Source organism: Muntiacus reevesi, chromosome 2 (genome assembly GCF_963930625.1).
Source record: "Muntiacus reevesi chromosome 2, mMunRee1.1, whole genome shotgun sequence".
NCBI lineage: Eukaryota > Metazoa > Chordata > Mammalia > Artiodactyla > Cervidae > Muntiacus > Muntiacus reevesi.
Genome location: NC_089250.1, coordinates 135,980,138 through 136,108,485, shown reverse-complemented (window position 1 = coordinate 136,108,485; position 128,348 = coordinate 135,980,138). Strand labels below are relative to the sequence as shown.

At 38.7% G+C, this 128,348-nt stretch overlaps 2 protein-coding genes and 1 non-coding gene across 3 annotated transcripts; 1 reads left to right on the top strand and 2 right to left on the bottom strand.

The window, feature by feature from the left end:
- Positions 1–12,860: 12,860 nt before the first annotated feature.
- Positions 12,861–13,634, top strand: FGFBP3 (fibroblast growth factor binding protein 3). Its single transcript, XM_065920006.1, has one exon. The coding sequence runs from the start codon at positions 12,861–12,863 to the stop codon at positions 13,632–13,634; it is 774 nt and encodes a 257-aa protein (XP_065776078.1).
- A 24,052-nt stretch (positions 13,635–37,686) lies between these two features.
- On the bottom strand, positions 37,687–101,193 carry TNKS2 (tankyrase 2). The gene is made up of 27 exons (XM_065922907.1): positions 100,711–101,193; positions 83,808–84,032; positions 81,276–81,371; positions 79,592–79,628; positions 79,350–79,425; positions 78,887–78,981; positions 77,339–77,405; positions 75,872–76,058; positions 74,668–74,789; positions 72,228–72,319; positions 72,061–72,139; positions 68,956–69,127; positions 66,796–66,875; positions 63,473–63,618; positions 62,564–62,729; positions 61,809–62,028; positions 59,024–59,133; positions 58,150–58,338; positions 56,232–56,484; positions 55,286–55,368; positions 54,061–54,181; positions 50,483–50,580; positions 49,566–49,640; positions 47,340–47,445; positions 43,492–43,678; positions 40,836–40,992; positions 37,687–39,990 (listed from the first exon to the last, which is right to left on the bottom strand). The coding sequence occupies exons 1-27, from the start codon at positions 100,907–100,909 to the stop codon at positions 39,928–39,930; spliced, it is 3,501 nt and encodes a 1,166-aa protein (XP_065778979.1). The 5' UTR covers positions 100,910–101,193; the 3' UTR covers positions 37,687–39,927.
- LOC136162325 (small nucleolar RNA SNORA79) lies at positions 43,768–43,910 on the bottom strand. The gene has a single exon (XR_010662126.1). It is a non-coding gene; the product is annotated as a small nucleolar RNA SNORA79 (small nucleolar RNA).
- Positions 101,194–128,348: the final 27,155 nt, after the last annotated feature.

Genomic DNA, 128,348 nt, shown 5'->3' with positions numbered 1-128,348 from the left:
AGTCCAGATGGCGATCCCAGTGGGAGGATGAAATCCACAAGAAGACACGGCTCAAATGTTTGCCGTGTAACCGTCGTATGTTCTGCATAGGTATTAGAGGGAAGAACTGCCAACCGTTTTGCCAAGTTTGGTATCTTAATTGTTTACCTGTTGGTACCATCATTTTCTCAACCGTATTTGAAAACTGTCAGCCGTTTATTTGTGTCTTTTTTTGCTGTGTAGCTATTCAGTCTCTTAATTTGTTAGGTTTTCAAGCATTCTCTGTCACCTAGTGCATGCCCTTATCACCTTAAACTTGATTTTTATGATAGTAGTCAAAGTAATATTTCTCCAGCTTCTTCAGTTGAGCCCATCTTAAAGGCTGCCAACAGATGAATCTTCAAGAAACACTGCTTTCATCGAGTCACTCCTCTGCTTATAAAACTTGTCCATTGGCTTGTCATTACCTGGAGAAGCTTTGCCTCAGCCCCTGAGTCTTTTTCATACATTAAATAAGACTAATGAGAAGTACTAGAGAAATAAAATGAGGTCATGCGGCTAGAAGAGCTTACAAGAGTTTATAAAGTGTAAAGGGAAAGAAATTTAAAAACCTATGTACTAGACATTTGGCATGTATTATCTCATATAATTTGTAGGTTAATCCTGTAAAATAAGTTTTAATCTTCACTTTATAGGTTAGAAAACTAAGCTCAGGAAGGTTAAGAAATTTGCCCAAGAGCCAAGCTACTAATAATATATACTGTTCATTCTTAAACAAATACTAATTTGGCCCCTGTTCTATGCCAAACACTCTGTTAGGCACTATTTATACTATTAGACAAAAGCTGATGTTTAAATGCCTTCATATTTCACCAGCTTCTCCCACCTGCCTTCTCAGTTCATCTACCACCACTGGAACTAACAGGCAGGTGCATTTACTGATCTTACACTACATTAATTTATTCAGCCAAAATTAAGTACCTACCACATGCTAAACTCTATACTAGAGGTTAGGGCTTCAGAAGAAACCAAAACAGATAAGATGCCCACTGTAGCTGAACTTACACTCTATTGGAAGGAAAAAGAGTGAACAAGTAAATGAGAAAATATCATGTTTATATGCTATGTAAAAGAGAATGATAGGATAGAGAGCATGATTAGAGACTCCAAACTGGGTAATTAGGGGAAAACCAAGGAGGAGCTTAATCTGAGGCCTGACTAACAGGAGGGAGTCAGCTATGTGAAAACCTGGGAGTCTTCCAGGTAGGGGATACACCTCAGGTAAAAACTTAAAAGAAGCTGGCTATCTTGGGGGACAAGATGGGAGAGGTAGAAAGGCGCCATTGTAAGGAATTTGGATTTTCGTCTAGCAGTAGTGAGGTAGGAGATAGATAGGCTCTAGGTTAGACATTTAGAACTGGCCTCCTGTTTGCATTTCATGGGGTACAAATAAGTGGGTTTCAGACTGGATACTTAAAACTAGCCTCTTGTTTACATTTCCTGAGACAAGATAGAGGGACTCTAGTTGAGGAATTTACAATCAGCCTCTTCTTTGACCTCCAAAATGGAAGTAACAACAGAAACAGGGTAAATAGCCAGTCTTTCTCTCTTGTAAATACCTTAAGGTAATAGTCATGGCAATAGTCAAGGTAATAATCATGGCAAGAACAGTTAAGTCGCTCAGTTGTGTCCAACTCTGAGACCCCATGGACTGTAGCATGCCAGGCTTCCCTGTCCATCATCACCTCCCGGAGCTTGCTCAAACTCATGTCCATCAAGTTGGTGATGCCATCCAACCATCTCATCTTCTGTCATCCCTTTCTCCTCCTGCCTTCAATCTTTCCCAGCATCAGGGTCTTTTCCAAGGAGTCAGTTCTTCATAGCAAGTGGCCAAAATATTGGAACTTTAGCTTCAGCAACAGTTCTTCCAATGAATATTCAGAACTGATTTCCTTTAGGATTGACTGGTTTGATCTTACAGTCCAAGGGACTTTTGAGAGTCCAACACCAAAGTTCAAAAGCCTCAATTCTTTGGTGCTCGGCTTTCTTTATAGTCCAACTCTCACATCCATGCATGACTACTGGAAAAACCATAGCTTTGACTCTATGGACCTTTGTCAGCAGAGTAATGTCTCTGCTTTTTAGTATGCTGTCTAGATTAGTCATAGCTTTTCTTCAAAGGAGCAAGCATCTTAATTTCATGGATGCAGTCACCATCTGCAGTGATTTTGGAGTCCAAGAAAATAAAGTCTGTCACTGTTTTCATTGTTTCCCCATCTATTTGCCATGAAGTGATGGAACCAGATGCCATGATCTTAGTTTTTTGAATGCTGTTTTAAGCCAGCTTTTTCACTGTCCTCTTTCACTTTCATCAAGAGGCTCTTTAGTTCTTCTTTGCTTTCTGCCATAAGGGTTGTGTCGTCTGCATATCTGAGGCTATTGATATTTCTCCTGGCAATCTTGATTCCAGCTTGTGCTTCACGCAGCCCATGGCAAGGACAAACAGGGACAAAACCCTGTTTGAGTAAAGGATTAAGGGATCTCCATTCCCCCCTTTTGGGGACAAGGGAGACACTACGTATGTGCAGAAAGGCTCACTGGGGTCAAAAGTCAGGGGATAATTCCAGGCCATAATGAGTCTTGCTCCTCCCAGAAGCCTTCACTTTGAGGACCATCTTGGCTGAGGGGTGCATGCACACCTCAGGGGAGGGTCCTGAGACAGATTAACCCGTGGCCTGTGGGGGAACAAAGCAAGATGATTGGCCTGAAGGAAGACAAAGACCTGGGAAACGATCCCCTAAAGGATTTAAACTTCCCAAAGGCGCGGCTCTCTTCTGAGTTTGCCCATAATTTTCCTTTCAAATAAACTTTTTACTTACTCTTTATCTTCTGCCTTCTTGCCTGAATTCATTCTTTATTAGGCAGGCAAGGACTAGGGACTCTAGCCTTAACTGCTGGCACCTGTGGTCCAGTGTTTAGGACTCCCAGTCTGGGAAACTAAAATCTTGCTTCCAGCTACTGCTCGCTGCAAGCTGCCAATTACCACTGCATGCATTTGAAATCAATAGGAAGTCATAGGAGGGTTTTAAGCATGGGAGTAAAATGATCTGATATGCATTAAAAAAAAAAAAAAAACCCTTACTCTTTAATATCCAAGAGGTAATTAGATACAATATGTAGTTCTAAATGACATATAGAAGAGAGGTGTTACAGACTGGTAAGGCATAGTGTAATAAATATATTGAAGTCAGAATAGCTTGTTTTTAAATCCTTTCTCACCACATTTAATAGTTGTGTGTTCAGGGAAGTTGTATAACCTTTCTAAGCTTCAACTGCTTCTTCTGGAAAATGGGGACAATAATAGCACCTTATAGGGTTGTTCAGTTCAGTTCAGTTGCTCAGTTGTGTCTGACTCTTTGTGACCCCATGGACTGCAGCACGCCAGGCCTCCCTGTCCGTCACCAACTCCTGGAGTTTACTCAAACACATGTTCATTAAGTCAGTGATGCCATCCAACCATCTCATCCTCTGTCGTCCCCTTCTCCTCCTGCCTCAGTTTTCCCCAACATCAGGGTCTTTTCAAACGAGTCAGTTCTTCACATCAGGTGGCCAAAGTATTGGAGTTTCAGCTTCAACATCAGTCCTTCCAATGAACACTCAGGACTAATCTCCTTTAGGATGGACGGGTTGGATCTCCTTGCAGTCCAAGGGACTCTCAAGAGTCTTCTCCAATACCACAGTTCAAAAGCCATCAATTCTTCAGAGCTCAGCTTTCTTTATGGTCCAACTCTCACATCCATGCATGACTACTGGAAAAACCATAGCTTTGACTAGATGGACCTTTGTTGGCAAAGCAATGTCTCTGCTTTTTAATATTCTCTCTAGGTTGGTCATAACTTTCCTTCCAAGGAGTAAGTGACTTTTAATTTCATGGATGCAGTCACCATCTGCAATCACACTGTTTCCACTGTTTCCCCATCTATTTGCCATAAAGTGACGGGACCGGATGCCGTGATCTTAGTTTTCTGAATGTTGAGCTTTAAGTCAAATTTTTCACTCTCCTCTTTCACTTTCATCAAGAGGCTCTATAGTTCTTCTTCACTTTCTGCCATAAGGGTGGTGTCATCTGCATATCTGAGGTTATTGGCCAAGGTTTAAAAGAAATAATGAATATAAAGCATTTAACCAAGTGACTATAACTTTAAGCACTCACAAATGTTATTAACTCCATTGAGTAAACTTTTTGTTAACTATGCAACCTTAAGCAAATGACTTAAATTCTATGTCTCAATTTCCTCAGCTGTGAAATGGGAATAAAAATAGTACTCGTACACAACCTTTGGGGTTTGCCTGGTGGCTCAGTGGTAAAAAATCTGTGTTCCAAGGCAGTAGTTGCAGGTTCAATCCCTGGGTCGGGAAGATCCCCTGGAAAAGGAAATGGCAACCAACTCCCGTATTCTTGCCTCGGAAACCCACGGACAGAGGAGCCTGGTAGGCTACAAGTCCACAGGGTTGCAAAAAAACATAACTTAGCGGCGACTAAACAACAACACAACCTTTATCTGAGACCTTGGTTAAATGGTTTTCTGAATTTAGAATGTTTTAGATTTTGAGAAGTCATCCAATGCATATACCTTGTCACACCCCAAAAGCTTCTAGGACAGTACCCAATAATCAAGTACATTTACAGTTCTGCAGCAAAATGTATGAATAGCCATACTAAGAGGACTAAATAAGAGACTTTCTACAGCTGCATGGCAGGGACTTTCCCGGTGGGCCAGTGGTCAAAACCCTGTGCTTCCAATGCAGAGGGCATGGGTTCCATGGGGAACTAAAATCTCACATCTCACATGCCATAAGGAACAGCCAAAACGTAAATAAATAGAAAATATCTTTAAAAAATAACAACATAAATAAATAGCTGCATGGAAGTTTAGGTCAGGTTTTGCTCCCAAATGAATTTTTTAAAAGTATCATGTTCATGTGTTTTTCTATTCCAGAATTGTAAATAATGGATCATGAGCCTGTACTTTATAAAGTAGTTGTAAGGATCAAATGAGTTGATACATGATACACTTAACAAATCCTAAGTGGTAAATAAATTTTAGCTATTTTTTTTTAATCACCAGAAAGGTGGCTTCAGAGATCAACGGCAAAAGAACTATTAAATAAAGAATGTTGGACCATTGGCTCTCCATGTGGAGGGGAAAATCAAATCCCTACTTCATATCATATCTCCAAACAAATCTTAGATGGATTAAAGTTCTGAAATTGAAAGCACAACTTGGAAACTATTAGGAGGCTATGTTGAATATTTTTACCTCAGGGTAGAAAAGGATTTCTGAATGCACAAAAAATTCTTAACATTCAGAAAAAAACCCATAAATTTGAACTGACTAAACTGTAAAACTTGTATATTGCAAAAGAAAAGTATCCAAGGGGAGGGGGAGGAAGATTGACTTTCCTTGAGTCTCTTTTAAGAGCAGGGAAAGACTTTCCCAGAAGCTGACAGCAAACATGGACAAATATACAGACTTGTGTCACACCTAAAGCTAAACCAACCTCTGGCAATGGGGATGGAATTATCCTTAGACCAGCCAGGAGACGGGAGTGGAGTCAGCTCCCCTGAGAGAACAGCTCTCCTGGAAAGACGAGCTGGAAAGATGGCTCCTTTGCCACCAGGTGCCATACACCCAAAAAGAAGAAAGGAAACAGAGCAGTGCTTGTTTCAAGAAAGCTAAAAGCTTCCCCCAATTCTTAATAGAATCATATCTCATGACCAGAACTGTCTTATATGGCCACCATAACTTCAGGGAATTCTAGGAAGATAGTGGAATGATACTTCCATAAACTTTATACTTCTCATATGATCAAAGAGACTTTGATATCAATATTAGAGGATAAAGTGTCCAGTTGTATTATTTAGACTATTATGTCAAAGTCAATAGATTTACAATTACATTGTTATCTCATACTAAAAACAAAAATATATTTTAGATAAATAGGTTAAATTTTAAAAATAAAAATTTAATTCAAAATGCATAAACATTAAAATTTATGTATAAAATATCAAATGAAAGGTGATATGGATGAGAACTATGCCTTTCTGTAGTCAGGTGAGAGAAGAGCAACTGTGAATGGAGGTGGAAAATGACAACCTGCACAGCACCCAACCACAGGCCTAGACCCAGGACTGCTTGAAATAAACATATGGAGGAAAGCACATATATGGAGGTTGAGGATCTTGAAACTGAGTTTTAAAAATATCAACTTAGGCCTAAAACCTTCTTGAAAAGGTTTTGGTATTCTCAGGAGTACACACACTTCAATATAAAGATCACCACTCTAGGGAACACTCCTGTACACAAGATCTTGTTCACTGCAGCGTTATTTATTTAGAAAACCTGTGTTCTAAGCCGCTTCAGTCGTGTCAGGCTCTTTGCGATCCTATGGACTGTAGCCCGCCAGGCTCCTCTGTCCATGGGATTCTCCAGGCAAGAATACTGGTTGCCATACCCTCCTCCAGGGGATCTTCCCAACTTAGGGATCGAACCCTTATCTCTTAGGTCTCCTGCACTGGCACGAGTGCCACCCGGGAAGCCCATACTTTGCAGAGTGGTATCCAAATCATCTGGAAAGCTAATCTGCTTTGAAAGTCTCATTAATTATCACCAGGCAATTGTTTTGACTTTTGAGGAACACATATGCTGCTTACAAGAGTCTCCTCTGCTTTTTTTCTTCATCCTCCTAACACAGTCTGTATATCTTGTCAAGAAAGATTTACAGTAAGCAGAGTCTATTGCATAAAACTGTACTGATAATAATATTCATGGAAATGACCTAAATGTTCATCAGCAGAGTGATGGCTAAATTGCATGTAGTTGTATGACTGGATACCAAGAACAGCAATTAGATAACCAGATCTGCATATACCAATATGGACAAAGCTTAAAACCGTAAGCTGAATTTTAAAAAGCATGCTGCAGAACATTTACACTATCATATGATTCTATAAATTCTAAAAGCTATATTTACAAAGCTACACTGTATTTTCAAATTATGAATTATTTCCAACATACAGAAAAATACAGCAAACAAATTCCCCATATGTACTCCGTGCTCAAGTTGAACAAATGTTAATGTTTTACCATATTTGCGTCAAAAAAATTTTCAAGAAACTAAAGGTGTGACTGAGGTCTTTCACTCCTTTCTAATCACATCCCCTCACTACCTTCCCAGAAATGACTGTTACTGCAAAGTTTGTGTGTGTACTCCCTGCCCATGTTTTTATAATTTTGCTACACAAATGTGTATCCGTTAACAATAAAAGTGTAATTTATAAGCTTGCTTTCATTAATTAACATTGTTTCCAAGATCGATTGCACCATATAAAAGCCCATAGCTTATTCATTTCTCCACTGATTGACATTTAGGTTTTTCCAATTTTTCATTATTATAAATGAAGACACAATGACTGTACTTGACATTAGTTTTACATACATGCATAGACAAGTATAAAATTTTTACAAGTGGATTGTAAGAATACACTCCAAACTTATGATAAAATGCTGGTTACCCCTGGGTGGAAGTAGGGTGGAGAGCAAAATGAAATTTGTGAAAGGTAATGGAAATGTAAGAATTATACGACCTTTGTTCCCTTTAAAAAATTATGTAACACAAATCTGAAAAGATATTAATATACATTAATTTTAACTATAGGAATGATAGTTAATTTTAATGGTAATTTCAAAATAGTTTTATTTTCTATTTCTATTTTTTCCAACATTTATCATGGAATTTTAAAAAAAATACAGAAAAGTTGAAGAAACTTATGCAGTCAACACTCATATAACTATCACCTAGATTCTACAATTAATATTTTACTATATTTGCTTTATCATATAACTCTAATACTCATTTCTGTCTATTCATATCACCCATATTAATTTTTATATGTTTGAAAATAAGTTGCAAATATAAGTATACTTCACCCCTAAACACTTCAGCATGGATATCAACAACTTGGGTTTAATAATTGTTTAGAGGCTTGGAGGTGTTCTTTGGGAAATTTTTCATACAATGAAATACACAAATCTTAAATGTAACCCAAGCCTCTATCAAGATATAGTATATTGTCATAACCCCTGTAATTGTTTTTTAAATCCCTTCCTGGTCAATACAAGCCTCACTCATGCCCCAGAGGCAGCCCTGTTTTGATCTTTTTTCAACATTTATTAGTTTTGCTTGTTCTTGAAATTTATACAGATGTGGAACTTAAAATAGATACGGTGGCTCAGCCAGTTAAGAATCTGCCTGCAGTTCGGGAGACCTGGGTTCAATACCTGGGTTGGGAAGATCCCCTGGAGAAGACAAAGGCTACCCACTCCAGTATTCTGACCTGGAGAATTCCATGGACTGTGTAGTCCATGGGGTCACAAACAGTCGGACACAATTGAGCAACTTCCACTTTTATTTATTTATTTTTAAAATTTTTTTATTTCTCTTTTTTTAACTTTCATCTTTAATATGGGCTCTTTTGTGTTTGGCTTCATTTGCTCAACATTATAGTTTTGAGATTAATCTGCTTAAAAATTCCTTTTGTGCATCAAAGGATACTATGAGCAGAGTAAAAATGCAAGCCACAAAATGGGAGAAAATATTTGCATAATGTATCTATAAGAGGTTAATATCTAGAATATATAAGGAACTCCTACAACTCAGTAACAACAAAAAAAATCTAATTGAGAAACAAAAGATTTGAATAGACATTTCTACAAAGAAGATACACACAGATGGCCAAGAACCACATGGAAAGATGCTCAACATCACTAATCATCAGAGAAATGTAAATTAAAATTACTTCACTCCCAGCAGAGTGGCTATTATAAGACACACATGCAAGCACACACAAGATAACAAACAAAAAAAAGTAAATAACAAGTATTGGAAAGGATTTGGAGAAATTGGGACCCTTGTGCCCTGTTGGTTGGAATGTAAAATGGTGCAGCCACTATAGGAAACAGTGCAGAATTTCCTAAAAAAGCTAAAAAAAAAAAAAAAAAAAAAATGATCCAGGAGTTCCACTTCTGGGTAAATGACCAAAAGAACTGAAAGCAAAAACTCAAACAAATATTTGTATACACATATTCATAGCAGCGTTAGTCACAATAGCCAAAAGGTGGAAGCAACCAAAGTGTCCATCAGCTGATTAATGCATAAGCACAATGTGAATTATACATACGATGGAATATTATTCAGCCTTAAAAAGGAAGGAATTTTGACACATGCTACATCAATGAAACCTGAAGAAGTTAGACTAAGTAAAATATACTAGTGACAAAAGGACAAATACCTCTGAACCACAACTAGAGAAGCCCACACACCGCAACGAAGACCCAGCACAACCAAAACAAAAACAAAACCCAACAAACCAAAGGACAAATGCTGTATGATTCCACTTGCATGACGTACCCAGAGTAGTCAGTTCATGGAGACGGAAAGTAGAATGAAGGTTGCAGGAGGAGGAGGAAGGGAGGAATGAAGAGTTAGCATTTAATGGGTACAGAATTTCAGTTTTGGAAGAAGAAAAAAGTCCTGGGGCTGGATGGTGGTGATGGTTGCACAACAGTGTAAGTGTACCTAATGTCACTGAATTGAACACTTAAAATAGTTTAAATCGTTAAAATTTGTGTTTTGTGTATTTAATGACAATTTACAAGAAGTTATGACAGAGGATGAGATGGTTGGATGGCATCACCGACTCGATGGACATGAGTCTGAGTAAACTCAGGGAGTTGGTGATGCACAGGGAGGCCTGGTGTGCTGTGATTCGTGGGGTTGCAAAGAGTCGGACACAACTGAGCGGCTGAACTGGACTGAACCCCTTTCTGACCTGGCAGAGCACATCTGTGTGCCCCCTCTGTTCTCGGGGCAATGTTTCTGACAGGAAGAGTGGTCTCAGATATCTATCTCCCTTAATAATTAGGACTTTCCAGTAACAAACTTTTCATTGCAATTAGTGAAAAATGTCACAAGATGTCACTCTTTAGCTGAAAATTTATTCCTGTTTGGTTCAGTAGCCAGTAACTGTAAGTAATGCCAGAGCATCAGATAAAAACCTGTATATAGTACTTTGCTTATACAAACAAGGTTTTCTGGGAAAGAGAATCCATTTTACATCTGTGAAATGGATTAATAAGCTACTGTTTATAAAATCTATATTACTATTTCTTAACTTCATTGGTACTAATTGTTTTTCAGTTTAAGTTGAATTGGTGTAAATCAAGACCTAACTAACTTTGCAAGTGATAGTAGTGAAATGCAAAGCTGAAATGTAAAGATCTTTGATCATTTATAGTCAGGTGGCTTCTGGCTTTAACACTAAATGATGTGTGACATTGGGTAAGTCCTTTAATCTCTCTCATTTCACCAGAGTGGTAGAAATGTCTTTCCTTAGGTCAACATACACTATTGGATATTTACTTTGTGCAAAAACATATTTAAATAAATTCTAATATCAAAATATCCTGATTTTTATGGTAGTAATCAAGTTGCAAATGTTGAAATATAACACCAATGGGAGTTCAGTAACAGAAAATACTGCCCACAAGAAGACATTAGGAAGTATAATGAGACTTCTTGACCTCCTGAAGGAGTATTTTAGGAAAATATTTACTTGTATCAAACAATTATAGTCAGAGGCATAAACTCTTGAATTAAAAAATATCACATGTATTACTGAGAACAGTTTTAAAAAGATAATGGAGTATCCTGAAATGTAGAAAAAAGTGCTTTGTTCAAACGTAAATATCTTTAAGATTCAAGAACATGTTAATTCTTAATATGTATACCTACAGCTGATTCATGTTGAGGTTTGACAGAAAACAACAAAATTCTATAAAGCAATTGTCCTTCAATTAAAAAAATCAATAAATTAAAAAAATAAAGATTAGAGAAAGAAAAAAAAAGAATATGTTAACTCTTAAAGATTAACCATTTGAATTGGTAATATTATACTATAATAACAATTTTTAAACTTCTAATTTCTGTAAGAAGTTAAGTTTGATTTATAATACCTAAAAATAATCAAAAGATCAATGCTCATCCCTGGGTGAAATGCTGGACAATATAATAAGTCAATAAACTAGGATATAACATTTTTATCAGTAGTAACAGTTAGGATTAATATTATTAGGATGAGAAAAATTATTCGAAATCATGGGTGAAAATAAAGAACTCAGAATGATATAAAAATCAGAGAGTAAATAGTGCCCAGTTTAGGCTATTTACAGTTGTTTTTGCTTTATTTCATTTTATTTAACTCTTAAAACTCAGATCTTTCTGTTCTAACTTTCATTTCCAAATGATTAAACATGTAAAAGGAGAGGCGGTAGAGTAGCTAAAGGGTACGGGATTGCTTTTTGTGGTCATAAAAATGTTCCAAAATTAACTGTAGTGATAGTTGCGCATATCTGTGAATATATTAAAAACCATTGAATTTTACACTTTAAATGGGTGAACTGTATAAAAGGGCTTCCCTGGGAGCTCAGACAGTAAAGAATCTGCCTGCAATTTGGGAGACCTGGGTTTGATCTCTGGGTTGGGAAGATCTCCTGAGGGCATGGCAACCCTCTCTGGCATTCTTGCCTGGAGAATCCCCATGGACAGAGAAGCCTGGCAGGCTACAGTCCGTGGGGTGGCAAAAAGTCGGACACAGCGGAGCAACTAAGCACAGCAAAATGGTAAATAAAGCTGTTATTAAAAGGGGAAGGAAGTACCATTCAAACATTTTTCCATTACTGCAAATATAGTTATGAATGTCTATTTTTAGAAGAGTATTGAGAACAACTGATTTGGAGGGAGAGATCAATTGGAAGTATGGGATTAACAGATGCACACTACTGATTGTGAAATAGATATACAGCAAGGGTTTACTGCAGATCACAGGGAACTATATTCAATCTCTTGCAATAAACGATAATGAAAAGTTTTTACAAGGAATATTGCTATATATGTATAACGGAGTTACTTTGTTGTACACCTGAAACTAACACAGTATTGTAAATCAACGATAATTCAATGAAAATAAATACAGTTCAAGTAAGAAAAAAAGTAAGAGGAAAGAAAAGAATGACGTTAAAATTCGCGTGATTAAACCCTGGAATCAAAAAAGATTTCTATTTCATGTTATAGCGTCACTTTCATCATACGTGTGTGTGTGTGTGTGTGTGTGTGTGTGTGTGTGTGTGTGTGTGTGTGTGTGTGTGTGTGTGTGTGTGTGGCGCGGTGATGGGAAATCTCCCAGTGAAAGAGAAGTTTGGGAGGGGCGTAGTGGGGGAGGCCCCTTCTGTTCCATTGATAACACGTTCATTCACTGGGAGTCGGCTAAAACAGACCAATCCTTCACGCAGTAATTCGCTCCACCTTAATAAGGCCCTGCCACCTCTCCCAGAATTCGGTAAGTTCAAAGTGCAGTAAAAGTGCATTTTTCCAAAGAATAATTTGAAACGATATTGTATATAATTACCGGAGGGTGAAGAGAGGGGGTAGAGGGGGAAGTCGTAATTATCAGGCGTCACTTTGCTATAGTATTTGCACTGGGGAGATAACCTCAATGCGCAAATAGTTTCAAAAAGATTGTTTAGACAGTAATTGGCTTTTTCTCAGGAAAACTTCAGAAGGGCCTTTCGCAAGCTGCTGCTGCCCCCTGGAAACCAGCGCCAGGGAGTCTGGGGAGGCGGGTTGGCAGATGCCTGTCCTCTGTCAGTAGCCGTCTCTGCCTCTGTCCCCAGGACCAAAGGATGCTGCTCTCCTGGCCCCGCTACCGCTGAAGCGCCCAGGGGGTCCCTGGAGAGCCGACCTGAGCGCAGACACCACAAGCCATGGGTCCTCTGAGGTGGCGAGCGTCCCCCTCGCTTCTGCTGCTGCTGGGCGGCTGCCTCCTCGCGGCCGCCGGGAGAAAGCAGGGGGCGGCCGGCATCGCGGCCGAACCGGCTTCGGGCTCAGCGGGCGGCTCCTCCGGCCGCTTTGTCAGCCCCGAGCGGCACGCGTGCAGCTGGCAGCTCCTGCCGCCCGCCCCAGGGCCCGAAGCCGGCAGCGAGCTGGCGCTGCGCTGCCAAGGCCCGGACGGGGCGCGCCACCAGTGCGCCTACCGCGGAGAGCCGGGGCGCTGCGCCGTCTACGCCGCGCGCCCATCGCACTACTGGAAGCAGGTGCTGGGCGGGCTGCGCAGGAAGCGGCGGCCCTGCCACGACCCCGCGCCGCTCAAGGCCCGCCTGTGCGCCGGCAAGAAGGGCCGTGGCGCGGAGCTGCGCCTGGTGCCCCAGGCATTCCCAGTCTTCAGCCCCGAGGCGGCGGCCGGCTTCCCCCGGGATCCCAAGCCCCGGGCCAGGAGCCGGGTGCAGCCCCGAGAGTCCGCGCTCGGCCCCGCGGCACGGGCCCCGCCTCCCCCGAGCGCGCCGCCCAAAGGGAAGCCCTCTGAGCAGAAGCCCAAAGGGGGCAAGAGGAAGGCGGCCTGGGGCCCAGATGGGGAGCGACCACTGGGCACCGGGCCTGATCCCGACGGGCTGGACGAGAACGCGAAGCTCACGGACACCTACTGTGCTGAGAAGTGGCACTCTCTCTGCAGCTTCTTCGTCAGTTTCTGGAATGGCTGAGGATGCGGGCCTGGGGAAGCCTGGGGAAGTGGGGTGGGGGGCGGGGGAGGTGGGTCTACGCCCAGCCGGGAAGGTAAAACTAAGGGCATCCTAGGCCAGGAGATGCAGGAGAGTGGGGGAGTCCCGGTTCTAGAAGGGGACTGGGGGTAGAGTGGGGGTGGGGGTAGGGAGCTTGGGATGGGAGTGTAAAGGGTGTGGACAGTACCTGAGACAGCAGAGAAGTTAAAAATTATTGAGTCGAGCCTGATTAAGAGCAGAAGAAACAGTGGAAACAGATGTGCAAAAACTGTTCACTGGGGAGAGAGATGGGTACAGAGAGAGGCTGAAAAAAGGAAGTGGGAAAAAGTGACTAAAATGATGTGACTCCTGTGGGAAGCAGGATACAATGTACATTATTTAACACATTTATATTACAATTGATAACCTGAGCCAGACTGAATTTTCAGTGTCTTCTCATCTACTCGACTGACAAGATTACCAACTTTTTTTCTCTTTAGGAATTAGTATGAACTTGGGTGCTGTCTCCAGTCATAGATGATCCCTATAGGGATCAAAGCCAATGGGAGCTCAAAATTGACTCCAGTGAAAAGATTTTCCAGATGATTTGCCTCTGAATTCTTTTAGAAGTATTGCTTTTAAACAGAGTGATGCCTGGTATTCTGAAACTTTCCCATTAACCTTCCAAATTCAGAAGTGAATTATAGAAGTTGGTTTTAAAAAACAATTCTCTTTGTGTTTGATCGTGTTTTTAAAAACAGCTGAAATGTAAGCACACATCTCAGAATGGAAGTCATATCTCTGTTTCATGTAATTAATTGTTAACATATTCCATTTTAAGTAAGATGTAATAATAGACTTTGCACACATTAGGTGCTCAATAAAAACTGTATGGCTAGATTTAAAGAACTGGCAGGACAATGGAAATTTTGATTGCATTTGATCTAGTTCTGACTATACCTTGAAGTTAAGTTCCTAAAAATATCTTGAATTGCTGGGGGAAGACAAGAAGTAACAAGTCTGCATAAGGGAAAAATCACAAACTGGCAAACCTGGGCCCTATCATTCTTCTGTTTGCCCTGCATGTAGTTATATCATTTTTCTGCTCTTCCTCCCTTCCTCCCAATTGGGATTTGTTGCCAGCATTGAAAATTAAATAATTTCATATAAAAAGCCAGATGTTTGAATTCTCGTGTAAAATTAGATCTAACAACATTTGACACACCTTTCTGCATGGCAACATGATGCTGAAGTTGGCTGCCCTCTTTAGATTAGATATATTTTCCTTAAGATTTATTTATTTCATTACTTTTGGCTGTGGCGGATCTTTGTTGCTGCCCACAAGCTTTCTCTAGTTGTGTCTAGCAGGGGCTACTTTTCATTGTGGTTCAAGGGCTTCTTACTGTAGTGGCTTCTCTTGTTGCAGAGCAGGGGCTCTAGGGTTCAGGGGTGTGGGCTTCAGTAGTTACTGCAAGTGGGCTCAATAGTTTTGGCTCCCAGGCTCTAGAACAAGGGCTCAGTAATTGTGGCACCCGGGCTTAGCTGCAGCATGTGGGATCTTCCCAGACCAGTGATCAAACCCAGTGCCTCTTGCGTTGCAAGGTGGGTTCTTAACCACTGGACCACCAGGGAAGCCCCTAGATATATTTTCCTGAGTTTTTCCACTGCTCCTGCACACCTTATCAGTCGATTTTATTCATTTATATTATAGGGCTCAATCTCTGAGACATTTGAGCCACCACCAGGTAGAAAGGGTTTTTGGCTGACCTGTTCTTCTCACCTCTTATCCTTTAAAACAATTGTAAATGCAACAATGTGACAGATACTGAATATCTCCTGAACTTCTCCCTCCTTGAACAGCCCCTAGAAAATGTAAACTTTTACCTGTTCTGTACATCCTTCACACAATTGGCAAAACACTGAGATGACAACCACTTGAAATCACAATGTTTCTGCTTTTGGAGGCTTGGGGACCAAAGCTGCCCTCCCAGCCCCATAGCTATCTTACAACTTCAAAGAGCTGTTCTCCTTACTTCCTGCTGGACGCTTAAGGGCTTCAGAGCTTTGATGAACTTACCCCAAGTTTGTTCCTCCTGTGACCTCTGACTCACCACATTTAAACTCTTCCCCATTTCAATTGTTAAAAACAGGCTCCAAAGCTCTCCTCTCCCTTTTGTAAAGCAAGGCGGCTGCTTTCAGCCATATTAAAATTATTCAGCGGTCATTATATACAGAAAACAGCAGAACTAAGATAATGTAAAGTGCCACCAATAATGACTAGCCAAGGCAAAATACCTCGGGCTTCCCTGGTGGCTCAGACGGTAAAGAATCTGCCTGCAGTGCAGGAGACCTGGGGTCCATCTCTGGGTCGGGAAGATCCCCTGGAGAAGGAAATGGCAACCCACTCCAGTATTCTTGCCTGGAGAATCCCATGGACAGAGTAGTCTGGGGGTGGGGGGGGGGTTGCAAAGAGTTGGACACGATTAAGTGACTAACACACACAAGGTAAAATACCTAAGAATAAACTCAACGAAAAAATATGCAAGAGCTACATGTAGAACACAGAAATACACTTGAGGGCAAAACAGAAAGACCTGAGTAAATTAAAACATATATGGATTGTGATTATGAGTATTATTAAAGAAGGCTTAATATTAAAAAATGTCAACTAATCGACACATTTAAACATGATAACAAAATGCCAAAAGGATTTTGTGGTGTGAGAACTAGGCAGACTGATTCTAAAGTTCCAAAGGAAAATCAAAGTGAATTTGGGGACTGGATGGGTGCAGGGTTGTATGTTTCAGAGAGGAAGAGAAAAAAAGAATGCTTTCATTAAGGGCACAACTTGAAATGGCTAAATACAGAATCTCCCAAAGGACTGTCAGCGGCACAGTGCAAAACAATGTAAATGACGTGAGGGCACTGTTTCTAGGTAACCACAGGGACTCTCCATAAAAGGCCAGAAACTTCCGACCAGCACTTCAGTTGACAGTTGCCGCCTTTGAGTTGGGTGGTCATGTGATTGTGGCAGGGCTGAGGGCCCTAAACCTTTGATCTATAGTTCTTTTGTTCCCACGCATAATGATCACAATGAGGACAATTCTTCTCCACATGGAGACAGGGAGAGGGCCCTTATGCATTGATTTTAAGATGTAGGTAGAGAGGTTGAAGGGAAGAAGACTTGTGTGGGATCCCCAGAAGGGTGAGAGGTCACAATTTACATTTAATCAAGTGTCAGTACTCCTTGGGAGTGTCATAGGATGAAATATTTTCCAATATTTAGAGGCAGCTCTTTACCTTCTCTCTTTTCTCCCTTCTGATTATTGCTCAAGGCTTGGGAGGGCTCTCAATTATATTTAAAAAGGCAAAGCAAAAGAACACACAACACAACAGAACACACACACACACACAGGATTAGAGTACTTTGAAAACTTATTGTTGGCAGTGTGCCCCAGAGGAGGAAGCTGGTTAGGACAGTCACATCTTTTATTCCTGAGTTCACATCAACAGTCTCCACCATGTGGGTAGGCAACCAGCTTCTTAGATGGCTTTGGATATTCCTGCAAAGCCCTGTTAAAATCCACAACATAAACCCTCAGTAAAATCTGGAGGGTGAAATCACTTTGAGTAACTGTGAATGGCTGGCACCTACAGTTATAAAAACTTTGAGTGAGTCACTGAGAATGAAGGAGGACCTCAGTGCCAGATGACAGCATGCTTGCTTGAAAGCAGGTTGGCTGGTTTAGAAAGGCTGGGGGCAGACGGAAGTTGGTAGAGCTGAAGTTATTTGCAGAAGGGATAATTAGCTTCATGGGACCAGCTGGTAGCATGTAAAAGGGCAGGGGCTGGAAGTGGCCAGCAAGGGCATTGGACTGCAACCTCAAAATCTGGCTACTGTTTAATGGTAAATTTGTTCAAAATAGTAGAAGAGGCCTTCTCTTTTAATAGCCATGAAGTTTCATTTGCCATTTAAATAATAACTATAGTTTAATGTCAATGATCTTCTTGAATTTTGAAAATAACTTAGACATAACCATTTAGACTGGCTGCTGCTGCTGCTAAGTCGCTTCAGTCGTGTCCAACTCTGTGCAACCCCATAGATGGCAGCCCACCAGGCCCTTCCATCCCTGGGATTCTCCAGGCAAGAATACTGGAGGGGGCTGCCATTCCCAGGACTGGTGTATTATTTTGGTAATGAATGCCAGTTCACAAAATTCTGTATCAATAGCATAAAAGTTTCTTTGTTTATCATTCTATTGTTTTATCTCAAAGTTTGCCATTAGATCCTAATTGAAATTCATAGTCTTTCTTGGTCCTTGTTAAATACTGAAAGTGAGAGCTCAGATCTAAGAGTGAGAAGGGTTAACGAGTCTGTGAGCTTGCCTTGGTGGCCTGTTCCCAAGTCTGAACCCTGCATGTGTTGGGGAACAATGGTTGCCTATTAACCTCCCAGGTGAACAGTTGGTGGGGATCAAAGGCACCCCCTGCACTGTGTGGTTTTGCTCAAACTGACTTCCCACTTAACCCCCAGGAAAAGGACCCTGCTAGGTCCCCAGGGAGCAATGGGCTGTGCTAAACCCAGAAGCACATCTGAAGGAAGGTCTGTCCCACTAGCGTTTCTTTGGAAATGTGCCAGGGGAGGCTACGGGGGTAAGGAATTGGTTCTCAGAGCTGTGGAAACAGGGATGGGAATACGAGGATTATTTAGGCATAGACATCACAACAAGTAGCATTTCCCTCTTTAGGTCCTCCTCCAACATTTGCAGAGTCTGGAGCAAGAATTCCAGTGGAGCGAAGTCCACTTACTGTATGTCTGAATAGTAAATAATCATGACACAAGCTAGAAAATATAGTCTATCCTCCTGTCTCAACTATACCTTTGAACAACAAGAAATTAAATATATACATATGAAAACTATAATTTTTATATGATTAAAAGTTGGTAAATATCAAAGAAAATGAATTCACATATATGTGGGACTTTCCTGGTGGTCCAGTGGTTAAGACTCTGTGCTTCCACTGCAGGGACACAGGTTCGATTCCTGATTGGGGAACTAAGATTTCCACATGCTGGATAGCAGGGCTAAAACAAAATAAAACAAAAAGGTCCTTCCTTGGTGGTCCAGTGGTTAAGACTCTGTGCTTCCAATGCATAGGGGTGCAGGTTCAATCCCTGGTTGGGGAACTAAGATCCTACATGCCATGCCAAGAAAATAGTTTTAAAAAAATTAAGTTTAAAAAATGTAATGCAAGGAACATCTTCATGCGGAAAGATGTATTTGTCATTTTCAAGGATCCTTATCCACCCCCTCCAAAAGTTCCAGAGGTCTCCTCTTTTTCATCTAGCTTGCTGATTTCATGAATGCAATCTTCTTTATCAGGTAATAATCCAAAATAGCATTTGAGGTTTTGATTTCTGATTTAAAAGAGATAATTCTTTTAAATTTTTAATTGCTTTGATTAGTCATTACTTCTCCACTTAGTAGTTATATATTCATTAAATAATTTATATGTATTTTTTTCACATTCTGTATGGTCTTAACCTACAACTTAGAGTTTAAAAAAATAAACAGATCTCTCTGAAAATGTTCTATTTCCTTTTTTCCTCCTATGAGTTCCATTTGGATATTTTCTCTCACAATCTTGACTAGTAATTCATTCTCAGTGATCTAAGGGATTAAAAAATAAAGTGTAATATGGATAAACAACAAGGTACTACCATAGAGCATATGGAACTATGGTCAAGATCCATAGTACACTCTTGGGCACAGTGCACAAATTTAAACTCCAGAAATATGCCAGGGAGGTTGAAAATAATCACAATTGTATAACATAATTACTGTAAAAAGAAAAAGCAAATGTAAAACATTAAATTTTACTGGATTTTTGATTTTTTAAAAATTTAGTTAAAAGTTCACAAATTTATTTTGTGAACAATTGAAAAATTTTAAATATGGCCTCTATTTTAAGTGGCATTATTTAAGCAAAGTATCTTAGGTGTGATAACAGTATTATGGTTATAAAGAAAAACGTCCTTATGCCAATTCCTGCATGTGAATTATTTCAGGGCAAAATGTTAGATCTGAAATTGTAAGTAATTCAGGAGAAAGAAACCTCTATGCAGATATATGACAAAGCTAATGGCAAAATGCTAACAAATGGTGAATGCAGATGAAGGGTAGAGAAACGTTCATTTGTCTTGTTGTATTACATTTTCAACTTTTCTAACCCTAACCCTAATCTAGCCCCATGATTATCTTAAAATGTTTTCTAAATTATTTGAATTGCAGTGAGAAAATGTGGTCCTGAGAAATATAACTATCTATGGTGATTAAATGATGAGAGTGGGGAAAAAAGTAGGCAACACTAAAAGAGCCACGAGTATATCTAGAGGAAAATAAACTTGGCAAACCAAAGTACTGCGCATGGTCCTTGGAAGCGAGGGATGCTCCGTATCCCCGGTGACGTATTGTGCGTGTCCGGAGATGCTCCGCGCGCCTGGGAATGCTCCACCGCGGGCGCGCACAGGGTTAACTGCAGGCCGAGGGGCCCGTGCATCCTATGCCCGCCCACATTCCGCCACTGAATGGAGGCGATGGTCTGATTCCGGTGGGGTGATGTCGCCGCTCCGTATCCAACATTCCCACTGGCCAGGCCCCCAGCCCCTCCCGGGCCGACCCTGCGCTCCGCAGTCACGTTATCTTCACCACCATTCACGCGGCCCGACCGGGGTTACAAAGCGGGACATTAAGAAGTCTGAGGACGTCGTCGCAGAATCTAGAAATGCTGGGCTAGAGACGTGGAGACAATTACTGGGGTTCTGAAGGCCCCCGTCGTCGACCAGCCTAGTAATCTAACTCCTTCCGTGATGTGACAGGGGGTCCTGTGTTTGCAGATCTGTTCCTTTGTCTGAATTTTGGAAAGAAAACTTGGTACAATTTGAGAAATGTGTGTGTGCGCGCGCCCTTTCATTAAGTCCCTATGAACCAAACAAAAGAGACCTTACCCGATTTGCCCTTGTCTAACTTTATAAAGCACATCTCATAAAATATAAGCTTTTAAAAAAATAACAGAACCTGTTTTTAAGTCGAGACCTAAATAAAAATAATATATTACGTTCATATATCGTGCTCCACCAAATCTAATAATTTATCATTCTTCTTGTAATAACTGTATCTTTGATACCTTCAGCTGGTTATATTTCCTAAAATATTTTATAGAATATATAAAACATAAAATAACGTGAATGCTTCATTTCTATCACCTATCCAACAACCATGAAAATTAGAGAAAGTGTGATTAAGTGGGCAATACAAAGTGACATTTATTATCACTAGAGAAAGTAAACTGGCTTGTACAGAATGAGTAAAAGGAAATGTCCAAATAGAAAAGTCATTCACTCCTTCAACTAGTACTTAGAGAACCGACAATGCCCCAGGCTCTGGCAAATCAAGAGTGTGTGGGACACCCTTGCCCTTCAGAATCTCCCAGTATTCTTGAGAAAGAGCACTGAGTGAGGGGCCAGAATTATGAAAGAGTTAAGTACCAGGTGCTGCAGGAGCCCAGGGGAGGGACACACAACTGGGTCAAGGTCATGGATGTGTGTGGAGGTGACAGAAAGGGAGAATCAGCGAGGGCTCCCTGGAGGAGGAAATACTGAGCTGAAATCTGAAGAATGAAGTGGGGCCTGTGGTTCCCTAACTTCGTGGACATTAGCATCACCTGGGGAGGGACCTCCCTGGTGGTCCAGAGGCTGACTTCAGGCTCCCAATGCAAGTGGCCAGGTTCCATGCCTGGTCAGGAAATTATAGAGTTTGCATGCTGCAACTAAGTATCTCACACGCCTCAACTAAGACCCAGAGTAGCCCCCACACCCCTCTCCCCCCAGGGGAAAAAAAAGTCCTCTGGGGAGCTTCAAAAAATCCCTGTTGCCAAAGTCACACTCTGATTAAGTCAGAATGTCTAGGGGTGAGAACCTGGCAACAGTGTTTTTAACAAGTATTTTAAAACCCAGGTAGCCCCAACATACAGCAAAGTTGTGGGAATTACTAAGGCAAATGGAGGGAAGTTTCCTGAAGGAAAATGTTTCCCCAGCAGGCATGTAGTAGTTGTTAGTTACTGTTCTTGCTTCCAGCTTCTCCTCTGTACCACCTGCCTCTAGTACACATTTCAGGAAATTTTTATTGAAGTTGAAGAAAAAGCCAATCAAAATCTGGCCGTATGAGAAAAGCAGGCACTCCAAAAGAATGCCGGCTGTCACTCCTTAGGGTCTGAAACTTACAATGGCAGGTCTTCCCCTAAAGACAAGGTAAAATGCAACATTCTGACAACTGTGGGGGAAATGTGTAATTGTCACTTCATGGGCAATGGCAACCCACTCCAGTATTCTTGCCTGGAGAATCCCATGGACAGAAGAGCTTGGTGGCCTACAATCCATGGGGTCGCAAAGAGTCAGACACAACTGAGCAACTAACACTTTGACTTCAGACAACAGTTACAGGATTACTGTTTATATCTTGAAAATGGCTGCCCCCTCTTTACTAAAAAAAGAAGCACCACGTCTGCTGTTATGGGTACATTAATCATGAACTGTCAAGAAAAACCTGAAGAAGAGGCCATGGAAAGAGTATTTCTCCAAGTGAGCGGAGGTAAACCGTGTGGAGCAGAAGCTAGGGCTCTTCCACCCAGGGGCCACTTTCCTTGCCCGCTGCTCTAGGAGCAGGATTCGCCCATCAAGCCCTCCTAGCTAAGCATTCTCTGAGATGCTATTCTACCTGGGCATGAAATAGTCTCTTGGAATTTACCTCTTGTTATATAAATGACTTGGAAATGAACAGAGATCATTCTGTTGTTTTTGAGATTGCATCCAAGTATTGTATTTTTGGACTCTTTTGTTGACCATGAGTTCTACTCCTTGGACTGCAAGGAGATCTAACCAGTCAGTTCTAAAGGGAATCAGTCCTGAATATTCATTGGAAAGGCTGATGCTGAAATTGAAACGCCAATACTGTGGCGACCTGATGCCAAGAACTGACTCATTGGGACAGATCCTGATGCTGGGAAAGACTGAAGGTGGGAGGAGAAGGGGACGATAGAGGATGAGATGGATGGATGGCATCACTGACTCGATGGACATGAGTTTGAGTAAGCTCTGGGAGTTGGTGATGAACAGGGAAGCCTGGTGTGCTACAGTCCATGGGGTCGAAAACAGTCAGACAGGACTGAGCTACTGAACTGACTGATATACATGGCAGTTCCAAGCCTGCATGCTGTGCCCGTGTGCTCAGTCGCCTGGGACTCTTTGTGATTCCACTGTACTGTAGCCTGCCAGGCTTCTCTGTCCATGGGATTTCCCAGGCAAGAATACTGGAGTGGGTAGCCATTCCCTTCTCCAGGGGATCTTTCTGACCCAGGGATCGAACCTGGATCTCTTGCATTAGCAGATGAATTCTTTACTACTGAGCCGCCTGGGGAGCCCAGGGCACTTTAAAAGGGAGGGGGGGAAGAAAGCCTCTTGTAATTCAGATTGAGGCAGGAGGCGTTTTCAGTAGATCAGAGACCACAGAATAAGAACTCCCCCACCCCCCCACCCCCAGGGGTTGGGTACTATTCTCTGACATTCCAGGGGACTTTCCGAAACACTCAAGGAGAGGCCCAGAGAATGAACCTTACAGGGCTCTATCTTATAAACCTTTAGGAACCTTTGCATCTCTGCAGGAAAGTCAAATGTAAAGTATTTATTTATTCCATTCCCCCACCCCTCCCCGCTCCAAGCACTGGTTGCAACTGTGACCCCATGGAATTAACAATCCCTGTGACCTAGATTCAAGTCACAAAGATGCTCCTCAGTCAGGGCTGGGAATGGTCTGGAGAGACAGCACTCTTTTTATTAGTTGTCCCATACGTGATGCAATAAGGAGTCCAAGCCTCTGAAACCAACCAATCAGCATAAATCCGTGCAAAGTGGAAGCTGACCTGAAATGAAGCCAGTTCCAAGCAAAACCCACGGACAGGGACGGAGAAGGAATGGAGGAAAACAAGTGTGGATTTTGCACCAGGCTTCCCAAGGGTAGCTGGGAGCTGTTGCTAAGCCCTGAAAATCAGTCAGTCAGGCTCTTCCAAAGATCTTTTTTCTCTTGAGCACAGTGTGGGAACGCCTCCTCCCGTTTATATGCAGTCTATAATCTGCCAAGTGTTTTCATTGACATGACCTCATCTGAGCCTCACAGCCACCCTGTGAGGTTGGCAGGGCATGCATGATCTTCCGCCCCCCTCTCCCCTGCCGCCCACAATTAACATTGTGAGAAACTAAGGCTTAGGGTGAGTGCCCTGTAGGGAACAGCTGCCCCTGGACCTGTCTGACTCACAGTGCTCTTTCTACTCACTGTATTTCTTCAGTACCATTAGTACTGAGTATCAGGCTCAACATCAGTAGCTCTTTTTAAACCACCCTCAGACCTCATGAAAAATATGGATTTTTAGACCTCACTTGGATCTTTCCAAAGTCGCCATCTGGGGCAGCACTGCCCCAGATTTTTAACCTGCACATTGCCCCGGTGTTTCTAATAAGAAGCACTTTTGGTAGCTTGTCGCCCAGACAAGATCCAGGAGGGTTACACTGTGGTTCGCAGTTCCTGTGAGCTCTTGGATCTAGTGTTTCCTTAGCCTTGCACCACAAATTAAACAGTTCGTGTTTTAAAATGAATGAACCTATAAAAATTACTCCTTGGCTTCCCCCATCCTTTATCCCAGCATGGCCATTATGGTTTTGGTTCCGGGCCAGAACAACTCTTTTAAAGAAGCCAGCCCTTGGGCCTCCCTTCATCCTTTCAGACAGTGATTTGCAGAAAATCCAAGGCAGCATCTCTTTCCTCTAGCATCCTAGTCTTCAGAACTGTCCCATGCTATTTATCCCCCTTTCTCCTACCTACCGCCCTTACTCAATTCTCATCAATCTTCCCTGGGCCTTCCCCCGACTGCTGGAGCCCCCAGAGCTCTGATTTATAGCACAGTTTCGTGCTTGGAATTATAGGAAAGCATAAGCACAGCTCTATACATGGGTGTCTCAACAGCTCCCTAGGCTTGGCCAGCTTCTTTCTCAATTGCAAACTCTTAACTGGCCCCACACCCCACTTCCCTCATACAGATGACATCCCAGGTCCTTCAAGGGATAAATCATTGCCTTTCACACTGAATCAGTCTTCTCCAACTGAGCTTGCCCCTGCTGCTGCTGCTAAGTCACTTCAGTCGTGTCTGACTCTGTGCGACCCCATAGACAGCAGCCCACCAGGCTCCTCCGTCCCTGGGATTCTCCAGGCAAGAACACTGGAGTGTGCCATTTCCCTCTCCAGTGCATGAAAGTAAAAAGTGAAAGTGAAGTTGCTCAGTCGTGTCCGACTCCTAGAGACCCCATGGACAGCAGTCTACCAGGCTCCTCCATCCATAGGATTTTCCAGGCAAGAGTACTGGAGTGGGTTTCCATTGCCTTCTCCGGAGCCTACCCCTAATCCTTGTTAAAATGTCCAGATACCCTGGTCACCTATCATGTGATATCTTCGCCTGCTTCCTCCAGGTACCTCCAAACTTGGCTCAAACTGTCTGTCTGGTCAAAGCTATGGTTTTCCTGTAGTCATGTATGGATGTGAGAGTTGCACCATAAAGAAAGCGGAACGCCAAAGAACTGATGGTTTTGAACTGTGATGTTGGAGAAGACTCTCGAGAGTCCCTTGGACTTCAAGATAAATGATCCTAAAGGAATCAGTGAATCCTAAAGGAAATCAGTCCTGAACATTCATTGGAGGGACTGATGCTGAAACTGAAACTCCAACACTTTGGCCACCTGATACAAAGAACTGACTCACTGGAAAAGACCCTGATGCTGGGTAAGACTGAAGACAGGAGGAGGAGACAACAGAGGATGCGATGGTGGGATGGCACCACGGACTTGATGGACATGAGTCTGAGTGAGCTCCAGGAGATCGTGATGGACAGGGAGGCCTGGTGTACTGCAGTCCATGGAGTCACAGAGTCGAACATGACTGAGCGACTGAACTGTACTGGGTCTCAGAGCCTTCAGCATCCCCCCAAAAATCCACTCAGGCCTTGAATCAATGAACTCCCAGGGATATCACTGCACTCATCTCAAACATATGTCCATGGCATTGGGCAGGATGATGGAAAACAGTCATGAATAACACTGATGTGGTTCCTGTCTATATGAAGTTGGTAGCCAATTTGGAAAGACAGTTGAACAAGGGATCAAACAATGCGGCTATCAACTCTGGATGCACATTAGATCAGGGCTTATCCATGAGATGGGATGAAATATCTTGGTGGCAGTCCTGGGGAATCAAGAAGTATTCTCCAAGCTTCTTACCTCACAGGGTACTCTCGTAGCATTTCTTGCCTTCCATCCATTCCTTAGAGGGCTCCTGTGGAATTTCAACTACACAGATAACCTTCTATTCCTGTCTCTATGACTGGGGCCTGAGTGGGTATGTGGTGCTGCGATGATGACTGTACTCGGTGGGTCTCACAGTGCAGAGTATCACTCCTCGCACACTCTCTCCAGTGGGCAGCTCTGAAGACTTCAGAAGGCAAATGAAGAATTGTGAACGAGGATTTGCCTTTAAACTTTATTTGGGGGAATGTGGGCTAATGCTTTTATTATCTGTATTGGGGTCTAATCAGGTAAAAAGAAAAAAATAACACATGGGAACTAGCATCAGAACAATAAAATACATACAGCTGACAAATATTTAACTCCCACTTTCCTCATTTATATATATATATATATTTTTTCATTTATTTTTATTAGTTGGAGGCTAATTACTTTACAATATTGTAGTGGCTTTTGCCATACATTGACATGAATCAGCCATGGATTTACATGTGTTCCCCATCCTGAACCCCCCTCCCACCTCCCTCCCCATCCCATCTCTCTGGGTCTTCCCAGTGCACGAGCCCTGAGCACTTGGGATCATTATAGATAAAAACTCAAAGTTTGCTATGAAAATTAATGGTTATTTTGGTAAAAAGCCTATTATGTAACACCACACAATTAGTGGCATTTATTATTTCTTTTAATCTCTGAAAAGGCTGGAAAATGCTGTTTTATGATTCACAGATCTACAAATAAATCTCCAGAGAGGTTGTACCAATGCACACTCCCATCTGCAGTCCACAAGAATACCTATTTTTAGCTCCTCCACCACAGAGCATCATTCTTAAAAACAAAAGTTGACAATCTGATAGATAAAACTGCTATGAAGTTATTTTAATTTCCATTCATTTTATTAATTCTAGTGAATGTTTCCCATCATATTTGTATTTTGTCTATATTTTATCTATATCTATTTTTTACATATAAAATTTAAAAATTTAAATGTAATCACGTGTCTTCTGATTTACAACTTTTGCTTTTACGTTTGTCTTGAGATTATATAATTCACCTTTATCACCTTTTAGTTCTATTTAGATTCACATGGAATTTATTTTAGACTATGATGTAAAATATCTAACTTAATTTTTCCTTAAATAGTTAACTTCTTCTACTAGGAAGATATAATTCATTCTTTCCCTATTGATTGGAAATACCATTTTCATTCTTTCAATAACGTTAACCATCTCTTATAATAATAGCGCGTATTTTAATTATAGCCTTGTAGTATATTATAGTGTCAGGTAATGTGAATTCATGGGGGAAAATCTTGATACTCATCTTGTTTGTGTGTCACACACTTGTCTGTGCACACTGTCGCCTCAAGTAAAACATACTACTTTGGGTAATACAACCTAAGTGGAGATACTTTATATGATGGGACAGGATGCAGTCATTAGAAAGCTTTTCCAAGAGGAGTTATACTTTGGCTATAATGTTAAAAGATTCAGGTTAAATAATATGATCTGGCTTTGTTAAAACCAACAAGTTACCTGTCTATATGCAGAGAAAACAGATTGTAAACAGATACACTAAAATGTTTAGTGGCAAGCTGTTTATAAGCAATAGGATGACAAATAATTTTTAGCTGTATCTCAGCTGTATCTTTCAGCCTTTCCCAAGTTTTCTACAGTGAATGTGCTTTACTGTTACAAGCAAAACAATTAGTAATTAAAATTACTGAAATGTTTTAAGGTCTACCCCCAGTACTGGTCAGGAAGATTGGGGGAGTCAATCCCCCTCACCCCCACCTCCAGATAATACTGGCTCTTTCTCTCCAGAGGGAGTCATGGATGGGTATCCAGCCCTGAAAGAGCTCAACCTCTTGATCAAAGAGATATTGCCATTACAACACATTAAATGCCAAATAGTAGCATCTAGAATCTCCCGATGATCCTTTGTATTGCCAGCTGAGAGAGGGCTGTGGGTATCACCTCCTACTCCCCTTTCCGAACCCCACCCCGGAGGGCTGGGAGGAGGTATGCAAATGCTGGCATGTCTCTGACCTTCTAATCCTATCAGGAATGCTTAGGGTGTTAATTTGACCATGTTTCACAGCTCATAAATCTACTTGGGGGCAAAGCTGAGCTGCCAGATGCCATCAAGCAAAACGCCATCTAAGGTTGGCAGTTGGAGTAAAACAGCCCAGACCGTGCCTCCATAAAGTCCAATAAAGAGCTTTGTGTGTGGGGGACTAGAAAGTAGCTGTCTCACGTTTTGATACAAAGGAACAAAACTGTGGGAAATGTGCACTTCTGATTATCTGGACTGGTGGTCTCCCCCACGCCCCACCTGCCCACTGAGTCATGATCCTCATTCACTCACTATTCTTTGCACACAGATGGATCTATCTTGTTCCCAAACAACTGCCTGCAGACTCCTGTCAGATTAGTTTATTTAATCCCTGTCAGTAAACACAAACTAATTTCTCGCTACCAGGGAATCTGCTAGCCTTTTTATATTGAAATCTACTAAACTTCAGGCAGGTCGTCTCTGTCTAGATTCATTCTCCCATTATTTAGTGGTCAGAACAGTAACATTCTCCTCTTTCTAGGACAGAACACTGCCCCAGAAAAGCCCCCCACTATTTTCTATTAACAAAGGTAGGGAAGAAACTAACAAGTCAGTTTCAACCTCCAGATAACAGCTTCATCCGGAATCCATCTGTTCCTCCAACTGGTCAGTTCACAATTGGGCTGATTTGAAATTCTAAGTAAAAACATCCTTTCCAGTATCTGTTTCAAGAGGGGAGGCAATGAGGCAGGCAGTTAAAATTTCAACTTCCTTCTAGGTCCAAGCCTCTTTGAAGGCATGCTGGTGCAGTTTTCAGTCTTCAGCGTCATAAAGCTCCTCTGACAGATTCTTCACATCAACTAGGGTGAGGAGGAGAGCTGCCTCCAGGAGAGACACACAGCAGTTAATCCCCCTGAAACTTACAAAGTACCAGCAAAGACCTACCCACTCTGCATCTCCACAGGGTAGAGGCAACCAGTGATGTATTTCCAGAACCTAGATGAGAAACTCCTGTCTCCCCTGGGCTGATTTACTGGCTGCCAAGAGCACAGCATCTTTGGAAAGCTGCAGGAAACAGGCAAAAGGAAATTGGAAAAAAGGTACCAGCCATGGTTTTGGGCAAGTTTAACTCTGGAGCTCCAGTTTCCTTCATGTGGGATTATCTGGTTTATGATGCAGATATTTAATACATGGTAATTGTGGTTACTGATAGAACTGATAGTGAGTTGACAACTGTGATTTTTTGGTATTACAGGTGGTAAATTTAAAAAATGATAACTATGATTATTGGTGTTGTCAGTAATGGATTTGATAAATAACTTGTTATTGTTGCTGGTGGTAATGCCACTACTAGCCATTTCTTCATATAATGGTGCGTGCTAAGCCACTTCAGATGGGTCTGACTCTGTGTGGCCCTATAGACTAGTATGCCAGGCTCCTCTGTCCATGGAATTCTCTAGGCAAGAATACTGGAGTGGGTTGCCATGCCCTCCTCCAGATATTCTTGACTGAGGGATTGAACCTGCATTGGCAAATGGGTTTTTTACCACTAGCGCCACCTGGGAAGCCCCTCATATAATGGTGAGTAGGCTTGAGGAGGGAATGGCAACTCACTCTGCTGCTAAGTCACTTTAGTCGTGTCTGACTCTGTGCAACCCCGTAGACGATAGACCACCAGGCTCCCCCATCCCTGGGATTCTCCAGGCGAGAACACTGGAGTGGGTTGCCATTTCCTTCTCCAATGCATGAAAGTGAAAAGTGAAAGTGAAGTCACTCAGTTGTGTCCGACCCTTCGCGACCCCATGGACTGTAGCCTACCAGGCTCCTCCGTCCATGGGATTTTCCAGGCAAGAGTACTGGAGTGGGTTGCCATTTCCTTCTCCATGCAACTCACTCTAGTATTCTTTTTTTAAAATAGTCTGCTGAATTTGTTACAACTTTTTTTTTTTTTAATGTTTCATTTTTTTGGCCCCAAAGCATGTGGGATCTTAGCTCCCCCATCAGGGATCAAAACCTCAGCTGCTGCATTGAAGGCAAAACCTTAACCACTGATGTCCCCATTCCAGTATTCTTGCCTGGAGAATCCCATGGACAGAGGAGCCTGGCAGCCTACAGTCCATAAGGTCACATAGAGTCAGACATGACTGAGCAACTAACGCACACACAATACAGACTTAAAAGAACAAGTGTAGATCATATAAGCCAATCGACTCACTTAACAACTGTTTATTGAGCACATCTATGTGCCAGGGACTGTTTGCGGTACTGGCGCTACATCGATGGAATCCACCCTAGTGAAGTCTACTTTTCAGTGTGGGGAGACCAGGAATAAATGTTAATTACATAGTCTAGAATGTCTTAGCTTAATAGGGAAAACTAGAGCAGGGTACGGAGGATGTGGAGTGAGTTGGGGGAGAAGGGGGAGTATGTAGTGGCACTGCAAATAAGGTGGTTCTGGAGAAACGTCCTGAGAAGGTGATATCTGAACCACCAGGAAATAGGGGAAATGAATCACGGAGAATGCTGGGGAAGAGCATTTGAGCTGCAGAATAGCCCCTGCCAAGTGCCTGAGGGTGGGGACACCCACGCTAAGAAAGCTGGAGTGGCCAGGAACAGAGTGGGAACCAGCATCACAGGGGTGCAGCAGCAGGTCGCGAACGGTCGGGCTGGGCATTTTAAGGACTTCAGCTTTCTACTCCATGTGAAACAGGGAGGCGCTGCACAGTTCTGTGACAGAGTTGACTTATGCTTTAACAGGATCACTGTGGCTTCTGAACTGGAAGAAAGACTGAGAGATGTGGGGGTGGGGTTAGGAAGAGGTTGGTAGCGGACAAGGCTGAAAAGCAGGGAGGCCAACTGAGTTGAAGTAGGCAGTGAGGGGAAGAAGGCGTTTGACTTAGAAGAATGGAGAGGACTTTCACTATGAAGACTGATGGCATAGCAGGTCTGAGGGTTTTTTTTTTTTTTTAATCAATTTTTATTGGAGTATGGTTGCTTTACAATGTGGTGTTAGCTTCTGTTGTACAGAAAAGTGCATCAGTTACACGTATTCACATAGCCCCTCTTCCTCGGCTTTCCTTTCCATTTAGGTCACTGCAGAGCACTGAGTTCCCTGTGCTATACTGCAGGTTCTCATTGGTTGTCTGTCTTATACATAGTAGTGTATATATGTCAATCCCAATCCCCCAGTTCATCCCGTCTTGGGGGGATTTCCTAGTTATGTTTCGGTCACATGCTTGCAGACTTCTACAGCTTAAAAAAAAAACCAACCACTTAGATATTACTTAACTCAAATCTCATCTTTAAACAAAATTTTTAAATGAGAGCACAAAGTACAAAATTCTAAAATACAAGATGGAAAGTTCCCTCTCATCCTACCCCTAAATCTCCTGCCACCCAGATCTCTTCCTCAGCACAAATATGCTTTTGTGTTACTATTTCTTCTCTATGTTTTACTCAGTAACTTACTATCTACATAGTTCTGAATCTTTTCTTTTTTCCACTCCATAATCTATCTTGATCAGTACATGGAGGGCTGACTCATTCGCTTCATGATTCCAGACATTCTAGTATACGGATGCACTGTAATTTAACCAGTCCCCTACTGATGGAGACATGTGCTATTTATAACGTTGTCTTTCCAGTAATGCCATAATGTATTTTCTTATCACAGGTCCTGTTACTCAAAGGGTATACCCACTGAAAATTTGGACAAGTATTGCTCAGTTTTCCTTTCAGATGTTTCTCAATGAAGAGACGTTTTCTCCTCCACCAGTGGAACTCTACTAGTCGCTATCAGCATCCTTCTGTACCCACTGGTACCTAGCTGTTGGCCGAATCCCGAGTGCTCTTTTTCTCACAGGCTCTAGTTCCTCCACAACTTCCCCAAATCCAGCAACTGAAGGACTAACACCAGGCAGAAGCAGCAATTTTCAGTCTGTTGACTAGCCAGTGCCTCAGTGTTAAATATTTTTAATATTCCTTCCTGTTTACTAGTAGGAGAGGTGAAAAATTGGTATCACAGTATATAGTTAAGCTGCATTTCTCTTCTGTAAATGCTGTTTTAATTTTCTGCATACTGTTCATTTTCTACTGAGTTGTTGTTGATTCCTGATTTTGAAACATTTAACATAAATAAGAAACTTCCTTGTATGTTGTAAACATTTCTTACAGTTTGCCATTTATCTTGTTTGCAGACAAAACTTTTGTGAAGTTGGACTTAATCTCTCTCTCCAGAACTTCTGGATTTTGTTATAACTGAAAGGCATTACTATACCAACACTGTCTTATGTTTTTCTTCTTGTAATTTTGTAGTTTCATTTTTCTATCATTATATACTTGACTCAACTGAAGTTTATTTTGATGTAAGAAACAAGGGTCCAACTTTATTCTGTCCAGATGGCTCCTTGCTTGTTGCCAAGACAATTCTTTGCCATAATTTCACAATATCCTACCTTTACCATATACTGTAGATTTCAGACCATTTCTGGATTCTCTATTTCATTTCAGTGACTAGTTTATGTGCTAGTATTACTATTTCAATAATAGTTTTAAAATATTTTAAATAAGTGATATGGCTAGCAGCCTTTCAGAAATCTTCTCAGCAACTTTTCATAAGAATCCTTGTACATTTCCTTTCCCATGGTAGCTTTAGGATCCGTGTGCATAGTTTCCCACCCTTTCCCTTAAAAGGGGTATGTTATTTTTTAAATTCATCTTGGAGTCTAGTTGATTTACCATGTGTTAGTTTCTGGGGTACAGCACAGTTAATCAGTTACACACATATGTGAAGTGAAAGTGAAAGTCACTCAGTTGTGTCTGACTCTGCAATCCCATGGACTGTAAACCGTGGAATTCTCCAGGCCAGAATACTGGAGTGGGTAGCTTTTCCTTTCTCCAGGGGATCTTCCCAACCCAGGGATCAAACCCAGGTCTCCTGCATTGCAGGTGGATTCTTTATCAGCTGAGTCACACAAAGGAGGCCCAAGAATATTGGCATTGGTATCCATTCTTTTTGTGATTCCATGTCCATATAGGTCATTACAGAGTACTGAATAGAGGTCCCGGTGTTATATAGTAGGTTCTTATTATTATCTATTTTATATATAGTAATTTGTATATGTAAATCCAAAGTTATTAGGTCATGGCAAATGTATATACTTATTTAAGGAGAACCAAAATCATTGTAATACTAAACTTTTCTGCCCAGGAATGGCAGATAGCATTCTATTTGTGCTAGTCTTATTTTATTCCTACATAACATTATTTTATTGTTTCTTCTTTATATACCCAGAAGTAGACTCCTTCATTTTATTGGTAATGTCAAATTGTTTTTCATAAGACTCAGACCCACAGCAGTGAGAGATCCACATCCTCTAATACTTGCATTGTCAAATTTTTAATTTTTATCAATTTCAGCAGGTGTAAAATGGTGTTACACGTTACCTAATTTGAATTTCCGCTATTGCCAACATGTCTAAGCATTTTTTGGACTGCTCAGTCACCACTAGGGTCTCCCATTTTGAGAAATGCCTGTGGTTTTTTCTTAACTCACTTTTTTCGTAGTTTAATATATTCTGGATATGAATCCTTTGCCCTTTAAATGTATTGCAAATATTTTCTCCCACTTTGTGACCCGCCTCCTTACTTTCTTTACAGAAATCGTTTGATGAACAAGGATGTTCTTAATATAGTCACACTTATAATCTTTTGGGATAAAATGTTCTTTGAAGCTCAGTTAAAAGCTCTTTGTTATCCCCAATCAGGAAGTCTTCTATATTTTCTTAACATTTAAAATACTTCAATTTTCGTATCAAGCCCTATATAAAATCCATCTGGAATTGATTTTGTGTATGCATCTAGATATACATTTTTCCCCATATGTATAACCAGTTGTTTCATAACAATTTACTGAACAGCTCCTTCTTCCCACATGATCTGTAATGCTACCTCTGGTGTATGTAAAAATCCCATTTACTCTCCATTCAGCTGGTTAGATGAGTATGTCCCTGCACCATTATACTTAATGACTACAGCCTCAATGCTGTTCTTGACGTCTGGTCCTCCTGGTTTTTATTACTCTTCAGGAATGTCCTGTCTACTCTTAGCACTTTACAGATTATTTCTTACTCACTCTAAATTCTTTCACAAGTTTTGGGAGAGAAAAAAGCATGTCACTCAAGATCCCCATTTTTGTTGGAGTGTTCTTTTACCTTTCTTCCCCCACCTTTCCAGTTCTATTTCTACTTTAAGTGATTATAGTCCTGCTAGAAAACTCAAAAGGAATAGAAGAATATACAGTAAAAAGTCTTTTTAACAAACTGCCCCCTGGTACCCAGGTGTCCTCCCAATAGTGTGTGTGTAGCCTGCAGGCATTTTATGAATAAAGCAGCTAATGTATATTGTACTTTTTCCTATTTTATACAAATGAGAGTAACAAATCAAACACAGTTGCCAACTTCTTGCTTTTTCATTTATTCTATCTTGAAGATTATTCCGTATCAGTTAATAAAGTTCTTCTCGTTTTACATGAGTGTAATTTCAGTCTGTTTACCAATTTCCTTATTCACCATGCTTCTTGCAGTCCATTCCTTCCTTTCTGGATTCAACTGCCTTTTTTCCTGAACAACAACCCTGAGTTCTTACAGCAAAATCTGAAAATGTGTTTTTCAGCCTCTCTTTTGAATGCTAACTTATCTCTGTATAGAATTCAAGGCTATCACCCATTCTTTTCATCACTTGTAACTTATTTTGTTTCCTTCTGGTCCATATTCTGCCATTGAGAAAGCCTGCTACCAGTGCAATTATTCCTTTGCAGGTAATGTCTTTTTAGTTGCTTTCAGATTTTTCTCATCTTTTGCAATTGTACTGTATGTCTAGAACCAGACTTATTTTTATTCACCGCTTTAGATATTTGTTATGTCTTTTAATTTGAAGATCTGTATCTCTTTAAAAAATTCTGGAAAAAAAAAAAAAAACTTCAAACCTCTTCCCTCCCCTATTATGTTGGATCTTCTCATCCTGTTCTCCATGCTTCTTAGCTTTTTCCTATTTCCCATCCCTTCCTCTGTTATAACTGGGTATCATCTTTCTTTTGGGGGGTGTTATCGTCTTGATTTATCTTCTAGTTCACCAGTTTTCTCTTCAAATATGCCCAATTTGTGGTTTAATCTGTTCACCAAGCTCTTACTTTCACTAATCACACATTTTTTAGTTCCAAAAGACTTAGTTTTTCAAATCTACTCTGGCTTTTTTCAGTGTCATCTTTCCTAATGGTTTTTATATTTTCCTCTCCCAGCCAATCATTTTAAATATTCTGACTCCATAGTTATCGTATATTAAGTTTGTGGGGGTGCTAAACCTCTATGGTTGACTGCTGACTTGTACTCACAATGGACTGCTTTGGACTTCTAATCATCTGAGTGGAGCCTTTTTCTTCTGTGCTGTAGCAATATGATGCAGTTAAGATTGTGGGTATGTATTCTTTCCTCAACCAGGCTGCTATACCGTCTGTGTGCTTTTGTGAGTCATTTTCAAACTAAGATCTTCAACCACCTAGGGACATACATACCTCACATTTTGAGCTTCTGAAGGTTTCATCTGAACAAAGGTGGAAAAAAAGGTTTTCATCTGAACCAGGGGCTAATCAATTTTGCTTGTTTTAAAATTCTACATTCTGTAGCTCCATGAAAAGTGAGAAAACCCAACCAGTGGTCCTGGGAATTCAGGCAAACAATAGTATAATTACAATAACCAGCTTTTGCCAGTTACAGTACTTATTAGCACATACAGAAAATCATTTAGTTCCCTCAACAAATCTGTAAGTACTGTAAGGCTTATAAAGGTTATGTAATTTGTTCAAGGTTGTACAGCTGGTATGAGATAGGCTAAAATTCAAATCCAGATTCATCTGACTCTAGAACCCAATCACTTAATAACTCTTTTCACTCAAGTAAAACTTACTTGAGGAACTATTATGTGTCAGCATGAGCTAAGTGATGGGTCTAAGGGGTAAACCAAACATTATTTTTCTTCTACCTTTCAAATTATCTGTGAGGGACTAGAGTTTCTGTTTTCCTCTTAATTTCCAATTTGTTGCAGACCAAAATCTTAAAAGAAATTTAAGGGACTTCCCTGCTGGTCCAGTGGTTAAGACTCTGTGCTCCCAATGCAGGGGGCATGGGTTCATTCACTGGTTAGGGAACTAAGATAATATATGCCACACGGTGCGGCCTTAAAGAAAAAAAGAGAAAGAAATTTAAAACACTGCATCAATGTCAAACTGCCATAAAAGTTTCCTCTCAATTTTTGTTTTCATCTCTCCATGGGCTGGAAACAGTCTGCAGGCCAGCCCCAACTAGAGGTCACTTTCACACAGCACTGCTCTACAAGGTACTGGGAGACCATCTGGAGGATTTTGTGCAGATTTTTGTGATGGTGATGACAACAATTGTGGATGGTAAAAAAAAGTGGAGAAGACATTTCTGACAATGATGGCTTGTATGGGGACAGCAAGAACCTTCTAAGAAGCGATAATTAAGATTTTAGGTCACAGTCTTCCTCAGCTAGTAAAGCATGAGGAGGAGGAGGTGGGTACAGGTTCAGTAGATAGTGAAAAGGCTAACTTTATACAAATCTGACAGTTCTCCTGGTGAAGAATGTATACCACCATTTGCTTCCTCTGTTACTCTACTCCTCTAATAGGACAGCACAGTAGGAAAGGGGCCAGTCACAAACACTAATCACAAAGCTTAGGGAAATTTACTGTAAATTTTCTTTCCTCATCAACCTGCAAAGAAAAGGATCGCACATGCTTAGGAACTAGCAAGCGGACACATTAACTTTATCCCAACTCAAGCAGTAAGATAAAGTTGCTGAAAAGTATTTCAAAGCTAAATGACTTATGAGTTATTTGCATCACTATTCTCTTATTATCTCTTGTGTTTGTGTATTATTGTGATCATATACACATTTAGCATACTGAAATCTAAAATACATATATCTTACTATACCTTTTCTTTTTTTTTATTTTTCTTTTTCTCTTTTCATTTATTTTTATTAGTTGGAGGCTAAACCTTTTAAGAGTAATAAATACCACTAACTTTAAGGTTTGTAAACTCATAAATTTTGTATATGACACAGAAAACAAAAATATATTCCTATGTCTCTTTATAAGTTAAGAGAGATTTCCTGGGGGTATTCCCTGGTGGTCCAGGGGTTAGGACTCTGCTCTCTCATTGCCGAGGGCCTGGGTTCAATCCCTGATCGGAGAATTAAAATCCTGCAAGCTGTACAGCGTGCCCGCCCCCACCCCTCCAAAAAGACAGATTTTCCAGGAAAGAGCTTGAAAGTTTGCCAAAACTTATGTTGGATGGACTAAATGTCTAAAAGCATATGACAGCTACTTTCATCTTAAAGCATCTGAGGAGGTATGGTCACAGTGTTCAGTATTTCAAATTTTAAACTGTAGTCTCTATCACTATTAGAATCAAAACTACATTATTTTCCTGCAATTGTGGTTTATTGTAATCTTAATCCATTTTTTCCAAAGACCATTCAATACATTTATATTATTCCAGTAATTACCATGCTACCCAGAAAAACAAGTGAACAGTTTATTAAGAATTAAATGAGGGTATGGAATGTGATACAGTACAAGTAAGACACTCAAGATGGATACAATAGTACTACTCACACAAAAAGTTAAATCTCTTAAAAAAAATCATAAGACAAAAGAAAAAGCAATTCCATCATCATAAAGGAAGATATTACATGCAAAAACTTCAAAGAAATCCCCAGTCCCCCCCCACACCCCCAAGCTCCTAACAAAAAGCTATCTGAAATATGCCATGCTAACATATTAACCACAATATAATCATTCGTAGAAAAGCAACACACTAATTAAGAAATGAATTCGATGAAACAACGCAGGCTGCAAAATCGTAAACTCATAGATCACAATGATTTTACATAATAAGCAATTCCAGATTCATTCATATGGTGAGCAATATGAGCTAAATGATGAGAGAGAAGGTATGTAAATATAAACTCCACTAATTCATCTCATTATCTTCTAATTATAAAACCTTGAAGCTTCCAGAACCTGAAAAATTATATAAAATTTGGCATACTCCATTTGTGTTCCAAGAAACAACTTTAGGATCATATTTGCAATTATTAGCTGTATAAAAAGCACTTTATGGTCAGGAATTGACCTCTTAAATAATGATCACAATTTACATCAATAGAAACAACTCCAGATATGCATTTACTGTGAATAACTCTTACTCAAGACAAGAAACATGATTTTCTAGCACTTTATGTACAAGTTACTGCAAAGGCCCAGTTAATTTAGAGACTGAATAAAATGTAAAACAAATGTGAATTGGTACAGAGACTGGATAGGAACAGCCTCATTAACAGAGGTTTAAGTGGGTAACAATCTTGCTTTGACTTCCAAGAGAACGAGAGTCAACAGATTGCCAAGCTGTAACTCATGTCTCTGTAACCAAGATGCTTTAACATATTTCATGGAAAAGTAGTTTTACCTTAAAAACTAGGAATGGCATTTTATGGGATGGTATTCCCCTCCACAGCTGCCAAACAAGCCTGGTCACCAGGCGATGCAGAGTGTATTTCCAAGTGGGTGTAACATGTCACGATGAGGCAACCCAGAAGCGGAAGCACCCATTTCATGGCACCTGCCTATTCAGCAGGCCAGGAGAGAACTGGGACACCCACGTGTCATGGTTTTGGGTTGAGCTTACCTATGGTGTATAAACTGGTTATACGTGAAAAAGTAAGGCCAAAGAAAAGGAACAGGAGAAAAACCACCCACTCCCATCTGCTATTTTTTTCCCTTTAAATTTAAGGTAATTAGAACAGATTCGAAAAATTTCAGGATTACCCTTCCCACCATCTGAAATTCAACTTCCTATTTACATTCCATGAAAACAACACTATAATTGTTCTCTAAAAAACAGAAGCTCTTGCTCTAATTTTCACAAAATAACATGAGAAAAATTTTCAATGTGAAACCCAGAGTGTGAGGCTTGTAAAGAAGTGTCTTTAATAATCAGGACTGTGAAAGTTAGAGCTCTTTGGAATGTGTGTTATACATACAAAGTTATCACAAATTAAACTCCCAGAGTATTTATGAAACAAGTTCTTAAATGAGAAAGATTACCGATGAGAGATAAATGTTTCCATCAACAAATTAAACCTAAAGGATCAATCTTTCCCAAGTGACAAGGTGTCTGCTAACAATTCAACACAGCCTCTGGAATCAAACGTCAAAGATCACTCAATCATGATGATTCAAGATGAAGTACAGATGAGCAGTACATATGAAAAAAATTTGTAAACTGCTGCCATTCTAAAACAGTAGATTTATATTACAAAGCAATGTAAATAAATATTGGGCTAGTACAAAAGCTCTTATTTACAGTTTTACAAATGAAACTGTATTCAGTGTAAATGCTGTGTTTTGAAGAACACAGTACTATATTAGTAAAATGAGTTCTGTTGAGGGGAATTACAGTTTCTGTTAGAATCAATGTATAAAAGATTCAAGTTAACTCTGTTTATAATTTAGTACAGACAAACCCAGCTTAACCTGGAATGGCATCTGTTAAAGTGCTGAAAAACAGGAAACATTTAGAAAACACTGTACATTATTAAAGCTCTATCAAGTCAGAATGGTAAAACCCTTTCACATTTTTAACCTTTTGCCACAGGGTTGTGGACAAGATGATTTTTCTCGGCAAGGGAGTAAAACTTACGAGGCCACCAGCTGCTTAGATGATTTTAGGTTCGGCGGTGCTAGTTTCCTAAAACAACTATTTACCCATCAACCATACCTTCAGGCCTTACAATCTGGTAAGTAATTAAATATTCGGGATAAGCCTGGAAGAGAAAGATTAATTCAAAAATTGGTAAATAAATTTTTTGAATGGAGACTTATTCTAAGGATTCCTTATCTTTAGGGAAGAAACTCTAAATTAGTGTTGCAGATCAGAATAATCAAAGGGCCTCTTCTCAAAACAGCCTTACGTGACTGCAATCCCTCCGATTCTCAATCAGCAGGTATAGGATAACTGCTGAGCATGTGTTTGTCTTTAGGAACTGAGGTTATCCTGATACATATCCCCAGTACATGATGCTGCTCTAGAGATGCTTCTGACTGCATCTATGCCACTAAGAGCAAGAGAGAATTACACATTTCTTTGCTACAGAGAGGTTAACTATTAAAATATATATAGGATTCTAATTAATTATATTTTACAGAAGCTTAAAAAACATTCAGAATAGCTGGCAAAATCTGAATAAGGTCTGTAGGTTAGATTTACTACACCAATGATATTTTCCCGATTTTACAATTTTAAGACAATGTCCTTAAAATTTAGGTGTACTTAGGAAATACACCCTTAAGTATTTAAGTGTAAAGGAAGACGCTTATACCTTACTTCCAAGTAGCTCGGGGGGGGGGGGCGGGGGGGCGGGGGAGGATACACACATATAGTAGGGAGAACATGATAAAGGAGAGAGAATGCTAAAGTATTAACATTTTGAATATCTGGGTAAAGGGTCTAAAGGAATTCTCTTTACTATTATTTCAACTTTAAGTGTGAAATAATTTACAAATAAAAGTTAAAAAGAAATCCAGTTCGTAAGGCACTCTGCCTTGTTAATTTAAAAGATTAGTAATAGGTTAAAGTATTGCTGAAAATGAACAAATAAAACTGAATTACCTGTTCTCCTCTGTAAATAACATATTCAGCTAATGCTAGGCCATTTACACTAGGTCGACCAGTGACTGAGTGATGACCTGGAGGAGAATGCGCCATTTTCATTGCACTGAACTGCAGGAAAGACTTTCCCAAGGTTACACGGCAAAAGAGCAGCTGCCTGTAACACATGAAAAGGAGAAGATTTCCCTGAGACAAGGCCATAAAGGAGAGTTTTATTTATGTCCACTACATAAGCTTCTGAATGAATTTATACAAAAACACAATTATTTTCACCATTTACCCTTTAAAAGAGTTTTTAAAGAATATCTTCTACTACTCTCACTAATGAAAGAATTTGTCACTTTAATCCTCATTGTAACTATAAAATACTATCTTAGAGAGATTATAATAATCTTTAAGTGATAATGACTCTGCCATCCTGCTTGTATCCCAGCAAAAGCACAAATCATTGCCCAAGTGAGGAGGAGGAGGAGGAGGAGGTTTTAAGGGACTTCCATGAAGTGTCTTACAAAGCTGAACATTTATCCAGGTAAGTCCTATTGATTCCACTTTCAAAATGTATCTCTCCTCTCAATTCTACTGTCACTATTAAGTCCAAATTGCCCAAATTTTCACCCGGACTATAACAATGGCCTTTGAGCTACTTTCTCTGTTTTTACTCTAATCCCTGGCTACATTATTTTCCATCTAAGCTACCTGTGATTTAGGGAAAAAACGAACAGCAAAAACCATAAATCAGATGACACTACTTTTCTGCTTAAAACCTTTTAGAGACTGTTCACTGTGCCCAAAAGAAAACCCAAATTTCTTATAATGATCCCAAGTTCTCCAACTTTACTTTGTGTTCATTATACCTAGACACATTAGTTTTTCTTCCTGCAGGCCAAACTCTCCTGCCCCAAGGCCATCAGACACACGGTTTCTTTTACCATCTAGAATGATATGTACTACCACTCTTCAACTGCCTAATAGTCATTTTTCAAGTTTAGCTGAAATGTTTCTTCTTCAAATTTGTCTTTGCTCACCAGAAGTTTAGGTTGTATTACTTTCTCACTCCCCAAGGGCATGATTGGCCTTCCTCAGGTCCAACGAACTTTTTACTATTTCACTGTTGCGCTCTCTAATCTACTTTTCTTTCTACGGGAGAACAAGAGATTTGGTGGTCTGATGATTCTGTCTCCAAAGAAGATAGGCTGTATTTTTTATTCTAAATAGGCTCTTTGCAAATTTTCTTAGCATTTCTAATATATTTTCTGTAATAGTCACAATCATTCCATGATAATTCAGCATACAGAAATCTTAATAAATTTATTTCCAGACATACAAGCATTGTACTTCAAAGACAACTGAGAAGAGAGACTAAAACACTGCTTCTATTAATAGTCAGAACTATTTAGCCTCCAGATGATATACGACAAGTAAAGATAGCAGTGTTCAATTTACAGACTCTCAAGAAATGACAAGCCTCCTAGTCATTCCAATCTATGATCTAAAATAGAAGCGGGTGGGAGGTCATACCCAGGAGATCTGACTTTAGACACCTACATGGGTCTAAGTTTAGGGAGAAAACAGTAAGAACAAAACATAAACAGATAGTCTTTGTCTCCCTTCAAGACTTCAGTCCTTCACTTTGGCAGCCCTTCAAAATCAGCTGGAAGCTTTTAAAAATCCCATGCCCAGACCAGACCCCAGGCCCCCAAGTGAGAATCTCTTGAGGGTAGGACACAGTCATTAGTAGTTTTTAAAGCCCCTCAGGTAATTCCAATGTGCTACCACAGCTGAGAACTACTGCTCTAGGGTTTCTAGATCTGTGATCAGAAGCTTCAGCATCCCTTAGGAACTCGGTAGAAATGCAAGTTCTAGTGTCCTAGCCCCAGTCCTACTATATCAATAATTCAGGAGGCGTGGCATAGGAATTTGTGTTTTAGTAAGCCCTCTAGGTGATTCTGAACTTGCTAATGTTTGATAGCTACTGTTCTAGGTCTTTATAAGCAGTGCTCTAACCACAGAATAAATCTCAATAATTAATCTTACTTGATGGTGAAGATTATTTACCTACAAGGATTTTATCAACTAGGACCAAGTCATTTGAATCATTTTAATAACTAAGTTCCACTAGGGTAACTAAAAGTAGGAAAAAAAGTACAAAGTAATTTTTGATAATGTGCTTTCTAAAAGGACTGACATGCTGATATGCTTTAATGTTAACTTTTTTCTTAGTAGTAATATTACAAATTGACAATTAAAAATCATACCACAGTGGAGGAGAGATTCTCTCACCTATTACCATGAAATGATTAGGTGTAGCAAATAATGTCATTTTATTAATAGCATTTGAATACTAGATTTTTAAACAGTCCACAATAAAATCTCTTTCATTTCCAGCAATATTTTCTACTCCATATTCTGAAAGGACTGTGTGTTCTAATGATTGAATGAGGTGAACAGATCAAATGCCTGTAACTGTGCTTGGTCTTACAGACCGTTTAAAAAACATTAGCTACTATTAGAACCAGTGAGAGGGCCAAAGCAACCTGAACTATGCCTCACTTGGATTCCTAGAGTTGTCCAAGATAATGTCTTACCTGAAAATTTCAATATGAAACCAATTCTTATCTGATTCTTATCAAAATAAATGAGAAAAGTGATCTCTTACCTGTGGCAAATGTAACAAGATCTGTCTTTATGTACTGGACACCCAGTACCTCCTCCAATTCCATATACATACTGATTGCTTTTGGAAGAGTTTTCAGCAAAATAGATCCCAGCTCCAAACATGCCTCCTATGTAGGCATGCCTTTCATCAAAGCCTTTATGGATAATTGCATTCACAAAGGGAGACCCTAAAATACATATAAATAGGTAACATTTTTAAATCACAAGAAAAGGAATAAAAGCTAAAGCGTCTTAGAAGTTAACTTTTTTTTTCTTCAATTGTTAGACTCCACAAAAATCAGAAGGCACTACAGCCAACCCATTCCCATGGTGCCCTGAGTGAAAACAAGTCAGCTTAGATACATGATGGACTAAAATCCCACTACTTAAGGCTCCAAGCAGTGAGAGGAACAGACATCAGAAGAAGTTAAATTCTGAATTAACATATATACATCATCACCATGATAAGCAAAACCGAAACACAACTGTCAGCTGGCTCACTACTTTAGAATAGCTATTTTAGAAGAATTGCTAATGTGAATGAATGTTTCTAACAGGGTGGTGGTTCAGATGCCAAAGTAACGACTCATAAGATTCAATTAGGAAAAACATACAGATCACCTGAAAGAAACATCAATGCTAGAGTTATCAAATTCCCGGCCCCAAATTCATACAAACCCAGAATCAAGAGTCTCATAATTCACCTCCTATGGCCAGGCTGAATGCAACTAGGTCATGCAATGACACCCACATCCGTGTACTTTTTCTAGATACCCAAAGTGGCTAAAGTGATCTTTTCAAGTTCATGCTTTTCTTTATACTTCTCTCCTATCCTTTAGCTTCTCTGCCTTTTATCACTTGCTAGTACCAGATTCCATCTGCAAATGTGGTGTGTTCCTCCATTCCCTACATATTGACTTCTTTCTCTTCCTTCCTTGCATGCATGCCAAGAAGGAGCTCAAGCAAAGACCAGGAGGTACTAAGCATGGAGACCAGGTCAGGGAGTGCAGTGAGGCTGCAACTTGGGAAAAGCCAATATGACACAGCTAACTGATTCACCAAGATCAGTGTCCCTGTGCATAAAGGGACAAGGGAAATAACACTGAATTCCACTTTACAGAAATACTAAAGAATAGAATAACTTACTTGAATTAACTTGGAAAAACCAAAACCATTTCTATTATAAAATAGAAAAAGTCATACATTACAACCCTTAAGTCAATACATAAATAAATATCATATTCTGTGCCAAGACATTATCATGACAATTTTTAGGGTTTTGGAATGAGAAGTACCTTTCAGATATCATATACTAATGCAGTCTGCTATAGCCATTCTTCCAGGGGATTGTGAAATTTAAATACTGTGTTTTATAGAACTTTCAGTTCAGTTCAGTTGCTCAGTTGTGTCTGAATCTTTGCGACCCCATGAATCGCAGCACGCCAGGTCCCCTTTCCATCAACTCCTGGAGTCTACTCAAACTCATGTCCATCGAGTCGGTGATGCCATCTGGCCATCTCATCCTCTGTCATCCCCTCTCCTCCTGCCCACAATCCCTCCCAGCATCAGGGTCTTTTCCAATGAGTCAACTCTTCACGTGAGGTGGCCAAATTACTGGAGTTTCAGCTTCACCATCAATTCTTCCAATGAACACCCCAGACTAATCTCCTTTAGGATGGACTGGTTGGATCTCCTTGCAGTCCAAGGGACTCTCAAGGGTCTTCTCCAACATCACAGTTCAAAAGCATCAATTCTTCAGAGCTCAGCTTTCTTCATAGTCCAACCCTCACATCTGTACATGACCACTGGAAAAACCATAGCCTTGACCAGACGGACCTTTGTTGGCAAAGTAATGTCTCTGCTTTTTAATATGCTATCTAGGTTGGTCATAACTTTCCTTCCAAGGAGTAAGCGTCTTTTAAATTCATGGCGTCAGTCACAATCTGTAGTATTTTGGAGCCCCAAAAAATAAAGTCTGATACTATTTCCCATGAAGTGATGGGACCAGATGCCATGATCTTAGTTTTCTGAATGTTGAGCTTTAAGCCAACTTTTTCACTCTTCTCTTTCACTTTCATCAAAGGCTCTTAAGTTCTTCACTGTCTGCCATAAGGGTGGTGTCACCTGCATATCTGAGGTTATTGATATTTCTCCCGGCAATCTTGATTCCAGCTTGTGCTTCCTCCAGCCCAGCGTTTCTCATGATGTACTCTGCATTATAAGTTAAACAAGCAGGGTGACAATATACAGCCCTGATGTACTCCTTTTCCTATTTGAAACCAGTCTGTTGTTCCATGTCCAATTCTATCTGTTGCTTCTTGACCTGCATACTGGTTTCTCAAGAGAAAGGTCAGGTGGTCTGGTATTCCCATCTTCAGAATTTTCCACAGTTTATTGTGATCCACACAGTCAAAGGTTTTGGCATAGTCAATAAAGCAGAGATAGATGTTTTTCTGGAACTCTCTTGCTTTTCGATGATCCAGCAGATGTTGGCAATTTGATCTTTGGTTCTTCTGCCTTTTCTAAAACTAGCTTGAACATTTGGAAGTTCATAGCTCACGTATTGCTGAAGCCTGGCTTGGAGAATTTTAAGAATCACTTTACTAGTGTGTGAGATGAGTACAATCGTGCAGTCATTTGAGCATTCTTTGGCATTGCCTTTCTTTGGGATTGGAATGAAGACTGACTCTTTCAGTCCTGTGGCCACTGCTGAGTTTTCCAAATTTGCTGGCATACTGAGTGCAGCACTTTCACAGCATCATCTTTCAGGATTTGAAATAGCTCAACTGGAATTCCATCACCTCCACTAGCTTTGTTCGTAGTGATGCTTCCAAAGGCCCACTTGACTTCACATTCTAGGATGTCTGGCTCCAGGTGAGTGATCATACCATCGTGATTATCTGGGTATGAAGATCTTTTTTGTACAGTTCTTCTGTGTATTCTTGCCACCTCTTCTTTATCTTCTGCTTCTGTTAGATCCCTACCATTTCTGTCCTTTATTGAGCCCATCTTTGCATGAAATACAGTCAGCAAAAACAAGACCGGGAGCTGACTGTGGCTCAGATCATAAACTTCTTATTGCCCAAGTCAGACTGAAACTGAAGAAAGTGGAGAAAACCACTAGACCATTCAGGTATGACCTACATCAAATTCCTTATGATATACAGTGGAAGGGACAAGTAGATTTGAGGGACTAGATCTGATAGACAGAGTGCCTGATGAACTGTGGACGGAGGTTCATGCCACTGTACAGGAGACAGGAATCAAGACCATCCCCAAGAAAAAGAAATGTAAAAAAGCAAAACGGCTGTCTGAAGAGGCCTTACAAATAGCTGTGAAAAGAAGGGAAGCGAAAAGCAAAGGAGAAAAGGAAAGATATACCCATTTGAATTCAGAGTTCCAAAGAATAGCAAGGAGAGATAAGAAAGCCTTCCTTAGTGATCAGTACGAAGAAACAGAGGAAAACAATAGAATGAAAAAGACTAGATATCTCTTCAAGAAAATTAGAGATACCAAGGGAACATTTCATGCAAAGATGGGCTCAATAAAGGACACACACACACACACACACACACACACACACACACACACATATACAGAGAAAATATGAATAGTCAGTATTATCATTTCTTTACTTTTCCTGTTATGGTAATTTTATTTATAAACTATATCCATTCAAAACATACAAATTCAAAAGAGACTGAAAACACATATATAAATGCAAAGATTTACAGAAATAATGTTTATTTTTTAAAAAATGATATGAGAAATATACAGATTCATTATTATTTCAAATCTGACAAAAAATGTGGAGGAGGATGATGGCAGGTAGGGGGAGAGGAATCTTACCATGAAATAGCATTCTTTCATTTGCATGGTTGTGGTTTTCTTCAGAAACTTCTTTTCTCCTGTGCGTGTATCTTTCCCATAGTTTCTTGTTACAAACTTTCTGAATCTATAAAAAGAAACCAGCAAAATAAAATCTCTGGATCACAATAACTACTTGCCTACTTGTTAATCTTAACCAAAAATGGCCACATAGGACCAGAAGAGAGGCAAAACTTTCTCTGAAATGTAAATTATGTATTATTTTTAGTCAACTAAAAAAATTTGTCACAACCATAAAGATGAAAATATAGGTACATTTTAGAAATTGAAAACTACAGATGAGAAAAAGTTACATATGGCTATATGTAAAGGTAAGAGTACTGTTAATTGATTAAAATACTTCTAGTCTCACTTTAGAATTATTACTAAAACATCTCCACATCAGACATGCTGAGTTCTGTATGGAAATGTAAGAAAGAAAATACTCTCTTTCCCCCAACTGCTTTTTCTGGCTCGAAGTACCATCTTTATATGTTTCTAATATTTCCTCTATTCTTCCCTATCCCTCCAATTCCTGAAACTTTTGTTTGGAGAAAAGTTTTAAGATGGATGCTGGTTTCACTAGGAGTATTTCTAAGGCCAAAACTCACAATCCTAGTGCTGCTTTTCAGCTGTATGTAAGGGTGCTACAGCCCCCTGCTGGTCCTAGAACACATCTGGGAGCTGATGGTTTTAGTCTAGGTTCAAATTAACTCAAAATACCATCAAAGACATAATCAAAGCACGCCGATTGGCATAAACAGAGCTCATTAATGTGTTTTAAAAAAGGGAACAAAAACAAAAGTTTTATCAGTGAAAACACTTGTATTAGATATTATACTAAAATATCTTTCTAGAGAAAGAAAACAGCGTACCTCCCAAATTCAGCAACTCTAGAAATCAAACCCATATTGTTCCTTGCCCTCACCCTTAACAAACCTTGGCACATTTTGTTACTGGTTGCACACTAAATGCCCTTGACTAAAATCTACCTATAATAGGAATAATTATTTGTTATAGTAAATATTATTATACATGTGTTCATGAAAAGAAAACTCGAGATGTCACTCAGGTCATACTATGATATGAATAAAATACAGCTCCTGAAATAATAACCCTTGCACCTGAATAATGTGTACTTATTTTATATCATCTTATTTCTAAATAGTAAGAACATAATGATCTTGATGAATAACTCTAAAATATGAGATTTACTGGTATACTCAAAATAATATATTATTGTGAGACAGTAATATAACACAACTGAAAGATTTGATACTATTCATCTTTCAGTTTAAAATTTAGGTATCAGAGATACTTGCCACATTATAACTCTAAATCTTATAATGATTAAGAATATATCAACGTAGTTAACAGAAAATCATTATGCATCTTAAGTAGAGTATACAATTTGGTTGCCATACAGGTTTTAAAAACACCAAGCAAATTAGCAAAGCTGAAAAGGCCCTGAGAAGAGTACCTGATATTAATAAGAGTCAGCACTCTCTTTAACAAATTTTTTTTAAATGACTATTTCTGGAAAGATGAAAGGTACAGAGGGAATACTACTAAAATTACCAAAAAATGGTATTATGTGTGAGGACTCACAGAAACCTGGAATAGTCACAATGAGGACAAACTAGAAACAAACAAACCATGGTGTAACTATAAAGATGGGAGTCGTTCCCTGAGCCACAACAAAGTTCAAAAGTACTGAAAAAGTCAGCAAGAGTACCTTAATAGTAATGTCCATATTTAAAATCCTAAGCCTACAGGATTTATCATCCAAGAATGAGAAGTCATAAAGTTTACTAACAATGGAATGCTTATTCTAATCCATAATAGATTCCTTAATTCAGCAATGAATGTCATATTTTCTGAATGTCAACAGTTAAGATAAAGATATATCTTGCCATTTAAATTTGAATTATTTAAGTTTAAAGATTAAATTTAAATAATCTTTAAGTTTAGAGCTTATTTAAAGCATAATCTCTAAATTTAAATATGTTCAACAGAGGCTGAACTAGTGGTTAGTACAGAGGCTTTGAGGATTGTAACCTGCCAAGGACATATTCTTTCCCAAAATACCCCTGATGCCATGTCAAAGACTTACTGGGCTGGACAGAAAATGTTCTTATGAAGTTAATCATGGTTTCAGGCTTCTGAAAACTATGGTCACAGTGAACTTTACTTCCACTAACTTATTACCTTGAGAATATTGTATCTGTTGAAGATCCCACCTGCGTGACCTCCATCTCTGTGCTCTCGGACTGTACTTTGCATCTGATGGAAACACATTTTAAAAATATGTGCATTAGCTTGTATGTCTTTTCTGGTTTAGGGAACACGGTTCTTGACTCGTATGAGTCTTAAGACAAAATAGGTTTTTAACATTTTTGTTGTCTAAGGTATGAGTTCTAAAAGTTTGCAGGAACTACTTTTGAGAGACAGTGCATAGTTGATACAATCAATCGAAAAATACCTATAGGTGAAAATTATATAATGCAAACTACTGGAACAAAAGGAAACAAGAAAATGCATAGGTGAGCTAAACATACAAAGCCAACCAACTGACATACTAAAAAAACAAAACAAAATCAATGATTTATTTGTTCCCATTCATTTTGCTCTCATAAAGCACAATTTATTTTCGTGAGAGTTGGAGTTTCCTGAGATTTAGAACTAAGTCTCACTCAACTTTGTATCTCTGTGCTCAGCTCACACATATAGGGTATGGTGTTCTTCAAAGCGCAGGGCGCTATTTTAAGACTTTGGTGGATACAAGTTTTATGGAAACAAAGTTAGAAAAACATCTCCTAGATAAGTAGCATCCACATGTTCTGGGTCTTATCTAAGATACTGGGCTTTGCAATTGCTTTCATGAAGGAAGGGAATATTAGCAACCTCTTCTCCAACAGAATTCTGTATATTAATTGCAATGCTGAACCAAATTATTAGAATTAAAGCTTACTGAGATAGTGTATTTTAAATGCTGATTTTGTAAGTTTTCAGGTGGTAGAGTGAGGGACAATTAAAAACTCCTGCTACATACATGTTCAAATAGATCTGGGAACTTCTGGGGAATTCAGCTGCTGATCTGACATTTATATAGTATATGAACGTACCTCTTCCTCCACAGACTGAAACTCTTTATCTTCAGCAGACAGATCAATGAGAATTGTTCCACTTCCAGAGGTATTCAGAGTTAAGTATGGGTTAAGACCTATCAAATGAAATTTGAAGGTAAAAAAAAAACTTGCCAGAACCAACCCACCCCCAGCCCACAATAAACATCAACCCAACACAACCACCCGATTTATCTGATGCTTATTACTAGTTTTTAAAAGTTTTTATTTTGGGACAATTTAGGTTTATAGGAAAGCTGAGAGCACCAAGAGATCCTGTGCCCTCACTCCACTCTCTAAAGTCACCGTCAGGGACATTAACATTCCCACTTTATACAATCACAGCACACTTATCAAAATTAAGTACATTACAGACTTTATTTGGATTTCACCAGTTTTTCCCCACTAATGTCCTTTCACTTTTCCAGGATCCAAACTAGAAAATTACATTGCATTTAGATGACTATTTTTTTTACCTTACAAGTCACAGGGTTTTGTGAGAATAGTTCCGAAAATCTTTCTATTCTTTATCTCCTATGTGTCATATGTTTTATTATTCAAATTATTTCCTTTATTAACTAAGCAGCCCTTTCAGCATTTGATCCCTTTATTTTTTGTAAGACCGAGAAGAAACTAGCATGGCTGCGGGTAATTTTAAATTATCCAAAAATGAGAAGTCATAAAGCTTACTAACGATGGAATGCTTATTCTAACTCAATAGATTCACTTCAGCAATGAATTTATCCTATTTTCTGAATGTCAACAATTAAGATCATATATACTTTCATATTTTTACTCTCACAAAAGTTTTTAAAATGGAATCTTACATAGGATTTTCTAATTTCTTTGTTGTATCTGTTAACACAACCTTCCTTTAATCTCTCCAAGATCTCCAGAGCTCCACTGTTTTCTCAGGTAGGACTCAAGTACTTTTCTGTTGTTGCTCAGTCACTAAGTCATGTCCGACTCTTTGCTACTCCAAGGACTGCAGCATGCCAGGCTTCCCTGTCCTTCACTATCTCCCTCTCCCGGAGTTTGCTCAAACTCATGTAACACTGAGTCAGTGATGCCATCCAACTATCTCATCCTCTGTCATCCCCTTCTCCTCTTGCCTTCAATCCTTCCCAGCATCAGGGTCTTTTCTAGTGAGTCAGCTCTTTGCATCAGGTGGCCAAAGTACTGGAGCTTCAGCTTCGGCACCATTCCTTCCAATGGATATTCAGGGTTGATTTCCATTAGTATTGACAGGTTTGATCTCCTTGCTGTCCAAGGGACACTCAAGAGTCTTCTCCAGCACCCCAGTTTGAAAGCATCAATTCTTTGGCACTCAGCCTTCTTCATAATCCAACTTTCACATTCATATATGACTACTGGAAAAACTATAGCTTTGACTATACACACCTTTATTGGCAAAGTGATGCCTCTGCTTTTAAATACACTGTCTAGGTTCGTCATAGGTATTCTTCCAAGGAGCAGGCGTCTTTTACTTTCGTGGCTACAGTTACTGTCTGTAGTGATTTTGGAGACCAAGAAAATGAAATCTGACACTGTTTCCACATTTTCCCCATCTATTTGCCACAAAGTGATAGGACTGGATGCCATGATCTTTAATTTTTGAATGCTGAGTTTTAAGCCAGCTTTTTTGCTCTTCTCTTTCACCTTCATCAAGAGGCACTTTAGTTCTTCTTCACTTTCTGCCATTAAAGTAGTATCATCTGCATATCTGAGGTTGCTGACATTTCTCCCAGCAATCTTGATTCCAGTTTGTAATTCATCCAGCCTGGCATTTCACATGATGTACTCTGCATATAAGTCCTCTGCTGCTGGGTTAATGCGTGGCAGTTTCCCTCTGGAGACTAAGAGCACTGTTCTGGTCTGAATAATAGAACTATCACCAACATGCCAAACCCTAATAATGATGTATAGGTATGGCTGCATTATAATATCTACGGGAAGTATGACAACTATACACAGGAGGACATTTTATAGAAAAAACACTTAACAGAATAAAGTCTGTGACAGACACTGGACTAAGGCATCTTCGAATGGCCCAAGAAGATACTCATAAGTGCTGAAAGATCAGAACATGTAATCTGTTGACTTGATGCACTAAATAATAGCCAAGGCTATTAAGTCAGCAAGGTAAGAGACAGTCAGAAGTTTGCCACTGGTTCTAATTTGCAAACTGGGTATACAGCTGCTATTATACAGACTCCTAGCTGCAAATGAAGATAAGGCAGGTGGTAACTTTATGTAGGAAAGTGACCCTGATGTGCTAGGTCAGACACAGTCATTCTGTGTTGTTGTGGTGTTTCTCCTCCACGTAGGAATCAATGTTCCTACTCAACTGCAGCTGGATGTCAACAGAATGACCAGAGGACCAAATGTGGCAGGGAGGGACATACCGCTGCCACTTGGAAGCAGTGTATCTGTTTCTCTCATTGTTTCCTGAGCCTTTAAACAGTGTTAACTGCCTCCCTACCAGACTCATAAGTGTTTTCTAGCAGAGGCATGAAACAGAGTCCAAAACTGAGAGTTCTAGTTCCTCTGAATACTCACATTCCAAAAAGCCTCGAGTCTGCCCTCTTCTTTATCTTATAAAATTTTGTCTTCTATACCAGGAATATCTAAGACTATCTCACATTTTAAACACTTTGCCCTAGTTCCTATCAGGGAAATAAAGTGCATCTACCGTTAATCAATCCTAATCCAGAAATTCAGTTTAAAGCATTCCTTAGGTTGAACCACTGAACTTTCAAAGTTCTCTTTTTGTTCCTCAAGAGATAGACCCTATCCTGGGTAACACACATTCTTTCCTCAAAATTTGCTCAGTTTTGCTAACGGAGGTTTGTCTTTAACCCCAGTTGTACAGCCAGGTCTTCAATTATAGGATGCTTCTGATCTCAGGGTATATCACTCCTTCAGTTGAACAAGAAACTTAAAATGTGGTTCTGACAACTAAAATAACTCACCTTTTACACCAAGACCTGATATACAGAAAGTGTGAACATTTGCTGAATAAATGCAATTTGCATTTTCTTTATGTATCAACATTCAAGAGAAATAAAGTATTATTCAACTTTGTTTCACTACGTTTCCTTAAATGCAACATTATTGTTTCCTTGTACTTTTACAGTGAGTGTTTAAAATGTAACTATTTATAGCAAAAGAGATTTACAACATTATTTTATGGGCAGGCCTGAACACCTAGCCCTTACCTATTATATTACCATATGAGATATCCAAGTTTCAGATCTTTTAGAACAATATAATTTTTGAGCTACAATAACTTCAGAAATGAGTGAATGAAAATAATAGAAAAAACTTCAGAGCTAAAATAACACCCATATTTCTGAATGGCCCAGACACTTCACTTAGGTTCACAGAGTTAAAGGTAAGCAGTTCAGGAAGCCTAACAGTGGCAGATTTAAGATTTGACCCCAGGTTTCCAGATTCCTCATTAGTACTCTTCTTATCAAGTGGACTATCAGAGATTTTAAAATTATCCTTTAGTAAGTTGAGGGCTGTCTTTATGCAAGTTGTTAAATTGATGATAGCAATGACTTAAAATGAAATACCTTGTTGTCCAGAGATAAGCCTCTCAACTCCTTTAATTAATTTGTGTCTATGTCCATAAGCATTGATTCCAATCTCTTTCAACTCCTTGTGTCCCATTTCAACTAATACATCCAATGTGATCTTACAAAAGAGAATGAAACTGTTTAGAAGACTTGTTTGGAAGACATTCATATATTGATGTTCTCACAATGTTATTAGACTTATATTTATTTCAAATGACTTCTGAACACAACACAGAAATGAAAGCATATCAGCTATTAAACTAAAACTGAAAAGCTGCAGTTAATTAAACAAGTTGAATCAAGAACTAACCAAAAACATCATTATTTTCATTTAGTATTTGAACCTGAGTGGAATTAACCTGCAAAACAAAAATACATTTTTTTCACCATACTTAGGCACGTAATTTTATCTTCTTCACTATCACTTTATATCCAACTATTTATACAATGTTTTAATGTAATATTCCTACAGATTCTGCATTATGTTAACTGGTAACTTCAGCATCATTGTTCAAACTAATCCTTTTAACCCTGAATATATGATTCCTATCTTGTGAAACTGAAGGCATTCTTTAAAATCCTGTATTATTTACAAACCTTTCATGAAGCTTTCTTTGAATAGTCTGGCTTGTAATAACTCTTTATTTGAATTTCTATGCCAAAAACTTAATTCTTCATATGTTCTTGCTATAGCTTCGTAACTGGATTAAAATTCCTTAGAGGTACAAGTCTACAATAATTACATTTTCTGAACTCAAAAAATCAGTAAATGTACTCTGACAGAAAACTTAAATTAGGACTGTTCAAGAAAAATCCAGATATATAGTATGTGTGTTTATATAGCTTCCCAAAGTGGTTAGCAATGTGACAGGCTTAGAGTGGGTAACGATTGATGTAAGAGAACTGAACAGAGGTCAAGGATAACTTACCTTTAAGAAATGCATGAGCTAGATTTACTGAAGAAAGCTATTTTGTTACCACATAAGAAACAATTTTTATGTGCTAATAAACTAAACATGACGTAGTGAGTAAATGACAAGAGCAAAAACTAAATGGAAAAAAAACAAGCCAAATTAGAAGAGGGATTGATTTCCAGTCCTTTAAAAAAAACATCCTTTTCAGTCTTCAATATGTTGAATGGTTCAGGGCATTTCAAAAGTTTCTATTTTTTCCTTGAGGTTCCTCAAAACAGCAAACCAAGTGAAACAACTCATGTACTTACCTGTTCTCGCTCAAATATATCCATTAGGTGTTCAAGTCCAAGATTTCTTACAAATTGAGTAATGCTAAAATCTATTCCTGGAACTGGAAAGTAAAAAAAACAACACAGAATTTCACATCAGAATAATGTGTATCAACAGAACAGCCAAGTTTTGTGATATTACAAAGAATATAAAGATGAAACAAAATATAACAGCCATCACAATATAATATTAAACTTAATATCAAAATTACAAAGAGGACTTCCATGGGGGTCCAGTGGTTAAGACTCTGCACTCCCAATGCAGGGGGCACAGGTTCGATCCCTAGTCTGGAAACTAAGAGCCCATATATGTGCTGCCACATCAAAAAAAAAGTGACGAAAAAGCTATAAAATTTCATCATTAAAAGAAAGGGCACTCACATGTTACAAAGAAATCTTTTCTTTTTAAAGAAAATTATTTTTAATTGTATCTTTAAAATAAGTTTCCATACAGCTTAAACTAATATATTATTATATGTCAATTATATTTGAATGTAAAAACAAAGTTTCCATATCTTAAGGTAAACGGACTATAGGTATATGTGCCTTTTTTTTCTTTTTTGGCAGCACCATGTGGCTTGCGGGATCTTAGTTACCCTATTATGGAGTGAAACAAGGCCCATGGCCGTGAAAGTGTCAAGTCCTAATCACTGGACTACCACAGAATTTCTTTCCTTTTCTTTAAAAAAAAAACCCAAAAACCTCAAAATTATAATACACTGGAAGAGACAAATAAAGCCATAGTACTCAACCAAAAGGATTTCTATAGCTTTCAAAAAGTATGTTTACATCTAAAGAGTAGGTTAGCATTAGAACCTCATCAAGTCTGAACAGGGAGGGAGAAACTTTCATTAGAATTTCAATAATAATATTAAAAATTACTTTTCAGCAATCCAATATCAGTTATTTTGGCTGAATGTCTCACCTTCCTTTTTCTCCAAACTGGAAGCACCCTCTGTTCCACTTGAACTGACTACTGAAGATAGTTCAGAAAAACTGCCAGATAAGTTGTCAAGACTGCTGGCTGCAGAAAGGCTTGATGGGCTGGATGGACCTGAAGACAGAGCATCTGCAGTGGCTCCTGGGCTTCTCATGCCATTGAGCACTTGAGGTTTATAACATGAAGGCAGAGCAGAAGGGGGCATGGCTGCTGTCAGGAGAGCACTGACATCATCTGCCTGGAGTACATGTCAGAGAGAGAGGAAATCCACAGTAAGCAGGCTGTAAAACTCTACTATACCCAACAGAATGCATTAAAAAAAAAGACAAAACCCTAGCAGATTTGCACTAGAATTGCTTATATAAAAGCGATTATTTTAAAAAGTGAAGCAAATAAGTGATATTCAGCTAAACTGTTATTAACTGTGAAACATAATATAGAACACATACTCTGAGGCATGCAAAATCAAAGTGTAAGATGTGGCAAAGCAAGAAAAAAAATCCTAAGACATGATTGATGTACTGAAATTATTTTAGAAATATAAACTTTAAAAAGTAAGATCTGAAATCTTTTAAAGGCATTCTGAAGTATTTCAATCTATGTAGAACTTTAGCAAACAGAATGATGGTTGATTTTTTTTGGAAAAAGTTCAGCAACATATTTGTTTCTCAAAATCGAACATTTGGAAGGGTAGGGAATAAAGATATAATTTTAATCAAATATGCCAGAATGGAAAAAAATCCCCAAGTTTACTGGTATATTAAATTTAATTAGTAACAAATACTATTCTTTCAGTGGCTCAGTGGTGAAGAATCCGCCTGGCAAGCAGGAGATGAGGATTCGATCCCAGGGTTGGGAAGATCCTCTGGAGAAGGAGATGGAACCCACTCCAGTATTCTTGCTTGGGAAACCCCATAGACAGAGAAGCCTGGTGGGCTATAGTCCATACAGTCCCAAAAGAGTCAGACAAGACTTAGCAATTAAACAACAACTATTCTTTTACAATGCTCAATTAAGACACCAAGTAATTAACATTCAGCAAGAAGTAAATCAGTACTTGTTTTCATGGCCTGTCATTTATACTACCTTTTCAATCCTCACCTTCTTTCCCCGAATCTGAGGACTCCCGTGACACTCATAGTTGGTATGTAACACTTAAAAATAATAATAGCACAATTTACTGGATACTTCTTATGTACCTGAGAGCATGAGGTACATCCCCTCATTTAATTCTCATATTAACCAAATACAATTTACTTCCATTAACAGATTAGGTAACTGAGGCTTTGAGGTTAAGCAACCTGCAAAACCATACAACTGTTAAGTGGTAGAGCTAGAATTCTAAGGCAGGTCTGTTTGACTCTAAAGCCCAAGCATGTTCGCTAGGGCATCCTGTTTCAATGTCACTTAATTACATCTAGTGGACTAACACATGGGTGGACTGAATGAAAAACAGTTCACTTCTAAGTTAGTTTGGAACTGGAAGGACATTTCCCTTAAGAAATAATCCTGCAAACAGAGTTGAGCTGTCAGCTTGCTTAGAAAATTCTATCCAACCAGCTGAACTAATTTCATGAAGCGCCCTGTCTGCTTGTTTCCCAACTAATGTAAGCAGTATACCTTATACTTCTCTTTCCCATTTCTAAAAGTAGTCAGCTTACAATAACTGGTAATTCTACTATTTACTTACTATATTTTAATACCAAAGGGATTCAAAATTTAAACCAAGCTAAAAGCCAGATTTTGCCACATTCACCATGAAGACATTATATATATATATATACATACACATATATATATGTATATATATACATACACACACACACACACACACACACACCCCAAGGGAATTTTTAAAACATCAGGAAAGCACTGAGATTTTTTCAAAGATCCCATCACTTACTGAAACTAAATCTAAAGGTGTTTGTCCTTCCTGATTTTTAAGTGTTGGATCAGCTCCATGGGCCAAGAGTAATGCACAAAGCTGTGTTCGTCCCTTCTGGGCTGCCTCGTGCAAAGGTGTGAAAGCCCATTTGTCCGTAGCATTGACACACGCATTATATTTTATTAGTAAAGCTGCTACATCTACATGCTGTAAAAGAAAACCAACTTATTACAGTCTGAATTATTACTTTATCATATTTTAGTTCTTAAAAAGATACTAGCTATACCCTAGAAATGAAAAAATGTGCTTTTTCCCCATCAAAATTTATGGGCTATTGATTAAAAATTACAGTAGTAGACATTTACATAACTTGAGAAAACATCCTGAAAATAGATAAGAATACTACACAGGAAGAAACTAAACTAACAGAACTTTAACAATATCTCATTTAAGTGTTATAACTGCTAAACATCAATTTATAAACCTGCAGCCTTCCTTAATTAATCAACTGAAGATGGTCAATACTGATGGTTAATATTCAAGGCTATTAAATACAAGTCAGAAACAATGCATCTGATCTCAACAGATTTGTATGAATCCCAGTGAATTTTCTGGGTACCAACAAATAAACAAAATCACTAACGTCTCACTGAAAATAAGAGCTGTGTGCTAAGGAAGGTGAAACAATGAAAGACAAAATGTCCCATGTCACACAGCAAGCTCCCAGCAAGCTACAACAGACAGAATTGAAACTTAGAAGTTATTTAATCTTCAGCGCTCATATTTATTCTCTGTAAAATGAGAAAGTCAAACTAAATTTCCTTTGAATTGTAATACTGATTTTCACTGAGAAAACGTCTGACATTTTAAAAGCTAACATGAAAGAACTTACGCCATAAGATGCTGCATTGTGTAAAGGAATAAGTCCTCCTTTGTCCTGAGCATTCACATCAGCTCCATGCTGTAGGAGATACTCTGCAACTTCTAAATTATTATAACCAGCTAATTTAGAAAAGAAGTAAAATTACTTTTACTTGTTAATATAAAAATAGCTACACATATATATATATTTCTAAAAGATAGGATTTTTAAAATAAGAGCTTTTACTGAAATCTGAAATTCTCCAATGGAATCTATTAAAGATTTAGCTTATGAAAAAAAATTGCCCACTGGCCTTCAAGTTGGACATTTTCAGTGATGAAATTCATTTCTTTTTGTGATTCTAAAGTTATATTGCTTGATTTACTTAAATCGTCCCTTTTAAAACCTTCTTAACAAAGACCCTGCCTTCATAGTTATTGTATACACAACTTCCTGACCTCAGGTAAATGGTCTCAGGGCTGCAAGTAAAAGGCATCCTAAAAGCAAAGTTAGGAACAGAAGTGCCTGGCAGAGCAGAAGACAACACATCAGTGGGTCTCGGGGTCCCATTTCCTCAGAAGGTCACAAAGACATGTTTTTTGCCAGAGAGAATGTAAGGGTACACATCTCTACCGGCAGCAGAATCTACTGCTGCTAAAGCCATGAAGTAGTAAAACTGAGTATTTTATAAATGTACTATAATGCCCCAGCTGTCATCTTGGGAACCGACAGCTATCTTAGTATGTGTTCTTGGTAAAAAAAAAAAAAAAAAAAAAAAAGTATGTATTGATATATTGTATTTGACACATAATCATAGTTTGAAAGCAAATCTGGAATTTAACTTTGTCAACATAAAATCAGCTATCACTTGAAACTTTAGAATAGCTCAAAATATATAATTCATTCACTTTTACTGCAGTTTCAGCCTTTTGCTAAGACATCTAAAGCAAAAAAAAAAAAAAAAAAAATCAGTAAGATCAAGAAAAACAAAACTACCATAACGTAAATACACCAAATTCAAAAGTCCTTCCATGTCTCAAAGCGTAATACTACAGAAGTGAGAAACGTTTTGTGTGTACAATGTATTTGCCACTTACAAAGATAACACACACTTACAAAGTAATACTCAGTGTTCTAGATAAGCTACCATAAAGATTCAGAGCTTATGCAAGTAATTATGCATGGCGCAATCCAACTCAGAGATCAGGCCACATTTTCTCTTACATGGACTACTAACTCCTGATTGCCAGAGGAAGAAAAGTCTTACCTCGCTTTGTTAGCATTTGTGGTTTATCACTTCCAAACTGCTCTAAAAGACACACAGATGGAGTAATTCTTTCCCTTGACCTGTGGGTTCCCAACTCACACGGGGTCATAATTTACAGGTATAAACCACAAACACTAAAAGCTCTTATGGGACTTAGCTGGTGGAAATGGCTGGGACTCTGTGCTTCCATTGCAGGGGGCCTGGGTTTGATACCTGGTTGGGAAACTAAGATCCTGCATGCCATGCTGCCAGGCATGGCCAAAAACTAAACAAAAAATTCCCTAGGAACACAGTTGCTCACAATGTGAGACTGAAAGGAAGTGACAGAAGAGAACTTCCCACATTACACAAAGTGGGAAACAGCTGCATTCCTTTTTTCTCTTTTTAAACCATGTATATTTATACTAATCTGTATGGGTCAAACATGCCTATGAAGCAACTCCACTAAAAAGACTAGCAGCTCAGTGATTTTAATGACCCACTCCCTAGCAAATTTTTCTTCTTTCTTTTAAAGGTATATGCATTTTTATTTAAAAATTATTATTATTTTTTGGCCACGAGGCATGTGGGATCTCAGTTTTCTGATCTGGGACTGAACCCATGCCCCTGCAGTGGAAGCAAAGTCTTAACCTCTAGACTGCCGGGGAAGTCCTGCCAGCACCTTCAATGCAGCTCAGAAAGCTGTACTGGAATCACAATGCTGCACCACATGCAATGAAGACAAAGATACACTCTGCCAGCTTCATGAGTGAAAACTCAGGACAAATGTTAGGTATTCTACTATACCCCCCAAATCTCCTATGGTGAAGCCCTAATCGTAGTACCTTAGAATGTGACTGTACTTGAAGATAAGGCCTTTTAAGAGGTAATTCAGTTAAAACAAGGCCGTGAGGGTCAGCCCTAATTCAACATGACTGCTGTCCTTATAAGAGGAGGAAGTTAGGACACAGAGACACCAGGGTGCACATATACACAGAAAAGGCCATGTGAGGACTCAGAGAGAAGGTGGCCATCTGCAAGCCAGGACTGAGGCCTCAGAAAAAACAATCCTGCCAACATTTCCAAAGCTGAGAAAATACACCTCTGTTGCTTAAGCCACCTAGTCTGTGGTAATTTGTTAAGACAGGCCTTACAAACTAATACAACAAATGACAAGAATTATATGTAACTTTTGGAAGTCTAAAGACTTTTTTCTGCTTCCGTTTTAACAACTATCATTAGAAGAATGGAAAATTTTAACTTCCCATCAGGAAGGCTGACTCAAGCAAGGATATTTTCAAAGCTTCTACAGCGAAAACACATTCACCAAAGATGATTCAAACAACATGATGACCTGGAATAAAGGTTCTAAAGCACACGGAGACTGGCAAAGCCTCTTTCAATTATTCTTACTGAATGTAAATGGCCATACTGTAGAGAACACGGCCCTGTATAATAGTATTAGAAGACACCTGATTCAAATCTTTCAAATTTACTTACAGGAAATATTTTACTCAGGTAAAATGAATCTTAGATGTACCAGCCTGTCTGTGACATTTCATTCACCTACCTGCTAAATGTAAGGGTGTTGAATGTCGGCCTTGTGTATCACGGCAATTTACATTATCTGGTGAAGACAACTTCTTTACTCTGGCTAAACAACCCTTCTTGGCAGCATCCAATAAAGCTGCATCTCCCCTAAGTAGATCTTGAATATCTGTATCTCCATCTTTAACGAGATCCAAAGGAGTGTTTCCATCTCTGTTTTTCTTTGTGGGGTCTGCACCATGCTGGGCATGTGAAAAACAGAAAGGGAAGGTTTAGCTTAAGTTTGCCTTTGGATGACGAGAAAATAGTCAATCTATTTTATACAGAGACTCTACCTTAAAGGTTACCATGACTATTAATAATGCTTAATACACAAAAAATTACAATAAAAAAGACACTTAAATATTATTGAGCTTTAATTAATGCAAAACTTTAAACTACATTCAAAACAGAACAGTATTTCACTAAAAATTACCGTTCACATATGCTATTTTTAGTTTTCACAAACATTTCAATGTTTGCATAAAGTATAAATTTAACTATAGTCTTATTTTACTGTAAAATACCTACACTCGTACCAGTGCAGACACCAACATACTATCAATTTCATTAGTGCTAAATAAACCTGGGTTATACTGTTCATGACATTTATTCTGAAATCTAGGCACAGAATTAGAGTTTTGCTTCCTATCCCTTTATGATTAAAGTTTGGAGTTACAAGTAATATAATAAACATATTCTACGTTATATACCCTGTCCATAAATACTTAAATATACCTGAAGCAGAAGTTTGCAAATTTCATATTTTCCTTTGGCTGCAGCTTCATGTAAAGGTGTAAATTTCCATAAGTCAGCTACATTAACTACTGCTCCATGCTTAACAAGAAGTTCTGCAACTTCATAATGTCCGTAAGAACACGCATTGTGCAAAGGTACAAGGCCTCTGAAGTGAAAAGTTAAATAAAAAAGAAAACACAAAGATATATTTTAATTTAAATAACTACACAGAGATGATAAATTTCTTGAATTGTACAAGAAATTTTACTGATTTTAATATATAGAACCTAAATTTATTGTAAGCAGAAATGGAATTATTTGGCAGGGGCAGAGAGGAAATTTTATTTTTTTATTTTTATTTTTTGAAATGTTAAAAATATTTAAAATTGCAGAGAACATAACAAGCATCTATTTTGCAATATGTAGGATTAAGAATTATATTTTTATTTATTTATTTTTTCTCTTTTGGCCACAGAGCACAGTTTATGGGATTTTAGTTCCCTGACCAGGGACTGAGTTGAACCTGGGGCCATGGCAGTGAGAACCACTGAACCAACAGGGGATTCCTAAGAAGTATTTTTTTTTTTTTTTTAATATAAACTGGAAGAAATCAAGTATCCTCAATGCAAACTAAAATATTTACTACATTAAAAATCAGTATCACACTACTGTTGCAATCTCCTTGGCTATTATAAAATAACAAGGCATTAAGCAACTAAGTCTTCATAAAAATGCTACTTCATAAAAATCAAAAAATCTTAACTGAAATTAAGAAGTATACTTAAGCCAATGTTAGAGAACAGACTTCTCTGAAAATAAAAGAACCACCATCTCATAAAAATGTTTTCAGATTTTCCTAAGAGAGTCAGATAAAGGCAGAGAGAGGCCACAGCAATGGCTAGTACTTGCCCTTTATCTTTAGCATGCACATCAGCTCCGTGTTGCAGCAGATATTCCACCACAGACACCCGATTGTAGCCAGCTGCAAAATGGAGCGGTGTAGACTGACGCCCTTCAATGTCTCTGCAGTTGACACTCTGAACAGTACACAGTTTCTGTAGGATGCAACACAGTATACACATGATGCTATACATTCTGACTTCTTGTTTTCATTCATCTAGTAGAAATTTCAAATGCCTGATTTATTTTGTCTCATCAAATTTCTCAGACACTCTTTGCTATTTATTATTTCATCTTGCCCTTTATTGGCAATCCCTCTGGTCCTCTTATCTGTAATCATCTTCTTTTGCTAAAGCTAGTGGGTAAATTTTATTATTACCATTACTACTATTTACATAAAGGTAATGTAAGTAGCAGTAAGCAACAGTAATTTCCATTTTGTGGCAAATATATATACAGATACACTGGATCATAGAAGCATTGGCATCACCTGGGAACTTGTTAAAAACTCAGATTCTCAGACGCTCTGACCTACTCAATCAGACTCTGCATTCTGACATGATCTCTAGGTGATCTGTAAGCACATTAAAAATCTGAGGAGTACTGTTCTAGAACAGTGGTTCTTAAATTTTCATGTGCATTGGGTCCAGCCTCCAGATGTCTGGGACTGGGCCTGAGAAGTTACATATCTAACAAGTTCCCACATGATGCTGATGCTGACTGTCAAGGAATTACACCTAGAGAATTATACTGTACTATATGGAATGAATTAATTAATAGATTGCTATTGGTTATGTACCATCCTTGGGAGAGTTAAGAAAAGTCACTCCGAAGTTTTTACATTTTTTTGTTTGTTTTTTGTTGTTCAGATGAGAAGTCTGGCTGAGAAAAGCTGTAACACTCAAAATACTCAAGGGTATTTTGCATGAAAAGTGTGAATATTTGAGGAAAGAAAGCAGCACAGATAATAAATCATGGTGTTTAAAAAAAAGTCAAAATATTTTAGTAAAAAGAATATTAGTAAAAATCCTTTCTCTTTTTTACTAGCCTACCCTAAAGCAGAGATAAGCTAAGCCTAATAAACCAAAGGAGCCAGGGAACAGTGGTTTTACCTCAACGGGTTTAATAACAGGTCTGACAAAGCTATTCAGTTGCTTTCCACACGAGAGCTTGTTAGATACACACATTCAGTGTTCTGTCACTGAGAAAGGGTGTTTTGTGGGTCTGAAGTCGGCTCTAGGGAATAAGTATTTTCAACATGTGTAAAGTGTTGATGCTAGATTCAGTAGTTATCACTGGCCACTCTTAACTCCCTAGCTCTCAAGTTTAATTTTGTCCATTCAGAGAAGTTTTCTAGTAGTAGGTGTCTAAGTATCTAGCCTGACAGCTCACCAGTAGACAAACACAACCAAGCACATAATTAAGTGTTCACTGGGAAACATGCAGGTGGTGGTGTCTCAGTGATTCATAGCAAGCTGCCTGTCTACAGATACACAAGGAATAGAAAGGTTGATGGAGATAAATGTTCAGTAAGTGACTTTAAAAGTAGAGGTAAGGGAAGACAGCCTAATGCCTATCACAGGGAGAGAGGAAGGTCCTCCTTAATTAAATGGCATTATTTCATTCTCTAAGTACAATTACTGCACCTAGTCCCATCCTCACTTCATCTGTTTCTTCCTATGGTCTTCTTTTATCTTTATGAAAACAAAGTCTGGTTTTTAATAGTAGGCGTACTGAACACAGCTTTATGCTCTTTAATATATGTAAATGGATGAGCATTACAATTTTTTATCACCACCTCCACCCAACACATAAAAATCAACTACTTGACTTTAACTCCACCTTGTCCATCTAACACAACTTACCATTTCTTCCGGGACAAACACCTCACTATCCTTAACTTGAGTGATTTGTTTTTCTAAGTCATTCACTAGTCAGTAAGAGAACAAAATCCCTCTTTCAATACCGTATTAACCTCCTAATTAAGGGCATGAGAACATAACTACAAAACAAGTCAAATAATAAAACTGCATAATAGCATTTTTCTTTCAAAACAATGAAATCTGAAGTTACCTGGAGGTGACTGTACTATCTACACAGATAAAGTAGGAGGAAAAGAGCACATGGACTTTTAAAATCAACTTTCAGAAATCTCTTGATTTAAAAGCACAGTGAATAAATATCCTCAGAGCTCAAGTTCTGATGAGACCATCACTGACATAGTTTCATTCTCAAGAAATCTAATTTACTTTGTGGGGTAGGTCTGTTCAGGATTAAGAACACCATGAAGAAATATACTGAAACTGCTTCAAATGGAGACTTCTGCCATGAATCAAATCAATAATTTTAGCTTTTTTTTTCTTTTTTTAAATAATTTTAGCTTTTAATAAAACTTATTACCTATCAATGCTCCCTCAAATAGGACCAAGCATTTTTTAAAAAGTCTGTTTGGGGGGAGGACACAACAGGGCTTTTTCCCTCCTACTAGCTTTGGAAATTGAAATTAACATTGTTTTACTAAAGAATTATTTAATCATGAAACATGGTGAATTAATTTTAATTTATACTAGTTGACTTGAAAAACAGTCTTGCTCTTTCAAAATTTCAATCTTCTGGATTATATACCTGGATATACTAATATAGTTTCTGTAGGAACAGGAATATCTGGTATAGGCAGTAAGACATTATATATGATTACATATCACATAAATACATATGTATTACAATAAAAGCAAAATTTGAGGAAAGGTTATTCTATGGAAGAACATTATAGGAGATGGGCCACAGAAGGGCTCAAGATGGTTCTTCTTGAAAAAAACATTTCAATCCAGATAAATTGAAGATTATGGGGAGACAGTGGCTCTGGAAAGTGGTGACATTGTGTTATTATTATATTTAAACACTGGGTCCTCACAGGGGTAGAGGAGGCAAAGAAATCAGAATAAACATACAGACAGAGGGATACACTGTTTAGTTTTCTTCCCTTTCTGTTTTATGTATCATATGTAAACAAGAAGAGACAATAATTTCAAATAGCTCATTCTTTTAAAGGGACAAATGAATAGGTTCTTTAAACAAAATGCATTCCCATAAACATGTAGTTATCTAAATTTATAATTGTGATGTATTTACTGAGATCCATGTGATACTAAAGTTTCTTCCATTACTCAATGATCCTTATTTGCAGAGCAGAACTAACTAATTAGCATTATTTACCTTTTAAAACAATGCACATATAAATAACTAGATTTTTTCATTTTAACAGTACGGATTCATTAAACACTGTCAAAATAAAAACCCAATGTTAAAAAAATCATAAGATCATGTCTTACTTTTACAGTTTCTACATCTCCAGCCTTTGCAGCTTCCAGCAACTGTCTGTCTGCCTCTGAATTACCTAATGGGATACCCTCTAAAAAAAAAAAAGAAAGAAAGAGAAGAAAGAGTGATTAACTTTTATTTGGAAGATGGGACTTTTTTTTTTGTTTGTTTGTTTGTTTTTTTTTTTGGGGGGACCAAGTTTTAAGGGAGGCATCTTATGAGAGTAAAGTTCTTTTTACAGTTTGATGGCAAGTATGTAGGAAATCTCCATAGTAGTACGGGAAAAGCAGTATAAACCTTTTTGAAACATCACATATGTAAAATGTATATAGGTATGAAAAATAACTATAAAATGAGATTTAAGCAATATAATGGAATATAAAATAGATAACAAAAGATTAAAATGAAGTCAATGACTGTTGGTAAAGTATTAAATAAGGAGAGAAACAGCTAGACATCTAACCATGGTTCTGCCACTGACTAGCTATCTGAATTGGAACAAGTCACTTGAACTTTCTGGGCCTCAGATTGTTCCAGTTCTACAAAGAAAGATGTTGGATTAGGAACAAGTGAAGTTATTTTCAGGTCTGAAACTCTATGTTTTATAGCTCATTTTAAATCTCGTTAAGAAAGGAACGAAACATATACCTTGTATCTTAGAACAAACTTCAGATGGGTTAAAGATGCTACGTATGAAAAATTTAAAAATCTTAAAAGTATTTTTAAAAAACAGGTGAATATTTATCTTGAAATAGAAAAGCATCCTAAAGCAGTACATCAAAGGCAAAACCAAAACTGATTTGGAAAAATATCTGTCAGACAACAACATAGCACTAAACAAATTACAGGCAAAGAACAAAACTGAAAAAATATTGCAGCGTATACCTTAGAAATGCAAATTAAAATGAGATACTAGGCTTTTCTTTCATCCATTAGTGGACAAAGGGCAAATGAAGGAGTTAAACTGTCAATATTTCTATAATTTGCATTTCAAAAAGCACCTATTATTTCTGTAATACAAACATACACACACACACTCACCCAAGGAAATTATAAAGAATCATAATACGTGGGGCTGACAAGGAAAACAGGTCCTGTCATACACTATTAATAGGAATGTAAAATGGTACATAACAGCCTTTCTAGGAGATGATTTAACAATTATGTTAACCTTGACTCGGAAACTCCACTTTAAGAAACTCGTTGGAAAGGTAATGTATATAGTGTGTAGCATAAAATCAAGAAGATTGTAACTGTCCATCACTAGGTAACTGAACAGAACTAATGCTATTACCCTCAATTCTGACACTGAAACAAATGCATGGTAAATGGGAAAGTAAAGGCAATTTTGAGAGCAGTCTTGTAGTTCAGAATTTTAGAAGTTCCCAGGAGAAAGTATTAATCTGCCTTCATCTATTCAAGCAGCGTTTTTGTCAAAATGTGGTTTCTAAACCACAGGCATAAGGATTATCAAACGGGACTATTAAAAGTATGAAACGCTTGGTCTGTTACATTTCTTCTCATTTGAGCTTTGAAGGTGTCAAAGACGTTCTATTAATTTCTAGTAAAATACAGAGATGTAGACAAAAACACTTTGAAATTATAGGACCGGATTTCTTTTATTTATTTTTCTTTAATTGGAAGGGACCAGATTTCTAGACTGAAATGTTTAACCTACACCAAATGTGTAGATATTGAATATAAACTGATTTTAAAATGCAATGAATATCAGTGTATTCAAACATAAGTCAAATAGTTGGTTACTTTGTACAGATTCTATATGCCTTATATGAAGGATCTAGAAAAGAGTGAAGAGGCAGGACTGGTCTCTAGAGTATTATTTATAGCTCTGGCTGCTCTACTAGGAGATATCTACTCTTTTCAGTTTTCCTCTCTTTAAAAAGAAATAGCAATTACTGCACTTCACTTTTAAAACCTTTCTAGATAAAAACTTAAGAGCCAGCTATTTACTCAGCAAAGATCAATAGCAAACGCTACTGGGAAAAGCTTATTAAAGACTTGACATGTGGACACTGACTACAATGAGTTGATCAAGAAGAAATAACAGACAATAATTTTGAAAAATTTTCTTTTTACTACCAACTCCTACATGATATACGAAAAAAATTTAAACGTTAATTGAAAAATAATTTCATTGAAGTATTCAATACCTTGAAGAAGTTGCTGCACATTTTCATTTCCCATCTGTAAGGCAGTAAAGCCCTGAAGGGATATAATGTTAGGATCACACCCATAGCTCAGGAGTAAGCGGCAGGTTTGCAGATGACCACAATGTGCAGCTCTGTGCAGAGAAGTCTGACCGAGATTATCCAGAGCATTAACCTTAACAATCAGAAAAAATGGAAATTAGCCTGTGGTACAAAATTTAAAATGCTCTAATTATGGGTTCAGGTTCAACACTTGTTATTAACTTAAAAATGCTCAAGTATTCTCTTATAAAGACTATTTTCCAGTGTCAAAGAAAGTATTTTCTCTCAAATTTAGAGTACAAATTCACCAATTCATGAAGGCTGAGATCAGGAGATCCAATTTTGGATTAAAAGTTTAAGATGTGGAATAATAGCTGTGTTTAACATTAAAGCACTCATAGATTCATCGCATTTATAGACATTGCCTAGAAAGTCTAATCCATGTATTTTTAATGATCACTGAGGTGCAGAAATGTGGAGACTAACCCCAAGATAACAGATAACAAAGTCAGACACTAAATTAACATTAAAATACTTATTTCCATTGACTTAATCTTCTTTCTTGTTTATCATTTAAAATACAATCAGTACAAAGGCAAAGACACTACAGTATATTCACACAATGGAATACTTCTCAGCAATAAAAAGAATTATTGTTACTGCTGAATCTCCAAAACATTAACCTGAGTGAAAAAAAGTTTGACACAAAAGAGTCAATGAATACTGTACAATTCCATGGACATGAAGGTCCAAAGTGGCAAATTAATCTACTGTAGAAAAAAAATCAAAACGGCTGTTGCCTTTAGGCAAGGAGACTGCCCTGGATGGGACACTGTCTCTGCCATGTGGTCATGTTCTCCATATTCAAGAGTTTTGGTTACACAGGTGTTTGCATTAGGCAAAATTCAGTAAATGTACATTTAAGAGCTGTATATTTCATTGTATGTAAATTCCACATCCAAAGAAAAACTGTGAACAAATACTGACCTCTAGTTGATGCCTATTAAAAGAACTTAGGGAGATGTATATAGTAACTTGCAAATTACTTTGAAGTGTGTCAAAAAATATAAGATACTGATAAGAGGGAAAAATTGATGGATATGTAAGAAAACAATATGGTAAAAAGCTAGTGGTAGAATTTATACTGTGAGTATAAAGTTATACTCTAAAATTTTCTCAACTTGGCTGTATTTTTGAAAATTTTCATAGTAATAATAAAAAAAAAATCATCTGTAAGACCCCTTCTATCTCATTTCCAACCCACCAACTCCCTCCCCTGCCACCCTGGAAAATAATTCTTCAAAACATACTGAAAAATAAAATTCCTCAGTAATCAATTATGTGACCACTAGTGTGTTTTGAGACACTATCCAATTCACATTCATGGAGCTGGAGAACATCTGAACAGGATTATACAGAAAGACTTTCTCAATAATTCTAAAAGTAACCTACAAAAAGCTAGTCTCCATGCTTACAGAATCAGAAAAATCAACTTAAAATGCTCAGAGCAACTAATCTATTTATTCATGAACTCACATTCACTGAAATGTAACTATATCCACTTGAAAACTTTATTTGGGTGCCATTCTGTGTCAATATTAGGGTGACCAACTTGTCCTAGTTTGACTGGGATAATTCTGGTTTTAGCACTTAAAAGTCTTGTGTTCCCAGAAATCCCTCAGTTTGGGGATTAGGACGGTTGGTCACCCTAGCCAAGACTGTTTCATTGAGTTACACAACTCAAGTTTAATATGCATCCAGATAGTCTTCAAGTAACACACCACATGTAAGAAAAGAAGCAATCAACAAAAAGTTATAGGACAGACAAATGAGATATGCCAAGCAGTCAAGCAGAAATAAACTTTATTTTTTTAATACTTTACAATAGGAAAGATTGAAATTATACATTATCAAGAATTCCCCCAAATAAGAGAGAAATTAGGACACTGAGAGGCAACATAAAAAAATACCTGCAGAATCTGAAGTGGTTCCTTGAGTAGAAACCCAAGAAAGGACAGCTTAGAAAATCATTCTGCAAAGTTCACTTAGAGAAGAGCCTTAGGGGCCCCCAACGGGTAAAGGAATCTCTATTTCTTTCTTCTCAGAGCAGCTCAATTCTATTATACAATGTATTTCTATCAAGATTTTGTTTGAAGAAGACAAGGATCTCTGGCTAAGGAAACTGTGAAAACTGTTGAGAATTAAATGACTGTTATCTCTTCCAATCTGGGATGCTATGTGTATTGTTTATTGAGAAATTTTTTTTAAAGTTCCTGGGTAAGAAATGATGACTTTCAGCCTTGATGAAAACCTAACTACTCCATGAATAAAATGCTTATCTTCTTTAAGTCTACTTGACTTTTTTTGGAGGTATAGCTGATATATGGTATTTTCTAAGCTTACGGTGTCCAACACAGTGAAATCAACTTGACTTTAAACTTAAGTATACCATTTCTATAAACAGAAAAACAATATTCTCCTAATAAAAAGTATAACTCTTATAAAGAAAACATTTCTCTCCTGAATGCTCTGGAATGGAATGACTTTTGTGATTGATTTTTTAAAAAATGCTTTTTGTACAAGTGCCAACTACAGAACAGCAGCTTCACAATGTGGAGTTATCTTTTTAGTCAACTTATTTAAATAACTTATTTCCTTCTGTTCCATGTTCTCTGGCAGAAATAACAGAGGGTAAGAGAGACTATGGCTGGGATAAATAATAGGAGTTATCATGGTAAGCAAGGAACAGAAGACACCAGAAGAGAATTCCAGAATAAATATGTCTGGCTAGGGATACTCTTAAGAGTGTACTGTTAGAAAAAGAAGAATAACTTGACCAGTGGGGTGTGGTTAACAGGAAGGCTGAAAGAAGGATATACAGGAATAATGTTTCTTTGAGTAAATCCACAGATTTTCTAGCAAAAAGATACAGAAAAAGTATCTGCAGAACTATTTTGAGGGAAAAATATTTAGGAGAGAGTAAATAGTTTAGAAAATCAGGCATTTCATCTACAAAATCAGAAACAACTCACTGGATTACCAAAAATTACCAAAAATGAAGTATACCTTTGCTTCATGTTTCACCACTACTTCGACAACATCGTTATGAGCTTTCTCAGAAGCCACGTGCAGAGGAGTCAAGAATCTTAAAGAGAAAAAGTCAGCCGGACAATGAATGTATTTTCCAGAAAACAAAAGAGTCAATAATTTTTAATTATTAAAAGCAAACTTACTCTTTAGTCTTTTCATTGATGTTGGCTCCTTTTCTTAGCAACAGTTCACATATTTGCTTTCTTTTGGGATATGGAGATGCAGCAGCACAATGCTAGATAATTTAAATTGTAGCATTAATCACCTATATAACTGATTTTTAAGAATATTCGTGTTTCCAACCAAAAATAATCAAGATGTTAGCTATTTCATGTCTTTGTTTCACTTTTGACTTAACTTTGCTCTTCAAAGACTTTCTATTGGATAGAATGTGCAATGATTACCAAATTCTGACAGGGCCTGAAAATCCTATTTACCAGGTGATATGTTATTAAATATTTTGATCAAGCTTTATAGTTGCCCTACCACTCTGCAAAAGCTACCACTGCTGTGATGAACACCTTAAACTGTGATCAACAGTCCTTTCAAAACTGTTCCCAAAGAGCATGGTGTTTATGTTATTTTTTAAAAGTTAATAAAACACTCCAAAGGTCGAGATTTCTTTAATGAAGAAATAGCACAGCGTTTGTCAGCTCTGGATTCTGCCTGGTAGAAACACTGATGGGATAGCTGACAAACTAGGTGGTATTTCCTTCTTTCTCAATGAGGTGCTCTAGCAGAATAAGGACCTTGGATTACCTGTTTGGTTAAATTGGTGGTGGAAACTGATCCAGTTTGAGCTGGAGGCTTCAGGATCTATGTTTATGATGCATCAAGGAGGAAGGGAGACAGGAGGTAGGGATTCACCAATCATAAACCCAGTAAAACTCTCATGGTCATGTCCCAGATCTTTATCTCCCCCAAATCCAGGATTATACTCATACACAACAGGTGTTCAATAAATGTCAGTGAGTGAATGACTTAATCAATGTATGAATGTTAAATTAAAACTAAAGCCTGAGAATTCATGGAATAAAATTTCTGGGTAACTGTCAAGGTAACTTGCACATACATCTAAACACAGTATACACGAATGTGTCTGATTTTAACTTGTTGCTAATTAGAAAGCTTATCTGATCTTCATGGCTTTGCTTCAGGTTCATTCTGATACTGTTGCGGTCACCAAACTCATTCCTTTGCCCTTAATAAAATCACTTCTAATTGGAGAATACAGCTCTTTTGGTATGTTTTGAATAATCATCCCAGGACATCTATCAGGATGGCACAGAGAATGGAAAATAGTTTATATTCAAGAATTCTTGAGCTTATCCATTTCAAATCGCACCCTTTTCTCTTCTGCCCCATCCTTTTACAGGCAGGGTCTGGGACCTCGAAACTCACAAGACACTGCCTCTGCAATACAATGTCTACCAACAGTTAATTTCTTGTATTCTGAGGCTAATCACAGTTTAATAGTAGAACACTTCAGGGGAATAGTAGAACACTTAAGGGGAAACAAGATGTAGAATTAATTCTTCAGACTGGAAAACTTCCCATGTCAGTTTTTCCAAATTTCCCTGTACCATCTTGATGCTGTTATGATTTAAATTCTGCACTGGCATTTCTTATCAGTTTGCAACTGATAAGAAATGCTGTGTTTTTTTTTTTTTTAAACATGGATTTTTTTTTTGGTAAAGTAGCAAAAAGGCCTAAAATGCTTTATAGATAGGTTCCTACATAAACTTCATGTCCTATATCATGGCATAAGGATGAACATTAGCCATAAAAGTTAAGGAAGGCTACAATTAAATCTTCCCCAAAGACATTAATTTACTTATTGTCATCTCCCTCATTGAAAGTACATTCTGCGACTCACAAAGCTTTGTTCCTTTTAAATTTCTACTTCTAAGGTGGCCTCTGATTACCACATTCTCCTTCTGATCCTCTAACACTTATCTTCAGTCACTTCCATTTTTTTCTTACTGCTTTTCCATACACCGCCCAGTTCTCATCTACTCTGTTACAGAACCACAAAGTTGACATTACCTCCAACAGGGAAACTGCCTCACACAGATACTTTATTCAAAAGTATAAAGGGGACACACACAGACTTAGATCTAATTTTGAAAAAAAAAAAAAAAAAATTACAATAACAAAAGGAAAACCAGGTGGTTTTTATCTTGATGGCAAGATTAACTTTTCAGTGAGTTCCAAATTTTCAATCATAAACACTTATGCTTTTTATAATAAAAAAAGCAAATGAGATATAAGATTATAATAGAAAAGTCACATATAATATATGCCAGTATGTGATAAAATTTTTGTCTAGAAGGATGCACAAATGAACAACAGTATTGACTTTTGAGGGGATGAGGTTGTCTGTTTTTCTGTATTGTTTGAAGTATTTTCTTTATATATCCAGAGGCACTAATTCTTAAAAAGCACAGATTTTTAGAACAATACTATTATTAAAAGTAGGATATTATGTCAGTTACCCAGTATCATCAAAAGAGGCAGGGCATTATGATTAACTTAGAATGTTTTTGGCTATTTCATTTTAAAGACTTAAATCTGAAACATTACCAATGCTGTTTCATGTGTCTGAGGATGCTTAAAGTTCACCATTTCCAGAGAGAGATGTTTTTTGATTCGTGTAACATCAGCTTCCCGTGCAGCCTGAAGCAAGGAGTGGCCCTTAAATTCATCTAGATGAAGAAGAAGCATTTAAATTGGCATAAGAATTATCAAATTTATGGAACTTAACCTTGTAAAAGAGACAGTATTTTTCTTGAACTTATTTTCAAAATTATCTACCAAAGTAGCCAGACTGAAGCTCAAAAGAGAGTCTCCAAATATAACTCTTGCAAAGGGAGATAGTGGTACTCCAACGCCCCATGGTTATGACTCAATTCATTCCCATGAGAATACATCATGGCCAATTCAAAGTCTATTTTGGTCTGGTATATGGATTATTGCAATATATTCCCAGAGCAGAGTTGTGAGAATTTTCCAAAAGTACAGAATTTTTCTCAGTAAAGAAACAAATGAAAAGGTGATCTTGTCCCCATATTAACATTATAACAATAGCAGATGGCTATGCTCACACATTGGGGATTAGACAAGCTGGATATTTCTAAGAGCCACTTAGAAAGAAGGCATTTTTTTAAGATTCCTCTCTTTTATTCATCAGTCTTGTGAAACCATCCATTATCCTTTATTATTCCAGAATAATTCTAGTTTAACAAAAGTTTCCTATTCATGTATAGTAATATATACCTGAATTAGGTGGCTATTTCTCACTACTATTCCTACTTCAGTTATAGACAGAAAAGCACAGAATTGTCCAGCTATCAAAGAATATTAGATGGTACATTCTGGGGACTATGTTTACATGACAGAAATCCTACAAGTAACACCAAAAAACTTCATGACAAAGAAAGAAAAAGAAAAAGGAAAAAAAACAAACAAAACTTCATGACAGATAACTAGAAAGTCACATCAAAGATAGGAACAAAACTCAAATTCTTTCTTTCCAAAGCCAATCATCTGTAAGACTAACACAAAAAGCATTTGCCTTGAAAAAAGCAAATACAAATATATTTTCCTTTCATAGCATCTTAAGAGTAAATGATTAAATATGTTAGTATGAACAACAATAAATACCCATGGCTAAGGAAAATAGCCTATGATTTAAAAATCCCCCCCTGCTCCGAAAAAAACCGAGAAATAAAAAATTTTAGGTTACTGGTATAAGAGTTTAGCTGAACATTCATCATTTTATACTTACATGCTAACCTTTCTTTTAACTGTGGTGTGGGAGCCAAATCTATAGCACTTTTATTGTGACAATTCAGCAGTGTTGGATCTGCGCCATAACTCAGGAGAAGAGAACACACTTCAACCCTGTTCTTGGAAGCAGCCTCATGGAGAGGAGTGAACTGCCACAAGTCCATTGCATTTACGCAGGCACCATGCTGGTAGTGGGGTGGGTAAAGCATACATTTAGTGCTCAACTTTTAAGAGAACTTAGAATATTAGTACTGTGTAATTTACATCATGCAAGCTTAAAAAGGTTATGTCCCCAAAGGTTACTTTTCAAAGCAGTTCCTTCAGAAAGAGAATACATTTCTCCCCCCCAAAAAGAGAGTCACTAGTTGCTAAGCCTACCCACAAGTGCCTATTTAACTCTTTTATTGTTAAAAAAGTTACAAATGAAACTTCAGATTTAATAAGAACTGTTTTTTCCTTTTCTGAGATATGATTTACATATGGCAAAATACATAGTTCTTAAGTATACAGGTTGATGAGTTTTGCCAAATGTAAATATCCATGAGACCATCGGGCTTCTCTGGGGGCTCAGCTGGTAAAGAATCCACATGCAAAGTGGGAGACCTCCAATCTATCTGATGCTTCATTCTTATCCACAGTAACATTCCAAATATTCTGTTGAATTTGATTCAGTTTTACAATAAGCAAAAGCATTACTATTAAATGTATAATAATATTATGGTCACATTTATAAAGGCTCATGGACCATTTAGAGTATCTAATTACTATAATCAAGTTGTTTCTGTGGGAAAATATATTTAGTGGTAGCACAAGCCCAAGTGGAAGCATGGAGGTGTTGGAAACAAAGGTCCTTCCCATGATAGCTGCTGACAGAATGAGGAAAAGTTTCAAAGGCAGAATGGGTGCAGAGAGAAGATTAAAGAACATGGTCAAATACGTATGTAGAGATTAGGGGACAAAAAGAAATAGGTGTGAGTAACATCCTTGAATCCACTCTCAAAAAGAATATGTAGCCTCTATTCTCATTCAACAGGGAGCAAAACAAGAAGTTTTTTGCCAGTTTCAGGAACCTGTCCGTTAAACAATAGCCGCCCATTTTTCTGCCCAGTATACTGGAAGAAGTGAAGCTTACCAAGTAAGCCTGTTTCAACCCACCTAGGCAGGTCCTGCAAATCTAACTAGTGGTTGTAATAATACATGGTTCATTAAAAACTGCTTTCTGATATTTTCAAGAACTGTGAACTACACTTTTAGCTACAAATTAAAGAATCACTTAGTCTGACATTCACAAAACAGGAAAGCTGCTTTATATAAAAAATCTTACAGTGTTTTAAAAATCTCAAAGCAGTCAGATGACCTATCAATAATCCACATTTTATAATGATTATAAATACTTCTATATCTACCAAGCACTAAAACACAAAGAAAAACATGCACACTGTAAGAAAAGTATACAAGAACTAACCTTGACCAGAAGTTCAGTTACTTCATAATGACCATAGGAACAGGCATTGTGCAGGGGCACCAGATCACTACAATATGAGAAGCGGGAAAAACCCTGTGTTATTACAGATTCCCTATGCTTTAGCTTACATACTTAAATTTAAATAGCAAATGGCTTATGTCACCTTCTGGGCTTCCCTTGAGGCTCAGCTGGTAAAGAATCTGCCTGCATTGTGGAAGACCTGGGTTCGATCCCTGGGCTGGGAAGATCCCCTGGAGAAGGGAAAGGCTACCAACTCCAGTATTCTGGCTTACAGAATTCCAAGGACTGTATAGTCCATGGGGTCTCAAAGAGTAGGACATGACTGAGAGACTTTCACTGACTTCTGTATCTTTTCCAAAGTCAGAGCTCAAACACTGGGTCTTCTTTGAAACTTTTTATTTTAAAGATTCTGTAAGATAAACTGCTATATTCCTTAACATAAACCCAATTCTTTCATGATGGCAATAGTGAAGAATTTTCTGAACAGGAAGGTACAATAGAACCTTAAAATCCTGACGTATCTTTAAGTTGCTCCACCTTCGGAATCATTCACTAATCACCACAGACATCACCATGATGTCCTTTGTTAAGAGATGGTCACTCATGGTTAAGTCTTTCTGATTCTATCAGAACTCTCCCTCAAGTCTCACAGCTTTTCTCACCACTTTGATTATATAATTTCTTACCTGAGCCCTATCTACTAGCTAACGCCACCTAAGCTTCCATCATCATCTCATAAAACCAGACTTCTAGAAGTGAACTCAATGGTTTCCCCCACAAACAACTTTTCTGGATTTCAGTATGTGTACCATTGGGTCTCATGCACTGGGCTTCAGAATATGAAATGTAATAGTCTCATTTATTTTATCTCATCACATCCAGATAGTCAACAAATTTTACATATTCTTACACTGTAATATATCTCCTGCATCTCTGCCTTCTTTTCCTTTTCATTTCCTCCACCACCACTATTGCAGATCTCATTATGCCTGAACCCCTACAATGCTCACTCTCATGTTCTTTTTCCTGTAGTCTCCTTCTTCAATCTATTCAACACATTGCTGCCAGAGTGTGTTTCTCAAAACTCCTCTTTTAGAAGAATCATTCCCCTTGCTTAAGATCCTTCAATTCTCTTGCACAGAGTGATGTTTCCTAAACTCTTTGCTTTCTTAAACTGAGTCCAGGTCAAGTATCACCTCCCACGGAAAGATTTCTCAACCACTGCACCCAGCACGGAGCATTCTCTCCTAAAACCTCCTATAAGTACTAGCCCTTTCTATTTATCACCTCACACTTACTAGAGAACTTATATTGTTAGGTGTCTTTTCATGCCTCCTAAAACATAGTATAAGCCCTATGGGTGGTGGCCTTAATGATAAACTCAGAGTAATCTGCATATTACAAAAGCTCAATAAATGTTTTATGTTGTTTAGTAAAAAATATAATCCTTACAAGATTATTACAGACATTATCATGAGGACAGAAACATTTTAAAAATTCTCATTTTTGTTCAAATGTTTGATTTACCCTTTATCTTTAGCATGAACATCAGCTCCATGTTGCAACAACAGCTGTACAATCTTTACTCTGTTGTAACCTGCTGCCAAATGCAATGGAGTTGACTGAAATATTAAACAGACAAATCAGTGAAATTCAAGTTAAAAAATATACATAAAAAGGTAAAAATCCAAGTATAAAACCAGAAATTGAGAAAAAACTTTATAACTTACTTTATAACTTATTACTATCTAAATGGTAGCAATAATTTGGTTTTACAAAATCCAACATATATACCAAAGCACAGTATACAGGTTTATAAGTTCACTATTGCAAACAGAAAGCTAACTAAACATTTACTATTAACAAAGTTTTACTAAGATTAAGAATTAACCGAAATTATTGCTTAAAAGGAGCATTTTCAGCAAATGTTTTAAGTTAAAAGATAAACACAATTTCATGTTACACAAAACTTAGCTGCAAAAGGAAGTACCTTTCTGCCATCACTTGCATGGCAGTTGACATTTAATGGTGTAAGCAGAGCCATCATTTTTTCCTCATTGCCACTCCTAGCATACAAAAAAATGTATTAGCAATTTGTTTTCTTCATCAGATTCTATCTGGAGACATGTATGTGACCATTAAAAATTCATTCTCTTTTGGAGTTTGCTTATTGTAAAATAAAATAATTAAAATTATATGGTAAAATATTTGTGGTATATATTGATAACACACCTGGCACTTTCCAAGAGTTCATCCTTCTTATATTCACCTGTGAATCAGAAGAGCAGAAATTTTTTAAAAAATTACAAAAGTAGTATCAGTTTTATGCATAAAGATGCTCATTGACCTATGTTTAAAGTACAAAAATTTGGAAATAAATTCCAATAAATGGAAAATGGTTAATCAACAGAATACACTGCAGTTTAAAAATATTATATGAAGAACATGGAATACCTTTGCTATGAAAGTGAAGAAAAAAGGTTCAATGTTATATAATGGAACATGACCACAACTATATGAAAACAATATACACAGTAACAGCAAAGCCAAGAAGGAAAAATCAAAATTTGAGCAAAGTGTGTCTTAGGGGTTGGCTGTGGGGGAAAGTTTCCTTTTCTTTTAACCCCTCAAATTTCCTGAAACCAGTTTTATTTGTTTAACAGACAAAATGCCTCCACAACTTCATTCAAAATCAAAACAGAACAAAATCCATATAAAAATGTAACAGTATCACAGAAATTTATAAATAAAATTAAAATCAGGACTAAATATAAATTCTTTATGCCTACAGCTTTTATATTTACCAATGAAAACAAGCAAAAACTTTAAAATCAATATAATTTAAATTAACATAGTAGTGTTTATTCACTTAAACAAAACCCAAACTAGTGTCTACAATATGAATTGTACACTGATGGCTGTGCAAGGCTTTTTTTGTGCCCCAAGATTAAAAAAAAAAAAAAAAGGCAAATAGGAAATAGCATGGAACAGGGAAGGAAAAAAAAAAACACTGAATTGTCAGTTACAGTAATAGCTCATTTTTCTAGAACTTCTTGGGGGGACAAGTCTAAATTCTCTCAATAATACCAAAGAAATATCACAAAGCCCAAGCACAAAAGCTTACAGCAGAGCCCCTTGGGCTCTTGACTATTAGACATAATTTTAATGGTGATCACACAGTAAATAAGAATCCAAAAAATAATATGGCAGAGAGCTGCTTCAGAGGAAATCTCTGTTAGGGGAGAAATGTGTGAAGTAGATGAAAAAAGGTGAAAGTGTTAGTCCCTTAGTTGTATCCAACTCTGCGACCCCATGGACTGTAGCCCATCAGGCTCCTCTGTCCATGGAATTCTTCAGGCAAGAATACTGGGGTGGATTGCTATTCCCTTCTCCAGATCTTCCTCACCCAGGAATTGAACCTGGGTCTCTGGCACTGCAGGCAGATTCTTTACCATCTGAGCCACCAGGGAAGCCCTTATTACTACCCAAAAAAGCCTGACAGTCTAAAATAAACCTAAACCAGGGGACGACAGTCTTAAATATCCTAACAGGTCCCCAGGACCTCAATATGTCCCAGCAGAAAACAATAACTGCCATTCTTCAAGGTTCTGAAACTGGTGAGCCCAGAATCTTGTCTGAAAAACCAAGAGAACGGTCAGTAACACACAATTATATACCACCTCTGGCCCCGATAAAGGTAGGAACCACAAAATTTAAAAGCTAATTTTTTAAAAAAGCTTTATTTTTCTTAGACAAGAATCAAATGTCAGCTACTCAGATACAGAAAATAGCAACTGAACTGACACTATTTAAAAAATCTAATCGAGATCATTAACTGCAAGACACTGAATGTTTATCTAGGAAGCTCATGCGTTACACTGTTCCCAGAATACCCAAAGAAAGCTTGCAGACTTACCAGTCAGCACCGCTTTGGCAGACGGGTCTGCTAAATCCAGCGCTGTCCTTCCATCTGTATTTCGAATGGTTGGCTCAGCTCCATGTTGTAAGAGCACTGCAAACAGAAACAATATCTCTCAAAATGGTGATTCTGACAATATGATTTTAGTACATCATTTTCTCAAAGATTTTCCCACCAGGGAAGCCCTAAGACGTCTCAAAGTTATTTTAAGACTTTATATATCCTGATAGTAGATAAATGCTATATTTTAAAGGTAAAACTATATAAAATATCCCATTATTTAATGTACTAAGACACATTAAATATCTGTCTGCTGAGTTTAATGTCAGATTCTTCTCTGTTAAACAAATGACCAAGGACAGATAAAGAATTAAAAGGCAAGTTTACTTGAAAGCTTGTTTTCTGTTTTATCATACCAAATGAACACTGTTTAAGTCAGAAAGATTACTCATAATAACAAAAATGAAATTTCTAAAGCTATGAATAGCCCAAGAACAGGGACTTGTGGAATTTGAGAAAGAAGGAAGGAGGAAAAGGAGAAAGAGAGGCAGGAAGAGAGGTAGGGAGGGAGGGCAAGAGAAAACTACTCTGTAGGGTTAATGAACCCCCAATCAAAACTTGCCACATTGTAACTCAAAATACATTAAAAAGAGAAGAGTTGTGCTATACTCTGTACATAATGTTATTTGATTATATAAAGATACTCCAGCACACTCTATAAATACAAAGAGCTGGGGAAAAGACAGGCAAATACATGCAGAAAGGGAAGCTCAGCTCCTGTTCATTCCACTGTACTCCTATCTCTAACAGTAATGTCCAAGAGAAAAAAAAAGCAAGCCACATATGTAATTAAAAATTTGCCAGCATCCAGATAATAAAAACAAAAAGGGGATAATTTTAACATGTCTTATTTAAGCCAATATACCCCAAATATTGCTATTTCAATATGTACATCATACTGAAATCCATATAAAATTGAGGTAACTTTGTATTCCTTTTATTCATACAAAGTCTTTGAAATCTGGTATGTATTTTCCCCTTACAGTACCTCTCAATTTGAACTAGCCACATTACAAGATTTCAGCCACCACACTGGACGTGTACGTGCATGCTACGTCGCTCGGTCACGTCTGCCCCTTTGCGACCTTATGGACTGTAGCCCTCCACGCTCCCCTGTCCGTGGGATTCTCCAGGCAGGAATACTGGAGTGGCTTGCCACGCTCTCCTCCAGGGGAGCCTTCCAACCCAGTGATCAAACCTGCGTCTCTTACGTCTTCTGCGCCGGCAAGCAGGTGCTTTACCACTAGTGCCACCTGGGAAGCCCTCACTAGACAGTGCAGACATGTAGCTATATCTGAAAAACTCTACATTATTAAAGCTAATTATTAATAGGCCTCACGTAACAGAAAAGGATTCTGAGCAGAGGTGTGATAACACAAAAGATAAAAACAAACAAAAAAAGGTAACACATAGAAAAGGAGAACTGCACAGACGTTACCAAGTCATCTTTTTCTTACCTTTATAAATTACCTAACCTAATTCAAACTAAGCTCATGACTTTCGTATAAAGTGATTTGAGGTTGGGTTGGAGGGGAGAGAGAACAAAATAGGTTCCCTAGACCTTTCCTAGTGCACAGAACTGGCTTTCTATCTGTCTCAAGAATTTAAAATGTCCCTGTTTTGCACCAGGAAATAGAAGTAAGGTAGCAGAGTCCAAAATCTTTGACTCTTTAAGCTCAGAAAAATCAATACTGGGTTAATGACGATTCTCAAATAAGCAGCCTTCTCACATGTAACTTTTTGTCAGTGATTAACCTGTTAGGCAAATCTTATTTCTTTAAAGTATCCTACATGAGTGACAACTTTTCCCCCAAACACTTCTCTACTTATGCTGCCATTTCTACTCTCCTACAAGCATCCTAGCTCATGCCTTCATCATTCTTCATTTGCGTTATTCTACAGCTTCCTAACTAGTCTCCCTAATGTCATGCATTCCACTCAGCCCTCTACCAAATCACTATTTCTAAATATACTGCTCTCATCACATTGTCCCATTAAAAGTTATCAATGATTCAACACTATCCACACAATAATATAAAGCTCCTTAACCTGGAATTCAAAGCTCCTTATAAAGTAGTCAATACACTTCCCTTTTCAACCTTCCTCCCCAATACTTCCTAGGAAGACTCATAAAGGAGTGACTCAACTCCAGCCCATTCACTGCACTATTATCCTCTAACACTCTCTGTTCACTTCCACTAAGCCTTCATCCGGTTCTTTGTGGGTACTAGTCCCCAGAGAATCCACATTTCCAAAGAAGAGAAATTCTGCACTACTCTATCATCTAAAAAATTTTTAAGTTCAGTACCATGTTCAAAAAGATACTCAGTGACTAGGTTAATCATTAAATGTTCTAAAATATTTAAATTAAGTCTGGCAAAATTTGATCACATTAACAAATAAATTCAATTTAGATTCAGAATAGTTACAAACTATTTCTGAAAAATTCTGGAATGTAAACAGTCTTACCGATGCAAACATCAATCTTTCCTTTAATTGCAGCTTCATGGAGAGGAGTATAATTCCAATTGTCACGAGCATTTGGGTCTGCACCATGTCGCAAAAGAAGATTGACCACTTCAGCATGACCAAAAGAGCATGCATTATGAAGAGGAATAAGGCCCCCATCATCACGTGCTTGGACGTTTGCGCCATTCTGAAGCAAATATTCAACTACATCTTTCCGACCAAAACCTAGAAGAAAATAAATTATCCACATTTAAGTTCTCCAAAGAAAATATATCAAGATAGAAGCCGTAAGCACACGTCATGCTAAAGTGTTTTTGGATGCAAAACATTAACAGATACAAAAACTCACTGATGAAATACATCACTAACTAATCTTAATGAGAAAACCAAAGGGTCTCGCTGACACATTAGGTAGTACTATTACTAACTTCAGAGGAAGGTTATGTAATGAGTGATTGAAAGTCCAAAGTTCAAATGTTTCCCACTCTACAACAGCATTCCTAACTGCAAATGACTAGTTCTGCATATTTTGTATGCACACATTTTCAAGTATTCAAAGTATATACTAACCAACTCTTGCTAGACTCCCTTTCCCACATCCCATCTCATAAAACGTTTCTACTGAATTGGGGGACCATAAGGAAGCACCAGAAAGTTTGTACTGAAGACAGAGAGGTGATACTAGGCAAAAGTGTGACATGAGGTATCTTCGAAGGAGCGCCTACTCTGCCACTTGCACAACACAAGCAACTCTGCCTAGTAGGAGGCCTCCTTCAATAAGCCATGTCCCGCAGTTCTGTTGAGACTGCCCGCAGAACAAACAAACCCAAAAAAGTCTGACAACTCATTTATATTGGTTTACAGGTTTAGTACCAATGAGTTTCAATCTCTTACTATTTCCATATAATAGCACCTAAAATCTTTTTACAATTAATTATTAAAGGAAAAGGACTTCAGATATATGTTAAAGCAGAAGGGAAGGTATACATAAGTATTGGGAGGGAGAGAGAGAAGACCTCTTCACTCATCTGAAATTTTACCAGAATATTCTTACAACCAAGACTGAATGCAGTCCTTCTGAGACCAAAATGGAGTTGAATGAGAAAGCAAAGACATATAATTTTTCCTAGGGGTACATGTGGGACTGGCCTGGCTGTAGCTGAGGGAAGAGTTAGATGATTGAAGAGATCAACTGTTTTGTTTTGTCTAAATATTGCTAAGCTTTATGTCAGACATGGGTATCTTTGATTCTCCCTATTCTCTTTTCTGGGCGCCTGATGACCTCAGCTGGCGATCAGAAGTTGTTTTGTGAAGTCTGCTCTGCGTTCAATTGTTCTTTCGAGGAATTTGTAGGGGAGAAAGTGGTCTCCCCATCCTATTCCTCCACCATCTTGGCTCCTCCCCTCTGATTCTCCCTATTCTCAATCTTTGATTCTCGCTATCCTCAAAGAGCTTACAATTTAGGATGTGGAAAAACAATCAGAACTAGTAATTTCAATATACTATAACTCATAAAAGAGGTATATATAAAATGCCACTAACGCTCAAGGAAGAGACTATCTAAATTAGTGGAAAGCAGAGAACAGGAGGACAATCCCAGAGAAGAGTCCAGTGATGACACCTGAGCTGAACGCTTACATTAAAAATCAAGAGATCACTAGGAGAAAGAAGAGAGAAGAAAGGCGAGAAGAGAAGAGAGGTTAGGAGAAAAGAGGGAGTGGGAAGAAGCTAAACAAGGAAACAGTACGGCAATTCAAGTAGAAGAAACAAAATGCACACAAGCATGAAAGAGCAAATCATTCACAGCAGCTAGGACACAGACTGCCCAAGTAGGCAGAACTCAGAAAAGGAAGAATCTTTTAAGCCACACTAAGGTGGTATCTGGATTTTGTCCTACAGATTATAGTGTTTCTCAAGGTGCTTTCAGGCAATAGACTTAAAGGAAAACTTTTTTTGCCTAGAAAAAAAACTGAGACATAATTAACATATAAGGTTATATTAGTTTCAGGTGTATAACATAATGATATGATTTGTATATACTGCATGCAAGCATGCATGCTAAGTCACTTCAGTCATGTTCGACTCCGTGTAACCCAATGGACAGCAGCCCACCAGGCTCTTCTGTCCACGGAATTCTCCAGGCAAGAGTACTGGAGTGGGTTGCCATTTCCTTCTCCATGTATATACTGCAAAATGAACACAATAAATCTAGTTAACCACATATAGGTATTTTTTCTTCTGATGAGAACTTTTAAGATCTACTCTCTTAGCAACTTTCAAATATATAACGCAGTATCATTGACTATAGTCTTCATGCTGTATATTATATCCCCAGGACTTAACTTCACATAGCTTAATACCTGAAAGTCCATCCATGCTATTGCAAATGGCAAGATATCATTTGTTTTTTCCAGGTGAATTATATCCATCGTGTATATACACTGCAACTTCTTTATCCATTCATACCTTGACAGGCACTTAGGTTTTTTCCCCATGTCTTAGCTTTTGTAAATAATATTGCAATGGTACTATTTACAATAGCAAAGACATGGAAGCAACTTAAATGTCCATCAACAGAGGAATGGTAAGACAAATATCAAGTATCACTTCTATCTAAAACAGGGTATGATAGTGGAAGACAGAGGAGTCTGGAGTGCTATGCAGTTCACTGGGGTTGCAAAGAATTGGACAACAACTTAGCGATTGAATAACAACAAAAATATGATACAAATGAACTTATTTACAAAACAGAAACAGACTCACAAAGAAAACAACTTATAGTTACCAAAAGGGAATTGAGGGGATCAATAAATTAGGAGCTTGGGATGAGCAGATACAAACTAATATTTATAAAATAGATAATTATCAGGGACCTATTGTATAGCACCAGGACTATATTCAATGTCTTGTAATAAATTATAATGGAAAAACAATATGAAAAAGAATTTATACACACACACACACAAAACCGAATCACTGTGCAGTACACCAGAAACTAGCACACTATATTAACTACACTTCAATTTTAAAAAATAGGAAGAAAAAAAAAAAATGCTGCAGTGAATATGGAGGTGTATAAGTCTTTCTGAGTTAAGACTTCCTAATGAAATCTTATATAAAATCCCAGTATGTGCCTTGTTTGCTGCAAAAATACCCAATGCCTGATACACAGCTGGCACTCACAGAGTTGCAAATTAACTGAATTCAATTTAAAATAATACTATTCAAGCTAAATCTGCCTTCTTCTCCCTTACAAAGACCCAAACAAAATTATCCCTCTACTTCAGAGGCATCTCAAAGAAACAGTATGAAAAACACTGCTGTAAAATATGAATGGTCACTGAAGGACAAGCAAATTGCCTACTAATAAATGTATTTTAAAACCTTGTTTTGCATCTGCCTTTTAAAAAAGCTAATAATATCCTACAAATCAACTCTGATAGTCACACATTTCATTGATTGCAAGTATCAAAATTAAACTAGTCTTAGGGCTTCAGAGGATGAGATGGTTGAATGGCATCACCAATGCAACGGACATGAACTTGGGCAAACTGGGAGATGGTGACGGACAGGAAAGCCTGGCGTGCTGCAGTCCATGGAGTCGCAGGGAATCAGACATGACTGAGCAATTGAAAAAAAACAATTTTAAAACTAGTTCCTTTCTCATGAATCTTCTTCCATATCTGCTGACATATTGAATGCAACACCTTGACAGCATCATCCTTTAGGGTTTTGAAGAGCTCTACTGAAATTCTGTCCCATCCATTAGCTTTATTAACAGCAGCGCTTCTTAAGGGTCACTTAACTGCACTGTCCAGAATATCTTGCTCCGGGTGGCTGACCACACCATCGGAGTAATCTGGGCCATTTAGATCTTTTTTGTGCAGTTCTTCTGTGTATTCTTTCCATCTCTTCTTGATCTCTTTGGCATCTAGTAGGTGTCTACCGTTTCTATCCTTTATTTTGCCCATCTTTGGGCAAAATGTTCCCTTGATATCTCCCATTTTCCTGAAGAGATCTCTAGTCTTTCTTCTTCTGTTGTTTTCTTTTAGTTTTATACACTGTTCACTGATGAAGGCCTTCTTGTCCCTCCACGCTGTTCTTTGGAAATCTGCGTTGAGTTGGATATACCTTTCCCTTTCTCCCTTGTTTTTTTCCTCTTCTCTTCTTTCTTTAGCCATCTGAGCCTCCTCAGATAGCCACTTGGCCTTTTTGCTTATCTTTTTCTTTGGGATGGTTTGTTTGCTGCCTTCTCTACAGTATTACGGATCTCCATCCATATAGTTCTTCAGACACACTATTTACAGGTTCTAATCCCTCGAATCTATTCATCACCTCCACTGCTGGAAGACCCAGCAGTGGCCACAGGATTGGAAAAGGTCAATCCTCATCCTAATTCCCCAAGAAGGGTAGTATCAAAGAATGCGCTCACCATCAGACAATTGCACTCATCTCCCATGTTAGCAAGGTCATGCTTAAACTCTTGCATGCTAGGCTGCAGCATTATGCAAACGAAGAACTTCCAGATGTCCACGCTGGGTTTACAAAAGGAAGAGGAACCAGAGATCAAATTGCCAACATTCACTGGATCACAGAGAAAGCTAGGGAATTTCCAGAAAAACATCTACCTCTATTTCATCGACTACGCCAAAGCCTTTGACTGTGTAGATTGTAATAAACTGTGGAAAGCTCTTAAAGAGATGGGAATACCTGACCATCTCACCTGTCTCGTGAGAAACCTGTATGTGAGTCAAGAAGCAACAGTTAAAACCCTATATGCAACAACTGACTGGTTCAAGATCGAAAAAGGAGTATGACGGAGCTGTCTGCTGCCACTCTGTTTTGTTTTTTACATTTTATTTATTTTCCTTTATTTTTATTAGTTGGAGGCTAATTACTTTACAATATTGTAGTGGTTTTTGCCATACATTGACATGAATCAGCCATGGATTTACATGTGTTCCCCATCCTGAACCCCCCTCCCACCTCCCTCCCCATCCCATCACTCTGTTTAATCGACATGCTCTGTTTAATCAATATGCTGAACACATCATGGGAAATGCCAGGCTGGATGTGTTACAAGCTGGAATCAAGATAGGTGGGAGAAACATCAACAACCTCAGATATGCAGATACCACCACTCTAATGGCAGAAAGCGAAGAGGAACTAAGGAGCCTCTTGATGAGGGAGGAGGAGGAGGGTGAAAGAATCGGCTTAAAACTAAATATTAAAAAAATGAAGATCATGGCATCTGGTCCCACTACTTCATGGCAAATAGAGGGGGGGAAAGGTAGAAGCAGCGACAGACTTCCTTTTCTTGAGCTCTAAAATCACTATGGATGGTGACTGCAGTCATGAAATCAGAAGACGTTTGCCTCTTGGCAGGAAAGCTATGACAAACCTAGACAGTGTGTTGAAAAGCAGAGACATTACTCTGCCAACAAAGGTCTGGACAGTCAAGGCTATGGTCTCCCCAGAGGTCACATATGGTTATAAGACTTGAACAGTAAAGAAGGCAGAGTGCCCAAGAATTGATGCCTTCCAACTGTGGTGCTGGAGAAGACTCCTCAGAGTCCCTTGGACAGCAAGCAGATAAAATCAATCTTAAGGGAAATCAACCCTGAATACTCGTTGGAAGGACTGATGTTGAAGCTGAAACTCCAGTATTTTGGTCATCTGACAGGAACAGCTGACTCATTGGAAAAGTCCCTGATGCTGGGAAAGATTGAGGGCAGAAAGAGAAGAGGGCATCAGAGGATGAGATGGCTGGCTGGATGGCATCACCGATGCAACGGACATGAGCTTGGGCAAACTTCGGGAGATGCTGAGGAACAGGGAGGCCTGGCATTGCAAAGTATTGGCCCCGTGACTGAACAACAACAATCAAAATTAAACGAGTTCCTTTCTCATGAATAGTTGGCTTGATTCTAATCTTTTCCTACTACATACAATGTTTCCAGGAGTAACTAAAGAGAAAACTGACAGTATCTGGCAACTTCTTTAATTTGGGGAAAGAAGATGACAATCGGATATCCAAAATATAAAGGAAAACAGGATGTTTCCCAAGATAAGATTATTTGTTTTTGGAAATGTTTAAATGCTTTTGGACATCTGTTTGAGGAACAAATGTCCAATAAGTAGAAGGTTCTGTGTATTTCTAACTAAGGAAATTAGTATGAACTAACAACTGACATTTTGAAGTCCTGGCCATAAAGATGGTGTTTGAAGCCATGCAAGAAAATGAAGCTGACTAGAGATCACTAGTTTTCTGTTCTGTTGAAAGAAGTATGTTTCTTATCAAAGATCTATGCCTTCTTATCTTACACTTTCTCAAGGTATTCCCATCCACATCAACCTCTCCCTCTCCACCAGATCATTCTCAACAGTATGTAAACATGTTCTGTTTCAGTTTATTAAAAATATTCTCCTTGAATTCACATGTCCATTTCTCTCCTTCCATGCATATTCAAACCTACAGGAAAGTGAAAGTGAGGTCATTCAGTTGTATCCAACTCTTTGGGACACCACGGACTGTAGCCTACCATGCTCCTCCATCCATGGGATTTTCCAGGCAAGAATACTGGAGTGGGTTGCCATTTCCTTCTCCAGGGGATCTTCCCGACCCAAGGATCAAACCCGGGTCTTCCGCATTGCAGGCAGATGCTTTACCATCTGAACCACCACGGAAACCCTACGGACTGTCCCCAATTCTCTATCTCTCATTTACTCCTCTTCCAAATTCAGTCTGGCTTCTTCTTTATGACTGCTTTCATTGAGGCCACCTACAAACTCCATGTCGCCAAACCCAAAGGACACACATCTGCTCTCATTTGACTAGATCTCTCAGCAACATTCAGCAACTGACTCAACAATTGACTAATCCCTCTGTTGTGAAAAATATCTCTGCGTTTCCATGACATCACACTGTTCTGGTTTTTCTTGCCTCATCAGTTCATTTAACAAATGATCAGGGAGGGATTTCCCTGGTAGTCCAGTGGTTAAGACTTCGCTTTCCAATGCAGGGGGTGCAAGTTTGATCCCTGGTTGGGGAGCTAAGATCCCACAAGCCTTGACGCCAAACAAAACAAAATGAAAAACAAAAATAATATTGGGACAAATTCAATAAAGACTGAAACAAACAAAGAAACCAAATGATCAGGGAATCAACAAGGTGATGACACTTTTCGGGGTGCCTCTGACTTACTAGTGTACAAAACAGACCAAATATCTGCCTTTGAGGAACTTCCATGGAGGTGGAGGAGATGAACAACAAATGCACAAAGTAAGTATGTTAGAAGGTAATTAGAAAAAGAGGAGAGTAAGAAGTGATCAGGGATTCCCTCGTGGCTCAGTGGTAAAGAATCAGACTGCTGATGCAGAAGACGCAAATTCAATCCCTGATCCAGAAGGTACCACACGCTGTGGGGCAACTAAGCCCATGGGGCACAACTACCGAGCCTGTACTCCAGAGCGCAAAAGCTGCACCTACTGAAGCCCGAAGGCCCTAGAGCTGGTGCTCTGCAAATAGTCACCGCAACAAGAAGCCTGGAAAAAAAAAAAAAAAAGCCTGAGTATCACAACTAGAGAAAGGCCCGAGCAGCAATGAAGATACAGCAAAAAAAAGAAAAAAAAGGTGATCCGAGTGTGTATATGGAAGGGGTCACAAAGTAGAACAGTGAGGTCACCACAGGCCTTGCTGAGATGGTGACATTTGACCCAAGACTTGAAGGAGAGAGAACTAGCCCTACTGACCAACAGTTAGAAGGCTAGAATAACTGGAGCTGAATGAGAAAGGGGTAGCAGAATAGGAGGTGAGGTCAGAAGTAATGAGGACCAGCTACAGAGGCTTGAGGACCACTGTAAGAATTCCGGCTTTTTTATAGTGAGGAAAAAGGAAGTGTCACCGTAGGATTCTGAGTTGGTAAATTACATGATATGACATGTATGAAAAGTACCCTCTGGCTGTTGGGTTGAGACAAGATTTAAAGGGGTTTAGGTTAGAAACCAATGAAAGATCATGGTAGTTTGGACCATAATGTGGTGGCACCTGTCAGAATATTAAGTGGCAGATTCTGGGTACTCTGATGGTAGGGCCACCACAGTTTGCTCTCAGATTGGATGTGGGGTGAGGGTAAGCATGAGAGGGTGAGGAGGTTAAGAGAAGGTGGGGACAAGGGAGGAGCCACGGCTGACTCCAAGGTTTTTGGACTAAGGAATGAAGGAGTGGGGTTAGCATCAACTGAGACAGGAAGGTTACAGACTAAAGAGCTCTGTGGCAGATGAGAAACTCAAGTTTTGGACGTGTCCTACCTCCTTAGGGGCTTCTTGCTTATTCCATCTGATTTTTAAATGCTGGGATTTCTCAAGACTCAGTTCTCTTCCCTCTTCCCCCCTCATCTTCTCCTATGGCTTTAAATACCACCTAGATACACAACCCGCAAATTGAAATCTCCAGTCTAGATTTTTCACCTGAATTCCAGACTGTTTACTAGACATATCTCCACCTGGGTATTTCGAAGGCATCTCAAACTCAACACGTTCTCTAACTTCTCTTCATTCCACTGACACTGCCCAACCCCCTGCCCCACTGTCTCCAGCCTGAACCACTGCAAAAGCCTCCTTAATAGGGCCTCACATTTCCACTGTCCCCAGCGATCTTTCAAAAACAATCCTCGTATCATACCCTCATTTAAAGTAATTCATTGGCTTCCCACTGACACTCTTAGAATAAAATTCAATCATGCTACCATGGCCTACAAGGCCTGCTGCCTGAACTGGCCATTACCTACTTCTCTAACTTCATTTCAAACCACTTTGCCCTTTCAGAACTACGATCCAGCTTTCTTTCGGTTCATCGAGTGTGCCAACCTTCCTTTAGTGTATGCTGCCTGTCTGCCTGGCCTCCTCCTCCCTTGTTCTTTGCATTTCTATTCACTGTCTAAGGTCTCCACCTTAAAGAGGCCACCCCTCATCATTCTATCTAAAGCAGTCCATTCTGCACAGTCATACAATCAATTCAGTTGGTTTCCCCCTCTCCTCCATTAGAACTAAAGCTCCAGAAAAAATACAGGGGTTTTTGGCTTCGCTATTCACAGCAGTATCCTCTGGAACTTATTAAAACTTGTAAATACTGTTCAGTACTAATCTCCTGAACTCCTGAGGTCCATAAAAGGAGGGTCAAAGTCTATCTTAATTCATCCCTACCTCCCCAGTGTCCTGCACACTGCCTGGCACACAGCAACAAAAAAAATCTATTCATATTTGCTGAAAAAATACATCGTGGTATGAGAAAAGGAGACTGAGAAATAAAACTTAGAAAGAATAGCACTGCAAAAGCCAACAGGGAAAATTTCAAGGAAGAAAGGTCAAATCTGCTGCCACGACAGTCTGACCCGAACATTCCTTATCACAGCCCGGGCACTGTGATCACCGTCCTCCCAAGTGTGCCACCCCCAGCTGCCCCAATCAGTGGTTCTGCTATTTCAGCCACTTAGCATGCACCTGGAAGAAAAACTTTTATTAAGGACTTCAGTTGGAGAGTAAGAGAAAAAGAACCAGAATAAAGAAAAGTTAGTAAAGGTATCTCTTTGGAAAGTTACTTGATGTACTCAAGGACCTTGAGAAGGATCACTATTTCTTCAGTGGTAATACTGTCTGAAGTAGTCAAACTGGTGACTCACAGAGTAACTTCCCAAAAAAGGGGGTGTAAGGTGGGCATAGAAATAGCTATAGTAGAACATCTAGTTGTTTTATGAGATAGTGTCAGGAAGGTATCTGTTATAAAGGATTAGTGATCAAGCTGAAGAAAGGTCAAGAGTAGCCTTTTGTTAAAATACCACTGAGAAAAGAAAATGGTTGCTTCAAATCAGAGTTAACAAGAGAGAATCAATACTGATGTGTTTGACTAAAGACTGAAATTGAAGTTTTAGCTAGTGAGGAGATATGGGGAGAAATGGTTAAGGTGATTTTATCTACATAACTAGCAACAGTCCAAGACAAGGATGAGGACTTTCACCTCAACAACTGTATCAACATGATTTCCTAGCCATTAAGAGGCCTGAAACCCATCTGGAGACTGACAGAGAGATCAGCATGTTTTCCAAGTCACAGTGTAAGGACTACAATATGTGCATAGAGGTCATGCTGCTATTCTGAGAGTAGATAAGAGTCTGAGATTTAGAGTGTTTGAGTCATTTCTTGACATTCTGAAAGGAATTATTTAGAAGGGGTCAGTAGGGAGCTATTTCAAATTTTAAAATCTACTTTTGGAAGTCTGGTGAAACCTTTGGTTTTAAGTGCCTTCCCAAACTCTAAGAGCTAATCCCTGATAAAATCCCCATTCTTACAGTCTCAAGAATAATTCAAAGCATTTCTGTTAAGTACTCATTTTTTTGAAGAAAAAAGTTTTGCAAGGTATGTTCTGATCACGCTCTCACTGGCCAGGTAAAACATGAATAGGTATAACCTTAAGAGTCGATGCCCAGCTCCATATCCTAAGGATCTCTATACAAAGGCATCAGAAGCCTACAGTCAGTGGTCATGGCTGCTCAGGATACACTGTGATTTTATTTTACAATTATGTAATAGCACTCATCTTCAAACATGAAAATCCTGATGAAATCATACATTGAGTTTGAATCCACTATAGAGCCCTGACAGTGAAACAAAACAGGCTTACTTGGAAACTAAATTTGCTGATCAATAAAATGGCCGGCAAGATGTCCTGTTCACTTCTGTTCACTACACAAGGCCAGTACTGGATATATAGGAGAACTTGATAAACATTTATTTAGTGTGTAGATGACACTCTGCTAAAACAGTAAGCAAACAACCTCCACAGAAAATATGAAGTTAATGATTTGTGACAACTAAGAAAGTAGTCTATGCAATTTCCCGTATGTTTCATTACTATCCAGATGCCATCAGTTTCCACAGTCCCAGGAACTGTCTTGCCAACCATGACTACTGTTAACAGTATCATATTTTCCTGCTATACTGGAAACATGCTTTCATCTGAACAGCTACCAAAAAGCTGTGAAGCACTGGAAGTCACTACAGAGAAACCAACTTAGACTCTTAGGAAGCTTCATCGAGAGCCCCCATCTCTCCCTTTTTATAGCCTTAAGATAGAATGAGCCACTGATGATGCAGCAGGTCCAATATGCAGTGACAGTTATATGTTGCCAACCCAAGGCATCACACAGAGCTTTGTCAGAAGAAAACATTTTATATTTCTCATTTACTGTTATTAGATTGGTTCAAAAGTAATTGCAGTTTGACATTGTTGAACTTTGCCATTTGATAGTGCAATATATTTTTAAAGAAATGTGGTTATGTTATACATCATTTTAATGCACATTTCTTGTTTTATGTTTTTTTGCTAATGACTTACTACTTGCTGGTTCTTTTATATTTACTTTAGACTATAGAAATGCTGTTAAACAAAAAGCTAATTTGAGTAATTTTTTTATTCGAGTTCAAAATGGGTCTGGGCCATAAAGCAGCAGGGACAACTCAAAACATCAACAATGCATTTGGCCCAAGAACTACAGTGCAGTGGTGGTTCAAGAAGTTTTGCTAAGGAGACGAGAGCCTTGAAGATGAGGAGTGTAGTGGCCAGCCATCAGAAGTTGACAAAGACCAAGTAAGAGCAATCATCAAAGCTGATCCTTTTACAACTACACAAGAAATTGTCAAACAACTTAACGTCAATCATTTTATGGTTGTTTGGTATTTGAAGAAAATCCAAAGATGAAAAAAAAAGTGGGTGCCTCATAAGCTGACCGCAAAAAAAAAAAACAAAAAAAAAAAACACTCATCATTTTGAGGAGTTTTCTTCTTTACTCAAAAACAAAGAACCATTTCTCAATCAGACTGAAAAAGTGGATTTTACATAAAAACCGGAGATGACCACCTCAGTGATTGGACTGAGAAGCTGCTCCAAAGCACTTCCCAAAGCCAAACTTGCACCCCCCAAAAAGTCATGATCACTGTTTCATGATCTGCTGCCCATCGAATCCACTACAGCTTTCTGAAACCATTACATCTGAGAAGTATGCTCATCAAATCAATGAGATGCACCAAAAACTGCAATGCTTGCAGCCGGCATCATCAACAGAAAGGGTACAATTCTTTTCCATGACAACACCCGACTGTACCTCACACAACCAACGCTTCAAAAGGTGAATGAATTGGGCTACAAAGTTTTGCCTCATCTGCCATATTCAATATTCACCTGATCTCTCGCCAACTGATTACCACTTCTTCAAGCATCTCGACAACTTTTTGCAGGGAAAACACTTCCACAATCAGTAGGAGGCAGAAAATGCTTTCCAAAAGCTCATCAAAACCCTAAGTATGGATTTTTACACTACAGGAATAAACTTATTTCTCGTTGGCAAAAATGTATTGATTGCAATGGTTCGTATTTTTATTAATAGACATGTGTTTGAGCCTAGTTATGATGATTTAAATTTCATGGCCCAAAACCACAATTACTTTTGTACCCACCTAATAACTTTAGTTTACTAAGATCCAGAAAGAAGTACTTCCTGAACGTATTTGTTGAGAATGAGGAATACACAGGAGAAGGCTTTGTCTAATTCAACTTAGGACAAATAGTCTGGCCAGAGTAGGAGAAACTTTGGAAAGGATGCCATGGCCTCTAGGGTGATCAAAGTCTGACTATCTGAATGCAGAAATATTGAAACAAGTACTCCAAACTGGCTGCTACTGAGGTCTACTGCCTATCTCTAAATCCACCAACAGCTGAGGAAAAAGATGTAACTCAAGTCTTGATAATATACTACAATAAGAGATCTGGTAATAAAAAAAAAATCTGAAGTCTTAAATAGACTGGTCTTTGATACAGGGGTTTTCTACTGATACAGGATTTAATTATCCCCCACAGCAAAAAACAATCCTGAAAACAGTCTATAATTCTAGCCCTAGGTAAGAAATGGGGGGACTTTTTGTGGATCTCCCGTAATTATGATGTTGGCCTACGGCCAAAAGAAGGAAATGCTTTTGAAACATTAATGGAGGGCTTCAATACCACCACTTTGGGAAAGGGTATCAGTGGTAATCACAAGAGCTATTCCATCTTGGCGGCTCAAAGTAAAAGTGTCAGTTGCTCAGTGTGTCCGACTCTGTACAACCCCATAGACTGTAGCCTACCAGACTCCTCTGTCCACGGAATTTTCCAGGCAAGAATACTGGAGTGGGTTGCCATTTCCTTCTCCAGGGGATCTTCCCAACCTAGGGATCAAACCCGGGTCTCCCGCATTGCAGGCGGATTCTTTACCGTCTGAGCCACCAGGGAAGCCCCTTGGCAGCTGAGTTATTAACATCTTCAATTGGAGGAATCATTTCACTTTCTTATACAAGTCAGATTCTGACCTACCAATCCAACTGCCTTTCTTATACAGAAATCCTTTCTACGTCTCTCAAAGGTGCCAATTCAACCACTGTTCGGAGACTCCCAGCCAATCCCACAGTTGAGTAGATTGTTAAAGGCAGTCTGATTCCTTGTAACCTTTCACCTACTAGCCCCGAGCTTTGACTGCAAAGGCCACACAAGTCATATCCTCTCACTTTGTCTACTTAACTTCTTCGACATACGTGGATAGCAACACTGTTTAGCCTTAGTCTTCTTTTCCCTCTAGAATAAGCAGGTTTCCTATCAGTTGTTTGTATAAGAAATTCCAGGTGCTCTAGTTCACACTTGGTGTGGGGGAGTGGGAAGCTTTCTTATATGCAATTCATATACACAATTTATACATAAATGAATGTAGCAACTGAGGTCTGATTTATCCAAAGTACATGGCTGAGTAGCATACTATAAATACAAAAAAGTAACATACTAAGTACAAAACAAATGTTACTCTGTTTAACTAGAACTTTAACAATGCAAGTTCTTTTTCAACTTGTCTTCTCCAACTACAAGTATATACATACATACATATCATCTCTTTCCACCATCTCTATACCTGAATTCCTTGAACTGAATGTTATTTTAATTTTTTTTCCATAAAGAATATTTAAGATTCTCAAGTCAGAGAATTCTATTCTCCTGTTCTAATATTCTTGAGAATGCTGTGTATTTCTTTCTTTGGCTATGATGGACAGTAAGATGACCTTCTCCCAAAGATTCTGGCCCTCTTCATTTTTTCAGAACCAAGTTCAGAGAAGCAATCTCCTTTACTGAAACCTGCTTGTTTTCTAGGGGATTACACTGTCAAGAATTTCAGATGTTATTGCTTTTAGCAAAATTAGAGAGGCAGCTTTCCTACCACCAACTTGCCTCTGCAAGTTTTGTAATGTGTCACAAAAAACTCATTCACACCCTCTGTGTGTGTGTTGGGGGGAGGGGATAGGTAAGGGGCTGGTGGCAGGGGGATTGAAGAGGAAATTTCTGACAAGCAGTGACTTCTTAAGGCATACTTATTTAAGAAATGGAATCTAGTCTGAAAACAGAAAAGTTACAGTTCATCTGATTTTTTTCATTTAATACAAGAACTTAACTCCTTTAGGGCTAGCAACTATTGTTTAACTGAACTAAATATTTTAGATGAAAAGACAGACCAAATTCTCTAAACTGTTCTATCATGATTCATTTTCCTTTGCACCGATCTCTCATTCCTGTTCCTTGGAATTGAAACAAAAAGACAAAATCATACCTACCCACCTTCCATAAAATGTCCAAGTTTTAACTGGCTTAAAAAAAAAATGTTCCCCTACAGCTTACCCTACAATGTACAAACACATGACACTGTTTGGTCAGGCAGTTACATAATCCCACCTACACTGAACTTCCAATGACATGCTTATGTGCATGTTAACATAACTAATAACTCACTACCTACAAAGAGTTTATAAAATATATTCTCCACATATTAAGAAAATATGCAAAAAAAAGAAAAAGAAAAAGAAAAAATGCAGCTGGATGCATTTATTTAAAAATTTGAGCCAGAAGGTTCTCTCTCATTAATCTTAATAATTCAGATAGAATTTACAAAGTTAATTAAAGTTTCTTATACACCTGGGTTTAAATGCAGAGCTTTAAAACTCTGGTTTAATATAGACAATTAGTAATTTTTATTACTTTCTTTCATACTTCAAATTCTTAATCTTATAACCTGTACCTGATAATTTGGGTAAATTGTGAGGGGTAACTGGTTCCTAAAATAAGTTTTCCATTTCAGTTTGAACAAACCACAAAGTTTTCCACTTCAGTTTGGTAAAAAGTGCTTTGATGTTGGGATAGAGCTCAGGGTGGGACAGTTGAGAGGAACAAGGTCAATAGGAAGCTAATCCATAACCTTAAGTCTCTAAATACTACTATTTTCAGATATGAACTCATTAACGCAACAAATTCTTGAAAGGTAGCAACTAAGATCTTCTTTGGTTATTTTTATCCCACAGATCAAGCAAACAGAATCTGAGTAACACTACCCTTTGGATTATGTATCAGTTGGTTATGACGGTTTCCCAAATCAGTTGCTTAAATGTGGACTACATGGACAAGCAGGACAATTCAAGTTAGAGACAGCGGTGATCATCAAAATTTTAGGCAAAACTAGCTAAACGTAAGATTAGACTTTAGTATTCTTCTCTTCCCTTTCCACTGCCCACAGGCTGTTTCTAGTTCTCCCACCAATGGTCCTCAAAACCTTCTCCCTTAAAAAGCTCCTCAATGGGAACCCAACAAATTTGTAATTGATGGAGAAAGCATACTTCCCAGTAGTATTTGCATTCTAAATCAGGTACAGGTTAAGACAAACGCATTTCCCACTGAAAGTGTAAAAGCAATGCTTGTGAACAAGGAAATCTTTCTTATATTTTTCGGCTCATCATTCCAGAGTGCTTTAAAAAATTCACTTCTGCTTTTCAAAAAAAAAATACTTTAAATAATCATGTAATACACGACATGAAAAACCAGCATTATTGAGAGACATGATTCTCCTATTAAATAGGAGAATCTATTCCCAATTCCAAGTCACGCATGGCTCACTTGAGGACAGACATAATCACTATCCTTCTTCCAAGAGAAAAGTATAAGTGCTTCACAGAAATAATCTGTGTCCCGTCTCTAGTTTTTATATTCCTAAATTTAATACACGTCATAAGGTGAACCTAGTAAACATATATAAAAATATGTATTATAAGTGTGTATGTGTGTAATTCAAATGATCTAAATCTCAGGATGACGCGAGGTTACTTCCAATTTAAAATCTAGACCCAAGCTAGAGTCCCCGCACCATCTTTGCTGGCATTATACTACTCTCCACCCCAACTTATGTCTGGCAGAGACTACCCGCACGCATCCCGCACCCAGCCTAAGTCAGACCTCGGCTCTCCCAAACTTGACTATTTCCAGTTCCAGTCTCCAGAAACTTCCCAATGACTGCTACCCACGTAAACCCATTAACGCTAATGTGTCAATGAACTATTAAGCTGATCCTCCTAAATTACATCCCTGCATTTTACGAAAGCCTTAAGAACGTTAACACAAAGGATTTTTAAGAGTTATAGTGGAAAGTGCAAAAAAGATAGGTTTGGGAGATAACTGGCCTTTAAAAATCACAAGGTCTACTTCGTCCCCTACTCTTTCTCGCCTGTAGAGGCCTTTTAGGGTAGTAAGACCGGAAGTGGGTACAGGTATTGTCGAAACAAAACAAAGCAAAAAAACCCCACAACAACTTCTTCCAGTGACTGTGGCACATTCACCCCCTAAACCCTAGGGGTCTCCTCACCTCCCATTCGACGACATCAAGAGAACCGGGACCGGAATCCCAGGGGGAAAGGCCGGGGAGAGAAGAGCACTGTGTCTGGTTTCGGGCCTGCGAACCCGGGTACGCAGGTGGGGTCCGGGGCGAGGCAAGGCGGCGCTGGCCTCACTTACCTGCGGCGAAGTGGAGCGGAGTGGACTTCCTGCCCGCCGTGTCGCGGCTGTTCACCTTTTCGGGCGTCACCAGCCTCTTAACTCGCTCCACGTCCCCGTTGCGGCAAGCCTCGAACAGCTCGCGAGCGGCCGGCTCCACGGCCTCGGCCGCCGCGCCCGCGCAGGCCGCGCCCCCGCCGGCGCAGCGGCGGCCTGACATTATTCTGGCCGCCGCCGCCGCCAGCAGCAGCGCCAGCAACGGCAGCAGGAGCCCCGGCCCCGCGAGCAGGAGGGCGAGGCCCCACGGAGGAGACGCGCTCAGGGCCCGGGCCGCTCGGCTCCCTGCTGTCACCGGGCTCGGCGCAGTCCCATGGCCGCGCCACCTCGCATCCCTCGATCGGCCTCGCGACCTCCGGCTGCCCCGCCGCGGAGGCACCGAGAACCCGCCGTTCGAGCTCAGCAGCGACGCGGCGGCGGAAGCTGGCAAGGCCCCTCCCGCCAGCTCCGCTGAGCCCTGGGAGCGCACGTGACGTCGCGCCGCGCCTGCGCGGTGGCAAGAAGGCAGGCCGGACAGGTTTCGGCCAGCGGGCCGCGCGGAGGGGTTTGTGGGAAATGTGAGGCGAGAGCCTCTAGCCGCGGGTGGAGTAGGGGCTTCGTCCCATCGCCATCTTTGTGGTGGGTTTTGCTGAAGTTGTATGTTTTGCTTATTGTCTTTATAAAAAAAGGATTTCTTAATCTGAATTTCCTTATTGCACACAAAGGAACCTTTGAAAGTTTCCCCCCAGTTTTGGATGTTATTTTGGACTTCTTACTGTGCACATTTCCCATGTTTTCAGCTTCCACAACCCCTTTCTCCTGGGGGTTTCTCCCTGCCACTGTCTCTTCCCTTCCCCGCAACTGCTGTTTTGGTTTTTGTGAGCCACTGATCAGAAATGAATGAGTTGCTTGATGGGAAGTTTGGATGAGCTGCCCCAAGATAATGTAAAGAAAATTAGGAAACCACTGAAAGTTTGTTCCAATTTTAAATTAATGATTGAGAGGTATGGCTTAGATGAATCACTCTTTCCATAGTTAATAGTTTAGGGCTAAAGGACCCATCATGAGTGTATATTATGCTGACTTGGCTGAAGTGGGGATATACTGGGTGTACACATCACTGACAAAGTTTAATGAATTGCGATTTCTTTTCTTTCTGTCGTGAAAGCAAGAAAAGCACATAATTAACTCTCACGCCTAAGGTAGTGATACAGCTGTTCATGGTCATTCCCTACCCTATGCCCTGGTCTCAAGAAACTTTAAAACTATGGTCACATACATGTGGAAAAGACCCTGATGCTGGGAAAAATTGAAACAAAAGGATAAGGTGGCGGCAGAAGATGTGATGGTTAGATAGCATCACCAACTCAATGGACATGCGCAAACTCCAGGAAATAGTGGAGGACAGAGGAGCCTGTCATGCTGCAGTCCTGGGGCTGCAAAGATTTGTACAGGGCTTAGCAACTGAACAACAAATGGTTACCTAAACCGGTACATGTGACCCTTGGCATGCAGACAAGCATCTCCCCGCCCGCACCGTGCTGTCTCAACTTCTTAAGCTGTTTTTTTTTTTTTTTTGCAAATTCAGTGTTTGTTCGTTTGGGAACATCAACTCACTATTGTGCTAAAAGGTAGAGGATTTACATGGATGGGGGCATTTTATAAATGTGTAAATTACATAATTATATGTGCACACGATAAGTATAGATTTAAATTATGTTGCATAATGATAAGTATCTGAATCCACCTAAAGAACTGGTACACCACCTATGGTATTGAATATCATTTTTCTTCCATGTTTCATCTACTTGCCAAGTGTATTCCCTAATTTTCTTATTCTCTAATTATTAATTTGTAGTTATTAATCCTTCACCATGTGTGTATTCCTCAGCAGCATATTGTTCACCTTTACTTATTCTTGAGCTTTCTAAAAGTATCAGTCTTTGAAGTCTTTTTTCACTTATGATGCTTGTAAGCCTCATGCAGTCATTATTGTTTTATAAAGTTGTCTTTTGAATATACCACAGACTTACAATTCTACTGGTCATTTGTTTCCAAGTTTTGTTGTGAAAAGTACTGCTACAAACATTTGTATACATTCTCCTGGTGCATATGTGCAAGTATTTAAAATGAGAAGTGTTTGAACTTTTTGACCACTATTCATAGCATAGGAAAGGCGATTGCTGTATTCAACCAGTAAACATGCTCACATATATGAAACAAAAGTTTCACAGAATAATGAAATGATATTTACCTCTTCAGTGTTTACAAAAATGCTAGTTATGACTCCCAGTTAACTGATCATGGAACACACAAGTGAGTGGTGACAAAAGCTTTGAAAACCACTGCAGGAGTAGGAATGGACTGCCCAGGAAAGCAGTCACTTAATCATAGGCAGCAAATGTTCACTTTACAAAATAAAGCCAAATTGTTTTCCGAAGAGATTGTTTATAATGTACATGGCTGCCAGGAGAGTGTAAGAGTTTTTAAAATCTCTGTCCTCATTAGCCCTTGGTATTGTAGGACTGGGCTTCCCCGATAGCTCAGTTGGTAAAGAATCTGCCTGCAATGCAGGAGACCTTGGTTCAATTCCACTGGAAGAGGGATAGACTACCCACTTAAGTATTCTTGGGCTTCCCTTGTGGCTCACCTGGTAAAGAATCTGCCTGCAATGTGAGAGACCTGAGTTTGTATCCCTGGGTTGGGAAGATCCCCTGGAGAAGGGAAAGGCTACCCATTCCAGTATTCTGGCCTGGAGAATTCCATGGACTGTGAAGTCCATGGGGTCACAAAGAGTTGGACCAGACTGAGCGACTTTCACTTTCATTGTCCGATAAATTTTTCCAATATAGTGAATGTAAGTGGTATTGCAAAGAAATCTTAGTTGTCATTTTTTAAAAATACATAATTTCTAAATTTCTGTTAAGGAAATGCAAATCAAAACTGCAGCAAGATATTACCACACCCTGATAAAGATGATTGAGTTCAGTCACTCAGTTGTGTCTGACTCTGCGACCCCATGGACTGCAGCATGCCAGGCCTCCCTGTCCATCACCAACTCCTGGAGCTTACTCAAACTCATGTTCATTGAGTCGGTGATGCCATCCGGCCACCTCATCCTCTGTCATCCCCTTATCCTGCCTTCAACCTTTCCCAGCATCAGGGTCTTTCCAAATGAGTCAGTTCTTTGCATCAGATGGCCAAAGTATTGGAGTTTCAGCTTCAACATCAGTCCTTCCAATGAACACTCAGAACTGATCGCCTTTAGGATGGATTGGTTGGATCTCCTTGCAGTCCAAGGGACTCTCAACAGTCTTCTCCAACACCACAGTTCAAAAGCATCAATTCTTCAGAGCTCAGCTTTCTTTATGGTCCAACTCTCACATCCATACACGACTAGTGGAAAAACCATAACCTTGACTTTGTTGGCAAAGTAATGTCTCTGCTTTTTAATATGCTGTCTAGGTTGGTCATAACTTTCCTTCCAAGGAGTAAGCGTCTTTTAATATCATGGCTGCAATCACCATCTGCAGTGATTTTGGAGCCCCAAAACATAAAGTCAACCACTGTTTCCCCATCTATTTGCTGCGAAGTGGTGGGACCACATGCCATGATCTTAGTTTTCTGAATGTTGAACTTTAAGCCAACTTTTTCACTCTCCTCTTTCACTTTCATCAAGAGGCTCTTTAGTTCTTCTTCACTTTCTGCCCTAAGGATGGTATCATCTGCATATCTGAAGTTATTGATATTTCTCCTGGCAATCTTGATTCCAGCTTGAGCTCCATTCAGCCCAGCGTTTCTCATGATGTACTCTGCATATAAGTTAAACAAGCAGGGAGACAATATACAGCCTTGATGTACTCCTTTTCCTATTTGGAACCAGTCTGTTGTTCCATGTTCAGTTTTAACTGTTGCTTCCTGACCTGCATACAGGTTTCTCAAGGGGCAGGTCAGGTGTTCTGGTATTCCCATCTCTTTTCAGAATTTTCCACAGTTTCTTGTGATCTGCACAGTCAAAGGCTTTGGCATAGTCAATAAAGCAGAAATAGATGTTTTTCTGGAACTCTCTTGCTTTTTTGATGATACAGCAGCTGTTGGCAATTTGATTTCTGGTTCCTCTGCCTTTTCTAAAACCAGCTTGAACATCTGGAAGTTCAAAGTTCATGTATTGCTGAAGCCTGGCTTGGAGAATTTTGAGCATTACTTTACTAGCATGTGAGAAGAGTACAATTGTGTAGTAGTTTGAGCATTCTTTGGCATTGCCTTTCTTAGGGATTGGAATGAAAACTGACCTTTTCCAGTCCTGTAGCCATTGCTGAGTTTTCCAAATTTGCTGACATATTGAGTGCAGCATTTTACAGCATCATCTTTTAAGATTTGAAATAGCTCCACTGGAATTCTTTCACCTCCACTAGCTTTGTTTGTAGTGATGCTTCCTAAGGCACACTTGATTTTGCATTCCAGGATGTCTGGCTCTAGGTGAGTGATCACACCATTGTGATTTTGCCATGCAGCCGATAATGATTATTACTATCAAATAAACCCAAAAAGCAAAAACCAAAATAAGAAGTATTGGTGAGGACCTGAAGAATTGGAACCCTTGTGCACTGCTGGTGTGACTGTAAAATGGTGTAACTGCTAAGGAAAACAGTATGACATTTCCTCAAAAAGTTTTAAATTGAATTACAATGTGATCCAGGAATTCTACTTCTGGGCCTATGCACAGAAATATTGACATCTGGGTCTTGAGCAGATATTTGCACACCTATGTTCACAGCAGCAATATTCACAATAGCCAAGAGGAGGAAGCAACCCAAATGTCCATGAACAGATGCATGGATAAGCAAAATGTTGTATTTATGTACAAGACAGTAGCATTCAGCTTTAAAAAAGGAAACCTGTCATATGCTATGACAGGAATGAACTTTGAGGACATTATGCTAAGTGAAATAGGCCGGTCACAAAAAGACAAAGACTATATGATTTCACTTATACAAGGTATATTAGTTTGTTAGGGCTGCCATAATAAAATACCACAGAGTGGGTGGCCTAAACCTCAGAAATTTATTTTCTACCCTTTTGGAGGCTGGAAGAATTTTTAAGTGCATCTTAAAAAAAAGCCTAGATAGCCTTGAAAGATGGTTGGTAGAAAAAGAAGTAAAACATAATTCTGATGAATGTCCAAAAGGAAGAGAACCCTATAGAGAAAGCTTCTCTTCTCTTAGGGCATACAAATATCACTAACAGAATGTTATTAGAAACATGAATGATAGAATAGTTCTGGTGAAGTCCCAGATGTAAATGAGGAATGTGTTATTGAACACTATAGGAAAGGTAATCCTTATAATAAAGCAGCAACAAACTTGGCTGAATTATGTTCTGCTATTGAGTGAAACTAATTTATAAGAGATGAACTTGGGGCTACTCTGGTGGCTTAGTGGTGAAAAGTCTGCCTGTCAGTGCAGGAGATGTGGGTGCAGTCCCTGGTCTGAGAGGACCCTACCTGCCGTGGGGTGACTAAGCCTGTGTACCACAACTCCTAGAGCCTACATTCTAGAGCCCAGGAGCTGCAACTACTGAAGCTTGCATGCCCTAGAGCCCGTGCTCCGCAACAAGCGAAGTCACAGCAATGAGAAGTCTGCATGCAAGTAAATGGTAGCCCCCACTTGCAACTAGAGAAAAATTTGTGCAGCAACAAAGACCCAGCACAGCCAACAAGAATAAATAAATAAAGTTTTAACAAAGAAAAGAAATAAAAAAAATTTTTAAAAAGAGGTGAACATGAGTAGATTTCCAAGCAACACGTAGAAAGTGGAGACTGGTTTCGCCTTTTCACTTACACTAAAATAAGAAAGGGACTTCCTGGGTGACTCAGCAGGTAAAGAATCTGCCTGCAATACAGGAGACATGAGTTCGATCCCTGGGTCGGGAAGATCCCCTGGAGGAGGGCATGGCAACCCACTTCACTATTCTTGCCTGGAGAATCCCATGGATAGAGGAGCCTGGTGGGCTACAGTTCATAGGGTCACAAAGAGTCAGACACAACTGAAATGACTTAGCATGCTTGCAAGCAAAATAAGAGAAGATGTAAATCTGAGAAATAAAAGGTTAAGGAAAACAGAACCTGCAAATGATGAATTGGAAAATTCTTAGTCTACCCAGATAGCATACTCTGGAATAGGGCCAAGGGTGTGAGTGGACAACACTTTGCTATAGCAATCAGGTGTCTGTGACTTATGGATCTTATCAACCATCTCAGCAGCAACCAGCAAGAGAGACAAGATTATCCAGGAACCCTTGTGTCTGATGGATTCTCTTGACACTCATGGAGGACTGACAAAGTTTTGGAGAATTTTGCACCAACAGAAACACTGCCAACCTGGACAGAAGGGGACAGAGACAGGATGAATGAAGGAAGAATGCCTCTGAGAGCAGAACTGTGAATGCAGAGGCAAGAAAGGGTGGGGCTACCACCTAAGAGGACTGAGAGAACAGAACATCAAGCCACAGAGGATTATTCTTAAAATTCTTGAAACCTAATAGAATTTGTCTTTCTGGGTGGTGAACTGTTTTAGAAAGGTAATCTGTGTACTCCTAATGTGTTTTTTTTTTCCCCTAGTTTAGGAATGGGAATTTTTACCCCATGACTGTTCCATCATTGTATTTTGAAAGCAGACAATTTGTTTTCTAGTTTCATGGGTCTGTGGACAGAAAAGGATTTTGTCCCATGATGGACCATACCCAGAGTGTCATCCATATCTGATTTATATGACATGATTTGGAATCATTGTGAGATCCAATATTTTGGATTTAGATTTAATGTTGCAATGAGTTAAGACTTTGGGGGACTGTGGGATGGGTAACTGTATTTTGTACATGGGTGGATATAAGTTCAGGGGGAACCAGATGACAGACTATACTGATATTGTCCCCTCTAAACTCATGTCCAATCTCAACCTCAGAATGTGACCTAATTTGGAAATAGGGTCTTTGCTGATGTGATTAAGTTGAGATCATATTGGATTAGGATAGGTCCTAAATACAATCACTTAAGTCCTTACAAGAAAAGATGAGGATACACAGACACAAACCTCCTTCATGGCTGTAGTTGAAGAGGCAGTTGAGGAGTAAACTTTTCTTGGGGACTACATAGTTTTCTCAGCCTGCGTGCAGCTATGTAAACTTGAAGACTGTAAGGTTGAAGACTAGAAGAGTCAACGCTTTTTTGCTGTTGCTTTTTATTTGCTAAGTGTCTGGCTCTTTTGTGACCTCAGGCAAGAATACTGGAGTGGGTTGCCATTTCCTTCTCCAGGGGATCTTCCTGACCCAGGGATTGAACCCATGTCTCTTGCTTGGTAGGCAGATTCTTAGCCACTGAGCCATCTGGGAAGCTCCTTCAATGCATTTTTAGTAGATTCTATTTTTAACTCTGTTTTTGGTTCTAGACAAATAATTCCTTCCAAAACATTATAGGTTTCTGGTCAGTTTGCTTCTAGTCAATTCCTTGGGCCTGTAACCACAGCTAAATTCTTTCACAGATGTAATTCTCAATCTTAATTTAATTTTTGCTTCCTTGATGCCATGCCTCTTTCTGTTAATATAATTATAGCTACGTTAAGGCCATAGGCTTGAGAAGGAGAGCCAATATCTTAATTTATTCTCTGCTACCTGGCCAAGTCTTATCTTGGTTCCATAAGAGTTTTCTCAATCCTATTTCCTTCTGTCTAGCTTTTGTAACCCTCCTAGGCCCCATGTTCTGGGTTCTTTTTATTTCTGCTTGAAATTAGCTAATTTTTACCTGAGATCATTTTGTTTTCTAATAACTCGCTAAATATAATCAGTAAGAACTGTAACATTCAGTTAACTTTTTGTTTTCCCAATGTCTCCCCCTAAGCTATGGACTCATAGACACCTGGTTTGTCTTTTAAGTTATCTCAGACAATAGTTTACCAAATATTTTGCCATTGCTTTTGTGTGTGTGTGTTAGTTGCTCAGTTGTGTCCCACTCTTTGCAACCCCATGGACTGTAACCCACCAGGCTCCCCTGTCCATGGAATTATCCACGCCAGAATACTGGAATGGGTAGATATTCCTTTCTCCAGGGGATCTTCCCGACGTAGGGTTCAAACCCAGGTCTCCTGCATGGCAGGCAGATTCTTTACCGTCTGAGCCACCGGGGATCCCACCATTGCATGAATGGGATATCCACTCCCCCAGAATCATAGTATTTTCCTCACTACCTCTCCACGTTTAAGCCAATGCCATACAATTTAGATTTTCTTTTACAGCACCCAACTTCCAGGTTCTAATTTCTGTATTCATCAGTAATACAAAACAACCAAAATTTCAGTGGCTTAATAGAAATTTATTTCTTACACACATAAATTCTATATGATTAGGCTGTATGGTGGAGAAAGGAATGGCGATCCACTCCAGTATTCTTGCCTGGAGAATTCCATGGACGGAGAAGCCTTAGTGGGCTACAGTTCATGGGGTTGCAAAGAGTCGGACACAACTGAGTGACTAATACACATGGACTGTATGGAGGGAAGGTTTTTATTCCCACGTGGTCATTCAGGGATCCAGGGTAATAGAAATTAGTAATTCTGACTTTCCATTGAGTTTCTTCTAAGGTTGCCCTTAGCTAGTTTGAATTGAGATGTGTCATAGATCTAAAATACATATGCATAAATATATCTCATTAATATTACATGTTAAAATGAAAATATTTTGATATATTAGGGTAAAGAATATTTATCTTTAAAATTAATTTACCCAGTTTCTATTTTACTTTTAAAAATGTGGTTATTAGAAAATTTAAAACAACAGACTTACCACTTTGTATCGATCAGAATGACAAAAGTAGGAAGTCAGATGTGGGGATGGTATGGAGAAACCAGAAACCAGAATCCTCTCGCACTGCTGATATCATATGGGACTTGTTCTGTTTTTACTGGGGCACAGTCATGCCCACTCATTTATGGCTTGTCTATGTTTGCCTTTGTGTGTGAGTGCGTGCTAACTTGTTTCATTCATGTCCGACTCGTTGCGACCCTATGACTGTAGCCTGCCAGGCTCCTCTGTCCATGGGATTGTCTGACTATAACAGAATTGAGTAGTTGCAACAGTCTGATGCCCAAGACCTAAAATATTCAGTATCTGGGTTTTTACAGGAAAAGCTTGCTGACCACTGGCCTAGTTGGTAAAACCTTGTTGTTGTTGACATTACAGGTATCTTCTGCAAATGGGATCCCTGGGTATTTAACTTTTTCTATGGTTTTCTTATGTTAAAAAATCCTTTATTTTAGTGTAGTCAGATCCTTTCATTTTTACCTTAAGATTTGTGCTTTTCGAGCCTTTTTAAACAAGTTTTTCCACTCTCAAAGATCAGAGATATACTTCTTCATTCTCTTAGCATTTCACACTTAGGCCTTTGATTGATATCAAATTTACCTTTTTAAAAATTGATGTGAAATTATTATTAAAATTAATAGGATAAACTATTTTCCCAACAGCATGTATTAAATAATCCATTTCCCCCATTGTATTGTGGTACTACCTAGAATTCCGATTTCATTCTATAATCTAATGCAAGTTCTATGTTTCAGTTGCCTCTTCTGTAAAATGATGATAATTAATAGCACTTACTTCATGAAGTGACTGGGGTAAGTAAGTAATTGTGTTGTTACAACTAAAGCACTTAGGACAGTACCTGGTAAATAAAAAGTCTATAGTAAGTATTGGTTATTACTATTTGTGTTAGCTCTTTCTGTGATATGTGTATCATCTGTGTGTGTGTGTTTCATGGCAGATGGCAGCTATACAAGAGAAGCCAAGCCATGAATCACATGTAAAGCCTCTACTCATATCGTATTCACTCACATTCCTTTGACCAAAGCAAGTCCTATGGCCAAATTAGTGAAAGAAAGTGAAAGTGTTAGTCACTCAGTTATGTCTGATTCTGTGACCCCATGGACTGTACTGAAAGAAAGTGAAAGTGTTAGTCACTCAGTTTATGTCTGACTCTGTGACCCCATGGACTGTAGCCTGCCAGGTTCCTCTGTAGGATTTCCCAGGCAAGAATACTGGAGTGGTTTGTTATTTCCTCCTCCAGGGGATCTTCCTGACCCAGGGATCGAACCCACATCTCCTGAAGCTCCTGCACTGGCAGGCAGAGTCTTTACCACTGAGCCATCTGGGAAGCCCCAGTGAAGCTATAAATAAGTAAGTAAGTAAGTGCTAGTCGCTCAGTCGTGCCTGACTCTTTGCGACCCCATGGACTGCAGCCCACCAGGCTCCTCTGTCCATGAGATTCTCCAGGCAAGGATACTGGATTGGGTTGCCATTTCCTTCTCCAAGGGATCTTCCCAATCCAGGAATCGAACCCTGGGTCTCCTGCACTGCAGGCAGATTCTTTGCTGACTGAGCTACAAGGGAAACCCAGTGAAACTATGACAGGGGCCAAAATGAAGGAAGAATTGTGACAATATTGTCTTCCATATATTCTTGTTATTATTATTTTCAAAATTCCCATATATCCATGGTCTATTTTTTAATTTCAGTTCTCTTTCTATGGTCTATTCCTGTAATAGAAACAGCTGTTTTTATTATTGTAACTGTGTAGTATAGTTTCATATTTTATAGGTTAACTTTCCTCCTCTTTCATCTTCTCTTATAAAACTGATTTTTCTATATGTGGAATTAATTTTTCTACATGTATATTGGGGCTTCTCAGGTGGCACTAGTGATAAAGAACCCACTTGCCAATGCAAGAGCCTCAGGAGACGTGGGTTCAATCCTTGGGTTGAGAAGATCCCCTGGAGGAGGGCATGGCAACCCACTCTAGTATTCATGCCTGGAGAATCCCATGGACAGAGGAAGCTGGCAAGCTATGAAAATGTTTGTTTCCTCAAAAATTCTGGAATTCTAATTAAAATATCTTTTCTTGATTAATGATTGGGGGAAAGACTTACATTTATGATGTGAATTAAGATGAGAGATTGATGTATACTCATTAGATCATCAGATAATATTAGGAGCAGTTAGAAATACTAGGAAACTGTTTATGGTGGAATGGTACAAGGCTGCTGCTCTGGAGAGCAGACTGTCAATATTCAATAAAGTTAAATATGTGTATATGCTCTGATGAAGCAATTCCTTTCAGGAGTTTTACCTAATGCACAGATAGACGTGCTCAGAATGTTCTCTGCAGTTGCTCATGGTAGCCAAGAGCTGGAGGCAACTTACATGTCCTTCATAAAGGAATGGATAAGGAAAATATATAAGCATATGATTGAATATGATGTGATGACCAGAACAAATGAACTGAATTTTCATAGAGCAATATGGATAGACCTCATAAACAAGATTGTACAAAAACTGAAAGAATGCAGTTGATAGCATAGTTTCGTGTTTGTAAATTAAGAAATATACAAAATAATACCACATATTTTCAAGGACAATACATGTATGAAAAGTAGACCATAAGGTCATACATTATATTAATACATAAGGGACAGAGCTTATGATGTAGAAAGAAAATAGAATTGGAGACTGGGGACAGAAATAAGGGAAAAAGACAATGAATACATTAAAAATGTTGATTAGGCTTAACTTAGATGGATAATGATAACTGGCCATGAAATTAATATTAATTCAATTCTATATCCCTGAGGTTAAAAAGAGAAACCTCTGTTAATAGTTTACTAAGGTATAACACTTTTGAAAGTATTCTATTTTTGTTTTAGAAATTTTTTAGTTTATTTATACCAATATAAATAAATGAAATAAAATTAACATTTTGCTTTCTTTTTTAACACTGATTGAGTACCAACTGTATAATTTTATTTTCCATTTCCATGAAAACCTTGCCAAATTCTCTTTTTGCTTCAATCTTGAATAAAGTTTGCTTTCAATGTCCTTTTTTAATTACATGTTTGTTTTTTATTTTGTATATTTATTTTTCTTACTCGTTTTTTTTTTTTTTTTTTTTTTTTTTTAATATTATTTTATTAGTTGGAGGCCAATCACTTTACAACATTTCAGTGGGTTTTGTCATACATTGACATGAATCAGCCATATAGTTACATGTATTCCCCATCCCGATCCCCCCTCCCACCTCCCTCCCCACCCGACTCCTCAGGGTCCTCCCAGTGCACCAGGCCCGAGCACCTGACTCATGTATCCCACCTGGGCTGGTGGTCCGTTTCACCATAGATAATATACATGCTGTTCTTTCAAAACATCCCACCCTCACGTTCTCCCCCAGAGTTCAAAAGTCTGTTCTGTATTTCTGTGTCTCTTTTTCTGTTTTGCATATAGGGTTATCGCCACCATCTATCTAAATTCCGTATATATGTGTTAGTATACTGTAATGTTCTTTATCTTTCTGACTTACTTCACTCTGTATAATGGGCTCCAGTTTCATCCATCTCATTAGAACTGATTCAAATGAATTCTTTTTAACGGCTGAGTAATATTCCATGGTGTATATGTACCACAGCTTCCTTATCCATTCATCTGCTGATGGGCATCTAGGTTGCTTCCATGTCCTGGCTATTATAAACAGTGCTGCGATGAACATTGGGGTGCACGTGTCTCTTTCAGATCTGGTTTCCTCAGTGTGTATGCCCAGAAGTGGTATTGCTGGGTCATATGGCAGTTCTATTTCCAGTTTTTTAAGAAATCTCCACACTGTTTTCCATAGTGGCTGTACTAGTTTGCATTCCCACCAACAGTGTAAGAGGGTTCCCTTTTCTCCACACCCTCTCCAGCATTTATTGCTTGTAGACTTTTGGATAGCAGCCATCCTGACTGGCGTGTAATGGTACCTCATTGTGGTTTTGATTTGCATTTCTCTGATGATGAGTGATGTTGAGCATCTTTTCATGTGTTTGTTAGCCATCTGTATGTCTTCTTTGGAGAAATGTCTGTTTAGTTCTTTGGCCCATTTTTTGATTGGGTCGTTTATTTTTCTGGAATTGAGCTTCAGGAGTTGCTTGTATATTTTTCTTACTCGTTTCTTGAGAAAATAGTCCAATGGAAATTTCCCTTAATTAATTTAAATTCACATTTTGCCAAAGGACAAACTAATTACTATATAGTTAATATTTAGAGACCATCATATACCTGATTTAAAAAAGAGAGAGAAAAACTCTCTTATTGAGCAATCTAACTTTCTAAAGCATAATCAGTAGCTTCACTGAAGGGGAAGCTCTTGAACTCTATGGTTGGAGCTTCTACTTTTAGCATGATAGAGTAACTTTGACAGAAAGTGTGCTTTCTTTCTTTTTATGGCATAATTTTACTGTAATTTATTTCATAGAATTTCTATTGGTAGAATTGCTTGCTTTTTTGTTCAATTTTTTCAATTTTTTGTCCAATTTTGCTTACATTTCATTTTTCAAAAATTAATTTTAATTGAAGGATAATTACTTTACAATATTGTGATGGTTTTTGCCATACATCAAAAAAATGCATTCTTCTAGAACACCTAGAGAGAAGTTGGACAAAACAGCAACAACCAATAAAATCTTTTTATGGGTATTGGGAAAGCTGCTAAGCCATCTTAGAACTTGAGAGGTCAAGATTCTGGAGAGGGAAAAACTATGGAGAGTTGAACTGATATTGTGCAGATATGTTTTTCCAAGGGATATTTCACAATTCTGGGCTCAGGGTATGTGGCTGAATGTGCAATAAAAGTCTTGGGCAAAGAATAGCTGCTGGAAGGCTGAGAAACCAACCATCAGAGCATTTGGTAATCCTGTGCATCTAGAGAAACAAGTTAGAGCTGGAAAGGGCAGAAAACTGAATCTAACTGGTCATGTGTTTTTTTTTTGTTTTTTTTTTTTTAAGAATTTTGTTGAATTCTGAAGCTGTGAAGTATAGGAGGCTAAAAAGTTGGGCAGAAGGTTTCTGAAAAGCAGAGTGGAGTTTCTGACTGCCCTAGGCTACTCAGTAGTCAAGGATTAGAGTTCAAGTCATGGAGGAGGGGCCCTGGGGAACTACCCAAGCTTTTAGAGGGAGCTCTGATGGATGGCCATGTTTCCCCCAGTCCTTGGAAGTTCTGTAATCAAATTCCGCCAATCTTCCAAGTCAGATTCCCTGGGGATTCCCGGTCCCTTTGCCGGATCCCCGGGTTGAGAAGTCTGATGTGGGGCCTAGAACCTTCCCAACAGTGTGAGAACTTCTTTGGTATAATTACCCTCCAATTTGTGAGTCACTTGCCCAGCGGCTTTATGTTAGGTCTACAGGCCCCATGGTGGGGCTAATGGCAACTTCCTCCAAGAGGTCTCATGCCACACGCTGTGCCTCCCGGGACTGCCGCTGCCAGCGCCCCTGTCCCAGCAGCAGGCCGCTACTGACCCATGCCTCTGCAGGAGACTCTAAAACACTCAGGCAGCTCTGGCTCAGTCTCCTGTGGGCGTCCTGCTCCTTTCCCCTGGGTCCCGGTGTGCCCATGGTTTTGTTTGTGCTCTCCAAAAGTCTCTGGCGAGTTTGGGGTTTGATTTTAACGTGATTGTGGCTCCCCTACCATCTCGTTGTGACTTTTTTGTCCTTGGACCTGGGGTATCTTTTTTTGGTGGGTTCCAACATCCTCCTGTCGATGATTGTTCAGCAATCATTGTGATTTTAGTGTTCTCACAGGAGAAGATGAGGGCACATTCTTGATATATATATTTCACATGCTAGCAAGGTAATGCTCAAAATCCTTCAAGCTAGGTTTCAATAGTATGTGAACGAACTTCCAGATGTACAAGATGGATTTAGGAAAAGCAGAGGAACCAGAGATCAAATTGCCAGCATCACTGGCTCACAGAAAAAGCTAGGGAATTTCAGAAAAACATGTCCTACTTCATTGTCTATGCTAAATCCTTTGACTCTGTGGATCATGACAAAATATGGAAAATTCTTAAAGAGATGAGAATACCAGACCACCTGACCTGCCTCCTGAGAGAAAACTGTATGTAGGTCAAGAAGCAACAGTTAGAACCAGACATGGAACAACAGACTGGCCCAAAATTGGAAAAGGAGTACCTCAAGGCCATATATTGTCACCCTGCTTATTTTACTTTTATGCAGAGTACATCATGTGAAATGCTGGGCTGGATGAATCACAAGCTAGAGTCAAGATTGCCAGGAGAAATATCATCAACCTCAGATATGTGGGTGATACCACTTTAATGGCAGAAAGCAAGGAGGAACTGAAGAGCCTCTTGATGGAGGTGAAAGAGAAGAATTTTAAAAAAGCTGGCTTAAAACTCAACATTCAAAAACTGAAGATCATGGCTTTCGGTCTCATCACTTCATGGCAAATAGATGGGGAAAAATGGAAACAGCGGCAGATTTTATTTTCTTGGGCTCCAAAATCAATGTGGATGGTCACTGCAGCCATGAAATTAAAAGATGCTCCTTAGAAGAAAAGCTATGACAAACCTAGACAGCATATTAAAAAGCAGAGACGTCACTTTGCTGACAAAGGTCCATATGTCAAAGCTATGGTTTTTCCAGTATGTATACATGTGAGAGCTGGATCATAAAGAAGGCTGGGCACTGAAGAATTGATGCTCTCAAGCTGTGGTGCTGGAGAAGACTCCTGAGAGTCTCTTGGACAGCAAGGAGGTCAAACCAGTCAATGAAATTTTAATGGCAATTTGGTTTGGAATTCAATGCTGAATGGAAATAGAAGGACTGATATTGAAGCTGAAGCTCCAATACTTTGGTCACCTAATGCTAATAACCAACTCATTGGAAAAGACACTGATGCTGGGCATCAGTTTGAGGGCAGGAGGAACAGGGGGAGACAGAGGATGAGGTGGTTGGATGGCATCAGTGACTCAACGGACATGAATCTGAGCAAGGTCCAGGAGATGGTGAAGGACAGGGAAGTCTGGTGTGCTGCAGTCTGTGGGATCACAGAGTAGGACAGGAATGAGCGACTGAACAACAACAGGCTGTGCCCTAAGGTGGGAGTGATGAAGGAAGAGCTTTAGTAAAACTGCAGCATCATCTGGTGCTAGTGGTAAAGAACCTGCCTGCCAATGCAGGAGACACAAGATATGTGGGTTCAATCCCTGGGTTGGGAAGATCCCCTGGAGAAGGGCATGGCAACCCACTTCAGCCTGGAGAATCTCATGGACAGAGAATCTATGGACTGGCAGGCTACAGTCCATAGGGTCACAAAGAGTCAGACACAACTGAAGTGAATTAACATGCTACCATGTGATTGGATTAAGGTGATCAGTCCTAACTCAGCCTGCCTAGCAGAGGAAATTGTGAACTCTCTAGAGAGTTCCTCATCATCCAGAATTTCTACAACTTCTCAACACAATGTCTGACCATCAACTACAAGTATTAGGCATGCCAAGAAATAGGACACAGGGGTACTCTTTCTGCCCCCTTCTGATGTCTATGTCAGAAGCTTTCTCTATCTCCTTTATACTTTAATAAAACTTTATTACATACACACACACACAAAATAGGACACAATAACCAAAACATCCACTGGATCATTGAAAAAGCAAGAAAGTTCCAGAAAAACATCTATTTCTGCTTTATTGACTATGCCAAAGCCTTCGACTATGTGGATCACAATAAACTGTGGAAAATTCTGAAGGAGATGGGAATACTAGAACACCTGACCTGCCTCTCGAGAAACCTGTATGCAGGTCAGGAAGCAACAGTTAAAACTGGACATGGAATAACAGACTGGTTCCAAATAGGAAAAGGAATACGTCATGGCTGTGTATTATCACCCTGCTTATTTAACTTACATGCTGAGTACCTCATGAGAAACACTGGGCTGGAAGAAGCACAAGCTGGAATCAAGATTGCCAGGAGAAATATCAATAACCTCAGATATGCAGATGACACCATCCTTAGGGCAGAAAGTGAAGAGGAACTCAAAAGCCTCTTGATGAAAATGAAGGAGGAGAGTGAAAAAGTTGGCTTAAAGCTCAACATTCAGAAAACTAAGATCATGGTATCTGGTCCCATCACTTCATGGGAAATAGATGGGGAAACAGTGGAAGCAGTGTCAGACTTTATTTTTTTGGGCGCCAAAATCACTGCAGATGATGACTACAGCCATGAAATTAAAAGACACTTACTCCTTAGAAGGAAAGTTATGACCAACCTAGACAGCATATTAAAAACCAGAGACATTACTTTGCCAAAAAAGGTCCGTCTGGTCAAGGCGATGGTTTTTCCAGTGGTCATATATGGATGTGAGAGTTGGATTGTGAAGAAAGCTGAGTGCTGAAAAAGATACTTTTGAACTATGGTGTTGGAGAAGACTCTTGAGAGTCCCTTGGATTGCAAGGAGATCCAACCAGTCCATCCTAAAGGAGATCAGTCCTGGGTGTTCATTGGAAGGACTGATGCTGAAGCTGACACTCCAGTACTTTGGCCACCTCTTGCGAAGAGTTGACTTATTGGAAAAGACCCTGATGCTGAGAGGGATTGGGGGCAGGAGGAGAAGGGGATGACAGAGTATGAGATTGGTTGGATGGCATCACCAACTCAATGGACATGGGTTTGAGTAAGCTTCGGGAGTTGGTGATGGACAGGGAGGCCTGGCATGCTGCGATTCATGGTGTCGCAAAGAGTCGGACACAACTGAGCGACTGAACTGAACTGAACTAAAAACATAAGGGGAAAATCAGACAGGACCAGACAGGTGAGTCAGAATTATAGATACTGGTAAAAAATTTTAATATAATATTGATAAATATAGTCATAAAAATAGAGAAAAGAAGGAAGAACTAGATTAAGAAAAGTACAGGGGACTTCTCTGGTGGTCCAGGGGCTAAAAGTCCATGCTCCCAAGGCAGGGGCTGGGTTCAATCCCTGGTCAGGAAACTAGATCCCACATGTTGCAACTAAAGGTCTTGCTCTGGTGCAGCCAAATAAATTAAAAATATTTTTAAAAAAAGAGATAAGGATAATTTTACCAGTAATAAATAGGACATAGCACATAGGTCTAAAACATATATAACTATAGTTCCATTAGACTAAGGGAAAAAGCAAATGCTCCAAGATGAAAAAGAAAATGCAAGAAAAGAGTGAAAGGCAGTGAAAAAGCTAAGTATATGGATAAATGTGAATGGATTATGAGTGTATAAAACAATAGCAATGTTCTTTGCAGTTGAAAATATGTGGAATTAAATCCATGGTAACAATAATACAACAGACAGGAAATGGTAAATTGAGTTAAAGTGTTCTAAATTCTTAGCATTGTCAGGGAAATAATAAAAGTAATAATCAATTTTAGGCTGTGTTGTGGGCTAAACTGTGTTTCTCCAAAAAGATATGTTGAAATGCTCACCCCAGATACTCAGAATGTGATCTTATTTGGAAATAGGGTCATTGGAGAACTATGAGTGAAATAGAGATAAGGTCATACTGGAGTTGGTAGAATCATGTTCTAATATAGTATCCTTGTAAGAAAACAGTCATGTGAAGACCCAGAGCCATGAGAAGAATGTCATATGAAGATGTAGGTAGAGATTGGAATGATATATCTACAAACCAAGGAATGCCAAAGATTGCTGGCTATCACCAGAATCTAGAGAGGCATGGAATAGTTCTCCCTCAGAGCCCTCAGAAAGAATCAACCCTTCTGGCACCTTGATTTTTAGACTGCTAGACTCCAGAACGATGACAGAATACATTTTTGTTGTTTTAAGCCATCTAGATTGTAGTACTTTATTATAGCAGCCCTAGGAAACTAAAAGATTAGCTTAAAAATATAAATAACTAATAGATGGAAAATATAGTATTATTTAATAATAAAAATAATATAGCATTATTTGACTAAACCAAAAGAAAATAAGAAATGAAAGATAAAAACCATCTGGGTGTGATGTAAAACAAGTTATAAAATAGAAGACATCATTATATTATGTATTAATTATGAAGAGTATATTGAATTACATTAAATATAAATGAACTAAAGGTTCCAGTGAAAAGATTGTCATATTGGATAAGAAGCAAAATCCAATTATATGCTGCTTAAAAGAAATACACCTTGATATAAGAACACAGAAAATGTGAAATTAAAAGAATTAAAAATAATTAATGAAAAGAAAACTGATGTAACTATATCAATATCAGACAAGAATACATTACAGCAAGAAACTTTACTAGGAATAAAGAGAAACAGTTAATTTTAAAAAGGTGAATCCTTCAGGAAAATACAATTTTAGATTTATGTATACCGAATAAGATGGCTTCAAATTATCTGAAGCAAAAATTTGACAGAACTAAAATGCAAAACAGCAAAATCCATAGTCACAGTGAAACACCTTAACAGGGATCTCTCAATATTGGTTAGAACAAGCAGACACAATATCAGTACGTATATAACGTGATTAACAACACAGCTAACATACATAGAACATTACACATGACAACATAACACACATTCATTTCAAATGCATTTGGAACATTTATCAAAACTGACCATATGCTGGATTATAAACATACTTTATAAAAATTTCAAAGATTTGAAATAAAACAGAGTGTTTTCTTTGACCATAGTGAATTAAATTAGAAATAAGAAACTGTTAACTAGAGAAAACCCTACTTTAAGAAATTAAACAATATAATTCTAAATAAATCATGGATCAAATAAAAATCATAATGGAAACTAGCAAGTATTTTGAATTGACTGATAATGAAAATATTACATGTTACTACCCGTGGCTACTACTAAAACTGTGCTTATAGGGAAATATATAATTTTAAATGCATAATCAGAAAAGAAAGACTGAAAATGAACAATCTAAATATTTATCTTGAAAAATTAGAAAAACACAGCAAAACAAACCTACAAAAGTAGAAGAATAAATAAAGATAAGAGCAGAAATAATTAAATATATAACTATTGCACAACAGAGAAAACCAACAGAGCAAAAAGTTAGATCTTCTGAATCAAGCTTGGAATTTCAGCAACTCTGTGAATTCTGGCGTTTCTTAAGATGGGGACAGCATAGCCCTAAGTTGGGAGACTACGTCAAGAGATATATGGGTATGTTAGATGTGATATAGGTATCTGATATCTGAGGAGAGATACCAAGTGCGCAGTTGTTTGTAAAAGACCAGGGCTCCAGAGAGAGGTAGGACTGCAGATACAGATTCGTGAGTCAGCAGCACATGATGGACCGAAACCACTCACCGAGAAAGCACACAGATGAAGGGATGAGAGGCCAGCAGCCCCAGGCAGCCTTGAAGAGGGAAAAAAACAGCAAGTGAAATTGGAGAGATATAGATAAGGAAGTAGGGAAAAAAAATATTTTGAGAACTATCTGCTATGTCAAAAATGAACAAGATGAGAACAGGGACGTGACCATGGGGTATGACAATATAGAGTTTAGATGGGGTGCTGACAAGTATTGTCCTGAATTAGAAAAAGCATGGGCCACTGGTAAGCCTAGAAGTAAAAGTTATTTTATCATAAATGAATCACATTAAAAAATAGTTGGATCTTTGAGAAGACTAGTAAATTTGACAGACCTCTATCAAGATAAGTCAAGGAGAAAAAGAGAGAAAACACAAAATTTAAATATCAGGAATAAAGTAAGAAATTCCTACAGATCTTATAAACATTAAAAATATAATAAGATGATGTACACAACACATGGTGTATAGTCTCACATCTAAACAAGTTGATTCGATAATTTAAAACCTTCCAATAAGGAGTCTTCAGGCCCACATGGCCTTATGGGTGAATTCTCCCAAATATTTAACAAAGAAATATTATTTTATACAACTCTTCCAGGGAAGAGAAAAAGATGGAACACTTCTAACTTACTTTAAACAGAAAAAAAAAAAAGAAGTGAACTGAATTGACCTTAACTGAAAAATACAAATCAGGGCTTCCTTGGTGGTCCAGGAGTTGGGAATATGCCTGCCAATGCTGGGCACGCAGGTTAGATCCCTGATCCAGGAAGATTCCACATGCCGTGAGGTAGCTAAGCCCATGGATCACAATTAATGAGCCCATGCTCTGGAACAAGAAAAGTCACCTCAATGAGAAACCCATGCACTGCAACGAAGAGTAGCCCCTGCTTGCCACAACTGGAGAAACCCTGTGTGCAGCAACAAAGATAAACAAAGATAAATATGTGCAGCCAAAACTAAATAATGAAATATAAATAGACAAAATTATAAACCATTATTCAGAGAAATTTAAAATGATCAGACGAATAGAAGTCAATACCATGTTCATGAATTGGAAGACTCAATTTATAGAAATGTTGTATCACTCAGGGATCAATCAGAAAAGCAGAATCACTAAGACGATGAATAAATACACACATATTGTATATACACACATGTGTATCTATGTTTATGTGTATATATGTGAGATTTGTTACAGAAATTTGACCTTACATGATGTGGAAGCTGATTAGAGTCTCTGTAAAGCTGTTGTCTTTGTGTCTCATGCTGGACCTTGAAATCTCTATGGGAGAAGGAAGGATATCTATAAAGTGGGTAGAACAAGGACAAGCTGGAACACATGAGGACATGTGTGAGCTCAATTCTTTCTGCCTCTAACCTTGATGATGTGGGCGTCCTGTAGGAGATACTGGTGCCCACTGCCAAGGAGTCGGAGAAGCTGAAAGAGGATTCAGAGGAAGTTAGAGTAATCACAGGCTGAGCTGCTGTTTCCACGGCAACAAAGTGAGCCAAGAGATAAGTGGTGCTGTGCATGAGCTCTAACAATGCCCGCTCTGGAATTCTGAACATGGAAAATGTGACTGCTTCACTTCTGCCCTCCAAGTCTAAGGCCGAAAAAACGTCTCCTGCGGCTCTCTCCCACCAAAAAGCAAAGCGATCAGGGGAGGGAATTCTGGGAGATATAGTTTTTTCTTAAAAAAATTTTTTAATTGAAACAGTTGATTTACCATGTAGTGTTAGTTTCAGGTGTACAACAAAATGAACCAGTTATACACACACACACACACTCTTTTTAGATTCTGTCCCCATATATGCCATTACAGTGAAAGTGAAGGTTGCTCAGTCGTGTCTGACTCTTTTCAACCCCATGGACTATACAGTCCATGGAATTCTCCAGGCCAGAATACTGGAGTGGGTAGCCTTTCCCTTCTCCAGGGGATCTTCCCAACCCAGGGATCAAACCCAGGTCTCTCACATTGCAGGCAGATTCTTTACCAGTTGAGCCACAAGGGAAGCCCAAGAATACTGGAATGGGTAGCCTATCCCTTCTCCAGAGGATCTTCTCAACCCAGGAATCGAACCAGGGTCTCCTGCATTGCAGGCGGATTCTTTATCAACTGAATTTTCAGGGAAGCCCTATGCCATTACAGAGTTACATGCAAAAGAATGAAACCAGAATACTTCCCAACACCACACTCAAAACAAACTCAAAATGGACGGAAGACCCAAGTGTAAGGCTGGATACAACACTCCTAGAGGAAAACATAGGCAGAATACCCTGACATAAACTGCAGCAAGATTTACTTTTTACTTTGTTTTGTACTGGAGGTACAGCTGATTAACAAGCTATACTGTGACGGTTTCAGGTGAATAGTAAAGGGATTCAGCCTTACATATACCCATGGGAGATGTAGTTTTTGTTTACAAATACACTGACATATTATAAATATATATTTACAATGGAATATTACTTAGTCATTATAGAGAATGAAATAATGCCATCTGCAGCAACATGGATGGACCTAAAGATTGTCATATTGAGTGAAGTAAGTCATACAGAGAAGGAGAAATATCATTTAGCATCCCTAACATGTAGAATCTAAAAAGAAATGATACAAATGAACTTACTTACAAAACAGAAAGAGACTCACAGAATTAGAGTATGAATTTATGGTTGCCTGGGAGAAGGATGGGGGAAAGGGATAGTTAGGGAGTTTGGGATGGACATGTACACACTGCTATATTTAAAACAGGTAACCAACAAGGACCTATTGTATAGGACATGGAACTCTGCTCAATGTTGTGGCAGCCTGGATGGAAGGATTATTTGGGGGAGAATGGATATATGTATACGTTTGGCTGAATTCCTTTGCTGTTAACCTGAAACTATCACAAAATGGTTAATTGACTATACTCCAATATAAAATAAAAGTTAAAAAAAAAGCCACCAAAGATATCAGTTTTCTCACAAACTGACTTATTGATTTAATCCATATCCCAAAACAATCTCAGTAGCTGTTTTTATTCTCTCTGTAGAAATTGACAAGTTGATTCTGAAATTTATCTGTAAATGTGAAAGACCAAGAGCAGTCAATAGAACCTTGAAGAAGAAAAACAAGGCTTGGGGAGTTAGCAAGACTTGTTTTATCGTTATAACTTGTTTATAAAGCAAGTTAGCAAGACTTGTTTTATCGTTACAATAATGAAGATAATGGGCCCAAGGAGAGAAAAATAGAAAGATGAAAGAGAATAGGAAGTCCAGAAATAAATATACACACATATATACCTAATGTATATATTATATATACATACATATCTACAGATACACACACACACACACACACACACACATATAGAGTCAAGGAATTGATGCTTTTGAATTGTGTGCTGGAGACGACTCTTGAGAGTCCTTTGGACTGCAAGGAAATCAAATCAGTCATTTCTGAAGGCTATCAATCCTGAATATTCATTGGAAGCACCGATGCTGAAGCTGAAGTTCCAATAGTTTGGCCACCTGATGTGAAGAGCTGACTCGCTGGAAAAGACCCTGGTGTTGGAAAAGACTAAGGGCAGGCAGAGAAGGGGATGACAGAGGCTGGGAGGGTTAAGATAGCCTCACTGACTCAACGGATGTGAATTTGAGCCAACTCCAGGAGATACTGAAAGACAGGGGAGTCTGTTATGCTGCAGTCCATGGGGTTGCAGAGAGTTGAACACGACTTAGCGACTGAACAAGGACAATGACAACGATATATATAGTTCGTTTGTGACAAAGACAAGACTATTGTACAATAGTGAAATGATGGTCATTTTAATAAATGGTGTGGGGACAACTTGATATCCACGTGAAAAACTGAGTTTTTGTCCCTTCGTGACACCATACACAAAAAGCAACTGCAGATGGATTGTATCTACACGTAAATGGTTAAATAATAAATCTCCAAGAAGAAATCATAGAATGATATGTTCATGAATTTGGAATAGGGAAAGAATTTTAGAAACAGGACTCCAAGAATGTGTTAACCATAAAGAAAAAACATGACAAATTGGATTTTGTTCATCAATGATTATTGAGACAGTAAAAAGTTAAACCCCAGAATGGGAAGAGATGATTACAATATATTTGTATCTGACCACTGATTCGACAAGCCTCAGATGTATAAAGAACTCATACAAATTAATTTTTAAAACTACATAGGGCTTCCGTGTTGGCTCAGTGATGAAAAGCCCACCTGCCAGTGTAGGAGTCATGGGTTTAGCCCCTCATCCGGGAGGATCCCACATGCTGCAGAGCAAGTAGGCCCATTTGCCACAGCTATTGAGCCTGTGTTCTAGAGCCTGCACATCATGACTACTGAGCCCAAGTGCTGCAACTTACTGAGGCCCCTGCGCCTAGAGCCTGGGCTCTGGCAACTAGAGAAGTAACCGAAATGAGAAGCCCACGCACTACATCCAGAGAGTAGTCCTGATTTTCTGCAGCTAGAGAAAAGCCCATGCAGCGATGAAGACCCAGCACAGCCAAAAATAAATAAAATAAAATAAAATGATATAAAAAACTACAGAGAAATTAAAATAAAGATTGGAACATTCTTAACCCATAAGCTTATAAATAATTTCATTAGGAAATGCAGTTTAAAATCACAGTGAGGTATCACCCATCAGAATGGCTACAATATAAAAGGACTAACTACCAAATGCTGGGGAGGAGCTAGAACATGGAAGCTCTTATATCTTGCTGGTGAGAGTGTAGATTAGCACAGCCATTTTAGTAAACTGGCATTGTCTTTCAAAGCTGAACATATGCAAATCCCATGACATATGCAAATCTCTCTTCGAGGTAGATACTTACCCCAAGAAATGCATTTTCATTCAAGAACTGAATAGAAGCCCTATCCATAATAGTTCCAAACAGGAAAACATACATGTTCATTAATAATTGAATAAAAAGTTGTGATATACAGCAGTGGAAACAACATGGATGAGACCCACGAACACAATGGGAAGCAGAATTGAGAAGACTCATATTAGCTTTGAAAACAGGAAAGAGTTATATATAGCATTGGAAGTCAGAGTTATGGTCACCATTGTGGGCAGGTGACCAGCTGGGAGAATGAATGGGCTTCTGGCTGGCTGTAGTGTTCTATTTATTGATCTAGGGGCTGATAACTTGGGTATATCCAAACAAATAGCAAACAAAATCTAAAAAGATACAATCTACAATTACACAAAAACATTTTTATTCATTTCACTTTGTGAAAATTTATTGACAATACCCTTGATAGCTTAGTTGGTAAAGAATCCTCCTGTAATGCAGGAGATCCCAGTTTAATTCCCGGGTCGGGAAGATCCACTGGAGAAGGGATAGGCTACCTACTCTAGTATTCCTGGGCTTCCCTTGTGGCTCAGCTGGTAAAGAATCAGCCTGCAGTGCGGGAGACCTAGGTTCAGTCCTTGGGTTGGGAAGATCCCCTGGAGATCCATTATAGTCCATGGGGTCGCAGAGAGTCAGACACTTTCACTTTCATCAAGTATACACTTACAACTTGTGCACTTCTTTTTAGTTATAGTTCAGTAAGAAGTTTACAAGGTACACAATTTTTATGCTAATCAAATAACAAATAAAATACTAATCAATTGCAAAGCATGTGATGGGAAACAAACAATCTTATTGATGATCAGAGTAGAAATTGGAGCATATGATAAATTTTACTCAATTGATTATGCTTTAACTTAAAAGTATCTTTATTGACCAGGATGGGGGGTGGGAAATGTAAAACAAATGTCAACTATAAATGGCAATAGCCAATCTTTTCTCCCAAATACCAAACACCTAATTTCTATAATCAACAAGTATTTTTTGATCAGAGAATATGAACAACATTACAAAGAGAAAACTTTTATATATGTCTCTCAGTCTTTATTCTGGGTAAAATCCCTTATTTCCTTAAGAATATTTTCAGGTGTTGTTTAGGTCTACAAACTTGCAACTAATAGTAAATAAGTCCTGGAAATCTGTGCATTAGCGCAGTCTAGTAAATATAGATACAATATTGTATTATAATTATCGAACTTGCTAAGAGACTGGAACTTAACTGATCCAACCACTAAAAAGAAATGATAATTATATAATGTGATAGAGGTGCTAAATTATTGCTACAATGGCAGTTGTATTACAATATATCAATATAACAAATTAACCTGTACACCTTTGCCCTGGCGGGCTTCCCTGATAGCTCAGTTAGTAGAGAATCTTCCTGCCATGCAGGAGACCCCAATTCGATTCCTGGGTCGTGAAGATCCCTTGGAGAAGGGAAAGCCTACCCACTCCAGTATTCTTGGGCTTCCCTTGTGGCTCATCTGGTAAAGAATCCACCTGAAATGCAGGAGACCCTAGTTCAACTCCTGGGTTGGGAAGACCCCCTGGAGAAGGAAATGGCAACCCACTCCAGTATTCTTGCCTAGAAAATCCTGTGGACAAAAAGAATCATGGGCTACAGTCCATAGAGTCACAAAGAGTCAGACACAACTGAGGGACTTCACTTTCACCTAAAATTTACACAGTATCTTAGGTTCAATTAGAAAAAAGAAAAAATTTCAACCAGCAACAAACAAAATTTCTGTATTTTTTAAAAAACATATCATGTTTTTAACATTTACTGACTTTTTCCAAAGTGGAGGCTGAAAAAATGGAATCACAGAAGCTTTGTATTATTAAATCTACTATATGGCTATGTATATAGTTCTCTGTAAAAGGTAGGCTTTAAAATTTGCAAGTTGCTACAAGTGGGCATGGCTCTTACAGTTCTTGGTAAAGACAGCCACCTAGTGGAAATAGCTTTACTCATTTTTTAAAGACTGAAATAGTGTTCACTATGAACCTTGGGGCTGATATAGAATCTGCCTGCAATGCAGGAGACCTGGGTTCGATCCTGGGTTAGTTGGGAAGATCCTCTGGAGAAGGGAAAGTCTACCCACTCCAGTATTCTGGCCTGGAGAATTCTATGGACTGTATAATCCACAGCGTTGCAAAGAGTCAGACATGACTGAACGACTTCCACTTTCACTTTCTGGAGAAGGAAATGGCAACCCACTCAAGTATTCTTGCCTGGGAAATCTCATGGACAGGGGAGCCTGGCAGGCTATAGCCCATGGGGTCAAAAAAAGAGTCGGATATGACTTAGCGACAACAACATGAACCCTTAGCCCAACTGCAAAATTGATACTGGTTTGAGGCTTAAAAACAAATATTAAAAAGTATGCAGATGTTTCCTGATCCTAATGTCCTAATTTTCCTAATCTTATGTCCACTTCTTATGTGAACTGGGGGAGAGGAGGCAAATTGTGGGGTAGGGAGAGAAACTGATCTTTTGTATGTGTCCAGGGACTAGAGTGCCATTAGAATAGAGAGCCATAAGACCCAAATATGCATTGCTTTGAGCTGC

Coding starts and splice junctions, on each gene's coding strand:
- FGFBP3 (XM_065920006.1), top strand. CDS start 12,861: ATGGGTCCTCTGAGGTGGCGAGCGTCCCCCTCGCTTCTGCTGCTGCTG.
- TNKS2 (XM_065922907.1), bottom strand. CDS start 100,909: ATGTCAGGCCGCCGCTGCGCCGGCGGGGGCGCGGCCTGCGCGGGCGCG. Junction 74,790..75,871: donor GTTAAAAGAAAGGTTAGCAT/GTAAGTATAAAA, acceptor TTCTTCATCTAG/ATGAATTTAAGGGCCACTCC. Junction 56,485..58,149: donor CACCTTTAGATTTAGTTTCA/GTAAGTGATGGG, acceptor CATGTACTCCAG/GCAGATGATGTCAGTGCTCT.